This window comes from Phyllostomus hastatus, unplaced genomic scaffold (assembly GCF_019186645.2).
Source record: "Phyllostomus hastatus isolate PE091 unplaced genomic scaffold, TTU_PhHast_1.1 phas_scaffold_11, whole genome shotgun sequence".
NCBI lineage: Eukaryota > Metazoa > Chordata > Mammalia > Chiroptera > Phyllostomidae > Phyllostomus > Phyllostomus hastatus.
Window position 1 is genome coordinate 7,141,646 of NW_025334005.1, and position 144,179 is coordinate 7,285,824.

The window sequence follows — 144,179 nt, forward strand, 5'->3', positions numbered from 1 at the left end:
TCAAGGTACGTGTCTTAAGGGAAAATGGTAGAGAAAGTTTGTAAAGCTCCACAGACTCATCAACATTTTCAACTGTGCAGGGCGTGGGGATCAGTGGGAGCAGTGAAGTGTGAATGGTGTTAAAAAAGGAATGAATGAGTCAGAACATGAGCAGAATGTGAACTGGTGCACAACAAAGAGAACTCTGGAAGTTCTTGCACATGAAATGAAGAGCAGGCCTGGTGGGACTGTTGGGGACTCCTTTGGTGTTCCCCCCACAGGAATTCTCATGCTGGAAAATGAGTGTTAGCCATCACAGGGCATTAGTTAAGCTTGCCAGTGCATTCCAATATTTCAGGCGCACAATTTTGAGTGAGCTCACACAGAGCATTAGAAATTTTGCCAATGCATTCCTGTATATTAGGTGTACCTGTTGTGCTAGGCACACAAGAGAGCTGAGAATGGTAAGTACTGTGGGAAGGCGGGACCAGAGGTCTGGGGAAGGGCACTCAGGTTCATGCAGTAGAACTCTGGTGTTTTAGTTCTTGTGGTGGCTGAAGGTGGGTGGATGGTTTTTCCATTATAATGTTTCAGTTTTGTTATTAAAAGTTCTCATGTAGGCTCTTAAGGTTCAGAGTGATCATTTTAAGCCTTCAATATCATACATGAGTCAAAGTTTACCTTCTGCCTTAACTTAGTCTTTTGGCTCCAATGGCTTAGTGGAATGGTTGATGGGGGATGGGCCCCCCCTTCTATCTCTCTCGTCTATTTGTGCTTCAGGTACCAAGGCAATAGCTGAAACATGGCTGTCAGTGAAGACGTGACTGTCCTTCTTACTCACTAGGAGTGTTACTTCCAGTGTGTATAAGCCAGTGTCAGGATATGGTCCTCTCTCTGTAGATCAAATCTTCAATCTATGTGGGTATGTGGAGGCTTCTACCTGTAAAGCCCCTGTAAGAGCCACCTGATTCCAAGCAGTTCTCTTGGGCATTGGTAGCCTCTTTTGTAATCCAGCCCCCATCTTTCTACTGACCCTAGAGAGCAGCACTTTGCTGAATTGCTTTGCTATGCATTACTCTCCTTGCTGTAGTGATTCTTAGGGAAATATTTATTTATTTAATGTTTTAATTTTTTAAAAAAGATTTTATTTATTTAAATTTAGATAGAAGAGAAGGGAGGGAGGAAGACAGGGACAGAAACATCAATGTGTGGTTGCCTCTCACGGGCCCCTAACTGGGGACCTGGTCCCCAACCCAGGCATGTGCCCTTACTGGGTATAGAAGCGGTGACCCTTTGGTTCTCAGGCTGGCACTCAATCCACTGAGCTACACCAGCCAGGGCTCAGGATAACGTTTCTTAAGCACAATACAAAAAGCATAAACCATGAGATTTTAAACATATTAGACCACATTAAAATTAAGATATTGTGCTCATCTAAAGATACCATAAAGAAAGTAAAAGAAGAAAACAATATATTGTAGAAAGATATTTGCAACACACAAGTTGAAAAACAAGGGGGGAAACACACAGAATAGACTATTAATCCCAAAGAATCAAAAAAGAAAAGATAAGCAGCCCAATAGAAAAATAGGCAAAAGAAATTAACTGACTTTAGAAAAAAGGGAAAATTAAATAGCCAAAGATACATGAATAGGTGCTCGATCCATTGGTATCAGAGATCAAAAACCAAATCACTGAGACAGCTGGTATTCCATCTGCCAGAATGGCAATAATTTCATAGTTGTAAAATACCAGGTTGGAGAGAGGCTGTGGCAGAACCAGGAGACAGTGTTTCTACAGTGTTGAGTCAAATCCTGAAAGGTCAAAAAAAGGTAAGTATGAAAACAGAACCATTGAGCTTGGCAACAAGGGGACATTGGTGACTTTGGTGACAGCAGTATTGCCACTGGAATAGGGTGTCAGGATGTGGAAGAAAGCTGGGGGGAAGTGGTGGTTGCTGAGGTGGTAGAGACACTGTCTTCTCATCTAAATCACCTTACTTTTCCCACCAGGTGTCTCTGCTTCTGCAAGGAAACCTGGACTGGCCTTCTGGAGTTCTGGTTCTGGCCTTGCTTATGCTCCCAGCTGGGTTGACAACCTTGGGAAAATGCCTTCCCTGTCCACCTGTGTGTTTCCATCTATCCATAGATCTCCCAGGTCTCTTCCAGTTTTCATGTGTCATTGTTCTGGAGGGGATGGAGTGAATGGAGGTGTGCAGTGGATGGCTTGTGGAAAAGTGCAGAGCAAGCACACAAGTTATTGCCCACAGGTGGCAGTGATCTGTTACCCCAGTTGGTGAAGGGGCACCCCAGGATGAGGGACCTTGTACACAGAGAAAATAATGTGGGCAGAAGGATAGGAAAGGGAGTCTGTTCCAACAAGCCCCCTGGTGATTTCAGCAGTGCAGGTGGCAGGTGTCACCTCTCTGGAGAAGCACCAGGTGTGTTTCAAGTTGCTTTCTCTGAGGCCATCCACACTATAGGAAGTGGGACAGATCTGGGGCACATTTATTAACTCACAGGTCAGACAAGTCAGGAAGGAAGCTCTGAGAACAGAGTGGAGGATCAAGGTGGAGGATGGAGATCTATAGACTGAGGAGGAATGGAGTGAGATGGGGCAGTGGGATGCAACACTAATGAAGAAAAAGGAGCCCTGGCTGGTGTTACTCAGTGGGCTTGGCATCAGCCTGCAAACTGAAGGTTCACTGGTTTGATTTATGGTCAGGGCACATGTCCGGTTTGCGGGCCAAGACCCCATTTGGGGTTATGTGTGTGGCAACCGATCAGTGTTTCTCTTACACGTAGATGTTTCTCTCCTTCTCTTTTCCCCTTCCTGTCCCTCTCTCCAAAAATAAATAAATAAATAAAAAATAAATAAATAAATAAATATAAAATCTTTTAAAAAAGAAGAAAATGGCAAAAGGGCCAGAGTCACTGACCACCTAGCCCTCGAAGAATGGTGTAAATAGCCCAGCCCCTGTTCGGCAGCCCAGTGTACAAACATATCAGTTTACAAAACAGATAGGTGGAGGGCTGGCCTGAAACCAAACTATCACCTGCTCTATCTTCCATCTTTCTTGTCTATGATTTCCTAAGCCCTGCTCAGTGCTAGAAAACCCACAGGAAGCCTTGGAAGCTCAGCTTATATTTTTATTTTTTACTTTATCAAGAAAAATTTTTTATTGTTGCTCAATTATAGTTGTCTCCGTTTTATCCCCCATTGTTCTCCCCTGCCCCCACCCCCATCCCACATTCTCTTCCCTTCCTGTTGTCCTTATCCATGGGTCTTTTATACATGTTCCTTGACCTTTTCTCTTCTTTCCCCCATTATCCTCCTCCCCTCTCCCTTCTGGTCACTGTCAGTTTGTTCTTTATTTCCATGTCTCTGGTTCTTTTTGCTCACTTGGTTTCTTTTTTATTTTTTTATTAGATTCTACTTATAGGTGAGATCCTATGATATGGTATTTGTCTTTCACTGCCTGGCTTATTTCATTTAGCATAACACTTTCTAGTTCTATCCATGCTGTGAAAGAGTAGGTATTCCTTCTTTCTTTCTGCTGCATAGTATTTCGTGTGTAAATGTACCATAGTTTTTTTGTCCACTCATTACTGATGGGCACTAAGGCTGTTTCCAGCACTTGGCTACCATAAATAATGCTGCTATGAGTGATGAGTAACCAAAGGGTCCTTGTCAGAGAAGATGCAGGTGCAGAAGAGAACAGAACCCTGAACAGCAAGCCATTTAGAGGAAACTTCTTAGAAGAGTCAGAGCCTAAAACTATTTACAAGACTAAAATCATGTTCTGTGTTTAGTAGTGCCCCCCAGAAGCCATTGCTGAGTTTCTATAGTAAAGGGAAATTAGAGGATACCTGGACTTCAGAGATTATTGCTATAACCTGTCACCATGTAATATTTTGGAAGCCAGTTGCCCATCATGAATAACAATATTTATATTAATATGTGCAAATCGAGAAGTTATAGAAATATCCTTTTCTCTTCAAATTAGACCCTATATTTTTGTAAATAAAGCTATACTAGCCTCATAACTTTGGAAGATATCTTAAGACAATGTTTGTTCTTGAGTACTACAGCTTTGGTGGTAACTGTGTCAAAAAACTGATTATGTCAGTGGATAATTCACCATCTCCAAAGGATGAAGAGTTCCCAACACCACTGTTTCTTATTGCACTAAAACAAATACAAAAAAACAAGCCCCCAGAAACCCCCACAAAAAGCTTTAAAATAACAAGAACAACAATATCAATAAAAATGCCACTCTCTTTAATGCACCAGCAAATGTTGATTACTCAATGAGTCTTGTTCTCTGCTTCCCTGTCACTGCCAGAAATAAATCATTTCCCTCTCTGTTTTCTTTATACATCCCCACATTTTGCTTTGTGTTAGAGAAAGGTCCTTGCATGTGGTTCTCCCTTGTGAGATGGAAGTGCCTTGAAATCAAACACTTTGTGTGTTCACTCATGTTCATCCTTCTCCTGCCATGAAGAGGCTTGAACATATCAAATGCTCAGCTCATATTTATTCACTGAGTGAATGATTGAAAGAATGAAGCTTGTGTTGCCTGGACATGGATTCCTCTAACTGCTAAGCCCACACAGGGAAGCACATGAATAAGTGCATATGATGTCCCCACATGTGGCTGCCCTAGGGAGGACCTCTTTGCTAAAATCCACCTGAAATTTCCATTTCATTTTTAATAGAGGCACAGCACAATTTACAGGATGAAGTAAATGGAGTCCAGGGTACACACAGTTGGAAAGACACATTCCTTAGTTTGTCAGGGAAGGAAGAAGCTGAGTTTCAGAAGTCTGGTAAGGGGAGATCTTCCTTTGGTCCCAGTGAAAGATGCTTTTAGAACGTTTAGCATATTGGGAATTCTGCACCTTATTGGAATCTGTCTAATGTGAGTTCCCTGGTAGTTCGGTGTCCACTTGGTTTGCTTCAGAACTGCTTTGGGCTTCCACAAGGCTCTGGAAAAGACAAGCACAGGAGGTGCCTTGGTGAGAGCAGGGCATGCACAGAGGTCTTTAGACATTCCCTGACTCCCATTGTCCTGGGTAGGAAAGGAAAGCCCGAAGATCCCTCTAGTCTCCACCCTCTGTGGGGAATCTTTCCACCCACTGAGGAGCCTTCGAACTCACTTTGTTACGTTTGTAGCCAAGGATGGCACATGCGAAAGCAATCCAGAACTCCAAGATGCTGAAGGAGAGCAGCACACCAGAAGTAGTCTTTCCAGAGAACTGGAAACAGAACAAATGGGAGGTTATGCATCCTGGCTAGAAGTGTGCCTCTGCAATGGCTATGAGGAAGTCCCCTAACCTTTGTCTCAGTCTCATGGAGAAAATATCTCACCAGGTTTTGGTGAGGGTCAAACACTACTGGTGTTCCTGTAAGGGAAATAATAGTCATTGTCTAGGGGAAACCCTTGATACCTTGTTTCAGTACAGGGGATGAGACCTAAGGGCGTTGTCTGGAGTCAGACAGTGAGAGGGTGAAGCTGTTCTGTGTAGGAACTGAATAGAAATTTGGGAGCATGGACAAGCCACAAGAAGGAAAGCGAGAGGGTTAGAGAAGAAAGACAGGACTGAGCAACAGGATGGGTGGTGGAGTCTGCAGACAAAGGCATCCTGTGAGAAATGAAGACTTGACAAAATAGGGATGTGTAATCTTCAGTCTTCAGTAGTTGCCTGAGCTCTGATGTAAACCTCCACCATCCTTCTGAACCTTTAGAGAAAGTTGGCTACTGACACAAGCTTTCTGTCCTGTGACAGTTGCATTTTGTGGAGAGCAATAATTTGGTCCGTCTTTAGTTTGAAAAGGAGTCAGTAAAAGGATCCCCAAATTGAACTAATTCAGTAGTAGTAGATTTCACCTGAATGCCAGGAGACATCTACCATATTTATCAGACTATAAGGCACACGTCCCCCTCTGCCAAATTTGGGAGGAATAATGGTTGTTAATGCTGCTGTTGAGTTCTGTTTACATTTACATTTACATTGGAGAAGTGTTATGTTATTAAATATTTCACCACATTTTCGCTTCCAATTTTTTTTCCTATTTTCCTCCTCTAAAACCTTGGTGTGTCTTATGGTCCAGAAAATACAGTAAGTCCTTTTCTTGCTCATCCTAAGAATCCCCAGGAGAATGGAGTCTCCCACTATATCTGGGAGAAACTGTGTAGAATCCACTTGAATCATAAAAAAACAACAAGGGACGAGATACTTCAGAAACCATTTATTTTTCAATAATAGGAGAGGATAAATATCAAAGTGAATGTGCCTGATGCAGGGTATGTACAAAACAAATGTTTGTCGACAGTGATTTTTAAAATGGCATGTGTGACAGCTAGCTGCTCAGAGAATCATCACTTTTTTTATTGTTGTTTTTTTATTATTTTTTAAATCATTGTTCAAATACAGTTTTCTCCTTTTTACTCCCAATCCAGTCCTCCCTCCCACCCTCCCCACTTCCCTCCCATTACCACCCTCCCCTTAGTCTATGACCATGTGTCCTTTAAGTTTGTTCCTATGAACCCTTCCCACTGTCCCCTTAAATTCCCTCTTCTCTCCCCTCTGGTCACCATCAGCCTGTCCTCTATTTCAGTGTCTTTGGTTATATTTTGCTTGTTTCTTTGTTTTGTTATTTAGGTTCCTGTTAAAGGTGAGATCATATGATATTTGTCTTTCACTGCCTGGCTTGTTTCGCTTAGCATAATGTTTTCCAGCTCCATCCACGCTGTTGCAAAGGGTAGGAGCTCCTTCTTTCTTTTTGCTGCATAGAATTCCATTGTGTGAATGTACCATAGTTTTTTGATCCATTCATTTACTGATGGGCATCTTGGTTGCTTCCAGCATCTAGCTATTGTAAATTGTGCTGCTATGAACATTGGGATGCATAGGTTCTTGTGAATTGGTGTTTTAGTATTCTTAGGATAGAGTCCCAGCAGTGGAATTGCTGGGTCAAAAGGCAGATCCATTTTTAGTTTTCTGAGGAAGTTCCATACTGCTTTCCACAGTGGTTGTACCAGTCTGCAGTCCCACCAGCAGTGCACTAGGGTCCCCTTTTCTCCACAACCTCTCCAACACTTGTTGTTTGTTGCTTTGTTTATGATGGCCATTCTGACTGGTGTGAAGTGGTATCTCATTGTGGTTTTAATTTGCATCTCTCTGATAGCTAGCGATATTGAACATTGTTTCATTTGTCTTTGGATTTTCTGTATGTCCTCCTTGGAGAAGTGTCTGTTCAAGTCCTTTGCCCACTTTTTAATTGGGTTGCTTGTCTTCTTAGAGTGTAGTCGTGTAAGTTCTCTATATATTTTGGAGATTAAACCCTTGTGTGAGGTGTCATTGGCAAATATGTTTTCCCATACAGTTGGTTCTCTTTTAATTTTGATACTGTTTTCTTTAGCTGTGCAGAAGCTTTTAATTTTGATGAGGTCCCATTTGTTTATTCTTTCCTTTATGTCCCTTGCTCTAGGGGACGCGTCAGTAAAAAAGTTTCTTCGTGAAATATCTGAGATTTTCCTACCTACATTCTCCTCTAGGACTTTAATGGTGTCATGTTTTATATTTAAGTCTTTTATACACCTTGAATTTATTTTTGTATATGGTGTAAGTTGGTGCTCAAGTTTCATTTTTTTTGCACGTAGCTGTCCAGTTCTCCCAACACCATTTGTTGAAGAGGCCATTTTTATTCCATTTTATGTTGCTGCCTCCTTTGTCAAATATTTATTGACCATAGAGACTTGGGCTTATTTCTGGGCTCTCTGTTCTGTTCCATTGGTCTATGTGCCTGTTTTTATGCCAGTACCAGGCTGTTTTGATTACAGTGGCCTTGTAGTATAGTTTAGTGTCGGGTATTGTGATCCCTCCTACTTTACTCTTCTTTCTCAAAATTGCAGCAGCTATTCGGGGTCGTTTATGGTTCCATATAAATTTTTGAAGTGTTTGTTTTATGTCTATGAAATAAGCCATTGGTACTTTAATGGGAATTGCATTGAATGTGTAAATTGCTTTGGGTAGTATGGACATTTTGATGATATTAATTCTTCCGATCCATGAACACGGTATATGTTTCCATTTGTTTGTGTCTTCCTTGATTTCTTTCTTCAGTGTTGTGTAGTTTTCTGAATACAGGTCTTTTACCTCTTTGGTTAGGTTTATTCCTAGATATTTTATTTTTCTTTTTGCTATTTCAAATGGGATTTTTTCCCTTGATCTCTGCTTCTGCTGTTTCATTGTTGGTGTACAGAAATGCCTTTGATTTCTGGATATTGACTTTGTATCCCGCTGTTTTGCCAAATTCATTTATTAGGTCAAGCAGTTTTTTGGTAGAGTCTATAGGATTTTCTATGTATACTATCATGTCATCTGCAAACAGTGACAGTTTTGTTTCCTCCTTTCCGATTTGAATGCCTTTTATTTCTTTTTCTTGTCTGATTGCTGTGGCTAAAACTTCCAGTACTATATTGAATAGAAGTGGTGAAAGTGGACAGCCTTGTCTTTTTCCTGATCTTAATGGAAAAGGTTTTAATTTTTGCCCCTTGAGAATGATGTTGGCTGAAGGTCTCTCCTATATGGCCTTTATTATGTTGAGGAATGCTCCCTCTATTCCCACTTTGCTGAGTGTTTTTATCACAAATGAGTGCTGTACCTTATCAAATGCTTTTTCTGCATCTATTGATATGATCATGTGGTTTTTGTCTTTGCTTTTGTTTATGTGATGTATTACATTTACTGACTTGCGAATATTGAACCATCCTTGCATCCCTGGAATGAATCCCACTTGGTCATGGTGTATAATCTCTTTAATGTATTGTTGGATGCGGTTTGCCAGTATTTTGTTGAGGATTTTAGCGTCAATATTCATCAGTGATATTGGCCTGAAGTTTTCTTTCTTTGTTGTGTCTTTATTTGGTTTTGGAATTAGGATGATATTGGCCTCATAAAAAGAGTTTGGGAGACTCCCATCTTTTTGGATTTTTTGGAATAGTCTGTGAAGGATAGGGGTTAGCTCTTCCTTAAATGCTTTGTAGAATTCTCCTGTGAAACCATCTGGTCCAGGGCTTTTGTGTGTTGGGAGTTTTTTGATGACTGCTTCAATTTCTTTTGCTGTTATTGGTCTGTTCAGACTTTCTGCTTCTTTTTCATTGAGTTTTGGAAGATTATATTTTTCAAGAAAGTTGTCCATTTCATCTAGGGTTTGAAATTTCTTGGCATACAGCTCTTTGTAGTAATTTCTTACAATCCTTTGTATTTCTGTGGTATCTGTTGTAATCTCTCCTCTTTCATTTCTGATTGTGTTTATTTGGGTTCTCTCTCTTTTTTTCTTGATGAGTCTGCTTAAAGGCTTGTCAATTTTGTTTATCTTTTCAAAGAACCAGCTCTTGGATTCATTGACCCTTAGAATTGTGCTTTTAGTCTCTATGTCATTTAATTCTGCTCTGATCTTGGTTATTTCCTTCCTTCTGCTTGCTCTGGGCTGTCTTTTTGTTGTTTCTGGAGTTCTTGTAGACGTAGGGTTAGGTTGTTTGTTTGGAATGTTTCTAACCTTTTTAGGTGGGCCTGTATCGCTATGAACTTCCCTCTCAGGACTGCCTTGGCTGTGTCCCATAAGTTTTGGGTTGTTGTGAGTTCATTTTCATTTGTTTCCAGAAACCTTTTGATTTCTTCCCTAATATCATTCTTGACCCATTCATTGTTTAGTAGCATGCTATTTAATCTCCATGATTTTGAGTGTTTGGGGTTTTTTTCCTTGGGGTTGGTTTCTAGTTTCAGTCCCTTGTGGTCTGAGAAAATGCTTGGTATGATTTCAATTTTCTTGAAATTCTTGAGGCTTGTTTTGTGTCCAATCATGTGGTCTATCTTTGAGAATGTTCTGTGTACATTTGAAAAGAATGTATATTTAGCTTCTTTTGGATGGAGGGCTTTGTATATATCAGTAAAGTCCATTTCATCAAGGGTATTGTTCAATGCCACAATATCTTTGTTGATATTTTGTTTAGAAGATCTGTCCATTTTTGATAGTGGGGTGTTAAAATCTCCCACTATAATTGTGTTGTTGTCCATATCTTTCCTGAAGTCCTGTAAGATTTTCTTTATGTATTTCGGTGCTCCTATGTTGGGTGCATATATATTTACAATATTTATGTCTTCTTGATGGATTCTTCCCTTGAGTATTATGAAGTGACCTTCTGGGTCTCTCTTTATGGACCTTTTTTGGAAGTCTATTTTGTCTGATATGAGTATTGCTACCCTGGCTTTTTTTTTCCTGTCCATTTGCTTGGAAGATTTGTTTCCAGCCCTTCACTTTCAGCCTGTGTAGGTCTTTTATCCTGAGGTGGGTCTCTTGTAGACAGCAGATATGTGGGTCATTTTTTCTTATCCAATCAGCTATTCTATGTCTTTTGATTGGAGCATTTAATCCATTTACATTTAAGGTTATTATTGATAGGTACTTATTCATTGTCTTTTATGTATGTGTGTTTCTCTCTCTCTCTCTCTCTCTCTCTCTCTCTCTCTCTCTCTCTTTCTTCTCTCCTCCTTAAAGCAATCCTTTTAGAATCTCTTGCAGAGCTGGTTTGGTCGAGGTGTATTCTTTTCGACTTCTTTTGTCTGGGAAGCTTCTTATTTGGCCTTCTATCTTGATCGAGAGCCTTGCTGGATATAGTAGCCTTGGTTGCAGACCTCTGGTTCTCATTACCTGGAGTATTTCTTGCCATTCTCTTCTGGCTTGAAGAGTTTCCATTCAGAAGTCAGCTGTTAGCCTTATTGGGGCTCCCTTGTATGTTACTTCCTTTTTCTCTCTTGCTGCCTTTAAGATTCTCTCTTTGTCTTGAAATTTTGTCATTTTAATTATGATGTGCCTTGGGGTGGGTCTCTTTGGGTTCCTCTTGATTGGGACTCTCTGTGTTTCCTGGATTTGTGTGACTTTTTTCTCGTCAAATTAGGGAAGTTCTCCTTCATTACTTGTTCAACTAGGTTTTCGATCCCTTGCTCTTCTTCTTCTCCTTCTGGTATCCCTATTATACGGATATTATTACGTTTCATATTGTCTTGCATTTCTCTTAATCCCTCTTCATTCTTTCTGAGCCTCTTTTCCTTTTCTTGCTCTTTCTGGATACTGTTTTCTACTTTGTCTTCCAGCTCGCTAATCCAATCTTCTGCTTCATCAATCCTGTTTTTCATTCCTTCTACTGTGTTCTTCAGTTCAGAAATTGTATTCTTCATTTCCTCTTGACCTTTGTTGAGAGTTTCTATTTCCTTTTTCATGTTTATATAGTTTGCAGTGAGATTGATGTAGTTTCCCTCTAATTTCTGAAAGCTCATTGTGAGTTCATTGAACTTCCTGGTAATCATTGTTTTGAACTCACTATCTGATAGTTGAGTTGCCTCTATTTCATTTAGCATTTTTCCTGAGGCTTCCTCATTTCCCTTCAGTTGGGGGTTGTTTCTTTGTTTTCTCATTGTTCGTGGGTTTCTTCTTTTTTCTTCTTGTTTGCTAATTTGAACTGTTCTGATTTCCTGTAATTATGGTGTGAACTTCTGTGGTAGAATATTTGTGTGTTTCAGTGGTGCAATCTCCTTCGTGTATCCTGGTGTTCACAGCTTCCCCCTACTCTTTTTTTGGGATCAGTTGGAGGAGTAAGGCAAAATGGTTTAAAACAGCAAGACAGTATACTATGACATTTACTTTAGCAGCCAGTAGAGAAGAGATGGGTTATCCTTTGGCTCCTTATAGTGTTAACCGTGATCCTCCACCCCACTATCCACGTTTTAGAAAGGATGGAAAGAAGGTAAGACTCTTATTGGGGCCGAGAGGATTGTTAGTTGGATCTAGAAAGCTGTGAGGCTGTGGGAGGTCAGCTTCTAAGGTAGGGTTGGACTAAAGACTAGTATATAGGAGTAGTGAGTAAAAGAATAGAGCCAACCCCCACAATAGTATAGTTCAGAAAATTGCAAAGTGGGCTGAGATCAGGTAGGGGTATTGAGAAGCATTTACAACTGTATAGACTAGGTCTTACTAGCAGTAATAGTAAAGTGACAGTCTTGTGGCAGAATCGATGAGGTCTAGATAACAAGAATAAAGAGTATAGAACCTTGAGAGGTGTATTAATGGAACACAGATGAAGGATAGTAACTAACTTATCAACACCTTGTGACTGAGATACCAGGGGGAACCTATCAAATGACAGTATAACCAGTCAAGCAAAGAAGATTATACAGAAAGAAAAAGAATACCAAAATATTATTAAAATAAAAAATGTTGGAAAAGTGAGAAAAAGATAATACAAGTTTACAGTAACTTGCAAGATTAAAAAAAAAGAAAGAAAAGCAGAAGATGTAGTGCAGGAGAGATAAACTTGGAGTGGAAAGAATAATATTAGGTTGAATGGAAGAGAAACATAAGGGATTGCGAGATAAAAATAATAAGAATTGAAAAAAAAGTCACATAAAACACAAGATAAAATCAATCAACCAACAACAGCCAGAGAAACCAAACCAAACCAAACCAAACCAAAAAAAACAAAAAACAAAAACAAAACAAAACAAAACAAAACAAAAACAACCAACCAAACAAAAAAAAACCTCTTGTTGGTTTCTAACTGGCCAGACCAGTTTTTCTGATCTTGCTGGCTTCAGCTGGCTGAGGGGCCTTTGAAATGCTTCTCTCTCTCCCAGCCAGATCTCAGCAAGTGTGTCAGGTACCCTGGGTTCTCCAGAACACACTGGCGTGGGAGAGTCAGTCTTCCCAATGATGGTGCGCGAGCCCAGCCATTTCCAGCTCCGTGTTCCCCTCTGAACCACCCACCGACCGGGTGTTGGCGCCTTTCCCGGCTCCCCCAGTCGGGCTGGCTGGAAATCTCTGAGCCACCACTGCAGGAACGCACCCAGCCCCACGTCCCTCCCAGGATCACAGCGCGAGATTCCAGAATCGCGATCTCAGCGCTCGATTCCGGCCTCCCTATGGGGCACGAGCCGAGCTCGGCTGGCTTGTACTCTCCACCGATCTGCACTTCCACGGGGCTAGAGATGCCCCTGGTCCTGTCGGCTAGAGGTTCTCACTTCTCCCCGTCTCTGGGCGGGTGTTCATATTCCCTGGGCGATTTTTTCTCAGTCCAACTGGCCAATCTGTTCCTTCTAGCAACCCGTTCTCCCCTGGAGTTGCTCACCCCCGTATTCGGGGGAGGGAGGGAGCAGCGGCTTCCCTCTCCCGGGATCCCTAGGGCAGAGCCCAGAGCTCCGGGCAGGCCTGGGGTCTGTGCACCCCCAGACCCCGCACTGATCCCTGGGCCCCTTTTGTCCTGTATCAGACTCCTTACCGTCTGGTTTTCCAGTGAGTGCAATAATTTCTGATGTCCTGCTTTCAAAAGTGATTCGGCAACCCAGCCCACTTGCTCTGCCTCTCCACCAATCCGTGAGTTTCCCCCCTCTTCACAGAAGCCGAGAAAAACGCTGCCTAGAGTAAAGCCGCCATCTTCCCGACCTGCCAGAATCATCACTTTTTGAGAGAACTTCCTTAGCACTTTCCTTCTCTTCCCTCTAAATTTAGCTTCTGGGGCACTAAAGAGACAGAGGTTCATACTTGGTGGAAGATTTATAGACATGGGTTAGGAAAGGGTGTCGAGACAGAGGGAAACACAGGGTGATGATGTCTTAGTCAAGGAATCACAGAAGTTTAGGACAGAGCAGTCTTCACAAATGATGCCGGTCCATTTCAAATGTGTTTTTAACAACAAAATTCTTTTATAAATAAAACTTTCTAATGGGAGAAGGGTTGGGGGATGAGTGAAAATGATGAAGGGATTAAAGAGTATAAATTGGCAGTTATAAAATTAGTCACAGGGAGGTAAATTTAAGTACAGCATAGGGAATATAGTCAATAATTTATAATAACTATGTGTGGTGTTATACAGCCACTAGACTGATTGGGGTGATCATCTCATAAGTTACATAAATGTCTAAACACTATGCTGTACACCTGAAACTAATATAATATTTTATGACAACTGCATAATTTAAAAATGAAGGAGAAATGTTCCACGAGGGAGGAGGGATTCCTCAAGCATCTTAGATATATATTATTTTGTGAACAATAATTCATGCCTGTTGAGACTTAGGAGTGCTCAGTCTCTTGCTCATCATTTATAAGGCTGTGATGAAATCCAGCCCTTCTTGTTCAGATGCAAGGACTGAGGCTAGAGCCTGGATTCTGGGTGCATTTTAAAGGTGAAAGAGGTAGGATTGCCTGAGGAATTGGCTGGCAGGTGTGGGAGAAACAGAGAAGGTTGAGGACTTCACTAAGGTTTTGTCCTGAGTGACTGGAAGGATGCAGTAACCATCAATGGGGAAAAGGAAAACTGAGAGAAAGTTTGGAATGTAAAATCTGGAGATCAGAATGGGATATGTTAATTTCAAGGTGGTGAGTGGACAACTGAATTCAAAAGACTTAAGTTTGGGAGACAGGTTTGGGGAGTCATTGTCATAGAGAAAGTCACCAGACTGGATGAGAATTCCAGACAGTAAGTGGTGAGAGAAACAGAAGAAGATCAAGGACTGAGCCTGAGAGACTGGGGATATGAGAAGAAGAGCACAGGAGACAGAGAAGAGAATGACCATTATAGGTGGGGGAACATCAGCCACAGGTCCTAGAAGCCACTGGGAAGTCTCCAAAGAGGAGGAAGAATTGGGGACCTCAAGCAGAGGAGGCTTTAGGGTAAACTCGGCTCAAAGAATGTTTAACAGAGGTTATGAGAGGAGAGAATTGGAGATATGAGGCAGGCAATTGGTTTAAATTTTCTGCAGATGCGGCCACAGACAAGGATGGTAGCTGCAGTAACTGAAAGGTAATTTGTTTGTTTTTGAAAATGAAGGAAACAGAACAATGTGTAGATGCTGATGAAAAGCTCTAGCCAAGGGGAGAATGGATGTAGAAGGGGGGGGGTAAGGGAGAGGGGAGAAACACTAGCAGTGATAACCTTGAGTGGGTGGGGAGGATAGGGCTGTAGTGCAGAGGGAGTCATTGAGTTTTCATGGGGCTCATCTGTAGCTGCACTATTGAATGCCAATTGGCCATCATGAATAACAATATTTAAGTTAATAATGTGTGCGAATCTGGAAATTACAGACATAGTTATTTCTCTTTGAATTTGTGCTTATCCTTCCATGTATAATGATATACTAGCATCATAATTTTGGAAGATATATTAAGACAATATTCTTGAGAACTATTGCATCATGGTAACCATATATAAAAATTGATCATGATAGTGGATGACCCAGTGCTCCAAATATCCTCCCAACACTGCAGTTTCTTATTGCATAAAACTTAACAGCAACAACAAACAAAATAAATCCCCTACTCTGTCCTTTAGTGCCTGAATAAATCTGATTTCTCAAGCAGACTTGTTCTCTGCTTTCCCCATCACTGCCAGGATAAATCATTTCCCTCTTTTCCTCTGTACACAGCCCTACCTTCTGCCTTGTGTTAGAGAAAGTTGTTTGCATGCTGTTCTCCTTTCTGAGGCAGAAATTCCTTGAAATCAAGGATTTGATGTGTTCACCCATGTTCACCATTCCCCTGCCATGAAAGAGACTTAAACGTATCAAGTCTTGGTGCATATTTATTCAATGAGTGAATGACTGAAAGAATGAAGCTTGGGCTGTTTAGACATTTATTCCTCTAACTCCTAAGCTCACACAGGTAAGCACATGAATACATGCACACAACTTCCCCACATGTGGCTGCCTTAGGGAGAACTGCTTTGCTAAAATGCACTTGAAATTTCCATTTCCTTTTTCATAGATGCACAGACAATTTACCAGGCTGAAGTAAAGGGAGTTCAGGGTGCACACAGTTGGACAGACATGCTCCTTAGTTTGTCAGGGAAGGAAAAAGCTAAGTTTCAAAAGCACAAAAAGGGGAGGTTTTCTTTTGATCCCAGTGAAAGATGCTTCTACAGCGTTTGGCCTATTTGGAGTGCTGCACCTCACGGGAATAAGATGGTGGCGAGTTCACTGGTTCTGGGTTGGACACTTGGTTTGACACGTAGATAGTCTGGTAGACCACGGTGCCCTGGAAAAGACAGGCACAGGAGGTGCTCTGGTGAGAACTGAGTATGCAAGAATGCCTTTAAACATTACCAAACTCCCTTGTTCCCGGGAAGGAAGGGGAAGCCTGAAGATCCTTCTGGTTTCCATCCTCTTTGGGGCATCTTTTCACCCACTGAGGATCTTTGAACTCACGTAGGAGACCAGTTGGCAGCCAAAGTGGGCACATGTGGAGGCAATGAAGAGCTCCAGGAGGCTGAAGATGAGCAAAACGCCAGAAGTAGCGAATCCAGAGGTCTGGAACCAGAACGAACCGGAAGTTAATTAGTGCTGCTCTGGGAGTATGAGGTCTGCCTCAGAGTATGTCTCTGCAATGGATGGTGGCTATAGCTTAGGGGAAGTCCTATAACTTTGTCTCATGTCATGGATAAAATATCTCACCAGGTTTGGGTGAGGGGCAAACACTGCATGTGTTTGTCAGGAAAGAGTAGTCATTTTTTAGGGCAACACCTTGATACCTTATTTCAGGCACAGGGGACGAGACCTGAGAATGTGGTCTGGAGTCAGACAGTGAGAGAGTGAAACTGTTTTGTGTAGGAAGTGAATAGAAATTTGGGAGCATGGACAAGGAGCAGAAAGGAAAGTGAGAGGGTTAGAGGAGAAAGACAGGACTGAGCCACAGGATGGGAGGTGGAGCCTGAAGACAAAGAAAGGCACGTGGTATGTGAGGGATGTGCCATCTTCAGTCTTCAGTAGTTGCCTGGGCTCAGATGTAAACCTCCACCATCCCTCTGAACCTTTAGGGAAAGTGAGCCAGTGAAACAACCTTCCTGGCTTCTGACAGTGGCATTTTGTGGACTGAAATAATTCAGGCTGTCTTGAATTTAGGGAAAAAGTCAGTTCAAAGACCCCCAAGCTGAACTAGTTCAGCAGTAGTAGAGTTCACCTGAGCAGCAGGAGACATCTCAGCCCTTCCCTGCTCTTCTCCAAGAATACTCAGGAGAATGGGGTCTGTTTCTGTATCTGGGAGAGAGTTAGGGTAGAATCCACTTTAATTTTAAAAGGCAAGGGATGAATAATCCCAATAATCATTTAGATTCCAATTATAGGAGAGAATAAATACAAAAGTGAATGTGCTTGACACATGGTAGGTAACAAACAAATGTTTGTTGATTATGATTTTTAAAATGGTGTGTATAACAGCTAGCTGCTCAGAGAATCCTCCATTTTGGAGACAACTTTCTTAGAAATGTCTTGTTCTCCCTAAATTTAGCAAGTATTTATTAAACATCTGTTTGTTAGAGTGTCTAAGAAGGCATTTTAAGAGACACAATGTAATAAGGGAATCAGGTGCAGTTGTAGATAATTATAATTTACTGCAGACATGATAAGAGCTACAAAAGAGCCAAAAGGTTACCCAGGGCACTGAGGAAACAGAGATCTATGCTGAGGACAAGATTTAAAGACAGGGATGTAGGACAGGATGTCCAGGCAAAGGGAACGCAGGGTGATGATGTGTTAGTCAAGGAATCACAGAAGCTTAGAGAGGAAGAGCCTTTACAAATGATGCTGGACCTTTTCAAATGTGTTTTTAACAACAAAATTCTTTTAAAAATAAAACTTTCTTATAGGAATAGGGTTGGGTGATGGGTGAAAACAATGAAGTGACTAAAAAGTACAAATTGAGAGTTTTAAAGTCAGAGGCAAATAAAGTAAAGTACAGCATAGGGGATATAGTCAATAATATTGTAATAACTATGTGTGGTGTCATACAGGTATTGGAATAATTGGGGTGATTACCTCATAAGGTATATAAATGTCTAATTACTATGTTTTCATGTGAAATTAATAACATTTTGTATGTCAACTGTAATTAAAAAATAAAAAAATAAAAAAGAAATGTTGAACAAGGGAGAAGGGTTCCTCAAGCAGCTTAGGTGATAGTTATTATTTGATGAGTCTTTGTTCATGCTTGTTGAGCCCTTCCTTGGAGCTCCCCATCTCCTGGCTAATCATGTGCAAAGCTGTGATGAAGTTCAGCTGTCCTTGTTCAGATGTTGGCCTGCAGCCAGAGGTGGGGTGGGTGGCTGGGATGGGGTAGTCCTGTTTCCAAGAACAATCATCAGCAAAACTGAGATTGGAAGCCAGGTGGTGACAGCTCCACATGGATTCTGGATGCATTGTAATGGTGAAAGCCACAGGATTGCCTGAGGCATTGTCTGGTAGGTGCAGGAGAAATACAGAGGGGTGATGATTTCACTGAGTTTTCATCCTGAGTGACTGGAAGGATACAGTTGTCATCAGTGGGGAAACAGGAACCCGAGAGAAGGTTTGGGATAAAAAATCTGGAGATCTGAATGGGGTATGTTAATTTCAAGATGGTGAGTGTACAACTGGATTCAAGAGACTGAAGTCTGGGAGATAGGTGTGGGGAGTCATTGTCATAGAGAAAGTGTTTCAAGTCACTGGACAGGATGAGGTTGCCAAAATAGTGAGTAGAGAGAGAAACAGAAGAATGAGGATAAAGCCAGGGAATAATGAAAAGAAAAGTAACAGCAAGGGAGACAGAGAAGAGAGTGACCATTATGAGTGGGGGAACACTAGCGGCAGGGCCTGAAAGCCACGGAGAGGTCTCCAAATGAAATTGGGGACCTTGAGCAGAGGAGGCTTTTGGAGAAGTGAGGCTGAAAGTGTGGTTAGAGTCGGTTCAAGAGAGGTTTTGAGAGGAGAGAATTGGAGACAATTGGAGTGAGGCAGACAATTCTTTATTTCTGCAGACGTGGTTAAGGATCTAGAGTGGTAGCTGCAGTAACTGAAAGGTAATTTGTTTTTGAAGATGAAGGGAAGAGAAGGGTGTGTAGATGCTGATGAAAAGCTCTGGCAAAGGAGGGAAATGGATGTAGAAGACAAGTGGGGACAAGGGAGAGGGGACAAGTACTAGCAGTGATAACCTTGAGTGGGTGGGGAGGACAGGACTGTAGTGCAGAGGGAGTCATTGAGTTTTCATGGGACTCTTCTGTAGCTGCACTTTCTAATCTGGTGGCCATGAGTTCCCTGAGGACTTGAGATATGATGTAAATGCAAGATACACACTGGATTTCAAAGACATGGTCCCCAAAATGCAATATATTGAATTAATCATTTTTTAGATGGATTACATATAGAAATGAGATTTTTGGATTTATTGGGTTAAATAAATGTTGTTAAGATTAACATCAACTGTTCCATTTTTTCATTTTATAGTGTGGCAACTTGAAAATTTAAAATCACATAGATGGCTTACATTATGTATCCGTTGGATAGCACTGGCCTAGAACCTGAGATAACTCATTCATTTATGTATTTCTATGTCTGCTTTCACACAGGCTTGAGTAGTAACTACAGAGACTAGATGGCCAGCAAATGCCTTAAATATTCGCCCTCTGGTCCTGTACAAAAGACCTTTGTTGACACCTTTGTCCATAGTAGTGAGTGAGAAGGAGCCTGTGAGTAGAGGTGCAGCTTGGTGGGTACCTGTGTGTTACATGTAGAACTGCATTTAATTCTTCCCCAGTGACAGAAGGTTTCTAAACACAGAAACTAAGATTTAGTAATGTCACACACTTAGAGTAACAGCAATAAAGCTCCAGGTCAGGGACTTGAAACTCTGTTCTGATTCTGGCAGCACCTCTGTTTGCTGTAGTGCCTGGTGAAGAAGCTTGGTGGTGAATGCCTTTCCAGGGATTTTCTAAAGACAACTGAGCTGGACACAGTGGTCAAGAGGGATACTCACAAGTGACCTGTCGGAGTTACTATATCTGGCGTTGACAGCCAAATCTACGATGTAGGTACAGATTCCCGCCATGGAAAAGATTCCACTGAGGATATTCATGCCCAAGCCGCCCTTCAGCTGAAGAAGACACAGAGGGTCAGGGTGGGAGAGGAAAATGATTATAGCTGAGATGAGCAGAGTCTCAATAAGTGTTTCTTAATGTCAATTCTGGGAACCCTAGTTCTGCAGCAAGTAAAGAGGTGTACTGTGCAAAAAAGTTTGTGGGCAAATGAACAATGGAAAAACCTGAACTGAATAAAGTTAAACAGGTTTGATGTGCAAGACCTCTCAGATCCTTTAGGAAAAATTATATATGTTCCAGTGATGGACTATTAAATAGTGATTTTTGCCGCCAAGTTTACCTAAACATCTTCATAACATGTCTCGTGTGGTAAGTGTCCCCAAGGATAATCTTTGGGAAACACAGATAATCTTTGGGAAACATTTGACCCATTTATACCCTGAGAGTTATGCAGGAAACTCAGACCCAGTGTCTTGGGATGTGACTGTCTCTGATGCTCCACAAGTGTGGGCCAAGAGTAGAAAAGCATGCCCAGAATTCAGCTTCCTTTTGAAGACTTTCAAACTGATCTCATCTGGTGTGGGATCTGGCCATCCTGGGGCCCTTGTCCTAGACAACCTGCTGTGAGACAAACAAAGGTACTTTCTTGGTCCTTTGTTAAGGGATCACAGAGCCTTGTTCATTTGATTCATAGACCCTGGTTGGTTGCATTCTTAGGGAAGCTGCTGCCTGAGCTTCCACTGGCTTCCCTGTAGAAGTGTCTGGAGGTTAGCTCTGTGCACTGCAGGCAGTCTCAGCACCCTGCTCAGCTGGAGGGGAACCCTGTGCCCCAGGAAGCTTTTTGTCTTTTCCTGTAAGATCCTCTGACTTTCTCTCTTTCCCACCCTGATGCCTTAAAGGTGTCTGCATTTCCCTTCCTTCCCCCGAATCTTCTGGACTCTTTCCCACTTGTGACTTGGCCAGGTTGGTGTGGTCCTGCATGTGAGTATGAGTGAGCATGCATGTCAGTGCCCTGTGTCTGGTTATGAGTAGGTGCATGGATGGAGGAGGGATTGTGTGTTAGCTTCTTTCCTTTGTAGTGTGTCCCTGCTATAGGTCCACAGCTGGGAGAGCCTGTCTCAGGATGTGACTTACCACACAAGGAGAATTTGGCTGCTCCTCTGATGCCACTGAGAGGGATCCTGAAATGATGAACTGGGACAGAAGAGGGAGTTTAGAGAGAGGTCAGTGGTCTGGTTCCCCCTTCAGGCTCCAGGGATTATGGTCACACACAAAATTCTCTCACACATGCTAGGTTCCTCTGCTGGGTCCTCTAGCTCAACATGAATGAATGAATGAATGAATGAATGAATGAGTGAACTGTTTTACAAAAGATGACAGGGTGTTGAATTGGAATATAGATTCTAGGATACAACCCATCCAATTTTAAATTCTAGGGTGAAACTCATGTGATCTTGGGCAAGTTACTAATTTCTCCAACTGGTAATTTTCTCATACAAAATGAGAAAAACTGTATGTCTTCTTCCTAAGTGTCATTGCCATGAGGTAATTTGTCTCTTGCACTTGACATTTGTTATTTCTTTCCCTTGGTAGGTCTTGTACACAGTAGACACTCAGAAATTTCCTTCTTTCCTTATCTTTTATTTCCCCACATGCACAACTTCTTCCCAAAAATTCAGTCAGGCACGGGGGCTGTTGTTGAGACAGGGAAGAGATTCCCCAACATCATCCTTGCCTGTCTATAATTTGATGACTCTCTTTTGGTTACTGAGGAGTATGTTGCATCTCTATGGTGCTGAACATCAAACACAAGACCAATGGGGTACACTGTGTGCATGTACTTCAGCACTCATGCTCTGCAGGTGCAGTGGCTGATGGGGTGCCCTGCTATCACTAACGGTCTGAGAGGGCATTGGCTAGTGTTTAATGAAAGGTTTGCTGAGCCCTACATGAAGTGCTTCCAACCTTGCCTTATTTAGCTGTACAATGGCCCATCAAGCACTATTACTCTTCCCATTTTATAGAAGGGTGGCCTGAGGCTTGGAGGTTTCAAGTAACCCACCTGAGACCATCCAGCAAGTAGCAGATATGGGAATCTAATCCAGGTAGTTGACTCCAGATCCCATGATCTTAACCCTCATCCTACACTCCTTTCCCCTCAGAGTGGATGCATGAGCCATGTAGTGGAATTGGGTGTTTACAATGAAAACTGGCTCTGGCTGCCTGACCTTCTAACAGGAATGCCAATTCTCTTGTAAGTGAATAATAAACCTCAATCTTACATACCTGAGTTTATGGAGACTTGATGGGGAATGAAGGAAACAGAAGGCTGGACTTCTGATGTTCCTGCTGGTTCCTTTGAGGAACCCAAGGAGATAGATCTTGGTTCGTAGGAAGATATTAATGATCTTGAGGAAATAGGAGGATAGTCCTGTAGTCAAGAAGGCAACAAAGAGAAAACTCTTTGCAGAAAAAGGGAAAGAGGATGTCATGAGGGCTGATGGGCCCTGAGCAGCAGCCTAGTGAAAGTAGAGATGGCTACCAAGGCATCTGAGATACTGGGCAGCCACAGGGCTCTTAAGAATATGAGACTTGAGAGGCTGTAATGCTCAATGGCAACTGCTCTGTGGCTGTGGTAGTATCTTCTCCATGGCCCCAAGCCCCACTGCAGTGTGTTATGCAGACACAGGTGCTTGTAGCTAAGTGGAGGAATCTGGGCTGAGTTCCCAGTCTGGGTCTGTGTAGAACTGAGAGGGGACCTCAGCCTCAGAGGTGAGACACAAATGGGAACAAGAGAGAGCCAGTGTTAGGCAAAAGTGCTCCCGGGAATGTGAGTCCTGCTGTTTTACAGATGCCATATGTCCAGGAGGGTGATAAATTACTCCAGGCTGTTTTATGGGACAGGGTGACTTGGCTGATGGCCAGGTTAGTCTGGAGTTGTGCCATTTGTGAGAAAATTTGCACTGAGTCACAGAGAAGTGTGTGATTTGGGAGACAGACTGTGTTATAGCAGGGAGGTGAAGGAGATGGGTGGTGGGAGGGAGGAGAAGGAGGGACTGTGAGTGGCTGTGTGTTTGCAGGAGGGAGGACACTGAGGAGATTGCAAGAGAATCATAAAGGTGAGACACTGGGAAAGGGAAAGGACCTGAGGTCTTCACTTTTTAAGGTTTATTGATTACCCTGAGAATGTGACAAAAACTATGGACTTTTCCAGAAAAAGGTAATCATCTAATATACCAAATATTTTGCTAAAAGTGGAACTCTGAGGCTATCTGTGAACACCAGGTTGAGTCCCCTCTTCTTGATGACTCTTCTGTGGCTGGGCATCCACTCTCAACAAGTGGTGGAAGTGGTTCTCTCCTGGAGCTCAGGCTGGGGCCCTGCACTGATCAACCCTTGAGCCAAGTTCCCAATATGTCATTCTTTGTGTGGATTAGAAAAGATGCTGCCTCTGGCCTCATGATCCAGAGGAAGGTTTCCTGACCTCTGAGGTGGGCTAATCAGGAAAGGTGCCCCGTCTGGGTCCATGGAGCCTTACAGGGCTGTCACTTGGTGTTATGAGCTGAATTGCATCCTCTCAAAATTCACCTTTTGAAGCCCTAACCCCCCATACTCAGAATGTGAGTGTAGGGATGGTTCCAGGTGCACGCTGGTTGGACTTATGATTTTGTTGACTTGACAATGGTGTGAAAGTGATATACCTTCAGTTGAACTGTTCTTTAGGTTTTGAATACTGATCTTTCCCTGGGTGAGTGGTATAGAGTTGGATATTCTTGTGTGATGAAGGACAGTGGCAGTCAGGTAGAGCTCTATATCAGACGTTCTCTCACAATGATGAACAACTCATACACCACACAATGCATTATTCAATGCATTTTTGACTTAGGATTTTTTCAATGTATGATGAGTTTATTGATACATAACCCCATCATTAGCTGAGGAGCATCTGTATTTGAGGATAAGACCTTTAAGGAAGTGATGAACAGTAAATGAGGTCACATGGCTGGACCCTAATCTAATATGATTGGTGTTCTTATAAGAAAACACACTAAAGCATAGACCCACACAGACCTTGTGAAGACACAGGGAGGAAGACAACCCTCTACAAGCCAAGGAGAGAGGCACCAGAGGAAACCACCCTGCTGACAACTCCATCTAGGACGTGTAGTCTCAGAAACTGTGAGATAATAAATGTCTGCTGTTGAGCCTCCCAGTCTGTGGTATTTGTTCTGGCTGCACAAGCAGGCTAATGTTCTTAAGTGAAGAAGGCGTGAACTGGGTTCACAGGCCACATGATTACTTGACTGGAAAACTCCTGCAGCAAAGTATGCAGCTTGACAAGGTGGCCCTGAGTGTGTTGGTAGTTTCAGGAACTCACTTGCATGGTAACTCTCAATACTTACCGAGATACCACCCCAGAAGGCACAGCCTATAATAAATGAGACAGGTTCATAGCGCACATGCTGGGTGGTCCCCAAGATGCTGCCAAGACCAAAGTGTATCAGCCCAATCAGGATCTGGAGCGCCTGTCAGGGGAGCCACAAGTTGAGACCTTTGTTTCTGTGGTGAATCCTTTCTCCCAACCCCCTCCCTTGCCTCCTTTATATTTTTAATATATTTTTTCTTGGTTTAGAAAATAATATGGAAAATGTAAAAATGAAATGAAAACTACCCATAATGTCTCCCCGGTCAGAAATAACAACCACTTACATTTGGGTGCATAACTTTCCATTAACTTTCAAATATTTGCACTGATAATACATAATGTCTCTGGAGTAGGTGGAACAGAGATATTGGGCAGGTAAGATGGTTTCTATGTTTTCTTATTATACACAGCACTGTGATGAACACTTTTGTAGGTAAGTGTCTCTACTCATCCCATTTCTTTGCAATATTGTTTGAATATAATTTTGTCTGACTCTCTTCCATCATATTGATATTTTGAAGTTCTGGTCTCCAGGGCCTCAGAACAGGACCTCATTTGGACATAGGATTGTTTAGGTGTAATTATGTAACACAAGGTGTCCTGCAATAGGGTGGTCCCTAATCCTATAGCACTGCTATCCTTTCAAAAAAGTGCCATGTGAAGAGACACACATGCACACAGGAGAATTCAAGGTTGGAGTTCTGCTGCCTCAGGCCAAGATCACTGGAATCTTGGAGACTGGTCAGGGTAGATCTTCCTCTCGAGCTTCAGAGGGAGCATGACCCTATTGTCACCACCGTGATTAGAAGCTTCTGGTCCCCAGACTGTGATACAGTAAATTTCAGTTGTTCTAAGCTATCCCATTTGTAGTACTTTGTTATGGCATCTCTAGGAAAGTACTATATATTAATGCCCAAATGGTATACATACATTCATATGTATATATGTATATGTGTATATACTACAAACATGGTGGTGAATACAATTATATTATTTCTGTAAATTTGCACAATTTTTGGTAAAGTATATGCAGTGTCTGCCTCTAATTTTTTCCCAGTAATGATATAGCTTGGAGGTAGGTCCATATTATTATGAAGGAACATTTTTATAAATAGCTCCAAAATTTCATTCTTGGATGTATAATACATTGACTTAAACAATATTGTAGTGATGGATATTTTGGTTGTTTCCATTCTTTTCTTTCACAAACCATGGTTATAATAAATAACCTAATGCATGCCCTATTTCTCATGTGCATGGAACTATGGTCCACAGGACAAAGTCTCAGAAATGGAATTATTGGGTATTTTAAAATTTGGCAGATACAGTTATTCCTCCATACAGATTGTATTTATCGACATTCCAATGAGTGGTACATGGATGTGTAGCTAGAATATGAACCTGAGCGGCCTTGATCAGAATCCTTGTGTGTCATTATTTAGCTGTGCAATGAAACAGGCCTTCCCCTGTCCTACTCAGGATAGCTCCTCAGGGCAAAAATCACTGTGAGCTCTTATTTTGCTGCCATTGGGCAAAGATTCCATTCAAGGACATTGGCTTTAGACTCCCCCTTTTGGTCATTTACTGCTCCATTATCTTCCAGAGGCCACATGATCAACATGGATTCTGGGCAACAGGAAAAACCTTTTAATTTTCTGCTTCTTTGTTGCTTTTCTTTTTCTTTTGTAAAATGCCTAAGTTAGGTAATATAAGGCCTCATACTGAGGCCCTGGTGATGCTAGACAGCTGAGCATCCTAGTAGACCTGACTTTGGCAAGGCAGGGTAGCTCCAGCTCCACTTGCTGGATTTTCCATTTCTGTATTTCCAACCCTTCTCTCTCCCCTTCCTTCAGCAATGTGGTCCCCAGCCTGTGGTGTGAATTCTCACTTACCCCTAAGGTTTTGCCTTCTTTGAAGCTTCTCTGGGCTGGTGGTGGACTGGCAGGTGTCTGCAGGCCAGGTTGGTTCCCAGGAATTAGGTTGACTTGGGGCTGGTTGTGTGGATACATGGTCACCTGAGTCGTGCTCTCTGGAATTACAGAGTGTGCATTGTGGGGTGCTGCCATAAACACAGTATTAGCCACGGGTCCTGCTGAAGTCATCAAATTCATGCTGCTAGAAAATAAATGCACTTGAATCATGCATCACGTGTGCTGTGATGTTTACATTGAAAAAGAACTTTGTCATCATTAATTCAGTTGAACATTGCAACCCTTTAAAGGGAGACAACAAAGGGCTTATAGACAGGACCCTGAAATGTCAACATGCCTTCAAAGAGTTAAAAGTTAAACTAAGCAGTGCACCTGCCCTAGCGATGCCAAATTTAGAAAGACCGTTTACCCTATAGTAGCAGAAAAATAGGAAATGGCACTTGGGGTTCTCACCCATAAATTAGGTCTGACTGTAGGGCCAGGAGCTTACTTCTCAGAACAATTAAATCCTATCACAGGCTGGTGGCTTTGTTTTCTTATTTTTTCAAAAATAATATAGTACATAATTTATAAAATAACATATTTTAATATTCTCAAATCAAACACAGTATTCAGTAAATGGTCACAGAGCTTTGATGTCTATGTTTTGACCCACCTCCTATGTTGTAAGAAACATTTTTGTTTTATAGAAAATTTGTTTCCAATGTGCTATTGGGCTGTAAGTTGTCTATTACATCTCAAAAGGAGAAAGATGAGTGGAATAGATTTTGCAGTTTAACTATCAGAGGACATAGTTAAACTACAAAAGTTTTCTTCTACTGCATAGTTTTCTTTTACATTTTAGTAGTAGAAAAAAAATTCATCAATGCCCTGGCTGGTGCAGCTCAGTGGGTTGAGTGCTGGCCTGTGAACCAAAGTGTCACTGGTTGATTCCCAGTCAGGGCACATGCCTGGGTTGTAGGCCAGGTCCCCAGTGGGTGGCACACAAGAGGCAACTACACATCGATGTTTCTCTCCCTCTCTCTCTTTCTTTTCCCCTCTCTCTAAAAATAGATAAATAAAAATTTAAAAAATTCATCAAAAGCTCAGTAGATAAATTAAGGATTCCATCATAAGTCTTGGGATATAGGCTGTGCATTTGTTTGTCTGTTTTCTAATTTTTTAATTCTTGACACTGTTACAGATGCTCCCCATTCTGCCCCCCTCGTTTGCCCATCTCTCCACCCAGCTCCTGCCACGCCCTCCCCTGGCCTTCACCACACTAGTGTCTCTGCATATGGGCTATGCATATATGTTTTTTGGCTAATCTCTTGACCTTCTTTTATCCAGTCCCCCACTCCCTCCCCCTGGGATTGTTTACAAGCTGTAGCAGCCACTGCTCTTTGAGTAAGAGAGGCCAATAAGCTTACTCTAGGGCAGCCATCAGAGGTTCAACACCCCCATCAAGTACACGCTGTGTTAGAAATCAAGCTTCAATAGCTTGTGGCAGTGGGAAGGCTACGTAAATATTGTAACAGGAATTAAAAATTTTATACAACTTGGACTTCCAGCAAGATGGAGGAATAGGTGGACGCACCGTACCTCCTCGCACAACCAAGATTAGAACAACAATAATTTACAGATAGAATAACACCCAGAACTGATAAAGGATTTATTTTAATGGAAGTCAGACAGCCAAGAAGTTGAAGTAGACCCATACATCCAGACTGGTAGGAGAAGAGGAGCCAGGCAGGCGCAGGGCTGGCGCGGGTTGGCGGCGGCACGCGGAGGTCAGGGAAAATTTGGCGTGAAATCAGCGCGACAGCCATCTGGGGCACAAGAACGCAGCAGTGATCCCTGAGTATGCAAGCTGCGGCTGGCGGACCCAGTGAGGCAGCGATTGTGGACCAGGGCAGAGCTCGCGGCCCAGGATCCCAGAGAAGGGTCTGAGCCCAGGAGAACGGAACTACCACCATTGTTCCCGCCCGTCCCCGCTCCCGCCCCCGCCCCCACATATAACGTCACAATCTAGCGACTGGGGTGCGCTGTCCTAGTGAACACCTAAGGCTCCGCCCCCACCATAACAAGAGGGACCAGACCAGGGGGAAAAAAAAGGAGAGAGAGGGAAAGACATGTTTCCAACAGAACAGATCAGTCCCCCAGGACTCATCCTTTTGAGTGACTAAGAAATAGCCAGTCTATCAGATGCACAGTTCAAAACACTGGTGATCAGAAAGCTCACGGAATTGGTTGATTTTGGGTGCAAATTAGATGAAAGGATGTAGGTTACCATAAAAGAGATGCAGGAAGATACGCGGAGGAGAGACAATACTGAAAGGAAGGAATCTGAGCCTCAAAACAATACAGTGGACCAGAAGGAAGAGAGAATCAACCAAGCAGAAAAGCATAATGAAATAAGAATTCAAAAAAATGAGGAAAAGCTTAAGAGCATCCAGGACACCTTTAAACGTTCCAACATCCGAATTATAGGGGTACCAGAATGGGAGGGGAAAAGCAACAAATTGAGCACGTATTTGAACAAATAATAAAGGAGAACTTCCCCATTCTGGCAAAGGAAATAGACTTCCAGGAAATCCAGAAAGCTCAGGGAGCCCCAAAGAGTTGGACCCAGAAGAAGCACACCAAGGCACATCATAATTACATTAGCCAAGGTAAAAACGAAGGAGAGAATCCTAGAAGCAGGAAGAGATAAGGGGACAGTCACCTACAAAGGAGTTCCCATCAGACTGTCAGCTGATTTCTCAAAAGAGACCTTACAGGCAAGAAGGGGCTGGAAAGAAATATTCCAAGTCATGAAAGACAAGGACCTACAGCCCAGATTGCTCTATCCAGCAAAGCTCTCATTTAGAATGGAAGGGCAGATAAAGTGCTTTTCAGATAAAGTCAAGTTAAAGGAGTTCATCATCACCAAGCCCTTGTTTTATGAAATGCTAAAGGGACTTATCTAAGAAAAGAAGATAAAGAAAAGACATGTATAGTAAAAGGAGAGCAAACTCACAATTATTAACAACCACACCTAAAGCAAAACCGAAAGAAACTAAGTAGACAACTAGAACAGGAACAGAACCACAGAAATAGAGGGCACATGGAGGGTTAGCAGCAGGGGGGTGGGAGGAGGAGAGAGGGGGAAAAGGTATAGAGAATAAGTAGCATAGAATGTAGGTTGAAAATAGATGGGGGGGGCAAGAATAGTACGGGAAATGTAGAAGCTAAAGAACTCATAAGTATGACACATGGACATGAACTAAAGGTGGGGGGGAACGTGGGTGGGAGAGGTGCTACAGGGTGGAGGGGACAGAAGGGGGGAAAAATTTTATACAACTTTGATGAAATGTTAAATCCAGCTTGTTACTGTAACCCAAATTTTTTCTCTCAAAACTAGAGCTTACGTGTCAAAGGTTTTTATTATGTACACTTTATAGGAACCACAGTTTCAGTTCCTGTGTAAACCTCAGCAGCAGCCTGACCTCAGGACCCAGAAATTCAGCTAAAAAGAAACCAGATGGCCAACTCAAGGATGCTGACCACAAGGGCCCACATCGAGGCCTATCGGGAGACATCCTGCATGTCCACAACCCCTCCCCTTGATTTCTTTGCTTTGTTTTCCCTCCCGAGAAAACCCCTGTCTGCACTGAGAGGTAAGGATGGGCTTTGGGATGATTTGCCCATCTCTCCAGGTGGCAGGCACTTGATTAAACTACTTTCCTGGACGTCCATGTTACCCTTAGGTGTCATGAAAATAAGAGGGGGCACCTAAAAAAAATTACAAGTGAGACCCCTTGAATTCACCCAATGGTGAGTGTTTTCTCAGATATGATGTGCTGATAGATAATATCCAGTTGTTATGCTACATCATTAATGCAGGACAGGCACAAAAGGTATTACAAGAGTATGGAAATAAAATTCCACCTGTCTTTGATAAAGACTCCCAACACAAACAGGTTAAAGTGGTGGACATGGTCTATTGAAAAACCTGGAGGGACAACCGTCCTGAGTCCCAACAACAACCCAGGTGGAAGGGTCTACATCAAGGCCTACTAGCACTCTGATTTTAGTGAGCTCATAAAAACAGTCAGTTGGGGTCATTTATCTCAAATTAAACCTCTTTTTTGTGAGTCTCCACAGGAACCATAATCTGAGACCCACTCTTGTGAACCCATCAAGGACCCCAAGCTCCTCTTCAGGAAACAAGACCTGTTACAGGTAAATAACATAATAGCTGGGTCTTAATGTAATGGTCTTTCTCATATTTTTGACACTCTTTCTATTATCCTGTTAGTATGCCCAGCTTCTTCACCCAGGAAAAAAATTTTCCATAAACTACACTCAAATTATTCAAATTTTAACTAAAAACATTTATCATTCCTATTTTCATATCTGTACTGTACTGCAGACCCCTACAAAGATAGTGGGGACTAATATACTGGTAAACTTTTCCAATACCATTGCTGGTGAAAATCAACTTCTCAATTGCTGGCTGTTCCATGAACAATCAAACTCAAGACTCCTCCCACCCAGGTTCAACCTACAACCCTCAGTGTAAGTCTAACTCTGTTATTAAGGTTCGTCTGTTATTAAGGTTCGTCAGAAATTTTGAGAAAGCCAGTCCTTTTGTAGTAAACTTCTCTCTAGATCCTGATGGTTTTCCTTGTACCAACCACACCACGGTCATTAATCAGACTAATAATCAGTTGATATTAAGGTTCTTATATAAGACCCTTACAGAACTCTGCTGTCATTGTGATATGTCTAACGAATGTGTCACTAAACTTGAACTAGATAATTCTGTCTTGACTTTGATATATCCAGACTTTCTGACAATGTTTTTTTGTACTTTTCATCTGACACACTAGTGTCCACTAGACTACTGGGCCAAATTGAATGTCTGGAAAACTAATTCTCAAAATGACCTCCAGAATAGCTGCTGTTATTTGTGAGAAAAACTAATATTAAGTGGAAACTCATTTACCAAGTCCCCAGAGCACATAAAACACCATAGGACCAAGGTACTGTCACCTGAAAGGAGGGACCCTTTCCACAACTGCATAGAAAAACCTGCTGAGGGATACAAAACCACAGTTAGAGATCAAGGGCATTTTTTTTTACACCAACAATGAAATATCAGGAACAGAAGTCATGAAAAATCCCCTTTGATATAGCAACAAGAAAAATAAAGTACCTAGGGGTAAACCTAACCAAGAAGGTAAAAGTCCTGTAGTCAGAGAACTACACAACACTGAAGAAGGAAATTAAGGAAGAAACAAACAAATGGAAGCATATACTGTGTTCTTGGATTGGAAGAATTAACATCACCAAAATGTCTATACCACCCAAAGCAATCTATAGATTCAACACAATCCCTATTAAAATACCAATGACATATTTTACAGATATAGCACAAACACTTCAAAAATTCATTTGGAACTATAAATGACCCTGAATAGCTGCAGCAATTTTGAGAAAGAAGAACAAAGTAGGAGGGATCACAATGCCTGACATCAAACTATATCACAAGGCCACCATACTCAAAACAGTCTGGTGCTAGCATAAGAACATATAGATCAACGGAACAGAATAGAGGGCCCAGAAATAAACCCAAGTCTCTATGGTCAATTAATATTTGACAAAGGGGGAAGAAACCTATAAAGGAGTAAAAATAGCCTGCTGAACAAATAGTGTTGGGAGATCTGGACATGCAAAAAAATGAAACTCAACCACCAACTTACACTGTATACAAAGATAAACTCAAGATGGATAAAAGACTTAAATATAAGTCATGATACCATATACGTCCTAGAGGAAAACATAGGCAGGAAAGTCTCAGATATTCCATGCAGCAATATTTTCACTGATATGTTCCCTAGAGCAACGAACATAGAGGAAAGAATAAATAAATGGAACTTCATCAAAATAAAAAGCTTCTGCATGACCAAGGAAAACATCAGCAAAAGGAAAAGGGAACCAATTATATGAGAAAATATATTTTCAAACGATATGTTGGAGAAGAGTTTGATCTCTGAAATATATAAAGAACTCACACAACTCCATTCCAGGAAGACAAACAACCCAAATAAGAAATGGTCAAAGAACCTAAACAGACACTTCTCTGAGGAGGACATACAAAAGGCCCAGAGACATATGAAAGGATGCTCAGCATCATTAGCCATCAGAGAGATGCAAATTAAAACCACAATGAGATACCACTTCACACTGGTCAGAATGGCTATCATAAACAAATCAACAAGCAACAAATGCTGGTTCCGGAGAAAAGGGCACCCTAGTATACTCTTGGTGGGAACGCAGACTGGAGTAGTCACTGTCAAAAGCACTATGGAATTTGCTCAGAACACTAGAAATGGAACTGCCTTTTGACCTGGCAATTCCACAGTTGGGATTCTACCCTAAGAATCTTGAAACACCAATTCAAAAGAACCTATGCACCCCAATGTTCATAGTAGCATTATTTATAATAGCCAAATGCTGGAAGCAAACTAAGTGCACATCAGTAAATGAATGGATCAAAATATTATGGTACATTTATACAATGGAATACTACACAGCAAAAAGAAAGAAGGAACTACCCTTTCTGACAGCATGGATGGACCTGGAGAGCATTATGCTAAGTGAAATAAGCCAGGTAGTGAAAGACAAATACCACATGATCTCACTTATAAGTGGAATGTAATCAACAAAACAAACAAGCAAACAAAATATAACCAGAGGTATTGAAAGAAAGAACAAACTGACAGTAATCAGAGGCAAGGGGCAGAGGAATAACGGGGGAAAACAGAGAAAGGGCCATCAAGGAACATGTATAAAGGACACTGGCACAAGGCCAAATGAGGTGTTTGAGGGTGGGAGACAGGGATGGTTGGGGCTGGGGGCTACTGGGGGGGATCAAGATAACTATACTTGAACAACAATAAAAAAAACATAAAAAAATTGAACAGACAGTATAGCTAACCAAAAAATAACAGTACTGTCCATGCTTTCCAAAACGTAAAACAGTACCTAGATTCTGTTGCTAATGTACTAGATAACAGATTAACCCTTGGTTACTCACTAGCACAGGAGGGGTGTGTGCCGTCATAAACAAAACCTGCTGTATTAACTCTTCATGGCAAGTAGAAGAAACTATATTAAAAAATCTATGACCAAGCCACATGGACTCATAACTTTGGAAAGGGGAACCCTTCTGCCAGCTTAATCTGGGAGACTATTGCCTGGTTTTTATCCATCCTTGATTCCCTAAGTATAGATCTCCTCCTCAACTTAGGGCCATGCCTTTTTAACTTTCTTGTCTAAATTGTTACCTCTAAAATACCTCAATTCCATGTGAAGGCAATGACTCTGTGGGGATTCCTGCATATCCTTACTTTGGAAGAATCAGCCAATGGCCTCTCTGTTCTGCCCTCAGATCCCATTCCCCTGTCTCCCTTACAGCAGGCAGGAAGAGGCGCCTTCACCCTACATAAGCAGGGATGACAGTCCTTGTCAGTAGGAAGCTGTTACTGAAGACATGCCCTTCTCCCTCATCACCCCACAAAGACTTAAGAAATGGAATTGTCTGAGAGAGAAGTAAGGCAGAATTGTTAGAAGCTAGAAACATTTCTAATGGTGTGGATGGGAAAACTGAGATTAAACAAGGCCAAACAACTTGACCAGTATACAGCTAGTGACTCACAAAACCTCATTTTCTTAACCAAGAACACTGGAGAACAAATGGTGCCTACCTTTTCTCTCTGATCCATGAGTAAATAGTTTAAATCACCCTGGTGAGAGATAGAGGATAGGAACCCTAATAATGGCATCTGTGCCAGCCAAACCCTGAGATGCATGAAGTCAGGGCAACAAGGAACAAAAAAACTGATTACCAGTCAAGATGGAGGCATAGGTAGATATACTTTGCCTCCTCTCACAACCAAAAGAAGGACAACAACAAATTTAAAAACAAAAAATAAGCAAAACTGCCATAAAATCAAAGTGTATGGAAGTCCAATGACCTTAGAGTTGAAGAAATATTCATCCAGATAGGTATGAGGAGGGGAGATGGGCAGCAAGGTGGAGAGTACTTATGGCAAGGCAGTGGCTGGAGGACCAGGGCCAGTGATGCAGCAGCTGGCAGAATATGCTCTCCCACATTTGCATGCAAATGAACTAGGAAGAAAAATTGAGGAGCAACACAGACCACGCAACCCAGGGTCTAGCATGAGGAAATAAAGCCTCAAAACCTCTGACTGAAAAGACCTGTGGATGATGCGGTAGTGGGAGAAACTCCCAGCCCTACAAGAGAGTTCCTTGAAGAGACCCACAGGGTCCTAGAATGCACACAAAACCACCCACCTGGGAATCAGCACCAGAAGAGCCCACTTTGCTTGTGGGTAGCAAAGGAAGTGACTGAAAGCTAAAATGACTGAAGGCTGAGAGGGGATCAAGTGGCATTGTTCCCTCTCTAACCTCTCCCCCACATAGAGAGCCACAAAGTAGTGAAGTGAATTGCCCCACCCTGGCAAATACCTAAGGCTTCACCCCTTTACTACATAAGAGGTGCACCAAGACAAAAAATATGGCCCAAATGAAAGAACAGATCAAAGCTCCAGAAGAAAATACAAGTAAGTGATAAAGAGAAAGCCAACATATCAGATGCAGAGTTCAAAACACAGGTAATCATCATGCTCAGAGAAATGATTGAGTATACTTGCAAAATAGAGAAAAAAGTGAAGGCTATGAAAAGTGAAAGAAGGAAGATATACAGAGAACCAAGAGTGACAGGAAGGGAATGGGAACTCACATCAATGTTGTGGACCAGAAGGAAGAAAGAAACATTCAACCAGAGCAGAATGAAGAAAAAAGAATTCAAAAAATTGAAGAGGGTTTAGGAACCTCTGGGACAACGTTAAAAGTTCCAACATCTGAATCATAGGGGTGCCAGGAGAAGAAGAGGAAGAGCAAGAAATTGAAAACTTATTTGAAAACATAATGGAGAACTTCCCTAATCTGGCAAAAAAGAAATAGACTTCCAGAAAGTCCAGGGAGCTCAGAGTCCCAAAGAAGTTGAACCCAAAGGGGAACACACCAAGGCACATCAGAATTACATTACCCAAGATTAAAGATAAGGGCAACTCTTAAAAGCAGCAAGAGAAAAGGAGACAGTTACCTACAAAGGAGTGCCCAAAAGACCATAAGGTAATTTCTCCAAAGAAACCCTGCACGCAACAAGGGGCTGGAAAGAAGTATTTGAAGTCATGAAAGGCAAGGACCTGCATCCAAGATTACTCTATCCAGCAAAGCTCTCACTGAGAATGGCTGGGCAGATAATGGGCTTCCCAAATAAGGTCAAGTTAAAGGAGTTCATTATCACCAAACCCTTATTGTATGAAATGTTAAAGGAACTTATCTAAGAAAAGGAAGACAAAAACTACGAATAGTATAATGACAACAAACAACTATCAACAACCAAACCTAAAAAAACCAAAAATGAAAATGAACTAAGCAAACAACTAGAACAGGAATAGATTCACAGAAATGGAGACCAAATGGAGGGTTGTGGGCGTGGAGGGAGAAGCAGGAGAATTGGGGAAAAGGTACAGGGAATAAGAAGCATGAATAGTAGGTACAAAATAGACAGGGGGAGGTTAGGAATAGTGTGGGAAATGTAGAAACCAAAGAACTGATCTGTACAACCCATGGACATGAGCTAAGATGGGGGAATACTGGTGGGAGGTGGGTACAGGGCAGAGGGGAATAAAGGGGAGAAAAAATGGCACAACTATAATAGCATAATCAATAAAATATATTTTTAAAAAACCATCTGATTAGAGCCAGAGAGATCCAAGATAAGTAAACCAATAAAATAGATCAAAGAATAATCCCAAACTCCCCTATATGATCATTTTCATGCATCAGCATGTTAAAAGTATTCTGCTGAAACCTCCCCTAAGATTGTCACCTGCAGAAGGAAGATAAAAACTTTCAAGACAAAAAAATACCAGTGCAAGTTCACTCTGGAGGATGCTCATGGTCTTTCTCTAGCATGGACTTTTTACTTTCTTCCTCCTGAACTCTAAGGGTTCCCCACAAGACTTGCAACCAGGGCAGCAGTGGGCAGCAGCAGCTCATCCTTGGCTTATCCCCTGAACCTGTCTCCAAGGCCCCCTTTTTCTCTGACTGTCCAGTGAGCTAAAAGCAACCCCACCTTGACTCACTTCTGTCACTGTGACTTTTACCTCTCAGTGAGTTCACACAGCCCAGTGTGGCTCACTTCTTTTCTATAACATTTCTAGGGAGTCAAAGCAGAGCTCTGCCTAGGTTCTCTCTTGCTGCTTCTTCCACCCTAAATCCTTCATTTGCTTCACTGTCCTCAATGTTAGTAAATGTACGCTCAGAATCAACTTGACCTGTGATATAAAATCTTTCCTATACAAGGTCAAGAAAACACACACTATGGCTGGCCTGAGGCACACCCAGTCTGGGTCCCCTCCTCATCCCGTGACATTATTGTAAGTCTCATTTGTCAGAAAAATCATACCAGCATCCCTGAGTTACCCAAAGGAACCATTAGATCAAGTATACTCACGTTGTTCAGCCTGCAGCTCAGTCTCTCTTGCCCCTGTTCCCCAGTGCTTTGTTGTGGGCAACTTGTTTTTCCTGAAGAAGAAGCACACTGGGTTCAATGTACCGGGTGCTGCTGGGAGATGAGTTTAAAAAGAAATAAAACAAAATCTTTCTCGCAGTCACTGGGGCTTACAAGCTGTTCAGGGATAAGCTTTCTTAATAACATTTCCTTCCTGTAATTGTCAAGAAACCAATTAATGCAGTTCATTTGCATAAGTGTTTACTGGTGTCTGTGTGGAGAAGAAAGAGTCGTATTTGGTGGGATTTTACAGAAATGAACTTGGCACTCAGGGGTGATGTGCATAACTGTGTGCAAGACAGATAACAAAAACAAGCCTCAATAATTTCAAAAAGATTGAAATCATACCAAGCATTTTCTTGGATCACAAGGGACTGAAGCTAGAAACCAACCCCAAGGGAAAAAACCCGAAACACTCAAAATCATGGAGATTAAATAGCATGCTATTAAACAATGAATGGGTCAAGAATGATATTAGGGAAGAAATCAAAAGGTTTCTGGAAACAAATTAAAATGAACTCACAACAACCCAAAACTTATGGGACACAGCCAAGGCAGTCCTGAGAGGGAAGTTCATAGCGATACAGGCCCACCTAAAAAAAGTTAGAAACATTCCAAACAAACAACCTAACCCTACGTCTACAAGAACTCGAAGAACAACAACAAAGACAGCCCAGAGCAAGCAGAAGGAAGGAAATAACCAAGATCAGAGCAGAATTAAATCACATAGAGACTAAGAGCACAATTCTAAGGATCAATGAATCCAAGAGCTGGTTCTTTGAAAAGATAAACAAAATTGGCAAGCCTTTACACAGTCTCATCAAGAAAAAAAGAGAGAGAACCCAAATAAACACAATCAGAAATGAAAGAGGAGAGATTGCAACAGATACCACAGAAATAGAAAGGAGTGTAAGAAATTACTACGAAGAATTGTATGCCAAGAAATTTGAAAACCTAGGTGAAATGGACAAATTTCTAGAAAAATATAATCTTCCAAAACCCAGTGAAGAAGAAGCAGAAAGCCTGAACAAACCAATAACAGCAAAAGAAATTGAAGCAGTCATCAAAAAACTCCCAATACACAAAAGCCCTGGACCAGATGGTTTCACAGGAGAATTCTACAAAGCATTTAAGGAAGAGCTAACCCTTATCCTTCACAGACTATTTAAAAAAATCCAAAAATATGGGAGACTGTGAAACTATTTTTATGAGGCCAATATCATCCTAATTCCAAAACCAAATAAAGACACAACAAAGAAAGAAAACTTCAGGCCAATATCACTGATGAATATTGACGCTAAAATCCTCAACAAAATACTGGCAAACCGCATCCAACAATACATTAAAGAGATTATACACCATGACCAAGTGGGATTCATCCCAGGGATGCAAGAATGGTACAATATTCACAAATCAGTAAATGTAATACATCACATAAACAAAAGCAAAGACAAAAACCACATGATCATATCAATAGATGCAGAAAAAGCATTTGATAAGGTACAGCACTCATTTGTGATAAAAACACTCAGCAAAGTGGGAATAGAGGGAGCATTCCTCAACATATTAAAGGCCATATAGGAGAGACCTACAGCCAACATCATACTCAATGGGTAAAAATTAAAATCTTTTCCACTAAGATCAGGAAAAAGACAAGGCTGTCCACTTTCACCACTTCTATTCAATATAGTACTGGAAGTTTTAGCCATAGGGATCAGACAAGAAAAAGAAATAAAAGGCATTTAAATCGGAAAGGAGGAAACAAAACTGTCACTGTTTGCAGAGGACATGATAGTGTACATAGAAAATCCTATACTCCACCAAAAAACTGCTTGACCTAATAAATGAATTTGGCAAAACAGCGGGATACAAAGTTAATATCCAGAAATCAAAGGCATTTCTGTACACCAACAATGAAAGAGCAGAAGCAGAAATCAAGGAAAAAATCCCATTTGAAATAGCAAAAAGCAAAATAAAATACCTAGGAGTAAACCTAACCAAAGAGGTAAAAGACTTGTATTCAGAAAACTACACAACACTGAAGAAAGAAATCAAGGAAGACACAAACAAATGGAAACATATACCGTGTTCATGGATCGGAAGAATTAATATCATCAAAATGTCCATACTACCCAAAGCAATTTACACATTCAATGCAATACCTATTAAAGTACCAGTGGCTTATTTCATAGACATAGAACAAACACTTCAAAAATTTATATGGAACCATAAACGACCCTGAATAGCTGCTGCAATTTTGAGAAAGAAGAGTAAAGTAGGAGGGATCACAATACCTGACACTTAACTATACTACAAGGCCACTGTAATCAAAAGAACCTGGTACTGGCACAAAAACAGGCACATGGACCAATGGAACAGAACAGAGAGCCCAGAAATAAACCCACGTCTATAGAGTCAATTAATATTTGACAAAGAAGCAGCAACATAAAGTGGAGTAAAAATAATCTCTTCAACAAATGGTGTTGGGAGAACTGGACAGCTAAGTGCAAAAAAATGAAACTCGAGCACCAACTTGACCTTATACAAAAATAAGTTCAAGGTGGATAAAAGAGTTAAATATAAACTGCAACACCATTAAAGTCCTAGAAGAGAACGTAGGTAGGAAAATCTCAGATATTTCACGAAGAAACTTTTTTACTGACATGTCCCCTAGAGCAAGGGACATAAAGGAAAGAATAAATAAATGGGACCTCATCAAAATAAAAAGCTTCTGCACAGCTAAAGAAAACAGTATCAAAATAAAAAGAGAACCAACTGTATGGGAAAACATATTTGCCAATGATACCTCAGACAAGGGTTTAATCTCCAAAATATATAAAGAACTTACACGACTACACTCTAAGAACACAAGCAACCCAATTGAAAAATGGGCAAAGGACTTGAACAGACAGTTCTCCAAGGAGGACATACAGAAAATCCAAAGATACATGAAACGATGTTCACTATCACTAGCTATCAGAGAGATGCAAATTAAAACCACAATGAGATACCACTTCACACCAGTCAGAATGGCCATCATAAACAAAGCAACAAGCAAGTGTTGGAGAGGTTGTGGAGAAAAGGGGACCCTAGTGCACTGTTGGTAGGACTGCAGACTGGTACAACCACTATGGAAAGCAGTATGGAACTTCCTCAGAAAACTAAAAATGGATCTGCCTTTTGATCCAGCAATTCCACTGCTGGGACTATATCCTAAGAACACTAAAACACCAATACAAAAGAACCTATGTCCCCCCATGTTCATAGTAGCACAATTTACAATAGCTAAGTGCTGGAAGCAACCTAGATGCCCATCAGTAAATGAATGGATCAAAAAACTATGGTACATTTACACAATGGAATTCTATGGAGCAGACAGAAAGAAGGAGCTCCTGCCATTTGCAACAGCTTGGATGGAGCTGGAAAGCATTATGCTAAGCAAAATAAGCCAGGTAGTGAAAGACAAATACCATATAATCTCACCTTTAACAGGAACCTAAAAAACAAAAGAAATAAACAAGCAAAATATAACCAAAGTCACTGAAATAGAAGACAGGCTGATAATGACCAGAGGGGAGAGAAGAGGGAATTTCAGGGGAGAACGGATAGGGTTTACAGGAACAAATTTAAAGGACACATGGACAAAAACTAGGGGGAGGGTGGTAATGGGAGGGAAGTGGGGAGGATTGGGTGGGTGGGCTGGATTGGGAGTAAAAAGGAGAAAACTGTACTTGAACAAAGATTAAAAGAAAAAATATAAAAATTAAAGTATTACTATAGGTAAAAAAAAAGACAGATAACAAACACCACCAAAGAGAAATAGGAACCCATTCATGAGCACATATTTTATGATCTTTCTTTTCTCATGTATCAGTTTCCTATTCACTCACAGTATTCAAATCCATAGGTCAGTGTCTGTTCTGGGGGAAACCCAGAATAAGAAACCCAGTGCCTTGGTTAAAAAAACAAAACAAAATGACTGCCAAACAATGAGAACAGGAGATTAATGACTGCAAAAGATAGCGAGGCTGCATATCTAATTTAACCCAACTCATCCACCAAATGATGCTCATGGATCTTGTTTGACATCCCTGCCAGTTCTGAGCACTTCCAGGAGTGCGAAACTGTTGCTACTCTGGGTTCTCCTGTTAGAGAAAGGTAGCATATGGAGTATTATACTCTACTCACCCAGAGAGGAATGAGTGTTTCCATAAGATTCAGTCCCTTTACACAGATCCCACTGCTCTGGGCATGAGGATGGCTTACACATACTCGTGTGTATTCTGTATCCCCTGAGATCCTGGAAGAAAACAGAAGGCAACCTTAAAGTCTACCATTAAAGAAAGATTAGTGAAGGGTGTATTTCCAGAAATGTGGGAAAGTTGTGGTGACCCAAAGGGCTGTTGACACACCTGGGAACCAGTAGTATAGGGAAGCTGTTCCCCTCAGATATAAGGGACAAGAGGCACAAACCCTGTTACTATAGCAGCCAGCACGAGCTGCAGCCAAAGATGCAAGCTACCCGATGAGGTCTTAGGAGACCTCAGCTCTGCCCAAACTGTGACCAGCAAAGAAAGCATGAACTCTCACGTCTCTCTCCTCCTGACTCCCCCTTTCATGGGCTGAACCACCAGTAGGATCAGCACACAGGGATATGTGGGTGATGCCATCCACACAAGCTACAGAATACAGGTTTGCTTCTGGCTCTTAAGAACTTGGGATATTATTCTATCACCTGGGATCTCCCCAAATCCTGCCCACATTTTGGAAGAAGGCCCTGTATTCAATGTCCCTCAAGTTATCCCTTTGAATGTTCCACCTCAGCTTTCCCAGTTATCTGACTCCTCTAACAGCAGAAAGTGGATTTGGGGTGGCAAGTGGGTTCTTGTTCCTCTCTTTGGTCTCCATTCCCCTGCCCCACATGGAGGCAAACAGGATATCTGTGTCTATTTTTAATTTAAAAGAAAAACTTCAAAGACTTGTGCAAATTAACTCAGGGTTCCCAGTAAATACATGACAACTTCTCCTATCCTGCAGAAGGCCTGGCTCATGGAAATCTCAGGGAAACTTGCCATACTATTTTTTTTATTGAATAGATCCACTTTCTCTTTGGATAAAAAGGAGTGCATAAATTGTCCAGCTCACTTTATAATTAACTATTTTTTTCATAAATAGAGTAAGTATTTTCCTTCTAAAAAAGTCCTTGTGAAAAGAGAGCTGGGTGTGGGGACCCATGAGGCTGCTAGGATGTTATTAGGGACTGTGATCTTTTTGATTCAAAGCCTGATATATCTTCAGGACCTGAAAGGAGCACAGAAGTAAATCTGTTCAAGTTCTTGACTCTTCAGATTTGGATGTCTTGCTTTTCCTGTCTTCCAGATAAGTGCAAACATTTCTAATTCTAATTTCTAGTTCTAAGATTAAGATGGATGTAAGTGGGATGGAGAAGGGAACTTTTCTTCAGAAGATGTCCTTTGAATTGGATGGATGGTCCATCCCTGAAGAGTATGAAAGGATAAAGGTTATAAAGTCTCTCAGAGCAGGGCAGCTCCATTTGGGTGGGGTTCAAGACACTATTTAGCTCCTGTAAGCAAATATAAGGAAAGAATTTCAAAAGCTCCTCAGATAAAAAAATAATAAAAAGTTGTATTAAAGAGTCATCATGCTGGAATAAAATTAAAACATAGGCTCTGCAGTCACTGTTTGCAGAGACAGCCACATAGTGAATGACACTCTGTAATTTGTACAAATGTGGTAGATAGGTAAAAAAACTGGTTGTCAGAATCTTGTAATGATTTTGTACTTGGAATATTTCCCTAGTGAAAATCTGAAAAGTAAACATGCAGTTTAAAAGGAAACATTTCACTTGGAAAACGTAAAATGAAATAATGTATAAATCCTGTAAGGGATAAAAGTCCAAATGGGGCTCAGATTTAAAAAAGAAACCTTTTTATTGTCTAACAATTTTTTAATGAGAAAAAGGATATTTTGACATTGCAATGGCCTCAGGTTCTCTGCCTAGTTATAATATAAAGAACAAGAGCCTGCAAATTGACAACATGGTAACAATGAGGACTTGAAAAGATGAGTTTTTTTTTTAAAGTGAATGTACAGAAATCATTGGAACATATATGTATATATTTTTTTTTTGTTACTGAATGGAGTTTTATTACATAAAACTAAGTTTGAAATATTGGGTTATATAACTAATTCAGTTTCTTAAATTCTTAAACACAAGAAGTGATTTTTCTCTCACCTTGTTAGTTCTCCAAAATGTTCTTAATTTAGAATGCTTCCCTTTTTTCTTTGTGTTTATGCACAAGAAGCTCCTACTGATTCAGGGAATCCAGATGCTCCTGAGGCTTCTAACTAGAGACAGCTCAGTCTCTATTTCTTGAATACTTGTGAAAAATTTATTTTGCAGTTATAGTTGGCACATGATATTATATTAGTTTAGGGTATACAACATCATGATTAGGCATTTATGTACCACATGAAATAACCACCATGATAAGTCAGGTACCCACCTGGCACCATACATAGCTGTTACAATATTATTGCTTTCCTCCTCTGTGTTGTCTTACATCCTGGGGACTATTTATCACTGGCCATCTGGTTTTCTTCCTCCCTTATTGAATTCTTCATAATCTAACATTTCTGCAGTGATGCACCCATAGCTGGGAAACAATGTTTACATTATGGAGAGAGGAATGATTACATAACTAATGTGAGGGACAATTCTTCTTTGAAGTCAAAGACTGCCCATCAGTTCTTAGATAAGGCATGTACAGAAGATTAAGAACTGTTCATGCAACTTTAAAAAATCATCCCTAAATAGTTCAAAAGAATGGCATGCAATTTGAAAGTAGAGTCTGCTATCCATTGTGTGATTTTATATTAAAATTTTCAGTGATATATTTAGGAAAAAACCCAGAAATTATTTGGTCTGAGCCTCTCACTTTGCACATGAAGTAACTGCCAAGCAGAGAAGGGCAGTGATTTTCTTACCACTCCACCTAGGTCCTGGCAAAACAAGGACTGTCTTATTTTTTCAGCCCAGATTAATGCCTTCACTGTTATATAAAGGGCAAAAATAAATATATGAGTACATATAATATGTAAAATGTCAATTTCATTATGTAAAATTTCATGTCTACATATATTAGAAGACATAATAGATGCTTGTACATTTTTATAATATTAATTTGGATTTAAAAGAAGAAAATCAGATGACATCTGTGCAAAAAAAAAAAAAGGAAGAAAGAATAAGAAATGAGACATCCAAGGTTGGGGTGGTGTAGGTAGAAGCTACACTCACCTTTTCCCAGGGTCAAAGTGGAGTTACAACTAAATTATAGAACAACTGACCCTGAATAACTAACTGAAGATTAGCTGAACAGACCCCTTTAACCAAAGATTTAGATTAGAAGCCACATCAAGCCTGGCAAGAAGGGTGGAGATGGAAAAAGGGCTGGCCATGCTTTCACGGATAGTGGCTGGGGAACTGAAGGGATATCTCAGTTGTGGGGGATTTCCCTGAAAAAGATGCCGCCTAATTCCCAAATTGGTCTTTAAAGTCCAGAGCATCGGAGCCAAGAAGAGGTGCCCATACGATATCTGACTGTGAAAAGCAGCAGGGCTTCTGTCCACCAGGGAGAAACTGGAGCCCACTAGAGACACAGGCACTCTCTTAATGCACCAACATACACAATTTTGTTCTCAGACACTCAACCTGGGCTACAGTGGAGGGAAGACTGAGCAGACCAATGTTGCATAAGGAGAATCTGTGGTTTGTGGCTCTGCAGAAAAAGCTGAAGGGACATTTGCCAGAAACCCTGTGCTGATTCATTCTCCCATACCGCAGAGACCATCTTTCTTGGGTGGAGCACTCCCATGTTTGTGGCAACAGTCTGGAGAGCAGTAAGACTTCCTTTGCCCTTCTGGACTTCCTTTCACCCACACTGCAGACCTGTCCCTGCTGACAAGTATAGCCAAGGTTCTTTCAGTGAGAGGGCCTGTCAACCAGGAGGTGGAGGTATGCAGAGGTGGATCTTGAGGTGCCTTGGGACTTTTCCTGACCAGGCCTGTGCCTGGTGCTGATAAAACCCAGCTTTGGTGCACAGATTGATCCACCCATGTGCACCCAGGTCCAGCAGTGGAAGCCAGAAACTGTGGATGACTTGTAGCTCCAAACAGGTTGCCCAGGGCCAGTCAAAGGCAGCCTCTGACATTGGCCTGCAGCAGAGTCTCTTCCTAGAGGCCCAGAACAAACATCCCCAGTGGCCAGCTTCAGACAACATCAGAGCAGGATCCAATAAGCTTCATAAGCAGCAAATCCAATGGGAGAACTTGGTAGGCACCAAACCCCACTGAGAAAAATTCCACTATGTGTGGTCTGCACATGTACATCATCTTATATGCTGTGGTCAGGGTTGAGCCTCACAGTGAGCCAGCCTGAGTTTTGATACCATGCATGAACATGCCAATAGCAATCAAAACTCAACTACAACAAGAGGACATACATAATATTAAAAAAGAACATTCCTGGAGCACCCAGGTCAGGTGAACAAGAAGACTGCACCACTGCATACTACAAGGCACCTACTACATAAGGCAACTTCACAAAGCCTGAGAGTCATAGAAGATTCATGCAATACACAGAAACAAACAAAAAGAGACAGCCAAACTAGGGAGACAAAAAAAACCCACACCCCAAATGAAAGAAAAGGAGGAATCTCCAGCAAAAGAGCTAAATGAAATGGAGGCAGGCAATTGATCAGTTTTAGAGTTCAATACAATGGCTATAAGAATGTTCTATGCCATGAAAAAGATACATAAACCATAAAAAAGAACTAGTCAGAAATGAAGAATACAATATCTGAAATGAAGACTACACTGAAAGGAATGAATAGTAGGTTAGATGAAGCAGTTGACCAAATAAGCAATTTGGAGACAAGGTAGAAAAAACACCCAATCAGAGCAGCAAAAAGAATTAAAAAAATATGAGGATAGTTTAAGGCACCTTTGGAACAGCATGTAAAAAACAACAACATATACATCAAAGGGGTAATAGAAGGAGAACAAAGCAAGGGATTGAGAACCTATTGAAGAAATAATGACTGAAAACTTCCTTGACCTGGTGAAGAAAAAAGACACATAACTAGAGGGAATGCAGAAAGTCCCAAACAAGATGGACCCAAAGAGGTCCACACAAAGAAACATCATAATTAAAATGGCAAATGTTAAAGAAAAAGTTGGAATCTTAAAAGCCACAAGAGAAAGACAGTTACCTACTAGGGAGCTTCATAAAACTGTCAGTTGATTTCTTAACAGAAACTATGCAGGCCAGAAGGGATTGGCAACAAATATTCAAAGGGATGAAAAGGAAGGACCTTCCATTAAGATTACTTTACCCAGCAAGGCTATAACTTAAAATTGAAAGAGGAAAAACAGCTTCTCAGACAAGAAAAAGCTAAAAGAGTGTTACCACCAAAGCAGTATTACAAGACATGTCAAAGAGCCTGCTTGAAGAAGAAACAAAATTAGATGAAGAAGGGACAGAGGAACATAGTTAAAAGAATAAAATGGCAATAAATACACACCTATCATAGGCACTTTAAATGTATATGCCTTAAATGCTACAATCAAAAGACATAGGGTGGCTGAATGGATAAGAGAAAAAAACCCATATATATACTCACTCCAGAAGACTCATCTCAGAATGAAAGATACACACAGACTAAAGATAAAGGGATGGATAAAGATATTTTATGCAAATAGTAAGGATTTAAAAAGGTATATATAATACTTAGATCACACAGAATAGACTTTAAAATAAGGCTGTAGTAAGAGACAAAGAAGGACACTACATAATGATAAAGGGGGCAATCAAACAAGAGGATATAACCCTTGTAAACATTTATACACCCAACATGGGACCTGCAAAATATATAAAGCCAATCTTGATGCATGTAAAGTGAGAGACTGACAGTAATTCAGTCATGATAGGCGATTTTACCCCTCCATTGACAGCAATGGTTAGGTTATCCAGACTGAAAATCAACAAGCAAATGACGACCTTAAATGACAAACTAGATCAGAAAGATTTCATTGATATCTTCAGAACATTTCATCCTAAAGTAACAGAATAAACATTCTTTCCAAGTGTGCATGAAACATTATCTAGGATAGATCACAAGTTAAAACACAAAATAAGTCTCAATAAATTTAAGAAAATGAAAACCATATCAAGACGCTTCTCTGACATAATGAGAAGAAACTGCAAATCAATTCCAAAACAATAAGTAAAAAACACACAGAGACCTGAAGGCTAAATATCATGTTGCTAAACAAGAAATGGATTAACAATGATAATCAAGGAAGAAATCAAAAGATACCTTGAAAGAAATGAAAATGAGAACACATTTGCTACCCAGAATCTATGAGACACAGTGAAAGCAGTCCTAAGATGGAAATTCATAGTATTACAGGCCTATCTCAAGACTCAGGGATAATCTCAATAAGCAATCTAACTTCACACTTCAAAGAACTTGAAAAAGAACACCAATCAAAGCTCTAAGTGAGTAGAAGGAAGGAAATAATAAAGATCAGAAGTAAATGAAATGGAGTAAAAAAGAACCATACAAAAGATAAAGGAAAGCAAGAACTGGTTCTTTGAAAAGATAAGGAAGATTGACAAATCTTTCATTAGACTCATCACAACAAAAAACAAAGAGAACCCAAATAAATAAAATCAGAAATGAAAGAGAAGTAACAACTGACATCAACCCCCCCACAAGATTGTAAAAAAATATGATGAACAACTGTATACTAACAAATTCAACAACCTATGTATAATAGATAAATTTCTAGAAACATACAATCTTCAAAAACTGAATCAGAAAGAATCAGAATACCTGAATACACAGATTAAAACTAGTGAAATTGAAGCAGTAATAAAAAAACTCCCGGAGAATTGACGGCTGCTGCGAGTGGGTCACTACTCTCTCTTCGATTAAAGAGCGTGGTCCGGGACCCCAGTACGGGACCCCACTACGGGACTCACACAGATACCTCAGAATGCCGGGTCTAAGTTGTAGATTTTATCAACACAAATTTCCCGAGGTGGAAAATGTAGTGATGGTGAATGTAAGATCCATTGCTGAAATAGGGGCTTACGTCAGCCTGCTGGAATACAACAAAATGAAGGCATGATTCTTCTTAGTGAGTTGTCCAGAAGGCGTATTCGTTCTATAAACAAACTCATCCGAATTGGCAGGAATGAATGTGTGGTTGTCATTAGAGTGGATAAAGAAAAAGGATACATTGATTTGTCAAAAAGAAGAGTTTCTCCAGAGGAAGCAATCAAATGTGAAGATAAATTCACCAAATCCAAAACTGTTTACAGCATTCTCCGTCATGTTGCTGAGGTGTTAGAGTACACCAAGGATGAGCAGCTGGAAAGCCTGTTCCAGAGGACTGTTTGGGTCTTCGATGACAAGTACAAGAGACCTGAATACGGTGCCTATGATGCAGTTAAGCATGCAGTCTCAGACCCATCTATTTTGGATAGTTTAGATTTGAGCGAAGATGAACGGGAAGTGCTCATTAACAATATTAATAGGCGTTTGACCCCACAGGCTGTCAAAATTCGAGCAGATATTGAAGTGGCATGCCACGGTTATGAAGGCATTGACGCCGTGAAAGAAGCCCTGCGAGCAGGTTTGAACTGTTCTGCAGAGACCATGCCCATCAAGATTAATCTCATAGCTCTTCCTCGGTATGTGATGACTATAACAACCCTGGAGAGGAAAGAAGGCCTCTCCGTCCTCAATCAAGCCATGGCTGTTATTAAAGAAAAGATTGAAGAAAAGAGGGGTGTCTTCAATGTTCAAATGGAGCCCAAAGTGGTCACAGATACAGATGAAACTGAACTTGTGAGGCAGCTGGAAAGGCTTGAGAGAGAAAATGCAGAAGTGGATGGAGATGATGACGCAGAAGAAATGGAAGCCAAAGCTGAAGATTAACGTTGTAGGAAACAGTCCAGTTTAAGGAACACAAAACAGCCCTTCCTGGCTATAAACCCTAGACTTAAAAGTTTTCCAGTATTGAAAACTTCAAAGTTGAATATTTTTAATTTCCAAGTATTTAAGTGTTCTAACAGACCAAAACGTGAAATGCCCTCCTAAAATATCAGCTATTTTCACACAGTAGCTCCAAGACATTGAGCATTTTTAAGCTAAGAAGTGATAAAATTGGGTTTTCCATTTCTGATGTCTCCAGGTTGACACGCCTTTGTACTTCAGTGCCTCCATGTAATTTATCAGGGACACCCAAACCAAATAGTCCCAATCTTTCTAAATAAATGTATTAAGCAAACATTAAATAAATTTCTGAGATATTAAAAAAAAACTCCCAACAAACAAAAGAATTGGATGGGATGGCTTTACAGGTAAATTGTATGAAACATTCAAAGAAATACTAAAACCTAATCTTCTGAAACTATTCCAAAAAATATTCAAGAAAAGGGAATACACCCAAGTTCATACACAAGGCCAGTGTTATTGTAATTCTAAAACCAGATAAGGACACTGCAAAGAAAGAAAATTATAGGCCAATCTTTGCAATGAACATAGAACTAAAATCCTCAACAAATATTAGCAAACCAGAACCACCAAAATATTAAAAAGATCACACACCATGACCAAGTGACATTTATTATGGTGACGTAAGGTGAGTATAATATTTGCAAATCAATGAACGTGATACACCACATGAATAAAATGAAAGATAAAAACTACACGATTATATCAATAGATGCAGAAAAGCATTTGATAAAACTCAGTATTCATATATGATAAAAATTGTCAGCAAAGTGGGACTAGAGGGAACATACCTCAATGTAATGAAGACAATATACGACAAACCCACATCCAACATTATACTCAATGGGCTAACACCAAACCTGTTTCCCTTAAGATTGGGAACAAGACATAATGTCCGCTTTTACCATCTTATTCAACATAGCACTGGAAGCCCTAGAACAGCAGTCAGACAAGAAAAAGACACAAAATGCACCCATATTAGAAAGGAAAAAGTAAAACTGTCATTATTTATTTGCAGATAACATAACACTGCATATAGAGGATCCTAAAGATTCCACCAAAAAAAACTGGAACTGATCACTGAGTTCAGCAAAAGAGCAGGATACAAAATAAGTATCCAGAAACCAGTTGCAACTTTATGCCCCAATAATGAACTATGAGAAAGAAAAACTTAGAAAACTGTTTGATTCACAGTTACTTCAAAAAGAACACCTAAGAATAAACCAAACAAGGATGTAAAAGACTTGTGCTTGGAACATTATAAGACACTGAAGAAAGAAATTAAATAAGATACAAAAAAGTGGCAGCATATAGCATGGTTTTGGGTTGGAATAATTAGCATCATTAAAATGTTTCTACTATAGCAATCTATAGATTCAACACAATTTTTATTAAAATACCTATGGCATATTTCATAGAACAAGAACAAATATGCCAAAAATTTATATAAAACCACAAAAGACCGTAAGAGATACAGTGATCTTAAGAAAAAAGAACAAAGTTGGAGGATTATGCACCTTATGTCAGACTGTACTACAAGGTCATAGTAATTAAAACATCATGGTACTGGCATAAAAACAGACATAGATAGAGAGCCCGGAAATAAACCCATGCCAATATAACCAATTAATATTTGACAAAGGAGGCAAAAACATACAATGGGCTAAAGATGGTATATTGAAGAAATGGTGTTTGGGAAAATAAGACAGATACATGCAAAAAATAAAAAAACTAGACCACCTCTTTACACTATACACAAGAATTAACTCAAAATGGATTAAAAACTTAAATGCTTAACTCAAAACCATAAAATTCCTAAAAGGAAACAATGGCAGTAAAATCTCAAACATTTCTTGTAGCAATATTTATTCTGATATAGCTCCTTTGGCAAGAGAAACAAAAGAAAAATAAACAAATGGAACCACATCAAACTAAAAAGTTTTTGCACAGCAAGGGAAACTATCAATAAAATGAAAAAGACAACCCAGTGAGTAGAAGAACATATTCACCATCACATCTGATAAGGGGTTAATATCTAAAATGTATACAAGTCAACGCCAAAGCCATAACAAAACAAATTAAAAACAGTTCAATTTAAAAAATGGTCTAAGGACTTGAGTAGACACTTCTCCAAAGAGGACATATGGCTGGACAAGACACATATAAAAAAGATATTCAACATCAGTAATCAGAGAGATGCAAACTAAAATCACAATATCGCCTCACATCTGTCAGAATGGCTGTCATCAATAAATTAAGTTCCGGTGAAGATGTGGAGAAAAGAATCCTCATGCACTGTTGGTAGAAATGCAGATTGGTCAGCTACTGTGGGAAGCAGTATGGAGTTACCTCTAAAAGTTAAAAAATAAAGTTGCTTTTTAAAAAATGGAAGACCCAGTGATTTGACTTGTGGGAATTTATCCAAAGAAACCCAGGCCACAAATTCGAAAAGAATATATGTACCCCATGTTCAGTGCAGCACTATTTACAATAGCCAATATTGGGAAGCAGCCCAAATGTCCATCAGTAGATGAGAGGGTACAAAAGCAGTGGTACAGTAATACTACTTGGTTTTAAAAATAAAGGAGAAAATCTCACTATTTGCAACAGCGTGTATGGACCTGGAGAACATTATGCTAAGTGAAATAAGCCAGTCAGAGGAAGACAAGTACAATATGATTTTACTAATATGTGAAATCTAGTGAACAAAAGGAACTAACCAAGTAGAGACAGACTCATAGATGGAAAACAGACTGACCGCTGTGGGGTAGGGGCAGAGTAAAGTGATTGAACAAAAAGAAAACCTCATGGACGTGGATCACAATGTGGTGATCCCTTTGGGGAAGAGGAGGTGGGGGAGAAGTGGAGGAGGGTAAAGGGGGGGGATAAATGGTGATGGACAGAGACTGACTTGGATGGGGAATATAAACTACAGCACACAGATGATGGGTTATAGAATTGTGAACCTGAAACCTGTGTAATTTGGTTACCCAGTGTCACCCCAATAAATTCAACAAAAAGGAAACAAAAGGAGTAGAGGGATGAGTAAAACTTACTACTGTAAGTAATAAAGAACAGAATAAAGTTATAAAGAAATAGGCTAATTAGCCTAAGATAGGAGAATGAAAATAAAATATTAATCTCTAATATTAATGTAGGCAGACCAAGCCAATTACAGAAAGTTGGAGTAGAGAAATGAGTGTTTTCATGATTAACCAAGGCAAATACAATGTCAGTCCCCTGTGTTGTGTTGTGGGATGAGGAAGTAGAAAATATCCCAGAGAATGTATGTGCCCTGAGAGATCCTACCATAGGTTGGGACATACATGTTCCTGTGATGACCTAAACTTAATCTTGGCTACCATTGCCTTCAAAAAGCCATGGGGTTATCAGAATGGATTAGGAGAAAATGGTTATAAAAGAGGCTTTCCTGGAGATAGAATCAGATAAGACTGAAAACAACAGTAAAAACCCAATTTATAACCTCAGCATGCACCATTCATGAAGGACAGGGTGGGGGAGAGGGAGGGAGAGGGAGAGGGAGGGAGGAGAGAGAGAGAGAGAGAGAGAGAGAGAGAGAGAGAGAGAGAGAGAGAGAGAGAGAGAAAGAGAGAGTTACTATAAGGTGTTGGCTCACCTGAGTGCAGAGGTTAAGGAGTTCCATGGTCAGCTGTCTGCAAGCTGGAGACTCAGGACACAGGAAAGCTGGTGGTATGATTTGAAGACCTTAAAGCCAGAGAACTGATGGTGTTGAAGCCATCCTGAGTCCAAAGGCTTGAGCACCAGGAGTGCCAAAGGCAGAAGTAAAATGTTCCAGCTCAAGCAGTGAGGCAGAGAGCCTTTCAACCTTCCTCTGCCTTTCTCTTTTGCTCAAGCCCTCAGTGGACTGGGTGAGTTTCACCCACATTAGGAAAGGCCCTCTGCTCTACCCAGTTCACCCATTCAAATGGTAATCTCTCCAGGAAACATCCTCAGGGACACACCCAGCAATTATGTTTAACCAGCTCTCTGGGCACCCTCTTAAGTTGACACACAAGATGGCAATAATATGAAGTATTAAAAAAACCATCACTTTGGTTTTTAAAATTAAATAAAATTATAAGAACTCATTGGACCTCACATCTTTATTCCAATTTCATAATTGATTTTATGTCAAAAGAGTCATATTTCTCTTCTGTGAGCTGTTTGCATGAGGCAGCAGCAAATTAGACTGGTAGGGCTGTGTTGTAGTGGGGACTTGAGCACGAGTGGCATTGCCTTTCCTTCCTATTATCTTACACAGTGAATCCCTCCTGGGACTTGAAGTCTCAAGTAAAGCCAAGTAATGGCAGCCACCCTGCTAGAAACTTTTATATATGATCAAAACATGAGGATTATTCGTGAAGTTCTAGGCCCAGCTAATGATAAATAGGTTTATCTTCTTCGTGAATGTCTGATGGGACATTCCAAAGTGATGTCAGACAATGATCAATTTATCTTTATTTAGGATTGTCCTGAATTTTCAGAACGTCTAGCATCCTTGGCTGCTATTCTCTAAATGCTTTTAGTGACTTGTCCCCTCCCCCCACTCCCTGTGACAAACAATAACATGTTCATAAATTTCCCAGAAATCACCCTGTGGTTGGTACTTTCTTTTTCTAAGAATTGCTAGGGTGTGTCTGTAGTGGGGACTGTTGTGGGGTTTTTTATTATTGTCTTTAAAGCTTTTATTTATTTTAGAGTGAGGAGAAGTGAAAGAGAAGGAGAGGGAGAGAAACAATAGTGTGTGGTTAACTCTCATATGCCCACTACTGAGCACCTGGCCTGCAACCCAGGCACATGCCCTAGACTGGGAATCAAACTGGTGACCCTTTGGTTTGTAGGCCAGAGCTCAATCCACTGAGCTACGCCAGCCAGGGCTCATTGTGGTTTTAATGATCCCAGTATATTGGCAGCTACAGTGAAATAATTTAAATCTGAATTAGGATAAAAGTATAGGCTTTAACTAAATGTTTCAATTGCTATGGTTGTTGAGTAACTTACAGTCCCTGACTGTGAAGTATGTTGGCCACGTCTGAAGGCCTGACTATTAAGCGAGTTCCAGGAGAAATGTTTAAAAGCACACTTTGTTGAGATAAAGGAGAAACACAGCTAGTTAAACACAAAACAATGACAGGTTAATCAATGGTGATGGTCACAATGTCTACATTCTGCATTTTACTTTAATCATGAAGTCACTGATGCACAACTATGAGATATTTTTCAGAATTTTTGTTCTTCAACCCTGCACCCCTAGTTCTCACAATAGAATTTGGTGCTGCTGACATACCGGTTCATTGTCAAGCAGGAAAAGATGCATCCAGGGCCACCAGGTCTGATAAAAAAGCGTTATCTATCCTTGAAGAAACACAGCTGCTTTTCTCAGTTCTCTGAAACTTTCCCTTCTTCTATTCCCTACCTGCATAAAAACTTCCTACATTTGTTTTTTGAGACAGGTGGATTTGGGAGATTTCCCTCTCCTGTCCTCTCACCTTGGCCAAAATGAATAAAGCTTTTTCTATCTCCAAGCACCAATGTTTCAATACTTTCTCTTACCAGCCCATCGTGTACACAAACCTGACTTCGGGAGGTCATTTTGCAACCTGGCTTTTCAGGATGAGTGGAAACATACCCATGTGCAAGATTGAATACCATCACAGGCAGCAGGAGGACATCTAAGAAGATTGTCATCCTAGGTTTGTGCTATCGTTTTCTGTTTACAGTAATCAAGGTACGTGTCTTAAGGGAAAATGGTAGAGAAAGTTTGTAAAGCTCCACAGACTCATCAACATTTTCAACTGTGCAGGGCGTGGGGATCAGTGGGGAGCAGTGAAGTGTGAATGGTGTTAAAAAAAGGAATGAATGAGTCAGAACATGAGCAGAATGTGAACTGGTGCACAACAAAGAGAACTCTGGAAGTTCTTGCACATGAAATGAAGAGCAGGCCTGGTGGGACTGTTGGGGACTCCTTTGGTGTTCCCCCCACAGGAATTCTCATGCTGGAAAATGAGTGTTAGCCATCACAGGGCATTAGTTAAGCTTGCCAGTGCATTCCAATATTTCAGGCGCACAATTTTGAGTGAGCTCACACAGAGCATTAGAAATTTTGCCAATGCATTCCTGTATATTAGGTGTACCTGTTGTGCTAGGCACACAAGAGAGCTGAGAATGGTAAGTACTGTGGGAAGGCGGGACCAGAGGTCTGGGGAAGGGCACTCAGGTTCATGCAGTAGAACTGTGGTGTTTTAGTTCTTGTGGTGGCTGAAGGTGGGTGGATGGTTTTTCCATTATAATGTTTCAGTTTTGTTATTAAAAGTTCTCATGTAGGCTCTTAAGGTTCAGAGTGATCATTTTAAGCCTTCAATATCATACATGAGTCAAAGTTTACCTTCTGCCTTAACTTAGTCTTTTGGCTCCAATGGCTTAGTGGAATGGTTGATGGGGGATGGGCCCCCTTCTATCTCTCTCGTCTATTTGTGCTTCAGGTACCAAGGCAATAGCTGAAACATGGCTGTCAGTGAAGACGTGACTGTCCTTCTTACTCACTAGGAGTGTTACTTCCAGTGTGTATAAGCCAGTGTCAGGATATGGTCCTCTTTCTGTAGATCAAATCTTCAATCTATGTGGGTATGTGGAGGCTTCTACCTGTAAAGCCCCTGTAAGAGCCACCTGATTCCAAGCAGTTCTCTTGGGCATTGGTAGCCTCTTTTGTAATCCAGCCTCATCTTTCTACTGACCCTAGAGAGCAGCACTTTGCTGAATTGCTTTGCTATGCATTACTCTCCTTGCTGTAGTGATTCTTAGGGAAATATTTATTTATTTAATGTTTTAATTTTTTAAAAAAGATTTTATTTATTTAAATTTAGATAGAAGAGAAGGGAGGGAGGAAGACAGGGACAGAAACATCAATGTGTGGTTGCCTCTCACGGGCCCCTAACTGGGGACCTGGTCCCCAACCCAGGCATGTGCCCTTACTGGGTATAGAAGCGGTGACCCTTTGGTTCTCAGGCTGGCACTCAATCCACTGAGCTACACCAGCCAGGGCTCAGGATAACGTTTCTTAAGCACAATACAAAAAGCATAAACCATGAGATTTTAAACATATTAGACCACATTAAAATTAAGATATTGTGCTCATCTAAAGATACCATAAAGAAAGTAAAAGAAGAAAACAATATATTGTAGAAAGATATTTGCAACACACAAGTTGAAAAACAAGGGGGGAAACACACAGAATAGACTATTAATCCCAAAGAATCAAAAAGAAAAGATAAGCAGCCCAATAGAAAAATAGGCAAAAGAAATTAACTGACTTTAGAAAAAAGGGAAAATTAAATAGCCAAAGATACATGAATAGGTGCTCGATCCATTGGTATCAGAGATCAAAAACCAAATCACTGAGACAGCTGGTATTCCATCTGCCAGAATGGCAATAATTTCATAGTTGTAAAATACCAGGTTGGAGAGAGGCTGTGGCAGAACCAGGAGACAGTGTTTCTACAGTGTTGAGTCAAATCCTGAAAGGTCAAAAAAGGTAAGTATGAAAACAGAACCATTGAGCTTGGCAACAAGGGGACATTGGTGACTTTGGTGACAGCAGTATTGCCACTGGAATAGGGTGTCAGGATGTGGAAGAAAGCTGGGGGGAAGTGGTGGTTGCTGAGGTGGTAGAGACACTGTCTTCTCATCTAAATCACCTTACTTTTCCCACCAGGTGTCTCTGCTTCTGCAAGGAAACCTGGACTGGCCTTCTGGAGTTCTGGTTCTGGCCTTGCTTATGCTCCCAGCTGGGTTGACAACCTTGGGAAAATGCCTTCCCTGTCCACCTGTGTGTTTCCATCTATCCATAGATCTCCCAGGTCTCTTCCAGTTTTCATGTGTCATTGTTCTGGAGGGGATGGAGTGAATGGAGGTGTGCAGTGGATGGCTTGTGGAAAAGTGCAGAGCAAGCACACAAGTTATTGCCCACAGGTGGCAGTGATCTGTTACCCCAGTTGGTGAAGGGGCACCCCAGGATGAGGGACCTTGTACACAGAGAAAATAATGTGGGCAGAAGGATAGGAAAGGGAGTCTGTTCCAACAAGCCCCCCTGGTGATTTCAGCAGTGCAGGTGGCAGGTGTCACCTCTCTGGAGAAGCACCAGGTGTGTTTCAAGTTGCTTTCTCTGAGGCCATCCACACTATAGGAAGTGGGACAGATCTGGGGGCACATTTATTAACTCACAGGTCAGACAAGTCAGGAAGGAAGCTCTGAGAACAGAGTGGAGGATCAAGGTGGAGGATGGAGATCTATAGACTGAGGAGGAATGGAGTGAGATGGGGCAGTGGGATGCAACACTAATGAAGAAAAAGGAGCCCTGGCTGGTGTTACTCAGTGGGCTTGGCATCAGCCTGCAAACTGAAGGTTCACTGGTTTGATTTATGGTCAGGGCACATGTCCGGTTTGCGGGCCAAGACCCCATTTGGGGTTATGTGTGTGGCAACCGATCAGTGTTTCTCTTACACGTAGATGTTTCTCTCCTTCTCTTTTCCCCTTCCTGTCCCTCTCTCCAAAAAAATAAATAAATAAATAAAAAAATAAATAAATAAATAAATATAAAATCTTTTTAAAAAAGAAGAAAATGGCAAAAGGGCCAGAGTCACTCTGACCACCTAGCCCTCGAAGAATGGTGTAAATAGGCCAGCCCCTGTTGGGCAGCCCAGTGTACAAACATATCAGCTTACAAAACAGATAGGTGGAGGGCTGGCCTGAAACCAAACTATCACCTGCTCTATCTTCCATCTTTCTTGTCTATGATTTCCTAAGCCCTGCTCAGTGCTAGAAAACCCACAGGAAGCCTTGGAAGCTCAGCTTATCTTTTTAATTTTTACTTTATCAAGAAAAATTTTTTATTGTTGCTCAATTATAGTTGTCTCCGTTTTTCCCCCATTGCTCTCCCCTGCCCCCACCCCTATCCCACATTCTCTTCCCTTCCTGTTGTCCTTATCCATGGGTCTTTTATACATGTTCCTTGACCTTTTCTCTTCTTTCCCCCATTATCCTCCTCCCCTCTCCCTTCTGGTCACTGTCAGTTTGTTCTTTATTTCCATGTCTCTGGTTCTTTTTGCTCACTTGGTTTCTTTTTTTATTTTTTTAATTAGGTTCTACTTATAGGTGAGATCCTATGATATGGTATTTGTCTTTCACTGCCTGGCTTATTTCATTTAGCATAACACTTTCTAGTTCTATCCATGCTGTGAAAGAGTAGGTATTCCTTCTTTCTTTCTGCTGTGTAGTATTTCATGTGTAAATGTACCATAGTTTTTCGTCCACTCATTACTGATGGGCACTAAGGCTGTTTCCAGCACTTGGCTACCATAAATAATGCTGCTATGAGTGATGAGTAACCAAAGGGTCCTTGTCAGAGAAGATGCAGGTGCAGAAGAGAACAGAACCCTGAACAGCAAGCCATTTAGAGGAGACTTCTTAGAAGAGTCAGAGCCTAAAACTATTTACAAGACTAAAATCATGTTCTGTGTTTAGTAGTGCCCCCCAGAAGCCATTGCTGAGCTTCTATAGCAAAGGGAAATTAGAGGATACCTGGACTTCAGAGATTATTGCTATAACCTGTCACCATGTAATATTTTGGAAGCCAGTTGCCCATCATGAATAACAATATTTATATTAATATGTGCAAATCGAGAAGTTATAGAAATATCCTTTCCTCTTTGAATTAGGCCCTATATTTTTGTAAATAAAGCTATACTAGGCTCATAACTTTGGAAGATATCTTAAGACAATGTTTGTTCTTGAGTACTACAGCTTTGGTGGTACCTGTGTCAAAAAACTGATGTCAGTGGATAATTCACCATCTCCAAAGGATGAAGAGTTCCCAACACCACTGTTTCTTATTGCACTAAAGCAAATACAAAAAACCAAGCCCCAAGAAACCCCCACAAAAAGCTTTAAAATAACAAGAACAACAATATCAATAAAAATGCCACTCTCTTTAATGCACCAGCAAATGTTGATTACTCAATGAGTCTTGTTCTCTGCTTCCCTGTCACTGCCAGAAATAAATCATTTCCCTCTCTGTTTTCTTTATACATCCTCACATTTTGCTTTGTGTTAGAGAAAGATATTTGCATGTGGTTCTCCCATGTGAGACAGAAGTGCCTTGAAATCAAACACTTTGTGTGTTCACTCATGTTCATCCTTCTCCTGCCATGAAGAGGCTTGAACATATCAAATGCTCAGCTCATATTTATTCACTGAGTGAATGATTGAAATAATGAAGCTTGGGTTGTCAGGACATTTATTCCTCTAACTCCTAAGCCCACGCAGGGAAGCACATGAATAAGTGCATGTGATGTCCCCACATGTGGCTGCCCTAGGGAGGACCTCTTTGCTAAAATCCACTTGAAATTTCCATTTCATTTTTAATAGAGGCACAGCACAATTTACCAGGATGAAGTAAATGGAGTCCAGGGTACACACAGTTGGAAAGACACATTCCTTAGTTTGTCAGGGAAGGAAGAAGCTGAGTTTCAGAAGTCTGGTAAGGGGAGATCTTCCTTTGGTCCCAGTGAAAGATGCTTTTAGAACGTTTAGCATATTGGGAATTCTGCACCTTATTGGAATCTGTCTAATGTGAGTTCCCTGGTTGTTCGGTGTCCACTTGGTTTGCTTCAGAACTGTTTTGGGCTTCCACAAGGCTCTGGAAAAGACAGGCACAGGAGGTGCCTTGGTAAGAGCAGGGCATGCACAGAGGTCTTTAGACATTCCTGGACTCCCATGGTCCTGGGCAGGAAAGGAAAGCCCGAAGATCCCTCTAGTCTCCACCCTCTGTGGGGAATCTTTCCACCCACTGAGGAGCCTTCGAACTTACTTTGTTATGTCTGTAGCCAAGGATGGTACATGCGAAAGCAATCCAGAACTCCAAGATGCTGAAGGAGAGCAGTATGCCAGAAGTAGTCCTTCCAAAGAACTGGAACCAGAACAAATAGGAGGTTATGTGTCCTGGCTAGAAGTGTGCCTCTGCAATGGCTATGAGGAAGTCCTCTAACCTTTATCTCAGTCTCATGGAGAAAATATCTCACCAGGTTTTGGTGAGGGTCAAACACTACTGGTGTTCCTGTAAGGGAAATAATAGTCATTGTCTAGGGGAAACCCTTGATACCCTGTTTCAGTACGGGGGATGAGACCTAAGGACGTTGTCTGGAGTCAGACAGTGAGAGGGTGAAGCTGTTCTGTGTAGGAACTGAATAGAAATTTGGGAGCATGGACAAGCCACAAGAAGGAAAGCGAGAGGGTTAGAGAAGAAATACAGGACTGAGCAACAGGATGGGTGGTGGAGTCTGCAGACAAAGGCATCCTGTGAGAAATGAAGACTTGACAAAATAGGGATGTGTAATCTTCAGTCTTCAGTAGTTGCCTGAGCTCTGATGTAAACCTCCACCATCCTTCTGAACCTTTAGAGAAAGTTGGCTACTGACACAAGCTTTCTGCCCTGTGACAGTTGCATTTTGTGGAGAGCGATAATTTGGCCCGTCTTTAGTTTGAAAAGGAGTCAGTAAAAGGATCCCCAAATTGAACTAATTCAGTAGTAGTAGATTTCACCTGAATGCCAGGAGACATCTACCATATTTATCAGACTATAAGGCACACGTCCCCCCCTGCCAAATTTGGGAGGAATAATGGTTGTTAATGCTGCTGTTGAGTTCTGTTTACATTTACATTGGAGAAGTGTTATGTTATTAAGTATTTTACCACATTTTTGCTTCCAATATATTTTCCTATTTTCCTTCTCTAAAACCTTGGTGTGTCTTATGGTCCAGAAAATACAGTAAGTCCTTTTCTTGCTCATTCTAAGAATCCCCAGGAGAGTGGGGTCTCCCACTGTATCTGGGAGGGATTGTGTAGAATCCACTTGAATCATAAAAAAACAACAAAGGACGAGATACTTCAGAAACCATTTATTTTTCAATGATAAGAGAGGATAAATATCAAAGTGAATGTGCCTGATGCAGGGTATGTACAAAACAAATGTTTGTTGACAATGATTTTTAAAATGGCATGTGTGACAGCTAGCTGCTCGGAGAATCATCACTTTTTGAGAGAACTTCCTTAGCACTTTCCTTCTCTTCCCTCCAAATTTAGCTTCTGGGGCACTGAAGAGACAGAGGTTCATGCTTGGTAGAAGATTTATAGACATGGGTTAGGAAAGGGTGTCCAGACAGAGGCAAATGCAGGGTGATGATGTCTTAGTCAAGGAATCACAGAAGTTTAGGACAGAGCAGTCTTCACAAATGATGCCGGTCCATTTCAAATGTGTTTTTAACAACAAAATTCTTTTATAAATAAAACTTTCTAATGGGAGAAGGGTTGAGGGATGAGTGAAAATGATGAATGGAATAAGAGTACAAATTGGCAGTTATAAAATTAGTCACAGGGAGGTAAATTTAAGTACAGCATAGGGAATATAGTCAATAATTTGTAATAACTATGTGTGGTGTTATACAGCTACTAGACTGATTGGGGTGATCATCTCATAAGTTACATAAATGTCTAAACACTATGCTGTACACCTGAAACTAATATAATATTTTATGACAACTGCATAATTTAAAAATGAAGGAGAAATGTTCCACGAGGGAGGAGGGATTCCTCAAGCATCTTAGATATGTATTATTTTGTGAACATTAATTCATGCTTGTTGAGACTTAGGAGTGCTCAGTCTCTTGCTCATCATTTATAAGGCTGTGATGAAATCCAGCCCTTCTTGTTCAGATTCAAGGGCTGAGGCCAGAGCCTGGATTCTGGGTGCATTTTAAAGGTGAAAGAGGTAGGATTGCCTGAGGAATTGGCTGGCAGGTGTGGGAGAAATAGAGAAGGTTGAGGACTTCACTAAGGTTTTGTCCTGAGTGACTGGAAGGATGCAGTAACCATCAATGGGGAAAAGGAAACCTGAGAGAAAGTTTGGAATGTAAAATCTGGAGACAAGAATGGGATACGATAATTTCAAGATGGTGAGTGGACAACTGGATTCAAAAGACTTAAGTTTGGGAGACAGGTTTGGGGAGTCATTGTCACAGAGAAAGTCACCAGACTGGATGAGAATTCCAGACAGTAAGTGGAGAGAGAAACAGAAGAAGATCAAGGACTGAACCTGAGAGACTGGGGATATGAGAAGAAGAGCACAGGAGACAGAGAAGAGAATGATCATTGTGGGTGGGGGAACATCAGCCACAGGTCCTAGAAGCCACTGGGAAGTCTCCAAAGAGGAGGAATAATTGGGGACCTCAAGCAGAGGAGGCTTTAGGGTAAACTCGGCTCAAAGAATGTTTAACAGAGGTTATGAGAGGAGAGAATTGGAGATATGAGGCAGACAATTGGTTTAAATTTTCTGCAGATGCAAGATGCAGCCACAGACAAGGTTGGTAGCTGCAGTAACTGAAAGTTAATTTGTTTGTTTTTGAAAATGAAGGAAACAGAACAATGTGTAGATGCTAATGAAAAGCTCTAGCCAAGGGGGGAATGGATGTAGAAGGGGGGGTAAGGGAGAGGGGATAAACACTAGCAGTGATAAACTTGAGTGGGTGGGGAGGACAGGGCTGTAGTGCAGAGGGAGTCATTGAGTTTTCATGGGGCTCATTGGTAGCTGCACTTTCCTAATCCAGTAGCCATGAATCCCCCAAGGACTTGAGATGTGATTTAAAGGCCAAATGTCACTGGATTCCTAGATGTGACCTCCAAAATGCAAAATAATGAATTAATAATTTTTTTACATGGATTACATATAGAAATAAGATTTTTGGGCCTATCAAATTAAATACATGTTATTAAAATTAATTTCAGCTATTCCTTATTTTCACTTTGTAGTGTGGGAATTTGAAAATTTAAAGTCACAATCATGACTTACATTATATTTCTGTTGGATAGCACTGGTCTATAATCTGAGATGACTCATTCATTTGTACATTTTCTATGTCTGCTTTCACACAGGCTTGAGTCTGCAACACATACCAGATGGTCTGCAATGCCTTAAATATTTGCCCTCTGGCCCTATACCGAAGACTTTTTCTAACCCATTTGCCCATAATAATGGGCAAGAAGACTAGCATGTGAGTGAGGTGCAGTTTGGTAGGTACCTGTGCGTTATATGCATAACTGCATTTAATTCTCCAAATAATGTCCAAAGGTAGGTACTGAGTTATAAACATAGAAACTAAGACTAAGAAAAGTCACATGCTTAGAGTAACACAGCAATAAAGCTCCAGGTCAGGGACTTTAAACTCTGTTCTGATGCTGATAGCACTGCTGTTTGCTGTAGTGCCTGGTGAAGAAGGTTGGTGGTTAGGTCTGTTTTTAATGATTTCCTAAACATACCTGAGCTGGAACCCAGGGGAGCATTGTTTGAGAGGGATACTCACCACTTCCATGTAGAGGTGTATATATGGGCTGTTGATAATGATCTCTGCGATGAAGAGAGACATTCCAATCACAGACGTGATTGCACTGAAGATGTGTACGATGATGTAAGTCCTCAACTAAAGAAGACACAGAGAGTGAGGGTGAGAGAAAAAAAATCATTGTTGCTGAGATGAGTAGAGGCTCAATAAGTGTTTCTTAATATAATTTCCTGGGACCCTAGCTCTGGAGGAAGTAAAGGGGTGTTTTGTAAAAAAGTTTCGGGCATTGGCTTCTGTCCAAGATGGAGGCATAGGTAAATTATGTTTCACCTCCATGCACACCTACAGCAAAATTACAACCAGACTGTAAAACAAATATCACCTAGATTTGTCAGAAAATTGAGCTGTATGGATGTCTGACAACCCAGGATTTAAAGAAATCACATCTTCTTCCAGACAAATGGGAAGGGTGAAGATGCAGAGAGTCATGGAGAAGCAGCAGAATAGGTGGTCCCACATTCACATGTTGTGGATAAAAACTGGAAGGGGTACCTCAGGAGTGAGCAACCCCAGCCCCAGACCAGATCACCCATCCCAGGGTTCCAGTGCCAGGTAGATAAATCCCAATAACTTCTGCCTGCAAAAATCAGTGGGGGTTGGGATGGTGGGAGAAACTGAGAGATTCTCAAGAAACTTCTCCTAAGGGGCCTGCAATGGACTTAGGAATCATGCAGACCATCCACCTCTGTGACTCAGGATCAGGGCAACAGCTAGAAGGGAACAAATGGCATATGGGAGGAGGAGAGGAAGTGAAGTGACTAGCTGGGAAGACAGCTTCTTCTTGGGCAATCTCCAGAGGCCAGACAGTGGCATTGTCTCCTCTCTGAGCTCTCCCCTACAAAGAACCACAAAGTGGTGAAATGGGTTGCCCCATGGTGGTGACTACCCAACACCCTGCCCCCCACAATTTACAAGTGACTTTTCTACAATGGGCCATGCTACTAAGACAGGAAGTCAAAGCAGCTCTACCTAATACACAGAAACAAACACCAGGAGGCCAGCAAATTGAGGAGACAAAGAAATATGGCCCAAATGAAAGAACAACAAAATTCCAGGAAAGAAACTAAATGAAATAGAGGTAAGCAGCTTATCAGATGCAGAGTTCAAAACACTGGTTATCAGGGTGCTCAGAGAAATTGTCAGGTACTGCAATAGCATAAAATAGATCCAGGCAGGAATGAAGGTTGCATTAAGTGAAATAAAGAAAAACCCACAGGGAACCAACAATGGAGGGGATGGAGCCAAGATTGAAATCAACGTTTTGGAATGTAAGGAAGAAAAAAGGACTCAGTCAGAACAGCAAGAGGAATAAAGAATAAAAAAAAAATGAGAATAGAATAAGGAGCCTCTGTGACATCTCCAAACACACCAACATCCGAATCATAGGGGTACTAGAGGGCAAGAGGAAGAGCAAAAAATTTGAAAACTTATTTGAAAAAATAATGAAATAAAACCTCCCTAATTTGGTGAAGGAAGTAGACATACAAGGCCAGGAAGCACAGAGGGTCCCAAACAAGTTGGGCTCAAAGAGGACCACATCAAGACACATCATAATTTCAATGCCAAAGGTTAAAGATAAAGAGAGAATCTTAAAAGCAGCAAGAGAAAAGCAGATAGTTACTTACAAAGGAGTTCCCATAAGACAGTCCCTGATTTCTCAAAAGATACTTTGCAGGCTAGAAGGGCTTTGAATACAAGAAGTATTCAAAATGATGAAAATCATGGCCCTACAACCTGGATTACTCTCTCCAGCAAAGCTAGCATTTAGAATTTAAGAGGAGATAAAGTACTTTCCAGACAAGGTAAAACTAAATGAGTTAATCATGACCAAACCATTATTATCTGAAGTGTTAAAGGGAACTATATATGAAAAAGAAGATCAAAACTATGAACATTAAAATGTCAATGAATGCACAACTATCAGCTAAATCTAAAAAAAAAAAAAACAAAGTAAGCAAACAAGCAGAACTGAACAGATCAGAGATATGAAGATCATTTGGAGGGTTATCAGCTGGGAGGAGGAAGGAGGAGACTGGAGACTGGGAAGGAGGAGACTTACCTCCTGTAAGATTCATTTTGCAAACAGCAAAATGACAAAGTTTCAGGGATTAAGAAGTACAAATTGAGAGGAGTTCCAGCCAAGATAAGGGCATAGGTAGAAATGCTTCACTTACTCATACAACCAAAGGAAGGATAACAACACATTTAAAAACAATAAACAACCAGAGGTGCCAGTAAGTCAGACTGCATGGAACTCCAACAACCAAGGAGTTAAAGAAACATTCACCCATACTGGTAGAAGGGGTGGAGAGGGGAGATGGGCAGCCTTGCTGAGAGGATGTGGGGCAAGGTGGCGGACCATGTAGGTGAGGTGGGGCTTGCTGAACAGGAAACTAAAGACTCAAAACCAGATGTAAAATAGTGTGGGGATAGCAATGATGGAAGAAACTCTTAGTCTCACAGGAGAGTTCCTTGGAAAGTGGGGCTACAGTAGAGCAAGCCAGCAGCATTGTTCCCTCTCTGATCCCTCCCTCACAGACAACACCACAATGCAGCAAAAATACATAAGGCTCCATCCCCTTGCAACATAACAGGTATGCCAAGACAGAAAACAGGTATGCCAACTCCAGAAAAAGTGCTAAGTGACAAGAAGATAGACAACTTATCTGATGCAGAGTTCAAAACACTGGTAATCAGGATGCTCACAGAACTGATTGAACTTGGTCACAAAATGAAGGAAGAAATGAAGGCTACCCAAAGTGAAATAAAGGAAAATATACAGGGAACCAACAGTGAAGGGAAGGAAACCAGGACTCAAATTGATGATTTGGAACAAAAGGAAGAAAATAACATCCAATCAGAACAGAATGAAGGAACAAGAATTCAAAAAAATGTGGACAGGCATAGGAACCTATGGGACAACTTTAAGTACTCTAACATCTGAATTGTAGTGGTGCCAGAAGGAGAAGAGGGAAAGCAAGAAATTGAAAAGTTATTTGAACAAATAATGAAGGAAAGATTCCCCAATATGGTGAAGAAAATAGACTTCCAGGAAGTCCAGGAAGCCCAGAGAGTCCCAAAGAAATTGGAATCAAGGAGGAACACACCAAGGCACATCATAATTAAGGTACCCAAGATTAAAGATAAGGACAGGCTCTTAACAGTAGCAAGAGGAAAGGAGAGAGTTACCTACAAAGGTGTTCCCATTAGAAGGAAGCTGATGTCAGCTGATTTCTCAAGACACCTTACAGGCAAGAAGCAGTTGGAAAGAAGTATATGAAGTCATGAAAGGCAAGGACCTACAACCAAGATTACTCTAACCAGCAAAGCTATCATTTAGAATGGAAGGGCAGATAAAGTGCTTCCCAGATAAGGTCAAGTTAAAGGAGCTCATCATTACCAAACCATTATGGTATGAAATGTTAAACAGACTTATCTAAGAAATAGATAAAAAATGCAAACAGCAAAATGACAACAAACTCATAACTATCAACAACTGAACCTAAAAAACAAAAACAAAAACTAAGCAAACAACTAGAACAGAACAGAACTAGAAAAAAGGAGATCATATGGATGGTTTTCAGTGGGGAGGGGGAGGGGAAGAATGGGGGGCAGGTACAGGGAATAAGAAGCATCATTGGCAGACATAAAATAGACAGGGGAGGTTAAGAATAGTATAGGAAACAGAGAAGCCAAAGAGCTGATATGTACAACCCATGGATATGAACTAACAGGGAGAGTGCTGGAGGGTGTAGGGGTACAGGGAGGAGGGGGGATAAAGGGGAGAAAATTTTGAGAAAACTATAATAGCATAAGCAGTAAAATATACTTAAAAAAGAAGTACAAATTGGTAGGTACAAAGTAGGCAGGGAGTGTTAAGAACACTATAGGAAATGGAGAAGCCAAAGAACTTACATGCATGACCCAAGACAGGAACTAAGGGACATGATTGCTGGAGGGAGGGAATGGGAGTATTGGGTGGAGGGAGCCAATGGTGGAAAAAAATCTTCCCTTTGGAGATCCTCAAATGAATCTCATCTCGCTTGGTACCTTGCCAACCTGGGGCCCCTTGCCCTAGATAACCTGCTGTGAGAGAAATAAAGGTACTTTCTTGGTCCATTGCTAGGCGATCTCAAAGCCTTGGCCATGTTGATTGACAGAGCTTGGTTGTCTAGATTCCTTAGGGAAGCCACTGCCTGAGCCTCCCCTGGCTTCTCTGTAGAAGTGTCTGGAGGTCAGCTCTGTGCACTGCAGGCAGTCTCAGTGCCCTGCTCTGCTGGACGGGAGCCCTGTGCCCTGGGAAGCTTTTTGCCTCCTCCTGTAAGATTCTATTTGGAGAGTTACTCTCTGTGTCTCCACACCCTGACACCTCAGCAAAGATGTCTGTATTTCCCTTCCTTCCCCTGAATCTTCTGGACTCTTTCCCACTTGTGACTTGGCCAGGTTGGTGTGGTCCTGCATGTGAGTATGAGTGAGCATGCATATCAGTGCTGTGTGTCTGGTTATAAGTAGGTGCATGGATGGAGGAGGGATTGTGTGTTAGCTTCTTTCCTTTGTAGTGTGTCCCTGCTATTGGTCTACAGTGGGGAGAGCCTGTCTCAGGATGTGACTTACCAGGTAAAGAGAGTTTGGCAGCAGTTCTGATGCCACTGAGAAGGATCCTGAAATGATAAACTGGCACAGAAGAGGGAGTTTAGAGAGAGGTCAGAAGTAAGGGTCACCCCCTTCAGGCTCCAGGGATTATAGTCACACACATATTCTCTCACACATGCTAGGTTCCTCTGCTGGGTCCTCCAGCTCAACATGAATAAAAGAATGAATGAATGAGGTGTTTGGTACCACATAACAGGGCAGTGAATTGGGATAAATATGGATTCTTAGGATACAACAGACATAGTCATGAATTCTAGCTTGAAACTCACATGTTCTTGAGTAATTAATTTCTCAGTATTTCCTTGTCTGAAAATTGGGAAAAATAGTATGTCTTCCTAAGTGTCATTGTCATGAGATCATTTGTCCTTTGAATCTGGCATTTGTTATGTCTTGCTCATGGTAGATCACAGTAGACACTGAAAAAGTTAGTTCTTTCCTTATCTTCAATTCCCCACATGTATATATCTTGCTGATCTCCCAATAGGATTTAGTCAGACATGGGGGCTCTGGGGAGGAGAGGAAAGGGGATCCCCCCATTTTCACTGCTTTTAGATATAAGCCCAACATCAATCATTGCATATCTATAATTTGACAAGTCAGTTTTAGTTACTGAGAAGCATGTTGCATCTCTAGAGTGCTGAACATCAAATATGAGGCCTATGGGGTACATTGTGTGTATTTACTTCAACACGCATGCTCTGCAGGCACAGTGGCTGCTGGGATTCCCTGTTGTCCCTGAGGGTCTGAGAGGGCATTGGCCAGTGTTTAATGAATGCTTTGCTGAGCCCTACATGAAGTGCTTCCTACCTTGTCTTATTTAGCTGCACATTGGCCCATCAAGCACTATTCCTCTTCCCATTTCATAGAAGGATGGCCTGAGGCTTGGAGATTTCAAGTAACCCACCTGAGAACATGCAGCAAGTAGCAGATATGGGAATCAAATCTAGGTAGTTGACTCCAGATCTTGTGATCTTAACCCTCATCCTACAATCTCCCCCTTAGGGTAGAGTCATGCAGTGGAAATGGGTATTCACAATGAAAACCTGCTCTAGCTGCCTGTGCCTTCTAAGGGGAATGCTATTTTTCCTGGAATAGAATAATGAACCTCAATCTTATGTTCCTCTGTTTGTAGAGACTTGATGAGTAAGAAAGGAATCAGGACTTGAATTCTGATTTCCCTCCTGGTCCTTGAGGTACCCAAGGAAATAGGTCTTGATTTGAAGAAGGACATTTATAATCTTGAGGAACAGAGAGTCCTGGAGTCAAGAAGGCAACACAGAGTAAAACTGCCCTGTAGAAAAAAGGAAAGGGGGTGTCATGTGGGCTAATGGGACCTGAACAGCTTGGTGGAAGAAGAGATGGCCACCAAGGCCACCAGGCACTTAAGAATGCATAAGAGAATCTAACACCTGATAGCAACTGCTCTGTGGCTGTGGTGCTATCTTCTCCATGGCCCAAACCCCACTGCAGGTTGCTATGCAGACACAGGTGCTTGTGGCTGAGCAAAGGAATTGGGGCTGAGTTCCCAGTCTGAGTCTCTGCAAAACTGAGAGAAGACCCCAGCTTCAGGGCTGAGACATGAATAGGAATAAGTGAGAGTGAGTACTTGGATAAAGTGCTCCCAAGAATATAATCCCTGCTGATTTACAGATGCTGCGTGTACTGAGTGTGGCGAATGACTCCAGACTATTTTATTTAAGTCCAATGGGACAGGGTGACTTGGCTGATGCCCAGGTTAGTCTGGAGTTGTGCTATTTGTGACAAAAGTTGCACTGAGTCACAGAGAAGTGTGTGATTGGGAGACAGACTGTGTTATAGCAGGGAGGTGAAGGAGATGGGTGGTGGGAGGGAGGAGAAGGAGGGACTGTGAGTGGCTGTGTGTGTGCAGGAGGGAGGACACTGAGGAGATTGCAAGAGAATCATAAAGGTGAGACACTGGAGAAGGGAAAGGACCTGAGGTTCTTCACTTATTAAGGATTACTGATCACCCTGAGAATATGACAAAAACTATGGACTTTTCCAGAAAAAGGTAATCATTTTTTTTTGTTTTTTGTTTTTTGTTTTAATTTTATTTTAATCATTGTTCAAGTATAGTTTTCTCCTGTTTACTCCCATTCCAGCCCACTGTAATCATCTAATATACCAAATATTTTTCTAAAAGTGGGACTCTGAGGCCATCTGTGAACACCAGGTTGAGTCCCCTCTTCTTAATGACTCTTCTGTGGCTGGGCATCCACTCTCAGCAAGTGGTGGAAATGGTTCTCTCCTGGAGCTCAGGCTGGGGGCCTGCACTGATCAACACTTGAGCCGAGTTCCCAATATGTCATTCTTTGTGTGGATTAGAAAAGATGCTGCCTCTGGGCTAATGATCCAGAGGAAGGTTTCCTGACCTCTGAGGTGGGCTAATCAGGAAAGGTGCCCAGTCTGGGTCCATGGAGACTTACAAGGTTGTCACTTGGAATTTTGAGCTGAACTGCATCCCCTCAAAATTCACCTCTTGAAGCCCTAACCCCCCATACCCCAGAATGTGACTGTAGGGATGGTTCCAGATGCATGATGGTTACACTTATATTTTGTTGACTTTACAATGGTGTGAAAGTGATATGCCCTCAGTAGAAACTGTTCTTTAGATTTTGAATTTTGATCTTTTCCTGGGTAAGTGTATGTGGTAAGATACTCTTTCATGATGCTGGATGGCAGCCACAGCCAACCACAGTTCCCATCTGGAGAGGGATCACAAGGGTGAACAGCCCATACTCTGTAGTGTAGTATTTAATGCATTTTTGACTTAGGAGGTCTTTAATTGATGGTGGATTTATTGGTATGTAACCCTATCATAAACTGAGGAGCACCTATATTTGAAGATAAGATCTTTAAAGAGGTGATGAACATTAAATGAGGCCACATAGCCGGGCCCTAATCAAATGATAGGTGTTCTTATAAGAAGACACATTAGGGCATAGACCCACACAGACCATGTGAAGACAGAGGGAGGAAGACAACCCTCTACAAGCCAAGGAGAGAGGCATCAGAAGAAACAACCCTGCTGACACCTCGATGTAGGACTTCTAGCTTCCAGAAATGTGAGAAAATAAATGTCCGCTATTGAGCCTCCCAGTCTGTGGTATTTGTTCTGGCTGCACAAGCAGACTAACGTTCTTAGTGAACAAGGCCTGAGCTGGGCTCAAAGCCCACATGCTCTCTTGACTGGAAAACTCCTGCAGCAAAGAACACAGCTCGACAAGGTGGCCCTGATTGTGTTGGCAGTCTCTGGAACTCACTTGCAGGGTGACTGTCATTACTTACCGAGATACCACCCCAGAAGGGAACGCCTCCGGTGAATGAGGGGGCTATATAGTTCCCAGTCATCTTGATGGTATCCATGATGCCACCGAGGCTAATGTATATCACGCCAATCAGGAGCTGGAGGGCCTGTCAGGGGAGCCATAAGCTGAGACCTGTGTTTCTGGGGATGAAATATGCTCCCTTTCCCTGCCTTGTAACTCCTTTGTTTTTTAACACATTTGTTTTGTTGGTCAAAAAATAATATGAAAATGTAAAAATGAAAAGAAAACTTTCCAAATTTTCCCCAGTCAGATATAACAACCACTAACATTTGGGTGCATAACCTTCCATTAACTTTTCAAATATCTGCACTGATAATACAAAATGGCTCTGGAGTAGGTGGAACAGAGATACTGGGCAGGTAAGATTATTTCTATGCTTTCATATTATACACAGCACTGTGATGAACACCTTTGTGGGTAAGTGTCTCTGCTCCTCTCGTTTCTTTGGGATGTTGTTTTGAATTGAATTGTGTCTGCCACTCCCTCATCAAATTAATATGTTGAAGTTCTAGTCTCCTTTGCCTCAGAATGGGTCCTTATTGGAAATTAGGTTGCTGCAGACATAATTAGGTAACACAAGGTGTACTGGAACAGGGTTGCTCCTGATCCTCTAGGACTGCTGCTACCCTTTTAAAGGAAGGCCATGTAAAGAGACACACATGCACACAGGAGAATGCCAAGGTTGGAGTTATGCTGCCTTAGGCCAAGTTCACTGGAATCTTGGAGATTGGCCAGGGAAGGTCCTCCCCTTGAGCCTTCAGAGGGAGCATGGACCCATGGACACTGTGATTATAAGCTTCTGGCCCCCAGACTATGAGACAGTAAACTTCTGTTGTTCTAAGCCATCCCATTTGTAGTACTTTGTTATGGCAGCTGAAGGAACCTATTATATATTCCTGCCAAAATGGTATATATACACACACATATATACATATATATGCATATGTGTATATACTATGAATGTGGCAGTGAATACAAATATATTATTTCTATAAATTTGCACAGATGGTAGCAAATTATACATATTGTCTGCCTCTTATTTTTTGTCATTAATTATATAGTTTGAGGTCATGTCTATATCATTACACAAGGATCTTTCTTTCTTTTCAGAGCCCTGCAACACATCATTCTTGGATGTACAACAGATTGATTAAGCTGTATTATAGTGATGGATATTTTGGTTTTGTTTTTTTTTTCTATTCTTTTCATATCACAAACCATGGCTGCAATAAATAAACTCATGCATGCCATATTTCTCATGTGCACACACATGACTACAGGGCAAAGTATCAGAAATGAAATTGTTGTATATTTTAAAATTTGGCCAATACAGATGGCCCTCCATGCAGGTTGTACTGATTGACATTCCACAAGCAGTATATGGGACTGGAGCTAGAAACTGAACCTGAGCAGCCTGGATCAGCATCCATACATATCATCATTCAGCTGTGCAATGAAATGGGACTATCTAGGTCAGCCTTTCAGGGCAAAAATCATTATGAGCTCTTGTTATTATTATTATTATTTTTTTGCTGTTGGGCAAAGATTCTATTCAAGCACATTGGCTTTAGACTCCCCTTTGTGGCTCACTGCACCCACCTTCTCCAGAGGCCACATAATCAACATGGATTCTGGGGCACAGGACAAAACTTCCAATTTTCTGCTTCTTTGTTGCTTTTCTCTCTTTTTCATAAAATGCCAAAGATAGAAAATATAAGGCCTCATACCAAGGCCCTGGTGGTGCTCAACAGCTGAGCTTCTTAATAGACCTGAGATTGGCAAGGCTGGATTAGCTTCCAGCCTCACTTGCTAGATTTTCCGTTTTTGTATTTCCAACCCTTCTCTCTTCTCACTGCAGCTATTTAGCCCCCAGCCTGCAGTGTGATGTCTCACTTACCCCTAAGGTTTTGCCCTCTTTCAAAGTTCTCTGGTCTTGTGCACTCACAAGGACAGGATGATTCCTAGTGATGTGTAGGATTTGTGACGGGTTGAGTGAATACCAGTGGTCCGGAGATGGTTGCTCCCGAACCACAATGTAAACGCTGGGGCCTGCTGACATCTCAGAACTCAGGCTTCTAAAAAATAAATGCAATACAATCATCCTTCATGTGTGCACTAATGTTTACATTGAAAAAGAAATTTTACTTTCATTAACTCGTTTGACTCTGGTTATATTTTGCTTGCTTGTTTGTTTTGTGGATTAGGTTCCACTTGTAGGTGAGATCACATGGTATTTATTTGTCTTTCACCGCCTGGCTTATTTCACTTAGCATAATGCTTTCCAGATCCATCCATGCTGTTGCAAAGTGTAGGAGTTCCTTCTTTCTTTCCTCTATGTAGTATTCCATTGTGTAAATGTACCATACAGAGACAATGAAATAATGAAGAAACTGACGGTAGCCAGAGGTGGAGGGAGAGGGATAATGGGGGAAAATAGGGGAAGGGTCATCAAGGAACAAATATAAAGGACACATGGACAAAGCCAAAGGGGGAAGGATCAAGCATGGGAGGCAGGGATAGGGGGTGAGGGGGAGTGATGGGGGAAAATGGAGGCAACTATACTTGAACATCAATAAAAAGAATGATATTGTAGTAAAATAAAACAAACAAACAAAAACATATTTGAGCATCTTAACCCCCTGTGAATTTATTCATCCAGTTTTAGAGATATTAGGTAGCAGTTAGAGGGCACTTTCACACTCAGTGCTTTACAAATACATCCCCTTGAATCCTCACACCTGCCCACTGTTGCAGGTGAGAAAACTAAGGGCCAGAGAATATCAGCACTATAGAGGACAATGGCTGCATCTTTATGATTCTTATATCTCTCATCATGCGTAGCATGGTGCTTTGCATATAGGGGTATTCTAAAAGTGCAGAGCTGGACAGTGAGACACTTGGAGAACACTGAGTACAATTCTATCAACTTCTGAAGGAAACAGGCAGATAACATGGCCATGAATTCTCTAACGTTCCAGTCATATAAATATCTGTTCAATGGAGTCATTATCCTCCGTGGAAGCATGTTGTCAGGGCAGAATATGTTCAGGTCAATTGTGAATTCTGGTCTGGTTTTAAAATGTTCTTTTTCATTTCTTGTTCTTTCTTTCTTTTTTTTTTTTTTAGCAACGCATATTACGAAAATTTTCTTTCCTTATTCCACTATACATTCAATTTGGATACAGAACTTTTATGTTTCTGACATAACATTTAGAGAAAAAGTTAAATTGAATTGTAGTAATATAACTGGAATTGACTTCAAAATAAAACAGGTAAAGGTAATGACTCACAGAATCCCATATCAGTAGCATCACATATATAGATTTGAAGACAGGATGGTACAGTAAATCCTCAGAATTACTCAAGAAGTTGGAAACTCTGGTGATTGGATAAGTTGGTAGGGCTTTCAGAGGTTAAAATGTTCTAAAATACTTAATACACAGACTAGAATCTCCTATATAAGATGCAAAATATTGCACTCTTTGAGACATTTAATCAGGTTGGAATTTAGAATCTATTTTCCTAGTCTTCAGACACTGCTTGCACTTACTCCTGAATACCGTAAGCCTATAAACATATATTTATTGAAACACTTTATCACCATGGCTGTCTCCTCTAGAAGGTTCTAAAGTCCTAAACAAGAATGACAAGACTTTATTAGTTATAATTATAGCAGCTACCACTGAGTATGTGGTAACTTCGTATCACTCCATTTTAACCATAGTTTGTTTATAAGCTACTCTCACAGATACTTATATACATATGGCCTAATTTTTATAACAGCTCTGTGGGAGAGGTATTAGACTATTCTTGTTTTAGAGATAAGGTAACTAACAGATAAAGACATTTCACTATTTCCAATTTAGGGTCTTATGAAGCAGAGATTTTACACAATCCCTCTGGCTGCAAAGTCTTCATGGTTTTTCTTAAAAGATAGTACTTTGTATTACAAATTACCATAAATTTAGAAGCTTAAAACAAAATTCATTTATGAGCTCATCTTTGTGCAGGTCAGAAGTCTGGCATGACATGGCTGGGGTTCCTGATTGGGGTGTCACAAGGCTGCAAGCAATGTGTCTAACCAGTCTGAGTTCTTTTTCCTTCTCTTGTTTTTAGAGCAGACTCCCAAAAGCTAGTACAACAAACACTGCCATGGGCTCTACCCAACACTTACAGTTATTAAGGCAGGATAGTAATAAGCTAGGAAAATATCTGGGTAAGTGGAATGGGGAAACTGAGGCCAGATAATTAAATGAGGCCAAACAATTTGACCACTGTATAGCCAGATAGTGAATCACAAGATCTTATCTTCTCTAGACAAGGTTGTGTAGTATTTGTTCTTCACTGACTGGCTTATTTCACTTAGCCTAATATTCTCCAGTTCCACCCATGCTGTTTCAAAGGGTCAATGTTTCTTTTTTATGGCTGCATAGTATTCCATTGTATAAATGTACCACCACTTTTTTACTTTTATCAAGATAGAAATTTAAGACAATCTTGTAGGATGTGTGTTGCCACAGTGTCAAATAAATTAGACAATACCTTCCTCATAGCCCACACAAGACCCTGATCTGATTCTAGTGGATCCAACAGAACCCACCCAAAGGGCAGAACAGCCTGCTCCCAGCTCACTCCCCTGACATCCCCCAAAGGGCAGCTGCTGCTGTCTAATCTCTCCTCTGCTGCAGAGCTGCCCACACCTGCCCCTACTCATAGTCCTACCACTACCAGGGTGGAACTCAGTATCACTCAAACCCTAACGCAGCATCTCTGAGGTAAGCAGCAAAAGGGGAGCCTTGTGGAGGAATTACTTGAGTACATGTTCTGTTTTCTCTGTCTGACCTAGCCTTTTGCAAAGAAAAACTCAGTTGGTTTTCCAAAGACACTAGTGAGTTCACAGAGGCATTTAATCACTTAACACTGACTTATGATCTGACTTGGTCTGGTTTACAGATCATTCTCTCCCACTGCTGCACTGTCATGGAAAGCAGTGGCAAGGGTGTATGCTGGTGAATTAACCTGTCGTCATGCTCCACATCCTGTATACCAACCAGGAGGACAAGCAATTCTATTGGGTCTATCAAACTAGGACAGACAGACAAAGGACAAGAGGGAAAGAACTGCTGGACACATATGGTTACTTGTCTGATAGAAGGGATAAAAAATGTACTGAAACTTGTTAAGTATAACAATATAAAAAAGCTTACTCAGAAAAGGATGAAAACCCTGCCCTTTTGTGTGGGGGTGGGGGGTTCACAGAAGCTTTAAGAAAGTCCACAAACATCGACCCTGAGTCTGTGAGCACTGAACATTTCTGGGGATGCACTTTGTCTAGCAGGCAGCCCCAGACATCAAGAGAGAGCTACCCAAACTAGCCTTGGGACCTCAGGCCTTGCCCAAGAAACTGGTAGAAATAGCTTTCAGGGCTTTTAACAACCAGGGAGGGCAGATGAAGAGCAAAAAGCCCTTTGATGGACACAAGAGGCTCACTTGTTAGCTACAGTCCAATGCCACCTCAGGGTCACCTAGCCCCAAACTGCAGTGGACAAAAAAGGGGCACTGTTATTCCTGCAGACAAGAAGGACAACATAAAGAAGGGCTGCCCACAACCGACTTAGGGCCAACTACCTCCAGGACTGTGCGCCCTCTGCAGGAGGGAAGGCCAGTGGAGCCTCGAGTGTCCTGGGCTCTGAAGGGAACCTGGTACCTCCACACCAATGATGATCGAAACCCCTGAGAACTGACAGGGCCTGAGGTCTACCACCACCCCCACTGGCCATCTGACACTATCACCAGAGGAGCCTTGAGTGACCCTTGAGGGGCTCGCTATCTTTTATTAGACATGGGGGCTATTTGCTCTGCTCTGACCCACTCACCAGGACCTCTTTCTTCCAAATCCTGTTTGATGCCTGGGGTAGATGGGCATCCTCAAAGCTACCATTTTACTCAACTCCTGGGCTGCTGTCTCAGGAATCTCACTTTTAGCCATACCTTTCCAGTGTTCCTGGGGTGCCCATTTCCTTATAGGGAGGGCCGTCTTGTCTAGGCTGGGAACTGCTGCAGCCCTAGGTGTATTAATCACAGTAGATAATGAACCCTCATTGTTATGCCTGTTGGTCGATCTAACTTCTCACCCTAAAGCAGAAGTGGATGATATTCCAGAATCTGTCCTCATTTAAGTCAACCCTGAGCTACAGCAAACTGGAGTCCTGGGCAGGGCAACAGACACCCCCCCCCCCCAACAAAAGGCAGTGCCCTCTAAAACCTAAGGCCATAAGAGCAGTCGACCCTCTAAAAGGGACTGAGCCTGTCAATGAAAAACATTTAAAGCTTGGGCTTGCAGGCCCTGCCAGTCCTTGTGCAACTCTGCAATGTTCCAGTACAAAAGCCAAATGGAGAATGCAGGTTGGTACAAGAGCAAAGGGCAGTAAATGAAGCTGTAATTCCAGGACACTCTAGAGTTCCAAACCCCTACACTAACTCACCTCAAATCCCAGAAAAAGCCAACTATGTTACTGTGTTAGATTTAAAGGATGCTTTTTGCTGCACCTCCTTCATCTTGACTCCCGGTGCTTGTTCGCATTTGAATGGACCAACCCCCAAACTAGGGAAACCCACCAGTATATGAGAACTATACTCTCTCAGGGCTTCACAAACCATCTCCATTTGTTTGGAAATGGTATAGACATTTGAACAATTTCAGGTACTAAAAAAAAAATTCAAATAAAAGCTCCATCCTAGTGTTAAACCTCCTTGCAGATAGGAGATACAGTCTCTCTCCCAAGGGACCAAACAACCTCCCAGTGGGTCCAATATCGAGGGTACCCACTTACCCTAAGAGTCCAGACCTTGTCACCCCAAGGGAAACAGGCCATACTGGCCCTCAGAGTCCCACGAAGTTAAAAAACTGCTTCAATGATTTTTTGGACTAGCTGGTTTCTGCCGGCGATGGAGACCATGTTTGGAGCTAATTGCTAAATGTCTACATAAGACTTTAAAGGGAGACAACAAAGGGCCTATCGGTGGGACCGCTGAATGTCAACATGCCTTCAAAGAGTTAAAAGTCAAACTAAGCAGTGCACCCGCCCTAGCAATGCCAAATTTAGAAAAACCGTTTACCCTATAGTAGCAGAAAAATAGGAAATGGCACTTGGGGTGCTCACCCATAAATTAGGTCTGACTGTAAGGCCAGGAGCTTACTTCTCAGAACAATTAAATCTTGTCACAGCTGGCTGGTGACTTTGTTTTCTTATTTTTTTTTTAAATAACGTAGTACATTTTAATATTCTCAAATCAAATGCACTATTCAGTAAATGGTCACAGAGCTTTGATATCTATGTTTTGACCCACCTCCTTGGAGAAACATTGCATGCTGTAAAAACCATTTTCGTTCTATAGAAAATTTGTCTCCAATGTGTTGTTGGGGCATAAGTTGTCTGTTTATTACATCCCAGAGGGAGAAAGATGAGGGGACTAGATTCTGCAGTTGAACTATGAGAGGACATTATACATTTTAGTAAAAGAAAAAAAATTCATCTAAAGCTAAGTAGATAAAGACTCCATCATAAGTCTTGGGATATAGGCTGTGCATTTGTTTCTTTGTCTGTTTTCTAATTTTTTAATTCTTGACACTATTACAGAGCTCCCCATTCTGCCCCCTTCATTTGCCCATCTCTCCACCCAGCCCCTGCCATGCCCTCCTCTGGCCTTCATCACACTAGTGTCTCTGTCTATGGGCTATGCATATATGTTCTTTGGCTAATCTCTTGACCTTCTTTTATCCAGTCCCCCACTCCCTCCCCCTGAGATTGTTTACAAGCTGTAGCAGCCACTGCTCTTTGAGTAAGAGAGGCCAATAAGCTTACTCTAGGGCAGCCATTAGAGGTTCAACATCCCCATCAAGTACATGCTGTGTTAGAAATCAAGGAACTTTAATAGCTCATGGTGGTGGGAAGGCTACGTAAATACTATAACAGGAATTAAAAATTTTATACAACTCTGATGAAATGTTAAACCCAGCTTGTTACTCTAACCCAATTTTTTTCTCTCAAAACCAGAGCTTATGTGTTAAAGGTTTTTATTATGTGCACTTTACAGGAACCACAGTTTCAGTTCCTGTGTAAACCTCAGCAGCAGCCTGACCTCAGGACCCAGAAATTCAGCTAAAAAGAAACCAGATGGCCAACTCAAGGATGCTGACTGCAAGGAGCCACATTGAGGCCTACAGGAAGATGTCCTGCGTGTCCACAACCCCTTCCCCTGATTTCTTTACTTTGTTTTCCCTCCTGAGAAAACCCCTGCCTGCACTGAGAGGTAAGGATGGGCTTTGGGGTGATTTCCCCATCTCTCCAGGTGGCAGGCACTGGAGTAAACTGCTTTCCTTCTCACCAGCACTTGTCCCACAGGTTTGGCTTTTGTGGCAGACCGCTGAACCTATGTTGGGTCACAAGGTTAGGCTCTTGTCCTTGGCTCACCTGAACTAAGCCTAAAAGTTTGCCAAACTCTCAGTCTTGCTACCCTTTTACCAATAAACCAGAAACCCAGGTCGCACACCAGTGAAATGAAACTATCAAACAAGGATGTTCAAGCAGGCCTGACTTAAAAGGTGAAACTGAACCTAACCCTGATGCTGAATGGTTGATGGATGGCAGCAGTTTTATACAAGACGGAGTCACAAGGGACAGGCATGCCATTTTCCATTTTCAGGGAACATGAGAAGCAAAACCCATAGCCCCTTATTACTTTGGCTCAAAGAGCCAGATTTGTAACACACAGAAGGGCCCTACAATTTGGAAAACACCTCCAGTTAATTTCTGCACTGACTCAAAGTATGGGTTTCTAATATTACAGGCCCATGCTGTTATTTGGGAAGAAAAAGGACTTTTACCAACAAAAAATGTCCCCGTAAAAGATGGTAAAGAAAATTTAGAACTTCTAAGAGCTGTAACGCTTCCCCAAAAGGAGCAGTGATAAGCTGTTTGGTCTGCCAACAGGGGGACACAGATGTCATCAAAAGCGATACACTGGCAGCTAAGACAGCGGCAGTGTCTTCATCAATCACTCAAGATGAAGCTCTTTTCCCCAACCCCCCTTAGCTCCCGGAAGGCCCCTCCTACACCACGGAGGAGGTCTCTTGGGTCTTAGGAAATGGATTCTCTGGAGAGTAAGTGGGCTGTCAAGAGATAATAAACTTTTACTATCTCAAACTTTAAAATAGAAAAGGATCACAGGGCTCCAACAGCAGCACCCACTTGGGAGAAATGCTCTTGCCACCCTTGTCTCCCACTGTTTATGACACAAAAGCTTCATAAAACTATAAAGGAAGTGACCCGATGAGGTGTATTTTGCTCCAAAAATAACCCCCAGAGTCACCTCTCTCCTTCTCCCATTTTGATGCCAATACCACACTGGAGCACATACCCTCTGGAGGAGCGGCAGATTGATTTCACTCAGATTCCCCCGAAAGCTAGATTTAAATATTTATTACTATTTGTAGACACTTTCAGTGGATGGATTGAATCCTTTCCTACTAGAATAGAAAAGGCTACTAAGGTGGCCAAGTGCTTACTAAAAGAAATCTTACCTAGGTTTGCATTAGAAGAAGCTTGCAGCCCTGGCAGGTATGGCTCAGTTGGTTGGATTATCATTCAGTGAACCGAAGGGTTGCAGTTATGATTCCCTGTTGGGGCACATGCTTGGGTGGCAGGTTTGGTCCCTGACTGGGGAGCGTACTGGAGGCAACTGATTGATATTTCTTTCACATCGATGTTTCTCTCTCTTTCCCCTCAATTCCCTCTCCTGCTCTCTCTGGGGGGAAAAAAGAAAGAAAGAAAAGAAGCTTACCAAGCAACAGTGGACCCTCTTTTATAGCCAAAATTGTACAAAAACTGGTTCAAGCTTTAAGAATTATTTACCACTTTTGTAGAGACTCATTCCTCAAGTAACAGAAAAAGCTAATCAAATTCTAAAATGGAGTGTGGCCAAACTATGTGAAGAAACCTCAGAGTCCTGGGGGTCAATGTTACCCATAGGTGTCATGAGAAGAAGCGCAGCACCTAGAGAAAAATTAAAGTCAGCTCCTTTCTACCCACCTATGGCAGGGTTTTTCTCAGTTCTGCCCTGCTATTAGATGAGATCATTCATTGTTAATCTAGGACAGGCACAAAAGGCATTACAGAAAAGAGCATGGAAACAAAATTCCGCCTGCCTTCGATAAAGACTCCAAACACAAATGGGTTAACCCAGGGGACACATTCTATTGAAAAACCTGGAGGGACAACAATCCTGAGTCTCAACAACAAGAAGAGTCCACATCAAGTGCTATTAAAATAGCCAGTCAGCTCATAAAAATAGTCAATCAGCTTCGTTTATCTCAAATTAAACCTGTTTCTTGTGAGTCTCCACAGGAACCATTATCTGAGACCCACTCTTGTGAACCCATCAAGGACCTCAAGTTTCTCTTCAGGAAACAAAACCTGTTACAGGTAAATAACATAATAGCTAGGTCTTAATACAATGGACTTCCTCATATTTTTGACACTCTTTATACTATCCTTTTAGTATACCCAGCCTCTTTAGCCAGGAAAAAATTTTTCTGTATACTCCACTCAAATTATTCAGATTTTAACCAATAATGTTTATCCTTCCTATTTTCATATCTGTACTGTACCAAAGATCCCTACAAGGACAGTGGGGAGTAATATACTGGTAAACTTTTCCAATATCATTGCTGCTGAAGATCAGCTCCTCAATTGCTGGCTGTGCCATGAACAACCCCTCCCACCCAGGTTCACCCTACAACCCTCAGTGTAAGTCTAACTCTGTTATTAGGGTTCCTCAGAAATTTTGAGAAAGCCAGTCCTTTTGTAGTAAACCTCCCTTCAGTTCCTGATGGTTTTCCTTGTACCAACCACACCCCAGTCATTAATCAGACTAATAATCAGTCGATATTAAGGCTCTTATGCAAGACCCTTACAGAACTCTGCTGTCATTGTGGTTTGTCTAACGAATGTGTCACTAAACTTGAACTAGATAATTCTGTCCTAACTTCGATATATCCAAAGACTTTTTCTGACAATGTTTTCTGTACCTTCAATCTGACACACTAGTGTCCACTAGACTACAGGGCCAAATCAGATGCCTGGAAAACTAATTCTCAAAATGATCTCCAGAACACCTGCAGTTATTGGTGAGAAAAAATATTAAGTGGAAACTCATTTACCAAGTCCCCAGAGCACATAAAACACCACAGGAACAAGGGACCATCTCCCGAAAGGAGGAACCCTTTCCATGACTGCATAGAAAACACCTGCTGGGGTTGGACCTTACAAGCCTGGTTTTCAATAACATATATGGGATGAGCTTGCTCCCCTCCTGGATACCTCTTTCTTTGTGGACACCTCCAAAATAGACAACTGTATGATGGCTGACCTTATACCAACTTCCACTAACCATTACCTGCTCTAGCCTTTCTAAGTGTTGACAACACATAATTTTAGGGCCAGTGCATCTTAGGTTTTCTTAGACCCAGAGGGATTTCTGTCACTGTTCATAATACTACTCACTCTCAAAAAATTAAAGCCACAGGTCTTATTATAACTGGCATAGGGGCAGCCATTGGCGTAATAGCCCCATGGAGAGGATTTGTGTATCATGAAGCCACCTTAAAAAATTTCACAGACAATATAGCTTCCCCAAATATAGTACTGGCAATGCCCTTCAAAACTTTCAACAGTCTCTAGATTCTCTTGTTAATGTTGTACTAGATCACAGATTAACCCTTGATTACCTACCAGCAGGCAAAGGGGTGTGTGCAGTCATCAACAAAACCTGCTTCATCTACATGAACTCTTCAAATCAAGGTGAAAATAAAAAACAAAACAAAACAATTATGCCCAAGCCTCATGGCTTCATAATTTTGGGAAGGGGGACCCTTTTGCCAGCTTATTCTTGGAGGCTATTGCTTGGTCTTTACCCATCCTTGATCCCCTAGCAGTTATAGTTCTCTTCATCTTTGGGCCATGCCTTTTAACCTCCTTATTAAAATCGGTACCTCTGAAATACAATTCCATATCCAGATGATGGCTCTTTGGGGATTCCAGCATACTCCTAATTTAGAAAAAGTCAGCCAACAGCCTCACTCTCCTGGTCTCAGATCTCATTGCCTGTCAACCTTACATCAGGCAGGGAGAGGCTTCTATACCCTAAGCAGGGGGAGAAACCACAGCCTTTGTGAGCAGAAAGCTGTTACTTATCACCCCTACAAGATTTCAGCAGTGGAAGTCTCTAAGGAAGAAATGAAGCAGAATTGTAAGAACCCAGAAAATTTCCTACGGGTGTTAAATAGGGTAAATAGTAAAGTAAGGCAGGGAGAAGGGAGACAGGTCTCACCCATTAACTCAGCAGTCCTGAGCCTGGTCTGATAAGATTAAAGAGCGTTCAGAACAGCACAGGCGAAACTCTGATAGTGCAGGAGGGGAAGCCCTTGAAAGTCTGTGCATATCATCTCCAACAGCTGGGAAAGAAAACTGTTGTAATGATCCCAAGGTCTGGAAGGGGGTGGAGGAGGGGGAACCTAGAAGCTGATTCAATTATATAATTCCTGTACCTCAATAGTCAGTTAGCTGAGTGCCCACTAGTTGCCTTGGCTCAAGTGTATAGAACAAACTTACTAACAAATTTGCTACCTTTCCCCCCTCTATATTTCATAAATAAACTATCTCATTCCAGTATATGTGTTCATCTCTCTCCTGAATTCTTCTCTTGTGAGCAAGGCAAGGACTGAGGAGGGAGAGTGCTCTGATTCAGGTCTCCTTGGTAATAGGGGTGTGGAATGAGAAAACTGAGATGAGGTGATTAAACAAGACCAAGAAATTTGACTAATTACAGCCAGCTAGTGAACCACAAGAACTCAGCTTCCATAACCAAGAACACCTGAGAACAAATGGTTTATACCTCTCCTCCTTGACCACAGAACACATAGTTTAAATCATCCTCCCTGGCTGGCGTAGCTTAGTGGATTGAGCGCGGGCTGCGAACCAAAGCATCGCAGGTTCGATTCCCAGTCAGGGCACATGCCTGGGTTGCAGGCCATGGCCCCCAGCAACCACACATTGATCTTTCTCTCTCTCTCTTCTTCTCCCTCCCTTTCCTCTCTAAAAATAAATAAATAAAATCTTTAAAAAAAGCATCCTGGTCAGGGAGAGAGAGAACAGAGATCCAATTAATGCCATTTGTGCCAGCCAAACCCAGTAATGGGTGAAGTCAGGGGAACAAATAATAGAAACATGATTAGAGCCAGACAGACCCAAGATAAAACATTAAAGCTGACCAAAGAATAATCCCAAACTCCCCTATATGTTCATATGGATGCATCAACATAAATATTAAAAAATGTACCTGAAAAGCTGACGAATATTCTGCTGAAACCCTCCCCTAAGATTGTCACCTGCAGAAGAGAGAGAAAAATTCTCAAGACAAAGGATGCCAGTGCAAGCTTTCTCTGGAGCATGCCCACGGTCTTTCTCTAGCATGAACTTTTTACTCTCGTTTTCCTTACTCTAAGGGTTCCCATGAGACTTGTTACCAGGGCAGCAGTGGGCAGCAGCATCTCATTCTGGGCTTACTCCCTGCATCTGTCTCCAAGGTCCCCTTTTTCTCTGACCTTCCAGTGAGCTTAGAGCAGCCCTGCCTTGGCTCACTTCTGTCACTGTGACTTTTACTTCCCAGTGAGCTCACAGTAGCCACACTTTGGCTCACTTCTTTTCTGTAAAGGGTCTAGGGAGCCAAGGCAGAACACACCTAAGTTTTCTCCTGTTCCTTCTTCTACCCTAAGTCCTTCCTTTGTGTTACTGTTCCCAGCTTTAATAAATATACTCTCAAAATCAACTTGACCCATGCTGTGAAATCTTTCCTGCGGAAGGTCAAGAACCCACACTATTGGCTGAGTCTGAGGCAGATCCGCTCCAGGCTCAGTGTAGTCACATTATTATAAGTCTCATTTGTCAGAAAAATCATACCAGCATCCCTGAGTTACCCACAGAAATCACTAGATTAATAAGTATACTCACTTTGTTCGGCCTGCAGCTAAGTTTCTCCTGCCCCTCTTCCCCAGTGCTTCGTTGTGGGCAACTTGTTTTTCTTGAAGAATAAACACACTGGGTTCTGTTAGGAAAAATTGATAGTAAACCAAGGCAGGAAGGAGGAGGGAGACATGTCTTACCCATTAACTCAGCAGTCCTGAGCCTGGTCTGATAAGATTACCAGGCGTTTTGAGAATCAAGTAAAATTATGATAGTGCAGGAGGAGGGGAGCCCTTAGCTCAGGTCTCCCCGGTAACAGTTCAACACACAGAGACCTTTTAAGGGATAAGTTTAGAAAGATCTAAAACATCTAAGTAGGTTACCAGCTGCCTAGAACTGAGCTTTCCCACCTACATTTACTGTCTGTAATTGGCAGGGAACGAATTAAACGAAGTTCAATTGGGTAAGTGTTTACTGGTATCTGTGTGGAGAAGAATGAGTTGTATTTGGTGGGATTTCACAGAAATGAACTTGGCATTCAGGGGTGATATGCACAGCTGTGTGTACGACGGACTAACAAATGCCTCAGCAGAGAATAGGAACCCATTCATGAACACACACTTATTGGCTTTCCTCTCTCCACATATCACTTTTCTATTCTCTCACAATATTCAAATCTGGAGGACAATGTCTGTTTGGGGAAAACACACATAAAGACACCCATGGCCTTGGTTTCAGGAAAATCTGGCAACAATAAGAGAATAAGAGACTAAAGACTGACATAGATACAGAAGCTGTATATCTAATTTAACCTCCTCATCCACCAAATGATGCTCATGGATCTTATATGACATCCCTGCCAGTTCTGAGCACTTCCAGGAGTGGGGAACTGTTGCTACTCTGGGTTCTCTTGTTAGAGAAAGGTAGCATATGGATTATTACCCCCTACTTACCTAGAGAGGACTGAGTGTTTCCATAACATTCAGTTCTTTACACAGATCCCACTTCTCTGGGCATGAGGATGGCTACACAGACTCGTGTGCATTTGGTATCCCCTGAGATCCTGGAGGAAAACAGAGGGCAGTCTTAATGTCCTTCAGTGAAGAAAGATTAGTGAAGGATGTATTTACAGAAATGTGGGAAAGTTGTGGTGACCCAAAGGGCCATTGGCACACCTGGGAACCAGTAATATAGGGAAGCTGTTCCCCTCAGATATAAGGGACAAGAGGCATGAACCCTGTTACTATAGCAGCCACCCCAAGCTGCCACCAAGGATGTGAGCTGCCTGATAGGAGCTGAGGTCTTAGAAAGGAGACCTCAGCAAAGGAAGCGTCAACGCTCACTTCTCTCTCCTCCTGACTTCCCCTTTCATTGGCTGAACCACCAGTAGGATTAGCACACAGGTGTGTGAGTGATGTCATCCACACAGGCTACAGAATACAGGTTTGCTTCTGCTCTCAAGAACTTGGGGATATTATTCTATTACCTGGGATCTCTCTATATCCTGCCCACATTTTGGAAGAAGGCCCTGTATTCAATGTCCCTCAAATTATCCCTTTGAGTGTTCCATCTCAGCTTTCCCAGTTATCTGACTCCTCTAACAGCAGAAAGTGGATGGATGGGCAAGTGGAGACTTCCTTCCCCCTGCCCCACATGGAGATGAACAGGACATGTGTGACTTTTTAATTCAAAGGAGAAAACTTAAAAGTCTCATACAGGTTAACTCAGGGCTCCCCATAAGTACATGAGGACTTGACCTTCCCTGCAGAAAGCATGGCTTGCAGAAATCTCAGGGCAGCTGTGTCAATACTATTTTTTTAATATAACAGATACATTTTTGGACTTTCCCTTTGGATAAAAAGGAGCACATATAATCTCCAAACAATTTGCAATTACATATTTTTCATACTTACACCAAGTTGTTTTCCATCTTGTGAAAGTCCTTGTGGAAAGTGAGCCGGGCGTGGGGACCCAGGATGGCGCTAGGATGACAGTCAGGAAGGGAATCTTTTGATTCAAAGCCTTATATCTGCAAGACCTGCAAGATGCACAGAGGTAAATCTGTTCAAATTCTCGGGTCCTCAAACTGAATGCCTAGCTTCTCCTGTCTTCCACATAAGTGCAAATGTTTCTAATTCTAATTTCTAGTTCTAAGATTAAGATGGATGTATAAGGAATGGAGAAGGCAACCTTTTCTTCAGAAGGTGTCCTTGTCCTTCGAATTGGATGGATGATCCATCCCCAAAGAGTATGAAAGGATAAAGGTTGTAAAGTCTCTCAGAGCAGTGCAACTCCATTTGGATGGGTTTCAGGACACTATTTAGCTCTTGTAAGCAAATATAAGGAAAGAATTTCAGGAACATCTAAGGAGAAAAACAACAAGAAACAATTCTTATAAAGAGTCTTCATGGTGGGATAAAATTAAAACATAGGCTCTGCAGTCACTGTTTGCAAAGACAGCCACATAGTGAATGACATTCTGTAATTTGTACAAATGTGGTAGATAGGTAAAGAACTGGTTGTCGGAATCTTGTAATGATTTTCTAGTTGGAATATTCCCAAGTGAAAATCTAAAAAATGAAACTGTGGCATAGAAGTGAAGATTACACTTGGACATTGAAAATGAAGTAATTTTAAATCCTGTAAGAAATAGAAGAATATAAAGGGCCCAGCTTCTAAAAACATAAAACTTTTTAAACATTTTAAAAAACTTTATTGTATTTTTCCCATTAACTTTTAGTCCCCCTACATGCCCTCCCCCAGGCAATCACCACACTGTTGTCCATGTCTGTGAGTCCTTTTTCTTTTTTGCTCAATCCTTCCAACCGCTAACTTTTCCTGACTCCCATTAGCTGTCATCCTGCTCTCCATCTATAAGTCTGGCCCCATTTTCTTTTTATTTCAGCGTGTTCAATATATTCCCCACATGAGTGAAATCAAATGGTATTTGTCTTTCTCTGGCTTATGTCAGCTAGCATAATGTTCCATGAAAAGCAGTATGGAGATACCTAAAAATATTAAAAATGGAACTGCCTTTTGACCCAGCAATCACATATTCTGGGAATATACCCAAAGGAACCCAAAACACTAATTGTAAAGGACATAAGCACAACTAGGTTCATTGCAGCATTATCTACAATCACCAAGATAGGGAAGCAGCCCAAGTGTCCATCAATAGATGAGGGGATAAAACAACTATGGGACATTTACACAATGGAATACTACCTGGCTTTAAAAAACAAGAAAATTTTAACCTTTGTGAAAGTCTAAGATGTTTTTTAATGAGAAGAAGAGACAATTTAACATTGTGTGGTCCCAGGTTCCCTGCCTAGTTACAACATAAAGAACAAAAGCCATAAAATGGACAACATGCTAACAATTAGAAGTTGTAAAGATGAGATTTTAAAAAGAGACAACACAGACAGATGACTGCAGCATATTCTTTTCTGTTACTGAGTGCAATTTTATTACATCAAATTGAATTTCAAATATTGGGTTACGTGACTAATTCAGTTTTTCAAATTCTTAAAAACAAGAAAGGACTTTCTTTTTCCTTGTTAATACCTGAAAATGTTCTTAATTTAGAATACATTTTTCCCTTTTTTTTTTGTATTTCTGCATGTGAAGCTCCTACTGGTAAATGTAGTGGTTTCAGGGAATCCAGGTGCTCTGAGGCTGTTAACAGCTCAGTCTCTATTTCTTGAATACTTTTGAGAAATTTATTTTGCAGTTATAGTTGGCACATAATATTATATTAGTTTAGGGTGTACCACATCATGATTAGATATTTATATACCACATGAAATAATCACCCTGATAAGTCAAGTACCCCCCTGGCACCATACATAGTTATTACAATATTATTGACTTCCTTCTCTGTGTTTTCTTACATCCTGGGGACTATTTATCACTGGCCATCTGTTTTTCTTCCTCCCTTATTGAATTCTTCATAATCTAACACTTCTGCAATGATGCACATGTAGCTGGAAAACAATGTTTACATTATGGAGCAGGGAATGATTGCATAACTAATGTGAGGAACAATTCTTTGAAAGTCAAGGACTGCCCATCGTTACTTAGATAAGGTCAGAGAAGACCCAGCACTGTACATACAACTTTAAAAAAATCATACCTAAAGTACTCAAAAGAATAGCATGAAATTTGAAAGTAGAGTCCACTCTACATTGTGTGATTTTATGTTAAACTTTTGAGTGATAAATTTAGAAGAAAACCCAGAAATTATTTGGTCTGGGCCTCTCACTTTGCACACGAAGTAACTGCCAGGCAGAGAAGGGCAGTGATTTGCTTACCACTCCAGCTAGTTACTGGCAGAACCAGGACCGTCCTACTACCTTCCAGCCTGGAGTCATGCCTTCACTGTCACATAAGGGGCAAAAATTCACATATGAGTATATGTAATATATAAATCGTCTATTTCATTGTATAAAATTTCATGCCTACATATATTAGAAGACATAATAGATGCCTGCACATTTATATAACAATACATTTGGATTTAAGAGAAATTCATCCTTGGCTGGTATGGCTCAGTGGACTGAGCATAGGCCTGTAAACCAAAGTGTTGCTGCTTCAATACCCAGTCAGGGCACATTCCTGGGTTGCAGCCTGGGTCCCCAGCAGGGCGCGTGTGAGAGGCAACCACACATTGATGTTTTTCTCCCTCTCTTTCTCTCTCCCTTCCCCTCTCTCTAAAAAATAAATAAGTAAAATCTTAAAAAAAGAGAGAGAAGAAAATCAGATGCCATCTGTGCAAGTTAAAAAAGAAAAAAAAACAATAAATGAGATATTCAAGGTGGTGGTGGAGTAGGTAGAAGCTATACTCACCCTATCCCAGCATCAAACTTGAACTACAACTAAATTATAGAACAATTATCCTAAATCACCAACTTAAGATTAGTGGTAGAGTACTCTTTTAACCAAATATTTACAGATGAAGCCACATCGAACCTGGCAAGAAGGGAGGAGATGGAAAAAGGGCTGGCCTTGCTTTCACTGGTGGTCACTGAGGTCCAAGAGGGCTCTATCAGCTGTCAGGTGTTCCCCCTGAAAAGTGTGGAGTCTAAACCCCAAGCTGGGCCCCCCAAGCTGAGAAGAGGCACCCACATGACATCTGGCTGTGAAAAGCAGCAGGTTTTCTGTCCACCAGGGAGAGACTGGAGTCCACTAGAGACACAGCTAAACTCTTGAGGGACCAACACACAAAATTTTGTTCTCAGCCACTCACCCCAAGCTCCGGCACAGGGAGGGGTGAGCAGACTAGCGTTGTGTGAGGAGAATCTGGTATTTGTGGCTTTGGGGAGAGAGCTGAAGAGACAGCTGCCAGGAGCCCTGTGTAGAGTCATTCTGCCATAACACAGAGACCATCTTTCTTGGGTGAAGCACTCCCATGTATGTGGCAACAGTCTGGAGAATAGCAATGGCCTTTTCCCTCTGGACTTCCTTTCACCCCTGTGAAAACTTGTGCCCTGTTGACAAGTACAGCCAGAGGCCCTTTCAGTGAGTGAGCCTAACTGGCAGCCAGCAGGTGGAGGCAGGCAGAGGCAGATATCGAGGTGCCGTGGGACTTGTGCTGACCAGCACTGTGCCTGTTGCTGGTAATAGTCAGCTTTGGTGCATAGATTGGTCCTTCCCATGTGCACCCAGGTCCAGCAGAGGCAGCCACAAACTGTGGATGACTTGTTTCTTCAAACAGGTTGCCCAGGGCCAGTCAAATGCAGCCTCTGACATTGGACTGCACCAGAGTCTGTTCCAAAAGGCCCGGAACAAACGCCTCCAGGATCCAGCTTCAGACAACATCAGGGAAGAATCCAATAAGCTTCCCAAGCATCATATCCAGTGGGAGATCTCTGCAGGAACCTAATGCCATTGAGTCAAGTTCCACTTCATGTGGTCCGTGCATGTGTAGCAGCTTACACTCCATGGTCCAGCCTGAGCCTCACAGTCAACCAGCCTGAGGGGTGATGCCATGCATGAATATGCCAATAACAATCAAAACTCAATTATTACAAGAGAGCACACAGAACTTATCAAAAAAAAGATATCCTGGGCCATTCATGTCAGGTGATCAAGGAGACTGCACCATTGGACACTGTAGGACACCTGCTACAAAAGGACATTTCGTGATGACTGGGAGTCATAGCATATCTATCTAATACATAGAAACAAACACAAAGAGGCTGCCAAAATGGGGATACAAAGAAGCAGGCCCCAAATGTAAGAAAAGAAGGAATATCCAGAAAAAGAGGATAATGAAATGGAATTCAATGTGATGGTTATAATGATGCTCAACAGCATGAGAAAGGACATAGAAACCATAAAACAAGCCAGTCAGAAATGAAGAATACAGTATCTGAAATGAAAATATACTGGAAGTAATAAACAATAGGTTGGATGAAGCACTGGATCTAATAAGCTATGATGGCAACTGGGAGAACTGTATGAGGTCCCAACGGGCCTACTCTAATGGGAGCTGAGGCATCGTTGTCCTAGGTACAATGTTTCTTGTATCTTGTATCTTCTTCAATAAATGTTTCTATTTTTCATATTACATGGCTAGATAATTTCTGGATATATATGTATAGTTTCTTTCTCTCTCCCCAAAGAAGGAGAGATTTATTACAAGGTGTTGGTTCACCTGACTGTGAAGGTGAAGGACTTCCTTGATATGCTGCCTGTGAGCTGTACTCAGAACAGGAAAGCTGGTGGTAGTATGATTTGAAGACCTTCACGCCAGATTATTGATGTCAGAGATGCCATTTGGAGTCCAAAGCCTTGTGTACCAGGAGTGCCGAGGTCAGAAGTCACAATGTTCCAGCTCAAGCTGTGAGGCAGAGAGCATTTCAACCTTCTTCTGCCTTTCTCTTTCACTCAAGCCCTCAGCGGGTCAGGTGAGGTTCATTCACATTGGGAAGGGCCATTAGCTCTACCCAGTTCACCAGTTCAAACAGTGTATCTCCTGGAAACATCCTCAGGGACACACCCAGAAATTATATTTAACCAGTTATCTGGACACCCTGTGGCTCCCTCATAATCTTATGCTGACACATAAGATTAACCATTGCAGGTGGTGATAATAAGAGGTATTTTAAAAAAACACACCATTATTGATTTTTTAAATTAAATAAAATTACATTAGCTCCCTGTATTTCATGTGTTCATTCCAATGGCATAATTGATTTTATGTCAAAGGGTTTATATTTCTCTTCTGTGAGCTGTTTGCATGAGGCAGCAGCAAATTAGACTGGTAGGGCTGTGCTGTGGTGGGGACTTGAGCACGAGTGGCATTGCCTTTCCTTCCTGTTATCTTACACAGTGAATCCTTCCTGGGATTTGAAGTCTCAAGTAAAGCCAAGTAGGTGGCAGCCACACTGCTAGAAACTTTGATATATGATAAAAACATGAGGATTATTCATGAAGTTCTAGGCCCAGATAATGATAAATAGGTTTATCTTCTCTGTGAATGTCTGATGGGACATTCCAAAGTCATGAGAGACAATTGATCTTTGTTTGGGATTGTCCTGAATTTCCAGAACATCTAGCATCCCTGGTTATAATCTCTAAATGTCCTTTGTGAGTTGTCACTTCTCCCATTCCCTGTGACAAACAATAACGTGTTCATAAACTTCCCAGAAATCACACTGTGGTTGGTGAAAGGATAAAGCCAGTGCCACTTGCTACTGTGGCACCATTTGCTGAGCAGGCCCGTGACCTTGTTAAACATGACTGCTTTCTTACTCTTCTGAGCTTTTGTCCCCAGGACCCGAACATGACTGGAAAAGCAAGAGCAAAATGTGACTAACCACCTCCCAAAGCTGCAGGCAAAAAAGATATCATTGGAGCAAACTGCAGCTTCTGCAAAACTACCTGAAACCTCCTGTGTGCAGCACCCCCAACAGCCCAGGGTCCAGATAACAGCAACTCCCCATTTTATAAAATCCAATTACAATCCAATTAAAACTCAAAGCCCCACCCCTCATTGCTTGTTTATCTCTCCACCCCATGCCCCTTTCCACTCTTGGAAAGTGAATAAAAACTTTGCTTTCTGCATTTCTTCCCTTTGTGAATTCCTTCATACCTCACATCATCACCCAATCTAACATTTTGGTGGCCCGAATGGGGATTTCTCTATTTCTTCTTCTCCCTCACCTCCGATAATTACCCTTAGGGGAGCAGGGGGCCATGGAAGCTCAGCCCAGGCTAACGCCCAAACCCTGTCCCTGCAAGGTTTGGAAAGAGGCTTCTAATCCTTTTCCATCTCTTTGGACTCTGCGGACAGCCTTCTCCTCACTCCCTACATGGCCAGCAATTGGTAAGTCTCTCTGAATCTTGGGACAAAAACATTCCCATTGTTCAGAGTGATAGCTAGCGCCTGTCATATTGTTCTAAACCCTGGTACTAGGACTATCACTTTTCCAGGGTTTTGGCTGTGAGGGATGTCTCCCACTGTCTCCCTGCTGGGATTGGTCTGTTCTTGGACTCAGGGATGCCTTGCTCTGAACAGATGTTTGTGGTTCAGTCTGCTCTCTGGCTAAGGGATGCCTGGCTCTGAGGCAGATCTTCATTGTTGGTCTGCTGTCAGGCTCAGGGATGCTCAACGCTGGCAGCACATCTCTAGGTCATTTGAGTTGGGGATGCTCTCTTTAAACTCCCCCCAACACTGTTTGTTCAGGTCCCTGAAATATCCTTCCCTTTCTTATTTATTTTTCCTTTTCTTTTTTGTAGTTCTCATCATGGGCAATTCTCAATCAACCTTCCCAATGACTCTCCATTGGGATGTCTACTTAAGAACTTGAAGGCTCTAGGACTTACTGACCTCAAGCCCAAGTGCTTGCTTTTCTCTTGCAACATGGCCTGGCCTCAATACAAACTGGATGACCAGGAAGGCTGGCCCATGAATGGACCTCTTAACTATAATACTATCCACCAACTTAACCTTTACTGTCGCTGTCTTGATCCCTTATTGAGGGTTAGTTCTCAAGAGTAGGAGGTAAGATTTTAAACTTCAGCAGGGATTCCAGACCTCTTTCTCCTAACTATGTCTTTTCATTTAAATTTGCCTCCATCATAATTGTTTTCCTCTTTTCCATGACCATTCTATTTCCATCTCTTCCAACCCACCCCCCCATGCATGTCTATCTTACTGCAGAATATGCTGCATTTGTTTTCCAGCTGAATGGCACTTAAAGCCATGCTTTTTTTAAAGCTGTCACAGTTATAATTTGTCTTTTTCTTTTTATATTTTATTTATTTTTTAAATTTTATTGTTGTTCAAATACAGTTGTCTGCATTTTTCCCCAACCATTCCCCCCACCACCAGCCATCTCCAACTCCCTTCCCTGATTCCACCCCCCACATCGGTTTTGTCCGTGTGTCCTTTATAGTTGTTCCTGAAATCCTTTCCCTGCTTTCCCCTCACCCTCCCCTCCTACCTCCCTTCTGGTTACTGTCAGATTGTTCTTAATTTCCAGAGTAACTACCTTGCCCCCACCACCTCCAAAGTCATAGCCAGGCTTCTGCAGTAAAGAAAAATTTGTTGGCACTTGGACTTTAGAGATAATTGCTATAATCTGATGGTTCATAATATTTTGGAAGTCAATTGGCCATTTCAGATAACAATATTTAAATTAATGAGTAAAAATATAGAAGATGCCGACATAGACATTTCTCTTAGAATTGATCCTTACCCTTTTGTATATAAAGATATACTATTATTAATAAAGATATACATTATTAATGTCATAATTTGGAAGATATATTAGGACAATGTTCTTGAGTACTTCTGCATCAGTGGTAACAGTATAAAAAAGTGATGATGTTAGTGGATGACTTACTGTCTCCAAAGGTCTTCCTAATACTGCAGTTTCTTATTGCACTAACAAAAAACAAACAAACAAAAAAAAAAATGAAACCAACACTATCTCCTTTAATGACCCAACAAATGTTGATTCCTCAACCAGGCTACTTCTCTACTTTCCCTGTCACTTCCAGAAATAAATCATTTCCCTCTTTGTTCTCTTTACACATCCTCACATTTTGCTTTGTGTTAGAGAAAGGTGGTTGCATATGGTTCTCCCTTGTGAGACAGAAGGGCCTTGAAATCAAACACTTTGTGTTTTCACTCATGTTCATCCTTCTCCTGCCATGTACAGAGCCTTGAACATATCACATGCTCAGTTCATATTTATTCACTGAGTGAATGATTGAAAGAATGAAGCTTGGGTTGTCAGGACATTTATTCCTCTAACTCCTAAGCCCACGCAGGGGGGCACATGAATACGTGACACAACGTCCCCACAAGTGACTGCCCTAGGGAGAACCCCTTTGCTAAAATCTACTAGAAGTCCCCATTTCCTTCTTAATAGAGACACAGCACAAATTACAAGGCTGAAGAAAATGAAGTACAGAGTGCCTACAGTTGGAGAGACATGTTCCTTAGTTTGACAGGGAAGGAAGGAGCTGACTTTCAGAAGCCCAGAAATGGCAAGTCTTCTTTTGGTGCCAGTGAACTATTCTTCTGGAACCTTTAGCTTAATTGGGAGTCCTGCACCACATGGGAATAAGCAGGTGGTAAGTTCACTGGTTCTGGATTGGTTGCTGGGTTTGCCACGTAGACAGTTTGGTAGACCACAGTCCCCTGGAAAAGACAGACATAGGGGGTGCTCTGGTGAGATCCAGGCATACATAAAGACCTTTAGACCAATGGTCCCCAACCTTTTTGGCACCAGGGACCAACTTCGTGGAAGACAATTTTTCCACAGACGGAAGGTGGTGGGGGTCGGGGGCAGGAGTCAGAATTTGGTGGTAATTCAAGCGAAGCTTCACTTGATCACCTGCCACTCACTTCCTGTTGTGAGGCCCAGTTGCTAACGGGCCAAGGATCAGCACCAATCCACTGGCCCAGGGGTTATGGACTCTTGCTTTTAGGCATTCCTAGCTTCCCCTGCTCCTGGGCAGGAAGGGGAAGCCTAGATCCCTCTAGTCTTTACCTTCTTTGAGGCATTTTTCCACCCACTGAGGATCTTTGGACTCACATTAGAGACCAGTTGGCAGCCAAAGTGGACACATGTGGAGGCAATGCAGAGCTCCAGGAGGCTGAAGATGACCTGCACACCAGAAGTAGCACTGCCAGCGATCTGAAATGAGAACTAACTGGAAGGTTATCAGTGCTGCTCCAGGGGTCCAAGGTAGCCTCAAAATGTGGTTCCAAAATGGACTGTGGCTATGGCTTTGAGGAAGTATTATAACCGCGTCTTAGTCTCGTGCAGAAAATATCTGACCAGATTTGGTGAAGGTCAAGTGTTTGTAAAAAAGTTTTTTAACACTACCAGTGTTCTTGTAAGGAAAAGAAGGGTCTTCGTTTCAGGCAACACCTTAATACCTTATTTCAGGCACAGGGGACAAGACCTAAGAATGTGGCCTGGAGTCAGACAGTGAGAGAGTGAAACTGTTTTGTGTAGGAAGTGAATAGAAATTTGGGAGCATGGACAAGCAGCGGGGAGGAAAGTGAGAGGGTTAGAGAAGAAAGACAGGACTGAGCCACAGGATGGGAGGTAGAACCTGCAGACAAAGGATGTGGTATGTGAAGGATGTGTCATCTTCAGCCTTCAGTAGTTGCCTGGGCTCAGATGTAAACCTCCACCATCCCTCTGAACCTTTAGGGAAAGTGAGCCAGTGAAACAACCTTCCTGGCTTCTGACAGTGTCATTTTGTGGAGTGAAATAATTCAGGCTGTCTTGAATTTAGGAAGGAAGTCAGTTCAAAGACCCCCAAGCTGAACTAGTTCAGCAGTAGTAGAGTTCACCTGAGGAGCAGGAGACATCTCAGCCCTTCCCTGCTCTTCTCCAAGAATGCCCAGGAGAATAGGGTCTGTTTCTGTATCTGGGGAGAGAGTTAGGGTAGAATCCACTTTAATCCTAAAAGAACAAGGGATGAATAATCCCAATAATCATTTAGATTCCAATTATAGGAGAGAATAAATATGAAAGTGAAAGTGACTGATACAGGATAGGTACCAAACAAAGGTTTTTTTATTATGATTTCTAAAATGGCGTGCTTGACAGCTAGCTGCTCAGAGAATCATCTCTTTTGGAGACACCTTCCTTAGCACTTTCCTTCTTTTCCCCCTACATTTAGGGCATTTATTAAATATCTATTTGGTATAAGGTGCTAAGAAAGCACCCCAAGAAGCACAGTCTGATGAGGGAGGTAGATACAGATATAGAAAATTATAATTTACACCAGACACAGTAAGCAATATTAAAAAGCCAAAAAATTTTCCTCAAGCACTGGAGGTATAGAGATCCATGCTTAGGACAAGATTTAGAGACAGTTATATAGGACAGGGTGTCCAGGCAGAGGGAAATGCAGGGTGATGATGTCTTAGTCAAAGAATCACAGAAGCCTCGGGAGCAGAGGTTTTCACAAATGATGTCGGTCCATTTCAAATGTGTTTTCAACAACAAAATTCTTTCATAAATAAAACTTTCTAATGGGAGAAGGGTTGGGGAATGGGTGAAAATGATGAAGGGATGAAAAAATACAAATTGGCAGTTATAAAATTAGTCACAGGGAGGTAAATTAAAGTACAGCATAGGGAACCTAGTCAATAATATTGTAATAACTATGTGTGGTGTCATACAGGTACTGGACTTCTTTTAAGGATTTTCATGCAGAGAGGGCCAGAGACATGGAGTGGTAATTGCAGTAACTGAAAGTTAATCTGTTTGTTTCTGAAGATGAAGAAAACAGAAGCATGTATAGAGGAAATGCTGATGAAAAGCTCTAGCAAAGGGGGGGAAATTGATGTAGAAGAGAGGTGGGGCAAGGAAGAGGGGAGAAGCACTAGCAGTGATAACCTTGAGTGGGTGGGGAGGACAGGGCCATAGTGGAGAGGGAGTCATTGAGTTTTCATGGAACTCATCTGTAGCCACACTTTCTAATCCGATAGCCACGAGTCTTCCAAGGGCTTGAGATGTGATGTAAATGCAAAACACACACTGGATTTCAAAGATGTGGCACCCAAAATGCAAAATATTGAAATAATACTTTTCTTACACAGATTACATATTGGAAGATTTTCAAATCTGTTGGGTTAAGTGAATGTATTCTTAAAATTAATTCCACCCATTACTTTTTCATTTTATAATGTGGCAACTTGAAAATTTAAAATCACAGCCATAGCTTACATTATATTTCTGTTGGACAGCTATGGTCTACAACTTGAGATGGCTCATTCATTTACGCATTTTCTATGTCTGCTTTCACACAGGCTTGAGTTTGCAACACAGATCAGATGGTCTGCAAAGCCTTAAATATTCACCTTCTGGTCCTGTACAGAAGACCTTTGATGACCCCTTTGTCTATAGTAATGGGCAGGAAGGTGAGCCTGTGAGTAGACGTGCAGGTTGGTGAGTACCTGTGTGTTACATGTAGAACTGCATTTAATTCTCTCAACAGTGTCAAAAGGTAGGTACTGATTTATAAACATAGAAACTAAGACTAAGAAAAGTCACATGCTTAGAGTAACACAGCAATAAAGCTCCAGGTCAGGGACTTTAAATTCTGTTCTAATTCTGACAGCATCTCTGTTTGCGGTAGTGCCTGGTGAAGAGCTTGGTGGTCAGTGCCTTTCCAGGGATTTTCTAAACACAACTGATATGGATCCAGGGGAGTGTTGGTCAAGAGGGATACTCACCACTTCCAAATTGTAGTAGAAACTATGTGGGTTGATACAGATATCTGTGACAAAGAGACAGATTCCCACCACAGAAAAGATCACACTGAGGATGTTCATGCCCAAGCTGCCCTTCAGCTGAAGAAGACACAGAGGGTCAGGGTGGGAGAGGAAAATGATTATAGCTGAGATGAGCAGAGTCTCAATAAGTGTTTCCTAATGTGAATTCCATGAACCCTAGTTCTGCAGCAAGTAAAGAGGTGTTCTGTGCAAAAAGTTTGTGGGTAAATGGGGACTGAAAAAACCTGAATTGAACAAAGTTAAACAGGTTTGATGTGCAAGACTTTTCAGAGTCTTTAACGAAAACTCTTTATTTCCCAGAGATAGGACTATTAACTAGGGATTTTTTGCCCCCAATTTACCTAGCAATCTCCATTAAGTTTCTTGTGGGACAAGTACCCCAAGGATAACATTTGGGAAACACTTGACCCATTTATCCCCTGGGAGATAGGCAGAAGATTCAGCCCCAGTGTCTTAGGATGTGACAGTCTCTGATGCTCCACAAACATGGGCCAAGAGTAGAAAGGTCAGGCCAAAACTGAGCTTCCCTTTGGAGATTTTCAAATAGAACTTATGTGGTGTGTGACCTGACCACTCTGGGGCCCCTTGCCCTATATAACCTGCTGTGAGAGAAATAAAAGTACTTTCTTGGTTCATTGCTAGGTGACCACAAGGCCTTGTCCATGTTGATTGGACAGAACTTGGTTGGTTAGATTCCTGGGAAGCTGCTGCCTGAGCCTCCCCTGGCTTCCCTATAGAAGTGTCTGGAGGTCAGCTCTGTGCACTGCAGGCAGTCTCAGTGCCCTGCTCTGCTGGAGGGAGCCCTGTGCCCCAGGAAGCTTTTTGCCTCCTCCTGTAAGATTCTCTTTGGAGAGTTACTCTCTGTGTCTCCACACCCTGACACCTCAACAAAGATGTCCGTATTTCCCTTCCTTCCTCTAAATCTCCTGGACTCTTTCCCACTTATGACTTGGCCAAGTTGGTATGGTCCTGCATGTGGGTATGAGTGACCATGCATGTCAGTGACCTGTGTCTGGTTATGAGTAGGTGTATGGATGGAGGAGGGATTGTGTGTTAGCTTCTTTCCTTTGTAGTGTGTCCCTGCTATTGGTCCACAGCTGGGAGAGCCTGTATCAGGATGTGACTTACCAGGCAAGGAGATTTTGGCTGCTGTTCTGATGCCACTGAGAGGGATCCTGAAATGATGAACTGGCACAGAAGAGGGAGTTTAAAAAGAGGTCAGAGGTCAGAGCCCCCCCCTTCAGCCTCCTGTGATTCCTATCACACACATATTCTCTCACACATGCTAGGTTCCTCTGCTGGGTCCTCCAGCTCAATATGGGGAAAAGAATGAAAGAATGAGTGAATGAGCTGCACAAAACAAGAGCACATAGAGTGGGATAAATATAGATTTTAGGATACAGCAGACATCGTTTTAAATTCTAATGTGAAAATCATGTGATTTTGGGTAAGTTATTTTTTCAATATTTCCTCATCCAAAAATTGGGAAAAACTTTATATCTTCCTAAATGTCATTGTCAAAGGGTATATTGTCCTTTGAGTCTGGCATTTATTATGGTTGCTTATGGTTGATCCTGTACACAGTAGACAGTCAAGAAGTTGCCTCTTTTCTGTCTTTTGTTGCCTCATATGCATATTGTGTTGGCCTCCTAAGAGGAGTCAGTCAGACATGGGCACTCTGGTGGGGAGAGTGAAGTTCCTTGAATTTTCACTGCTTTTACACGTAAGCCCAACACCATTCCTACATGTCTACAATTGTCTACCATGTCTACAATTTGGTGAGTCCCTTTTATTTACTCAGAAACATTGCATCTCCACAGTTCTGAACGTCATATATAAGGGTGATGGGGTACATTGTGTGCATTTATTTCAGCACTCATGTTCTGCAGTCAAAGTGGCTGATGGGATTCCCTACAATCACTGAGGGTCTGAGAGGGCATTGGCTAGCATTTAATAAAAGCTTTGTTTAACAAAATCCAAGATTGTGGGGGAGTAAGTGGAAGTTACACTAACCTCCTTCCAGGATAAATCTGAAATTACAACTAATTGTTGAGAAATCATCCTAACCAATTGAACACTAGCTGGCAAGAAGCCTCATAACCACACACAGACCAAAGAAACCATTTCACCATGATGAGACTGGTAAGGAATGCAGAGGTGTTGCGCGTGGGTCACCGGCCAGCAGTGACCATGGAACGCTGTGGATGGCTTGACGATAAACACGCGAGAAAAAACAACACATGCACAGAGACAGACTAGTTTCTGTGGGGAAGTAGGGACAGAATGGCCACCCCCCCTAGTGGGGAGCGTGCTGATTTACCATCCATACCTGCTTTTATTGGGATCATTTTGCATAATAATTCAGGTAAAGTACAGTACTCATTAGGGGAAGTAAGGAACTATAGAAAACAAAGAACTCTGCCGGTCTATTGAGTTGGGGTCAAAGAGCTGTAAGACTGAGGAACAAAATAACTTCCTCCTAAGACCCTTCTCATTCAACTGAGAGCATTCTAAACAAAGAAGCTTTCACAGTAATTTACATATTCTTTCTTAGGCCTGATCACCCTGGGGAATCCGCACTTCTCAGTACCGAGCTGCACCACCCTGTCATTGTTTCAGGCTTAGGTGGAGCAAGGGAACTAAGGCAACCGAGAGATAAGGAGATTTTCTTCCAGACGCTGAGAACTCAGGCTATGTCAAAGCCAAGGAGCGAGGGTCCATCACCCCCCTTTTGCTGCAGCCCCCCAAGTCCTTCTTTTGGGGGGCCTCCCAAAAGTGATCGTGCCTGTCTTAGGTCATTCCCCCCGTGGGGAATCTTACCCGTCTTTGGCTAACCGACCAAGCTTTTTGGGGTTCAGTTATGAATAAAGCAGCAGAAGCAGCATTCCTGCCAGGAAGATAAGCTTTTATCTCCTTGCCAGCTTACGGTTCCAAGGGCGTTCCCTTAGCCTTAGCTAGGCGGGGGTTTCAGCCTCTGATACCAGTCAGGGCGGTTCCCAACACAGAGGAGGTGTGAGAAGACTGTCTGGGTTCCCATGGGTGGCAGTTGAAGTTTCAGAGGGACATTTCAGAAGGTGGAGTGTCCCCCCTGAAAAGTGTGGGGTCTAAACCCCAAGCTGGGCTCCACAGCCTATAACCCCAGAGCCAGAAAGGAACTCAGATAATATCCAGCTGTGAAAAGCAGCAGGATTTCTGTCTGCCAGGGTGAGATGCCTGGATACTCAGAGAGCCTCTTAAAGAGCTAACACACAGATTTTCATTTGCAGCCACTTACCCTGGGCTCCAGCAAAGGCAGGGCAGAGTGGCCTAGAGACAGTTGAGGATAGGCTGGGGTTGATGGCTCTGGGGACAGAACTGAAGAAACAGGATCCCCGTGCTGAGTCATTCATCATATTGCAGAACCCATCTTCCTCAGGCAGAGCACTGCTCTCTGAATGGCATCAGCCTGAGGGGAAGCAGTAGCCCCACCCACAGGAATTACTCTGTCCCACACTGTGGAACTTAAGCCAGGCTTCAGATTACAGTTTGAGGTTATAGCATTGATTCATTCAACAACTAAGGTGAACAGGCCTCTAGGAGCTCGCAGCTGACCCTCCTCAAGGCCCAGTACTGATAAAAGCTAGGCTTGGTGTGCTGCCTGGTTCTTTCTGCACACAAACAGGCCCAGCACACAAACTGTGGATTGCTGATAGCTCCAAATAGGTTGTCCAGGGTCAGTCACAAGCAGTCTGACAAAGGCCTACACCAGAGTCTTTGCAGATCTAACTCTTACACAGGGAAAAATGTAAAGAAGCAGCCAAAATGGGAAAACAAAGAAACAGGCCACAAATGAAAGAATAAAGGAATTCTCTAGGAGAAGAGCTAGATGAAATGGAAGCAAGCAATTTATCAGATAGAATTTAGAGTAATGATTACTAGGATTCTAAACAGCATGAAAAAAGACAGAAGCCATAAAAAAGGACTAGTCAGAAATAAATAATGTGCTAGAAGGAAGAAACAGTAGGTTAGATGAAGCTGAGGACTGAATCAATGATTTAGAAGACAAGGTAGAAAAAAACACGCAGACAGAGCAGCAATAAGAAAAAAGCATTTTAAAAAATGAGGAGAACTTGAGACATTTTGAACAACATGAAGTGTAACAACATCCACATCATGGGAATAGCAGAAGCAGAAGAGAGCGAGCAAGGGATCAAGAACCTATTAGAAGAGATAATGACAGAAAACTTCCCTATCTGGTGAAGGAAAAAGACACACAAGTCCAGGAAGCATAGAGAGTCCCAAATAAGTTGGACCCAAAGAGGTCTACACCAAGACACATCATAATTAAAATAACAAGGCTTAAAGACAAGGACAGAATCCTAAAAGCCATAAGAGAAAAGCAGTCAGTTACATATAAGGGAGCACCAATTAGACTATCATCTGATTTCTCAACAGAAACATTTCAGGCCAGAAAAGACTGGCATGGAACATTTCAGGTGTTAAAAATAAGGACCTACAACCAAGGCTACTTTACTCAGTAAGGCTATCATTTAAAATTGAAGGAGCAATAAAGAGCTTCCCAGACAAGAAAAAGCTGAAGGAGTTTGTTAACACCAAACTAGTACTGCAACAAATGTTAAAGGGCTTGCTTTAAGAAGAAGAAGAAAAAGAAAGAAAAAAAACAGAGGAAAACAAGCTAACAATAAAATGGTACTAAATATATATCTGTCATTAATCACATTCACTGTAAATGTCTTAAATGCTCCAACCAAAAGACATAGGGTACCTGAATGGATAAGAAAACAAGACACACACATATATGCCGTGCCTAAGAAGCCCATCTCAAATTAAAAGATGCACACAGACTAAAAGTGAAGGGATCCAAAAAGATATTTCATACAAGTGAAAACTTTATAAAAGTTAGGGTAGTGATACTTATATCTGACAAAATAGACTTTAAAACCAAGGCTATAGTAAGAGACAAAGAAGGACACTACATAATGATAAAGAGAACAATGCAACAAGAGGATATAACCTCCATAAATATTTATGCACTCAACATAGGAGCACCTAAATATGTAAAGAAAATCTTGGTGGGCATAATGGGAGAGATTGACAGAAATACAGTCCTAGTCAGGGATTTTAACACTCCATTGACTTCAGTGGGTGTTTCTTCCACACAGATCAACAAGAAGACACCAGTATTAGAGGACATACTAGATCACGTGGATTTAATTAGAATCTTCAGAGCATTTCACCCCAAGGCAGCAGAATATACATACTTTTCAAGTGCACATGAAACATTTTTTAGGGTAAACCACGTTAGGACACAAAACAAGTCTCAATAATTTTAAGAAGATTGAAATTATATCAAGCATCTTCTTTGACCACAATGTTATGAAACTAGAAATCAATCGCAAGAAGAACGGTGAAAAACACACAAAGACATGAAAGCTAAATAACTTATTAAACAACAAATAGGTCACCAATGAAATCAAGGAAGAAATGAAAAGATAACTCATAATAACTGAAAATGAGGGCACAACAATCCAAAATCTGTGGGACACTGGGAAAGCAATCCTAAGAGAGATATTCATAGCATTATAGGCCTGTCTAAAAAAAAAAAAAAACAAGAAAAAGCTCAAATGAACAATTTAACTTCACACTGAAAGGAACGTGAAAAAGGACAACAAAGCCCTAAGTGAGTAGAAGGAAGGAAATAAGAAAGGTCAGAGCAGAAATTAATGAAATAGATTCTTAAAAAAATACAAAATATCAATGAATCCAAGAGCTGTTTCTTTGAAAAGATAAACCAGATTGACAAACCTTTAGCTGGACTCATCAAGAAAGAAGAGAGAAGACCCAAGTAAATAAAATCAGACATGAAAGAGGGGAAATAACGACTGACATTAAAGAAATACAAAGAATTGTAAGAAAGTATTATGAACAACTATCTGCCAATAAACTGGACAATCTGAACAAAATGGATAATTAATTCCTAGCAACATACAATCTTTTCAAACTAAATCAGGAAGAATCAGAGAATGTGAATAGACAGATTACACCTAGTGAAACTGAAGCAGTAATAAAAAAATCCCAACAAACAAATTCCCTGGATGGAAGGCTTCACAGGTGAATTTTACTAAATATTCCAAGAAGAATAACACTTCTCCTTCTCAAACTATTTTATAAAATTCAAGAGGAGGGTTAGCTCCCATACAGATTTTATTAGGCTAGTATTACCCTAATTCAAAAACCAGATAAAGACATTACAAAAAAAGAAAATTATAAGCCAATATCCGTGATGGACATAGATGCTAAAGTCATCAATAAAATATTAGTAAACTGAATGCAACAATTGCAAAAGGATTATATACTGTGGCCAAGTGACATTTATTCTGGTGATGCAAGGTTGGTGCAACATTCGCAAATCAATAAATGTGACTCACCACATAAATAAAATGAACAAAAACCAGTGATTGTATCAGTAGATGCAGAAAAAGCATTTGATAAAATCCATCACCCACTTATGATAAAATGGGGTGTTGGAGATCACCCTGAGAATGTGATAAAAACTATGGGCTTTTCCAGAAAAAAGTAATCATCTAATATACCAAATGTTTTGCTAAAAGTGTGGTTTTGAGGCCATCTGTGGACACCAGGTTGAGTCCCCTCTTCTTGAGAGCTTGTTTGGAGGTTCTATTGGGGGAGCGCAGCTACTCATATACCCTTGACTGAAAACCGGTCCTCTCCTCTAGTTGGGAAAGTTGTCTTTTTCTGCTGAGTGGATAGCTCCGGGAGCAATGCACATAGATTGGTGAGAGAGGAAGGGGCCACCTGCCTAGCCAGCCAGATCAGCTGAATCAACCCTGGTAATCAGTGGGGTGGCAGATGTCACAGCCAGATCGCCCTCACATCCTGAGTCCCCGTTTCTTAATGACTCTTCTGTGGTTGGGCATCCACTTTCAACAAGTGGTGGAAATGGTTCTCTGCTGGAGCTTGGGCTGGGGGCCTGCACTGATCAACACTTGAGCCGAGTTCCCAATATGTCATTCTTTGTGTGGATTAGAAAAGATGCTGCCTCTGGGCTGATGATCCAGAGGAAGGTTTCCTGACCTCTGAGGTGGGCTAATCAGGAAAGGTGCCCAGTCTGGGTCCATTGAGCCTTACAGGGCTATCACTTGGTGTTATGAGCTGAATTGCATGCCCTCAAAATTCAAGGGCTTTTGAAGCCCTAACCACCCCCACCTCAGAATGTGACTGTAGGGATGGTTCCAGATGCATGATGGTTGGACTTATGATTCTGTTGACTTTACAATGGTGTGAAAATTATATGCCTTCAGTAGAAACTGTTCTTTAGGTTTTGAATTTTGATCTTTTCCTGGGTGAGCGGAATGGAGTGGGATACTCTCTTGTGATGGGGGACAGCAGCAGCCAGCCACAGCTCCCTGTCAGGAGAGTGACCACAGGATTAACAATCCGTACACTGCAGTGCAGAATTGGATGCATTTTTTACTTAGGAGGTGTTTAATTGATGGTGGATTTATTGGGATGTAACCCCATCCTACACTAAAGAGCACCTGTATTTGAGGATAGGACCTTTAAAGAGTTGATGAACATTAAATGAGGTCACATGGCCGGGCCCTAATCCAATGACAGGTGTTCTTATAAGAAGACACATTAGGGCATAGACCCACACAGACCATGTGAAGACACAGGGAGGAAGACGACCCTCTACAAGCCAAGGAGAGAGGCATCAGAAGAAACTACCCTGCTGACACCTCCATCTAGGACTTGTAGTCTCAGAAACTGTGAGATAATAAATGTCTGCTGTTGAGCCTCCCAGTCTGTGGTATTTGTTCTGGCTGCACAAGCAGATTAACGTTCCTAGTGAACAAGACCTGAGCTGGGTTCACTTGCTCTCTTGCTCCCACATGTTCTCTTGCCTGGAAAACTCCTGAAGCAAAGAACACAGCTCGACAAGGTGGCCCTGAGTGTGTTGGCAGTCTCTGGAACTCACTTGCAGGGTGACTGTCATTACTTACCGAGATACCACCCCAGAAGGGAACGCCTCCGTAGAATGAGACACATATATAGTACCCAGGCAGCATGGTCCCCATGATGATCCCGAGGCCAATGTATATCAGCCCAATCAGGATCTGGAGGGCCTGTCAGGGGAGCCACAATCTGAGTCCTTTGTTTCTGAGGGTGGAATCTACCCCTTTTCCCCACTTTGTAAATCATTTAAATTTATTATTATTTTTTGTTTCTTTTTATTTTAATAAATATTTAATTTTCTTGGTTAAAATAATTTGGAAAATATAAAATTAAAATAGAAATGTCTCATAATTTTCCCCCACTTGGAAAAAAACAACACTTAAATTTTGAATCTGGGAAGCCTGGATTAGAATCCATACATGTCGATCATTCAGCTGTGCGATAAAATGGGCCTCCCAGTGCCCTACCCAGGACTGCCTCTTAGGCAGAAAATCAAAGTGAGTTTTTACTTTGTTGTCAATGAGCAAAGATTTCATTTAAGCAACTTGGGTTTTGACTCCCCCTTGTGGCTCATTCACTGTCCTCAGTTTCTTCCAAAGGCCCGTGGGTTAACATGAATTCTAGCAATGGAACCAACTTTCTAATTTTCGGCTTCCTTTTTGCTTTTCTTTCTGTTTCCTAAAATGCCTAAGTCAGAAAGTACAAGGCCCCATACTGAGGCACTGGTGATGCTCCACAGCTGAGCTTCTTAATAGACCTGAGTTTGCCAAGCCGGGGTCAACTCCAGCCCAGCTTGCTGGATTTGAAGTTTCTGTATTTCCAACCCCCCTCCCTTTACTGACTCCAGCCACATGGCCCCCAGCCTGCAGTGTGATTCTCACTTACCCCTAAGGTTTTGCCCTCTTTAAAGGTTCTCTGGGCTGGTTGAACATTCACACGCCCACATTGGTTTCCAGAAGTTAGGACTTGTGCCTGGTTGAATGCATACTGGAGCACTTGAGATGTGCTCCTCAGGTTTACAGAATGTGTATGTTGGGGTGCCGCCTCCATCACAATATAAGCCATTGGGCCTGCTGAAGTCTCTGAATTCATGCTTCTAAAAAAATGCAATACAATCATCTTTCACGTGTGCATTCATGCTTATGTTGAAAAAGAACTTTTGCTTTCATTGACACATCATTTGAACATCACAACCCTCTATAAATTTATTCATTCAGTTTTAAGGATATTGCATAGCAGTTAGAGGGCACTTTCTCACTCAGTGCTTTACAAATACATCACCTTGAATCCTTACACCTGCCCAGTTATATAGGTGAGAAAACTAAGGGGCAAAGAGTCTCAGCACTACAGAGGGCAAGGGCTACATCTTTCTGATTTTTGTATCACTCACTATGCTTAGCATTGTGTTTTTCATGCAATGGCATGTCAAAATTTCAGAGCTGGAGATTCTCTTAGAGACCATTGAGTCCAATTCTCTCGATTTCTGAAGAAGGAAACTAAGGTTGGTAGCATGGACATAAATTCTCCAAGGTCCAAGTTATATAAATATTTGTTAAATGGACTCATCATCCTTCAAGGAAGCCCATTCCCAGCATAGAGTAATTCAGGTCAATTGTGAATTCTATAGGTTTAAAAATTCCTTTTCTTTCTTCTTGAAAGAAATATAAAATAAAATATATAAAATATATGACACAAATTAAGTTTAATTTCCCATACTTATTCTACTATATATTAATTTGATACAGATCTCATATGTTTCAGGCATAAAATTTACAGAAAAAGTTAAAGTTAATTGTAGACTTCTGGGCAAGATGGCACAGATATACATAGCTTGCTTCCTTGCACAACTGCATCAAAATTACAACTAATCTGTAGAACAACCATTAGTCAAAAACATCAGAAATTGAGCTGAATGGAAGTCCTACAACTCTGGAATTAAAGAAAAAAAACCACATTGAGTCTGGTAGGAAGGGCAGAGATGTGGAACAGGCTAGTTCCACACCCACGTGTGGTGGATAAAATACAGGAGGGATATCTCAGGAGCAATGAGTCACAGCCCCACACTAGGCCCCTAATCACAGGGTTCCAGTGCCAGGAAGGTAAGTCTCCATAACCCCTGACTATAAAACCAGCTTATTAAGGCCTGGAAGAGAGAAACTTCTGGACTCCCAGGCAATTCCTCTTAAAGGGGAATTGCATATACTATGCATAGTAGTCTATGCATAGACTACTCAAACTCACCCCCTCTGAGCTCCAGTGCTGGGGAAGCAGCTTGAAAGGCATCAGAAACATACAGGGAGGAGCTAAATTGTCTAGCATCAGAGAGAGAGCTAGGGGACAGCTTTCTCTCAGACAGAAGTGCTGGCAGAGACCGTTTTTCCTTTTCTGAGACCTCCCCCTACAGAGCCACAGAGCCAGTGAGCCACAGAGTGAGCAGGCAGGCACAATATCTGACACAACATCAACAAGGCTCAAACTGTTTGTCCTACCCTAGGGATTCCTTGAGGCCCTACTCCACTCATATTGTAGGCCCACTCAAACTGTTTCCAGTGGCTTTTCCATACATCTTGTATTGGCCTATGCTTCAGATTTTCCTAAATTTTCACAAACAAGCAGCCTATGGCTTCAGTGAGCCCTGTGTCTCTTGCTAAGGTACCCCATAACTGGCACTAGGAACAGCCAGCCTTTGTTCACAGCTTGGCCTCTCCTGGGCCCCTCCAAGACCAGCATATGTAGCAGCCATTGGTGGATCTCTTTGTAGTTAATGCTATGTGACCCAGGATAGAATGCAGGTGGTGGCTGACTTTGGATATGCCAACAACAATCAAAGGTCAACTACAAGAGCAAGGTATATACAGCCCATACAGAGGGAGCACCTTGAGCACCCAACTTGGATAATAGGACAGGCTGTGTCACTGGACCCTTCTGGATGCCAACTACAGTAAGCCATTCTATTAAGCCTGGGAGCTGTATTAGCTCTACCTAATGCATAGAAACAAACACAAGGAGGCTGCCAAAGTGAGAGACAAAGAGACATCCCAAATGAAAGAACAGAGCACCACCTAGGCTCTCTCCTGTTGCTTCTTCTACCCTAACCCTTCATTTGTTTCACTGTCCCCAGCTTTAATAAAGGTACTCTCAGAATAAATTAGACCCATGTTGTGAAATCTTTCCTGCAACAAGATCAAGAAACCACACACTATTGGCAGGTGTCAGGCATAAATGCTCTGAGTCTGATCCAATACTGGTGACAAATTTTAAGTCTAATTTGGCAGAAAATCTTACCAGCGTCCCTGAGTTACCTATGGAAATCATTAGATTAAATATACTCACTTCATTTTGCCTTCAGCAAAGACTCTCTTTATCCTCTTCCCCAGTGCTTCGTGGTGGGCAACTTTTTTTCCCAGAAGGACAATGCACAGAGTCTTTTGGGTAATATGTTTAGAAAGATCTAAAACAAAATCCTTCTGGTAAAGACAGGGCAGTTTACCAGCTGCATAGAGCTGAATTTTTACTCCCTGTAATAGGCAAGGAACCAATTAAATGAGTTTAATTGGGTAAGAATTTACTGGTATCTGTGTGGAGAAGGAAGAGTCATATTTGGTGGGATTTCACAGAAATGAACTTCGCACTCAGGGGTGATGTGCATAGCTCTGTGATGTAACAAATGCCTTAGCAGAGAATAGGAACCCATTCATGAACACACACTTATTGGCTTTCCTCTCTCCACATATCACTTTTCTATTTTCTCACAGTATCCAAATCCATTGGGCAGTGCCTGTTTTTGTGGGAACCTAAAACAAGACACCCACTATCTTGGTTTTAGAAAAATCTGGCAACAATAAGAGAATAAGAGACTAAAGACTGAAGTAGATACAGAAGCTGTATATCTAATTTAACCTCCTCATCCACCAAATGATGCCCATGGATCTTGTATGTCATCCCAGCCAGTTCTGGGCACTTCCAGGAGTGGGGAACTGCTTCTACTCTGGGTTCTCTTGTTAGAGAAAGGTAGCATATGGATTATTATCCCCTACTCACCTAGAGAGGACTGAGCGTTTCCTTCCGATTCAGTACCTGTACACAGATCCCGCTTCTCTGGGCATAAGGATGGCTTACACAGACTTCTGTGCATATAGTATCCTCTGAGATCCTGGAGGAAAACAGAGGGCAGTTTTAATATCTTTCATTAAAGATAGATTAGTGAAGGATGTATTTAGAGAAATGTGGGAAGATCATGGTGACCAAAAGCACTGTTGACACACCTGGGAACCAGTAATACAGAGAAGCTTTTCCTCTTAGATGTAAGAGACAAGAAGCATGAACCCTGTTACTATAGCAAGCAGCCAGCATGAGCTGCAGCCAAGAATGTGAGCTGCCTGATAGGAGCTGAGGTCTTAGAAAGGAGACTTCAGCAAAGGGATGGTGAACTCTCACTTCTCTCTCCTCCTGACTTCCCCTTTCATTGGCTGAACCACCAGCAGGATCAGCACACAGGTGTGTGGGTGATGCCATCCACACAGGCTACAGAGCACAGGTTTGCTTCTGCTCTTGAGAACTTTGGGATATTGTTCTATCACCTGGCATCTCTCTATATCCTGTTCACATTTTGTAAGAGGGTCTGGCATTCAATGTCCCTCAAATTATCCTTTTGAATGTTTCATCTCAGCTTTCCCAGTTGCCTGACTCATACAGCAGAAAATGGATCTGGGTGGGCAAGTGGAGTTTTGTTTCCTTCTTTGGTCTCCCTCACCAGCACCCAGTGGATGCACATGTGACATCTATGACTATTTTTAATTTTATAGAAAAACCTAAAAGTCTTGTGGAAGAAATGGGGCTACATATCAACCTGACAAGCTCAGGGGAGGCCTGTGTGTCAGCCTTACACACTCAGAGACCTAAAGTAACCACAAAGGATGGTCTGAAATTAAAACTTATTAACTAAAAGCAGTCATGGCACGTAGTCACATCCTATGCAGGTATCTCTCCCTAACAAAGCTCAATTGTCACCTTAATAGAGCCTGTCTGTTGTCTTTTTGAAGCTAAGATAACATTCCTTTGGAATGTCAAGATAATTTTTTTCCAAATCCCTCAGGGCACAATATTCCAGCAGAGCAGAGATCTGTGGAGCCCCTTATTGTTATCTTGCTCTCCTGAATACAATCTTGATGTACTGTAAATGTTCACTGTTAGCTATTGTATTCCCACCAATATAAAAGAAGCATGTGGCTCTCTGTTTGACTTTTTATCCAATTCCAGATATTTCCTTACTTTGCTTTCTTCCACCTCCCCAATCTATCACCAATGGATTTCATGTAACCAATCCCTTACGTCTCCTCCTGTAACAGGATAGTAAAAAGCTAGGAGAATTCCTGGGCTAGTGGAATAGGGAAACTGAGACAAGAAAATTAAACAAGGCCAAACAGTTTGAGCTATTTATAGCCATCTAGTAAACTGCAAGACCTTATCTCCCTTAACCAAGGACACTTGAGAATTAATGGTTTATAGCTCTCCTACCTAACCAAAGACTACATAACCTCTCTGGCCACAAACCACAGGTGTTCAGAGAAGAGAGGAATTCTAATGCAAACACGAGAACAAAGGGAGCCAGCTCAGGAAGAAGCTGAGAGACTTCTCCACAGTTTCCCCCTCCCAAGAGAAACAGCAAGTCTGTGCACTTCCTCAGAATGTCCCCCTCCCAAGTTCCTATGTATCCTCTATGTAAACTTGGTTCTGCACTTTTATTAATATCAGAGGCCAGCAGTCTGAGGAGGTAGCATGTTACACGTTACACCTCTGATATTAATAAAAGTGCAATTATAATCCAATCCCTGTCTCTGCTTTTTGTCTGCTCAGTGACAGGCAGCACAAGTCCTGGTCTCAGTTGCCCTCTGGTTTTAATTCTGGTGAAGCTGGTGGAATAGACTTTGAGACTCTTTGGTAAATCTGGATATTTGACTCCAATGGGGAGTCCCATTGGATGCCTGGACTGGGGGACCTTGAGGTGCAAATTTGGACACTTCCTAGCTGCCAAGTGATTTTTACTTGGGGGCTCTTCTTCTTTGACTCTTGGCTCTCTGGGCACCTCCTGTCACCTTCACTTTTCAGTAAGGAATTTGATTTGTGCTTAGAAAGGCCATCTGGTTTGTGGCTTTTGGCCATCTGGTGGTTTACAGACAAAACCTGGGCTTTTCTCAAACAAATATCTGGTAAACGTTTTTTTTCTGGTGGGTCAGTGGACTCCAAACTTGCAAACTGGATCAGGTACTGGTGTGCGCGACCAGGAGCTCCTGCCCCGCCACCCTCAGGGGTTGGCAGCACTCTGTGAAAAATCCCAGTTTTCCCTGGTGTGGGATTTGGTTGGAGCACTCTTCTGGCTTTGGTATATGGATTTTGTGCGTTGTCTTATTTTTCTTCTTCTTTTAATTAATTGTCTATTGGTTTTGTTTCTCTGTTGCTCCGTGGGAGAAAGTCAGTCTCTGAGAACTCTCCTTTGTTTCTCTCATCTGCCTAAAATGAAAGTTGGTGTGAGATAAAATCCTCAGGTTAGTCCCAGTTTGAACTTTATCTTTTGTTTTTAGATTTGGTTTTTGTTTCATTTGGAAAAGTAGTGGCTTGGTCTCAATCCCACTAAGAGTCCATTAGGTCACATGTTAGCTAAATAGTCAATTTACCACTCTAAGTCAGTGACTAGCTTTGCCAAAGATTTGGGAAATAGAATAAGATCTCTTATGTGCAAGCTTTATGTTGTTACTGCATAAGGATTCTACTCAGAAAGTATTTAAATTAATGGTTTGAAGAGGGAGAAGATATCACTCCCTTCCCAGACCGTAAAACTCAGAAAAAAGGAAAATGGGGAAATAAGTGTTTTAAATACTCTAAATCCTCCTGGGGGGCCTGGGAGCTACTGAAGTCCTGGGAACAGTAGGGCAATTAATGCTACTCCTCAAACTCTTGGTTGTGGAAGCAGCAGGGATGGCTGCCTCTCCTCAATGTGGAGAAAAAAATGACACTTTTAAGCTCAGCTGGTTTTCTGCCTGAGGCTGATAGCTGCCCTGCCTCACCTGCAGTGGCCTTAAAGTTGTCAAGGACAAAATAAGAACTATTTCAAATGTTTTTTTTTAGGACCATGTGGTTTGGATAAATATTTGATATTAAAGCTGGTTTAAGTTTAATATCTTTTGAAGTTATTAACATAAAATATAATATGTATTTGTTTTGCCTGGGTTTGCAGGAATAAGTTCATTTATTTATCTCTGTTACAAAATTTGTCAATAAGAGGGCCTGGGTAATAATTGACTTTAAAATATCAATCAATAAATAAAATAAAGTTAAAAACTAGTGAATAGACATCACTAAAATAAAGAGATTTGATAATAATTAGGTATATACCTAAACATAATTTTCTGAAGTGTTTGATGGCTTGGAACTTTGGGTTTTGCTGGGTTAAATGGTGAAAATAATTAAATATCTAGGTATTTCAAAATAACAGGATATTGAAATATTAATTGATCTGAGTTTGCCTTCTTTGGCTTCTTATTACAGAGAAGCTAGAAAATGGATTTAGCTCTATTAATGAATATATCTTGTAGTTTATTTGAAATGTACCTCTTGAACGTATGTGTTCGCAAATGAAAAACCTTTTTTTCTAGAAGTATCCATCTAAGGAATGTGACTTACTTACCTTTAATTGTCACTAAAAATCAACTTCTAGAAATTAAGAGTTCTAGTTAAGTTGGAAAGAAATGTAATGGTTTGGTAATGAAAGGTCTAAGGTATGCAGATACTCACTGAAGATAAAGACTGTGAGTTGCAGGGGGTCTGTGTAAGTTGAAAGTTTTTGAAGAAGGATCTTGAGAGGAAATTATATAGGTAAGCTGAATAATACATTTAATTAAATAAATGAATCTAAATGTCAAAAGTAAGCTGATAAAGAATTTGTTTGGTTCTTTTTCAGTCTCTTGAAAGGGAAAAAAGTTTTTTTCTGTTAGAAAGCCAAGGTTCTATTTTTTTTAACTATGCATTATATTGTGCTAATCAGGTACTTGATTACTCAAACAACCATGTTTTTTATTGTAAGAACTGAAATTTGCTATCCTGTATTTATGTTTAATACCTTTATTGTCATTTTGGGTAAATAAATAATTTAATGTTGTTTCATAGTAATATACAATCTTTTGGTCAAGTATAATTGACAGCCTCTCCAAGGTTTAAATTTTAAGAGACTTTACTTGACCTAAAATTGTCTTTGGATCATCCCGATGGATCCCTGGAATGCCTTGAGGATTTGTTCTTTCTTCTCATTAAGAAAAAATTTCGAACTAATTAGGCCTATCTGTTATGCTCAAAGTACATTAAGTGTATTCTATTTGCATACATATATTTTTATTATTAAAGTAGATGTTCTAGAGATTATTTAAAAATCTCTAAAATTCTACAAGATTCTGATTTACTTTCATTTATAATTTTAGTTGTTATCTTAAAATACTGTTTCAGAAAAATGATTTCCTCTGTCAGTTGCATTATAATCAAATCTGTAACCATGTGACTCTAAGGTTTGTCTGTTTTGTTTTGTTTTTTGTCATTTGGAGACAGTCATTGTTTTACTCTAATGCATTTGCAAAAATATATTACATTTTTGGAAAAGTTTATACAAAAGACTCTGACATACTCTAGATTACAAGTTTCAAAGCAGGTCACAAGGGACAAGGAGGAAAGAATAAACAAATGTGATCTCATCAAAATAAAAAGCTTGTGCATGGCTAAAAAAACAGCATTACAATGAAAAGAGAACCATCTGTATGGGAAAACATATTTACCAATGATACCTCAGACAAGGGTTCAATCTCCAAAATATATAAAGAAATCACATGACTCCACTCCAGGAAGATAAACAACCCAATTAAAAAGTGGGCAAAAGACTTAAACAGACACTTCTCCAAGGAGGACATACAGAGGGCCCAGAGACATAAGAAAAGATGCTCAGGCCCCCGGCTGGCATAGCTCAGTGGATTGAGTGTGGGCTGCGAACCAAAGCATTGCAGATTCGATTCCCAGTCAGGGCACATGCCTGGGTTGCAGGCCACAGCCCCCAGCAACCACACATTGATGTTTCTCTCTCTCTCTCTTTCTCCCTTTCTTCCCTCTCTAAAAATAAATAAATAGAATCTTAAAAAAAGAAGGATATATAATAAAAAAGAAAAGATGCTCAGCATCACTAGCCATCAGAGAGATGCAAATTAAAACCACAATGAGATACCACTTCACACTGGTCAGAAAGCGATCATAAACAAATCAACAAACAAGTGTGGAGTAACAAGAGGATGTGGAGAAAAGGGAGCCCTGGTACACTGTTAGTGGGAATGCAGACTGGTGCAGCCACTAGGGAAAACAGTATGGAATTTCTTCAAAAAACTAAAAATGGAATTGCCTTTTGACCCAGCAGTTCCACTGCTGGGATTATACTCTAAGAATCCTGAAACAACAATTCAAAAGAACCTATGCATCCCAATGTCCATAGCAGCACAATTTACAATAGCCAAGTGCTGGAAGCAACCTAGGTGTCCATTAGTAAATGAATGGATCAAAAAACTATGGTACATCTACACGGTGGAATACTATGCAGCAGAAAGAAAGAAGGAGCTCCTACCCTTTGCGACAGCATGGATGGAACTGGAGAGCATCATGCAAAGTGAAATAAGCCAGGCAGTAAAAGACAAATAACATACGATCTCACCTTTAAGTGGAACCTAATCCACAAAACAAACAAGCTAGCAAAATATAACCAGAGACATTGAAATTAAGAACAAACTGACCATAACCAGAGGGAAGGTGAGAGGGGATAATGCGGGGGTGGAAGGGGGAGGGTTTTCAGGAACACTTATAAAGGATGCATGAACAAAACCAAATGGGGGCAGGATCGAGGGTAGGGGGCATGGCTGGGGTAGAGGGAGTGGTGGGGGAAAATGGAGACAACTATACTTAAACAACAATAAAAAAAGTGAGAAAATAAAAGAAAATTTGCAGAACCCTAAAGGTTAACTGGATTCATGGAAATACTGACAAATAATCAGGATAAACAAAAATTAATTATGGGACATAATAAGTTCAAGATAATTGTGACTTTATAACTTTTTAAATTATTTTAAATTGTAGTTCAATTATAGTTGTCCCCATTCCCCCCCCCATTATTCTCCCCTGCCCTACCTACCCCCACCTCCTACATCCAGTCCTCTTCCCCATTGTCTTTGTCCATGGGTCTTTTATACATACTCCTTGATGATCCTTCCACTTCTTTTTCCTGTTATCGCCCTCCTCCTCCCCTCTGATTACTGTCAGTTTGTTCTTTATTTTCATGTCTCTGGTTATATTTTGCTCACTTGTGGTTTTTTTTTGTTGATTAGGTTACACTTATAAGTTCCTTTTTTCTTTCTGCTGTGTTGTATTCCATTGAGTAAATATACCAGAGGTTTTTTATCCACTAATTTACTGATGGGTATTTAAGCTGTTGCTAGCATTTGACTATTGTAAGTAATGCTACTGTGAACATTGGTGTGCATAGGTTCTTTTGAATTGGTGTTTCACGATTGTTAGGGTATACTCCAAGTAGTGGAATTGCTGGGTCAAAAGTCAGGTCCATTTTATAGTTTTTCAAGGAAATTCCATACTGTTTTCCCCAGTGGCTGCACCAGTCTTCATTCCCACCAACAGTGTATTAGTGTTCCTTTTTCTCCACAGCCTTGTTGTTTGTTGATTTGTTTATGATAGCCATTCTGACTGGTGTGAAGTAGGTTTATAACTTTTTCTGAAAAATATTGCTAAATTTTTAATTGTTTGTTTTTCAGATATAAGAAAACTTTCTTAAAGTGATCTGGTAAATTATATTTTCATAAGCAATATTGACGCATTTATATTTTTCTCCCCACTGATTGGTCTAGAATTTGTAAACTCTTAATGAGTGAGTATTATTTCCATGGCAATATATTTGTTTGCATAAGTCCAATAAAAATCTGATTTCTTCATAACAGGACATGTTAAGCCAATTTCAACTGTGGTTTTATTAACCAAGTCTTTGTCTGGAATATCATGATCAAAAGAGACATCCCTGGACTCTGGATGTCACCAGAAAGCCTGAAGGAATTAAGATTGATTTTGAAAGCCAATAAGAACCCCTTGGGGAAATAGCCTGGCACCTTGCTTATTCAGAAGGTTCATGGCAGTCTTTCCAGGTAAGAAATGAGGGTTGCTTTCCTAAAAGATTTTGAGGGAAGAATTTAAGGACATTTTATGGACCTCAAAAACTTGAAGAGCTCACCCAATCTGTAGGTATTGCAGGCAAAGCCATAAGACAACTGTGTGGTTTCGCTTCTTTGCCCTGGAGAGCAAATTAATGTTCAATCTAAAATTTCCTTGTAACATTCCAGTAAAGTGGGGTTTTAAAAGCGTGTATGATAAATTGCTATTCTTGTTGTGTTTATGCAAATAATCAGGCCAAATTAAACCTGGGCTTAATGCTGTCTCTTTGATAAAAATGAGAGTAATTTTAGGGAGAGAAATTGTGTTTCAGTGGAAATCACAATGCACAGTTGTGAAGGTTAGACTCCAGTTAACGTTTTTTTTTTTTTCACTTACAAACTGAATTGGATCCCAAAGTTTTCAAGTTTTCTTTCAAACTAATGTTTCATTTTCTCATCCTTTGGTTTGGAAGTATTGAGAACTACTGATGCAGTGTCAACCATACAGAATTTACCTGAACACCTGATAATTTCACAAGACATTTAAAGTACACATAAAGAGTATTTTTCAGATTTTTACTGCTTAATTTCATTCCAGCAAAGCTTTACATTTGAAAGTCTTCTCATCTGACATACTCACAGACTCAGGAACTGGTTTATGATTTATTGTGTTCATTAACCTTTGTGTTCTTTCTGTTTTCATAGAATGTATACTATGACCTTGTTTACATGGTTGTTTGTTTACACAATACAGGTCTCACTTTAAAAGCCCATTTGCATTGCCACCATCTGAAATAAGACTCAATGGTTTGGCTAAATGAACTTGTTGTCAAGACTAGTAAATGGTTTATAGCTCTCCCCTATAACCAGAGACTACATTACCTCCCTGACCATAAATCATGGGCCTCTGGGAGAAGAGGAAGAAGAATTCTAATGCAAATAGATAGATAAAACTGGATAAAGATTGTAAAATCTCTCAGAGCAGCGAAGTTCTATCTTGATGGGTTTCAAGAAGATAGTTAGCAGTTGTATGTAAATATAAGTAAAGATTTTCAAAAATTCCTAGGAAGAATTAATAGTGAAAATTATATAAGAACATATCTCCATGCTGGGATAAAATTAAAATATAGGCTCTGTAGTCACTGTTTATAAAGACAGCCACATAGTAAATTACACTCTGTAATTTGTACAAATCTGATACCTAGGTTAAAAAATTCATTATCAGAACCCCATAATGATTTTCTACTTGGAAATGATAATTCCCAAATGAAAAACTAAATAATAAAGCTGCAGTTTAAAAGTGAAGATTACACTTGGAAATTGTAAAATGAAATAATGTATAAATACTGTATGGAATAAAAGTTTAAACAGGGTTTAGTTTTTAAAAGCACAAACCTTTTACTTACCTAATAATTTTTTAATGAGAAAAAGAGATAATTTAACATTGTGATGGTCACAGGTTCTGTGCCTATTTATAACATAAGGAACAAAAGCCTGCAGATTGACAACATGGTAACAATTAGGAGTTATAAAGATGACATTTTTTAAAAAAAGACAAACATATCAGGAGACTGCAGCATATACTTTTTTTGTTACTGAGTGCAATTTTATTACATGAAATTAAATTTCAAATATTGGGTTGAAGGGGGATGGGCCCACTCCCATCTTTCCTCTGTAGTTGTGTTTTGGGTGCCAAGGCAATAGCTGAAACATGGCTGTCTGTGAAGAGGTGACTGTGAATTCTGCTCACTATGTGTGTTGTGTTACTCTCAGTGTGTATAATCCAGTGTCAGGACATGGTCCTCTTTCTGTAGATCAAATCTTCAATCTAGATGGATATATGGAGGCTTCTACTGGCCACAGTAAAGAGTCACCTGATTTGGACTTCTCTTGGGCATTGGTAGTCTCATTTGTAATCTGGACTACTCTTCTTACTGACCCTTGACCCAAAGCACTTTGATGAACTGCTTTGTTGTGCATTGCTCCATGCTACAGTGCTTCTCAGGGAACCTCAGGGTTCCTGTCTCATCTATCTCTGGTGTCCCAATGTTAGGGCCTGCAGACAGTGGTACTGTCCTTCTTTTTTACCTCTTGCAAACTCTGAACTCCAGGGGTGGTCTACAGAGACTCTTCATAGTCACACAGCCATGCCTTTGAGACTGGTGAGCCTCTCTTAAATGGATAGGGATGCTCTTCAATTATTTGTAAATTCTCTCTTAGGTAAGTTTAAAGTCTCTTTTCAGATACTCCCCAAATAGCTCTGTTCTGTGAATGTGCCAGTTGATGCCAGCTCAAGGGTGGAACATGGAAAACAAAGAAATCTTTGCACCTGCATGAAGAACTCAGCCATATATATATGCTGGACCCTCGCAGCAGTTCTGGAGCCATATTCTTGATTAGTGTGTGCTCCCGTGATGCATCAAGCTCCCTCTTTTTCCTTTTTTTCTTCACTTTGTTTTCAGTTAACTTCTTTTTTAATCTATTTTGCCTCCTCTCTCGATTTTGATCTGGGGTGGTCAAGAACCCCTTTGCCAGTGTACCTTCTCTGAAGGTTGCTAGCTCTCGCCACTGTTGTTCTGGAGCAGGTCAGTGAGTCCTACCTTGGTCTCGAAGACTGTCAGTGGGGAATGTATGGGATTCTCCCTAGAGACATCCACAGACTAAACAGCTCCTGCTCCTCTCCTCAGCCTTAGAGTAGAAACATTCAAATGCTGAACTGCTATTGTCAGATGCTGAGGTGAAAGGAAAACTCCCTTCATAATTCCAACATCCTCCAGGGAGTGGGGAGAATATAGTGTCATTATATTGAAAAGCCACCTGTATCAGTTTTTTAGGGTTGTTGTAACAAAATGGGTAGCTTAGAACAATCAGAAATTTATTGTCTCACTGTTCTAGGGGCTGGAAGTCCTAAATGAAGATGCTGACAGGGTTATGCTCCCTCTGAAACCTGTAGAAGGAGCCTTCCTAGCTCCTGGTTAGTTGCCAGCAATCTTTGACATTCCTTGGCTTGTAGTTATATCGCTCTGGTCCTCCATTTTCACATGATGTTTTTCTTACATGCCTCTACTCAATCTTCCCCCCATGTATGTTTATTTCTGTGTTCAAATTTCTCCTTTTATTAGGATACCAGTCATATTAGAATAGGACCTACTCTACTGACCTAATTTTAACTTGATTGCCTCTATAAAGATTCCACTTCCAAATGAGGTTACATTCTGAAGTACTGGGGGTTAGGACCGTAATATATCCTTTTGGGGGGTGGAGGCAATTCTACCCATAACAGCACCTCTCAGTAAGCTTTCAAGTGGTTTTTTGGACTTAGAGTGTTGAGTACATCTTCTACTTTCAAGGTGGACCAGTTCTTGGAGAACAGGAAACAGTCCATCTAGCCTCCTATAGCATTATGCTACAGATACAATGACAAGAGCTAATAAGTGATAACAATTTATTAAGGGATTACCATCAGTTAGAAACTATTCTAAGTTCTTTTGATAATGTATTGCCATTTATCCCTTGTATCTGCTCTGTGGGATAGGGACTATTATTTCTGTTTGATAAGAGGAAATAAAAGCACAGAGAGATTAACATTTTGTTATTGCTAAATCAGCATTATGCCTGCTGTAAATCAGCCTTAATCAGAGTATTTTCTTCTTTCAGACAGAGTCCCTTTGTAACTGAAACCGAGGTTTGGCTGCCTGCCCCATCAAAAGCCAAACCTGTCTCATAAGACAGGTTCTGGTTGAGAAGGAATGGGGTTTATTCAGGAGTCAACAACCTGAGAAGATGGTAGGCTCATATCTCAACACCCATCTCAGCATCTCAGTGCAGGCAGGGGTTTTTATAAGGAGAGAAAGGGAAAGGAGGATAAAGAGATGGGGGAGGGGAGAGGCTGTGGATGAGCTGGCAGTGCCCTTGCTGGTCCTGATATGGATCATCAATTTCAGCATCCTGGAACTGATTCATACCAGCCAAATTCCTGCGGCTGGGCTATCTGCGTCAATAGAAGTTGTGGTCAAGGCCATTTCTTGTACAAGCAGGAACTGAAACTGCCCGCACCTCCAATGTGCTTACAAAGAAACTATCAGTATGTGAGTGCTTTCATCAGTTTGTTAGCACAATTTATTCTAATTCCATTTCAGGGTAAGTCAGAGAAGTATGAAGTTTTTATTCCCTGTTACACTTTCACTCAGGCCAGTCTCCTCCCACTTGAAATAAAGTGGGCATTTAACTTTACTTTCCAGCACACCCCTGACTTTGTTTATCCATGTCTACTCAGAATGGCTTTTAAATAAGAGAATCAGCTTGTGGTCAAATTGCATCCTTTATTGAAGAAGTAGGAAAAAGGAGTTCCAGAAAGGACTTCATTAGAATGCATTTCCCATGAGGTCTCTTGAAAAAAATTACAGAGTTCTTCATTAATTCACAATTAATTTTTTTTGTTCTTGAATGGAGTCACTCTGGTTCTTTGCAAGTTATAAATGGATGGAGGAGCATTCCGACAGTGAGCAACCTGGGGTGAGTTGAGTGATAGAAAATTGATCATTATAATACTCTAAAACCAGAGCCTATCCTGAGCCATTGAGTCAAAACAAGACAAAATACAATGATAACAACAAACAAACAAGCATATAAACCTAGCATGTGACCAGTTGAAACCATACTGAGAAGATAACTCTCTAGGACAGTGAGAGCTCTCTGCAGGCTCTCACTGTCCTGGGGGAGAGTCAAAGACCCATCAGATCTATGGCCCATCAGAAACCAGAGGTTTGAATGAATTGCAACAACCATATTAAACTAACATATTACTTTTCCCCAAAGGACTTTGACCTTCAGGTGAACTTTGGTGGGTCCCAAGATTTCTCTTGGCCTAGGTCAGAAGGAAAAATATCTGAACAATCAATGGAATGGAGAACTATCTGGCTCACATACAGGCTTTTGGGGAGTCATCGCAGAAGGCATTCTAATGGGAACAGTGTCATTTTCTTTTCCTGAGTAGAACTCATGTGTTTGTGTGTGTGCGTGTTTTGTTTTTAAGTTCACAGCAGAGTATTATCTTGTATTAGTACAGACACATATATAAAATTGAATGTATGTCAACATTTCAAAGAACTTTATAATCAGATGACATACAGATCAGTATTTAAAACTAAGCTCAATAGTTATTGAACAGTATAGGGATTAGAAATAAAGAATAAACAGTTTATAAAACTAATTTAATTAACTAAGACCATAGTTATCTAGCAACGTTGAGGGAAAAACATATATAAAATATCAGTAAGCTTCTTGAATATCTTTCAAATTTATCTTCTTATCCTTATTCACTGTTGTTCAAGTTTGGGTACTCATCACTGGGCTGTAATGTGGCGTATTGGGAACAACAACCTAATTACCCCTGTCTCTAGCCGTGTTTTTCTCCTATTCTATCTCTGTTCTTCTGCTAAAGTGACTGGGGACACTGTGATTGATTCTCTCAAAACTACTCTACTACATATTTATTTAAATTCTCATGGTAATCTCATCCCCTTTGCCATTATTCAGTTCAGAGATGGGCTAGCCTAAGGCAACTGGGCCAATGGGAGGTAAAGAGAGGCTTCCTTTTAGCTTCTGATAAAGAGAAGCTATTTCTCCTGTGGATGGGACCCAGGAAGTATGCTGCCCTAGCCATCTTATGATCACCAGGCAAGGCAGCCTTGGGATAAAGCTGGAGATAGCAGAGGAAGACAGAAAGAATCTGGATCATGGATAATGTCACTGACCTGATGAATCAATTGAGCAGGAAATCTCCTCTATTTGCAGACTTGCTGTTGTAAGAGATGACATATTTTCTAGTTAATTAAGCAGTTTGAGTTGGGAGATCTGTAATTTTCTGCAGAAAATATTCTAATGGAAACAATTATATAACCATAAATTCTGATCAAGAAACACTATTAGCCCTGGCCAGGTGGCTCATTTGGTTGGAGCATTCTTTCATACACCAAAAGGTTGTGGGTTTGATCCCCAGTCAGGCATGTAAGGGAGGCAAATGATTGATGTTTCTCACATTGATGTGTGTCTCTCTCTCCCCACTTCTCTCTTTCTCCCTTCTTCTCTGTCTAAAATCAGTGAAACATGTCCTCTATTTTTGGGTGAGGGTACAAACAAACAAACAAACAAACAAACAAACCCACTGCTATTAAAAACCCTTCAACAGCACCTCTGGCACTTACAGACTAAATTCTAAATTCCTTAGTAAAGTGGTTGAGCCCTATGAGGATTAGGTGTCAATTTGCTTCTCCAGCCTCATTTTTCATCCTCCTCCTCCACAAACTATTCTATAGGAATTCCACAGACACACCATTCTGGCTTCATTCAGGCAGAGTTTTAGGCTGACTTATCAATATGTGAGTTTTTTTAGGGGGGAGGATTGATGATTTATTTTAAATGTCCATTATAATAATATCATACAGAGTATTTTCAGTCCCCTAGAAGTTTTCTGCACTCTGCCTCTTCCTATCGCCATCCTCTGGGTGGCCACTGATCTTTTTACTCCATAAAAACTAAAAGTTTTCATAGTTTTGCTTTTTCCAGATGTCATATTGTTGGAATCGTATAGTATGTATCCTTTTCAAATTGGCTTCTTTCACTTAGTAATATGCATTTAAAGCTTCTCCATGTCTTTGTATGGCCTGATACCTGATTTATTTTTAGCACTGAATAATATTCCATTGTCTGGGTGGACCACAGTTCATTTATCCATTCACCTACTGAAGGACTTCTTGGTTGTTTCCAATTTGGGCAGTTGTGAATAAGTGGCTGTAAACACCCATGTGCAGGGTTTTGTGTGAATATAATTTTTCAAAATTTGGAGGTCAATACTAAGGAGCACAATTGCCAGATTGTGTGGTAAGAATGTAGTTAGTTTTATAAGCAACACGCAAAACTCTCTTCCGGCATGGTTGAACCATTTTCATTCCCACCAGCAATGAATGAGAGTTCCTGTTGCTCTGTAACCTCGCCAGCTTTTGGTGTTGTCAGTGTTCCAGATTTTGACCTTTCTAATTCGTGGTGTCAACAAAAGAGACATTTGAGCCTGTAGAGAATTTTGGTGAGTTTATTTGAGCCAAACAGATGACAATTTCGGGGGAGCAAAATCTCAACGGATTGGTAAATGCTCCTAAGAATGGCAGTTTAAACACTGTATTTTGTACATTACAATCAAAGGAGACATAAAGGGGTTAGGTGAAATCTACCGGTGATAGATTAGGGAGGTGGGAGAAAGCAAGGTGGGGAAGTCTCTGGGATAGGACAAAAAGTAAGATGGAGAGACACATACTTCTTTTACACTGGTAGGTATATCATAGTTAACACAGAACATTTACAGCAAATTGACAGCTTGTCAGGTTAATATGTGACCTCTTCCATAATGGGAAGTAGGTTGGGTTTTATTTTCTTTTTGGTGAGTTTGAGTGGCTATTTTGTGTCCTTTCCACTTTTATATACAAACTAGGATACGCTTATAAAAACATCAGCTGAGATTTTGGTAGGGATTGTAAATTAGTTTGAGGCATGTTATTATCTTACTAGTAAGTCTTCTGACCCTTAAACATACAATGTTTTTCCACTTGTTTAAATCTTTCGTTTCTCAATATTATGTAGTTTGTGGTGGACAAAACAATACTAGAAGATGTGGTTTCTTTCCCTCTTTTTTGCATACTTTTAATAGCTAATTTAAAGTTATTTTTTCTAGTAAGTCCAATATCTAGACTTCCTCAGATACAATTTGTATTGATTGCTTTCTGCCTATGTTTAGGCCATACTTTCCTTTTCTTTTCATATTTCTTTTTTTTGTTAAAAACTACATATTTAAAATAATATAATATGGCAATAAGGAAAATCAGATCTGCCCATGGGTTGGTGTTTGTTGTTATTTTTGGCATTCTGTTTAGTGGCTTTCCTGAACTAACTGTACAAAGTCTTCGTAATTGTCACGTGTGAGCACTGATGTCTCTGCTCTGTTACCTTAGTTATCATTAAATAATTGGACATAAATTTCCTTAACTGCCTTGAACCAATGAACTTCTTGGTCTTTGTTGACAATCTGTGTGTGGCGCATGGGGAGGGAGGTGGTGGTGAGAGAAGTAAGTCTTTAAAGCTCTGGGAGACAGTTTGCATTTCCAGTTTGCAGATGGCCTCAGGTCAGGCAAAGGTGGCAGATTAAGGCATTCTCAGGTTTTTCTTTGATATGCAAACATCCTTGCATGTGCATATTGCCTTTTTTAAATTTTTAGGTATTTTCATAGTTTCAAAGCCTCCTATGGACATCTTACCGCTCAGTTTTTTTCTTTTAAAAATTTTGGTCCGTCCTCTGTTTTCCCAACAGGAGTCCCTTCTTTCCTTAATGGTAATGTTAAATACCACTGATTGTTCTCACAGACACCCCAGGGAAAAAACTGTTCACCAGGACTGAGCTCTGAGTGAGCTCAAATTAAGAAGAGCCCTGCCAGGGGCTATATCAAGGGGGCTGCCATACAAATTAACAATTCTCAGGGAATGGGGCTTTTTGGGGGGAACTCCAATTTCATTTTCACCCCTCTTGTGGTTATTAGGCCACTATTTTTTCACAGGTGCTGTTGTTGCAAGGTTGTTTCATTTAAATTTAAAGGCTACTATGGAGAGCGGACAAGGGAAGTGGGACAAGGGAAAATGACAACACAAAAAAGCTCACTGTTCTTACTAAGATTCAGCCATTTTTTTTCTTGAGTGAGTGCTCATTGGATTGTTGCAAGTCTTTGACTAATTTCCAGAGTCTGGAAAAAGTTGATTTAGACAACTCCTGCCAGTCTTTTCATTTATTGTATGAAAGAATAGATTTTTAGAGATTTATATTCTTCAGTTAATGAAAGTACTCTCATTACCATCCTCTAAAATATTCATTTTATGAAGGCATTTGAGGGTCTCAAACTTTGGAAACCAACATTTCATAACTAAATTTGAATTTGTATTCATTGTCCCTATATTACTGGTATGACCTGTGAAACTCTTCAGTCTGTACATTTCCCGTAGTAATCCCCTGGCAGATGTAAATCTAAAAGACATAATTCTCCCACGAAGTTTTGCTTAAGATAAGTTGTTTGACTTCAGTTTGACACATTATCAAATGAAAGATTTCTGCATATTTTCAGACTACCCTCGCTTAGAAGTAATGCTACTGTTCCTCAATTCTACCTAAACTTTAATTCCTCAGACAGGGTCCTTAACAGAAGCTGTTTTATCCTGATCTACAAGCCAGAAACAAAATTACTCACTGTCGTCATTACACTCTGCACAATGTAATGCTTTCACAATCCAGCTGACAAGTAAGCCTGCAAGGATCAGTTCTGAGATGGCACTGAAGAGTAAAAATTGTAAAAGCATACTGCCAGCCATCTGAATTAAAAAAGAAAAACATATTTCTCATATTAATTAACCATTGAAGAATTATGCAAGAATAACAGTTAGAAAACAGGGAATGAATATCACTCATTATATCAGTCTCACACAACTGTGATTATTTTGGGGTGTTTTCCATAGCAACAAAATGTGTTTTAAATTTATTGCATACTCACAGACGTACCATGTACTATGTTAAGCACTTTAGGTCCAGCAACAACTCTGTAAGTTGTCTACTTTTACGCCTATTTTACATATGACAGGACTGAAAAGTACAGAGATAACCTATGATATCACAGACTGTTGGAATTCTTCAGGGTTTGGCACTGGGTGCCCATCTTTTTTGCTCTTTCTGTTCTCTCTTTTGGTGAGACTGATGGCATGATCTGTGTCTTAGGCTTTTCCATTCAGTGCACATGGAACTTGTACATTATATATTATTTGACTTAGGCATCATAAACATTATTACACACAGTAAGTAGAACCATTCTCTCCCTCTTTCCACACTTCTATAGTGGCCCAAAGTAGGAGTTTCTGCCCTCTTAGAAACAGGTGAAGAGTGGTTCTGGCGCTTCCCTATTTGCTCTTACAAATTCCCGGTTGAGAAGCAGGGATTTATCTAACTGGTGATTTTGAGAGAAGAAACCTAGATCTTCTGGGTTCTCTTTTTTTTCCCCCAAATGGTGTGTGTTTATGATCACAAGTTCTCCTTAACAACTGGTATCTGTCTGGTCCTAGCATAGGGAGGCCAATGGTCTATTTGTAAGTAGGTGGGTAAGATTAATTCATGAAGGGAGGTACTAGCAAGTTCATTTAGCCAAAGATTTAAGACTCATTCTCCAACTAATTATTAACATATAATAATCAACAATAAAGTGAATAGTTTTATCTACCTCTGCTTGATTCTCATGTCTTATTTCAGTTGGTTCCAAGCGTGAGAGAACACTGGATGACTATTTACTGGCATCCTGTACTAGTTTTCTAGGGGTGCTGTAACAAAATAGCACAACTGGGTAACTTAACATGACTGAAGTTTGTTATATCACGGTTCTGGAGGGTAAAAGTCCAAAACCTGTAGAGGAGAATTCTTCCTTGCTTCTTCCAGCTTCTGGTAGACCTAGGTGTTCCTTGACTTATAGAAGCATTAACTCCATTCTCTGTCTCCATGTTTACATAACCATCTTCCCCTAGTGTCCATGTCCAAATTTCCCTCTTCTTATAAGAACACCAGTTATATAGGATTAATGCCCCACCCTATTCCAGTAAGGCCTCATGTTAACTAATTACATCTGCAAAGACCCCATTCCCTGATAGTGACACCTTCTGAGGTACTGTGGGTTAGGACTTCAAAATTTTTTTGAGGGGATACAATTCAAGCTGTAAGAGTCTGCCTCTGTCCCCTGCATATTCACCTGATCCCAGCATCTCCAGAAGATCTGACCCATGTTGACATCAGCTCTAAGTCCAGTATCTGACCTAACTATTTTTTCTTCTGGGCTTGTTGAAGACTAAGCTGGACTTCTCTCACAGCTGAACAGAGGTAAACCACCTGGCAGTGGATGAGACACAGGCTCCAGAAACATGGGGACTGTCCTTTATATTTGCTCCAGCTTCAATAAATCTTACTACTATACCTCATCCACCTTTATGTGAGTCCCCGAAATGCTTTTCTCACACCTCCACAAGAACTCATTTCCACCAGCAACAAGTCCTCCTTCTAAGGATTGTGAACTTTGAGCAAGTAACTTAAAGATGAACAAAGAGTAAAATTTATTCCTAGCAGAGGCAGCTGTGATGTTATGCGGTGGGGGCAGTGGGAGCCTTGGGTGCTAGAAAGGAGCTACGATATTTAGTGATGGTAACAACCAGGCCATATTCCCATTACTAAAAGACAGCTGTTGTACTTCTTTGCTTTTTGTTTCTGGCTTCCTGGAATTTCCTCAAATCCTATTTATTTTCTAAGTCTGGGCCTTCTTGTTATGAGCCTGGAGTCTTTTCAGTGGATCCTTGATATATCCGGATTCAGTTAATAGTGGTGGACAAAGTAGATAAAACACATTATGCAAGAGAGAACAGAGTATACAAAACCTCAGAAGCATGGGAAAGCAGGTCTTCAGGAAAATAATTGGGCCTTTGCTGTGGCTGAAATGTGAATCACTGCAGGGGAATTGGAGAGAATGTGGCTAGAGAAGTGGGGAGGGGATAGAGAATGAAGAATCTTGTATGCTGCACTAAGGATTTCAGTCTTTTATCTTTATGAATATATAGAGTACGCTGTTGGGAGAGTCAGCTAGAAAGAGTCTTCCTTAGGGCAAAGCCAGGTTATGGGATGCCCCAGAAAATGCACATGTACAATGCCTCTGCACACTCATCCTATGTTTTTTTATGAGATCAGAGAGGCTTTCAACCAGGATCACCAATAGAAAGATACTTACATCCCGCCAGTAGATCACTGTAGATCAACTCACTAGGCAAACTTGTGAAAGTTACTTTTAAAAATCCCAATTATTTAAAATCTCTGGAAACAGTCATAGTAACATACAGAAAATGAAGAAACATTTATTCAAGAAAAGGTAACAAAACTCAATAAAATCTTTTGGAGTCTGTGCTATCTGAAGCAAGACCCACACCCTCATGCCCCCGTCTCAATTCAGCAAGACCATGAAGGTTGGTGCAGCCAAGCACACAAGGCTCCCTTTCTCCTCGGATCCCAGTTAAGGTGCTATCTTCCCTGGACAGGCAGGTCGTCTAATTAGCATTGCTAATCTTTCTCCCAGCTACCTGTTGCTGAGGCCATGTCCCAGTGAGTGCAGCCAAGAGGGGGGTTCTCTTCTTTTTCCCAGCCTCCACTCATTGGATTGTGATTTTATCTTGGGTGTGCTGCCAGTGAGAGTACTAGGTCTGGATCATCCCTGCCCTGGTTTATGTGACAGGGGTTCCACGTAATGTGAGGTAAATGGAAAAGACCTGGTGCTATTGCTCATCTTCACCAAGCCCTCAGCTCTTAAAGTGAGGGTGTCACTCAGAGAAACACTCCATTGTCCCTGTCCTCTTGTCCCCTCATCCTAGCACCAGAACCTTGGCTCAGAGATTATGTTCAGGGGAAAAGCAGGTTATAGAACAGGGAGGTCCAATCTCCCCGAAGTAAGTGACTTCATTTGCAACAGAGTGTGGAGAAGTTTATATCTGAGGGTATTCTCAAAAGCAGTAGAAGTTGTGGTGAAAGGCAATTGGGAGGAACTGACAGACTCATTTGAGAGATAAGCTTAACTGTAGGCCAGCTAGTTTGCTAGAGAGATGGGGAAGGAAAAAGCAATGAAGAGCCCTATAAACCAACATCTTATATAAACACAGATGTAAAAGTTTTCAACAAAATGCTAACAAACAAATTCCAACAACATACAAAAAGAATTATATGCCATGACCAAGTGGGATTTATTCCATGGCTACAAGGTCAGTTTAATTTCCTAAAATCAATTAATGCAATATACCATTTGATAAAATTAAAAACAAAAAACATGTGATCATCTCACTAAAAATTATTAGAACTAATAAATGAGTTTAGCAAAATGACAGGTTACAAATTCAATACACAAAAGTTGATGTATTTCTAAATACACTTAAAATGATTGAAAATAAAACTAAGAAAACAATTTATTTACAATAGCATCAAAAAGAATAAAATGTTTAGGAATAAATTTAATTAACCAAATACAAAACTTATACTCCAAAAACTAAAAAAAAATTGTTGAAAGGCAAGTGCATAAACATTCATGGTCATATGGATGTGAAGCTTTAATATTGTCAAAGGCAATACTTCCCAGATTGATCTATAGATTCAATATAACCTCTGTCAAAATTCCAGCTGTTTGATAAACTGATATTAAAACTCATAGAACATTTGAAGACACTCAGAACAGTGAAAAAAAGAATCTTGAAAAAAGAAGAGAAAATTGAAGGACTTGTACTTACTGATTTCAACACTTACTAGAAAGCCACACTAATCAAGACTTCATGATACTGGTATAAGGATAGACATATAGATCAATGGAAAATAATTTAAAGTTCAGAAATAAACAGTCAAGAATGCCAAGACAATTCAATGAAAGAGAGAAGTCTTTTCAACAAATGATGCTGGAAGAACTGGATATTCAATTCACATACAAAAGAATGAAAGTGGGCCCTTACATTACACCATTAACACAAATTAACTAAAATGAATCAAAGACCTAAATATAAGAGCTAAAAGCATTTAATGTCTTTAAAAAATAGGCATAAGTTTTTATGTCCTCAGTTTTGACAATGGATAAACAAGAACATCAGAAGGAAAATAAGCAAGTTGGACTTCAACAAAATTAAAGCCCCTATGCTTCAAAAGACACTATCCACAGAAAGGGAAAATATTTACAAATCATATATCTGATAAAGACTTGTACCTAGAATATATAAAAACTCTTAAAACTGAGTAATAAAAAGGCAAACTAGTAGTCAAAAAGTGGGCAAAGGACTTGAAAAGACATTTCTCCAAAGAAGATATACAAATGGCTAATAAGCATATGAAAAGATGCTTGACATCAGGGGCTCAGGGATATGCATATCCACACCACAATAAAATGCCACTTCAAATCTACTAGGATGGCTAGAGTCAAAGCTCAGGTGATAACAAATGTCAGTGAGGATAGGGAGAAATAGGAATCCTCATTTAACTGATGGTGGGAATATAAAATGGTGTAGTCACTTTGGAAAAATAGTCTGTCACTTACTTTAGTGGTTAAATAGAGTTACCATATGACCCAGCAATCCTACTCCTAGTTATATATTCCAAAGAATTGGAAACATATTCAAATAAAAATTGTACAGAAATATTTATAGTGGCATTATTCATACTAGCCAAAGGTGAAATCAACCCAAATGTCTCCCCAGCTGATGACTGGATAAACAAAATGCAATATAGCTGTGCAATGGAATATTATTTAGCCACAGAAAAGATCAAGCATTGATATACACTACAACATGGAATGACTGAAAACATTATGCTAAGTAAAAGAAGCTATTCATGAAAAATTACATATTGTATGATTCCTTTTTAATGAAATGTACAGAGTGGGCAAATCTATGGAAACAGAAAATAGATTAGTAGTTTCCTTGGGCTGGGGAGAATGGGAGAACAGTATGAGGCATGATAGCTAAATGGTACAGGGTTGCATTTTTGAGTTATTAAAAATGTTCTAAATTTGACTGTGGTGATTGTTGCACATATCTGTGAATATGCTAAAAATTATTGAATTGTACAATTAAACAGAATGAAGCTAGTGCATTTTTAACTAGGTGGCTAAAAATTTCTCTAGGATAACATGAAAACAAATAGGTATGTTTTCAGAAAATAAAACTTGGTGAACTCAAATATTTTTACCCAAACAAGGGGCCACCTAATGCATATTATTGTTAAAAATTAATTTTGAAAATTTAGTGCAAAAACATACACCTTACGATTATTTTCTCCTTCAAATTGAAAACATACACATAAAATGTAAATGATACTGTACCCTTTTGAACATGATATTAAACAAAACACTTGTCAACTAAAACAATTAATTTTCTCCTCTTGTTCCTATACTGCATGTTGGAATGCCCTAGGGTTCAGTTCTTGTTTCTCTTTGCTCTTCCCTCCCCACTGAAGATCTGGACAAGCCTCATTGTTTTAAATATCACCTTTCTGTCTAAAAGTCCCAATTCAATCCATCCAACTGCTCAAGACCAAAACTTTCATTTCTGACTCTTCTCTTTTTCATACAATGCACACCCATTAGGAAGCCTTGTTGTCATTACTTTCAAATATATCCAGAATCCTAGCATTTATCATTCCCTCTACTGCATCTACCATGGTCCAAACCACCAACACCTTTTACCTGGCTGACACCAACAGCTCTGTAACTGTTGGTGTCAGCTGGCCTCCCCGCTTTTAACCTTGCTGCCCACCCCCCATCTTACAATTATCAGAGAATTGTCAGAATGTTCCTTCCAAAACACATACATCATCATGTTACTCCTCAAAATAGTCTCCTATTTTCCTTGGAGTAAAAGGTGGCCTAAAAGTCCTCACAATTCCTGCTACTGTCCCCTGAGCTACTCTGCTATGACCACACTGGCCTCCTGGCCAGAACCCGCCAGACATGTTCTCACTTTAGGGCTTTTTTTAGTGCCTGAGCCCTTTGCTTGGAATGCTGTTCCTGCTGCTATCTGCAAGGCTATCTTTCTCCCTTAAGCTTTGCTCAATAAGACTGATTTGGATCATCTTACTTAAACACACAGCCCACCAATGGCATCACCTTTTTGTTTTCTTTCTCATGGAAGCTATCACCAAACACACTGTTGTTTCCTTTTTTGTCATGTTCATTGTCTTAACCCCCCTATTAGAATATAAGCTCCACATGGGGCAATAAATCTTTGTCTGTTCACTGATGCACCCTACATACCTAGAATGAGCCTCACATTCAATAAATAATTTTCAAATTGAATAATTGGAATTTAGGTACAGCAAGTACATTATGGTACCTAAGTATAACAGAGCACTATGCTGTCACTAGACTAGTTTTTCTGAAGCCTTTTTTCATGACTTTGTAAATAATTTTCAATAAGTTTCTTTTGTGGCATTGAGCCTCATTGGTTTGAAAAATTCCTGGACAAGCATCCTTGGTGCAGATGAGTCTCTGTGTTTCTGCAAAGAAGGATGTCAAGTGTTTCTAGAGAAGAAAACAGAATTGCTCTGTATGAGACAAGAAGAGGACTTTTTTTTTTCTTGAGGTGGTATGAGACAAGGGAAAATGGAGGGCAGAAGATAGACTGATGTTGGAGGTTGTGGGGAGAACTATGAGGAGAGCAAGATCGTGGCTAGAACTTGGAAATTAGTCATAATCTTCTCCTACCATCCCTCAAGGATATGACCAAACACTTTTTGTAAAGGGGCCAAATTAATTCACACTTGTTTTCTCAGGTGTTGTGAAGCAAAATTGGGCCAGTGTGTGCAAATACAGAAACAGAAGTGTGAGAATGTCAGTTATAGAAACTTGCTAAATCACAAGGGGGCTTCATGGGAATAAGCTTAACTGTAGTTATATCTCTGGGGGAAAAGCAAGCTTCTGGGTCACATAAACCCCGTGTTTGTAAATATATTAGAGAAACAAGTTTAGAAAAAAAACCTAGAATGGAAAATGATGTCAGTGGTGGCTATCTAGGTGATGGTAGAAGTTAAAAAAAAAGGTAAAAACTTAGTGCCCATAATTATAGCTACCAAGCTGCTGCTGAGTGAAATAGCCTCTTGTGTCTCTTTGACCTTATCCTTTTGAGAAATAAGGCAAAGCTTTAGCTGAGTTACAAAACAATTTTTTTCAGTTTCTTATTTTTACCAATTTCTGGAAATACCGTTTTCTCAGTAGGTTTTGCTATATAGAGCTCACTGTGAGACAGGGATGGTTATTTATGCTTATTTCCTCATTTAATCCTCAAAGCAACCCTTTAAGGTGGAGACTATTATTAGCCACATTTTTTGAGATAATGAGAGTGAAGGACGGAGTAAAGTAATTTGCCCAAGTTTATATAGTTAGAGGTAGGGGAGTCAGAATTTGGATTCAGGCAATCTACCTCTAGAGCTGTGATCCTAATCACGAGGGGAGAAGTTGTAAGGGAGAAACTGCCTGCCCCTTTTTGGAGGTATTTTAATGATATCTGTTTTCTATTCTTATGATTTTCTCTCTAGATCTGGGTTTGCTGAAAACAATTCTCTTTTCAAACATTTATTTTGTCTTATCCCCTTCCCTAACTGAATACTGATATTCTAAGCTTACTTAACCTACATTTCCTCCCTTCCTTGACTGCTTTGACTCCCAGGTCAGTTTCGTGTGGTTACATATACCCCTTTAGATAGCTTGAAATGATTTATTCCACCAAGACCCTCACATCTGACACCTTATACAACCTCTTCCTCACACTGTGCCCCTAACACCCATTCACAAAAGATGCACTGAAGTGCATCCTTATAAAAATTAAATAATGTTCCCCATCCAGACATTTGGAAAAGTTTTCCCCCCAAAAGTGAGCTCAGAAGCAGTAATTTCTTATGCTTAGTTTGTGTCAGGAAATCATTGTATCATTGGCATTGCTCCAAACATTCCACCATACCGCGCGTCGTGTAGCTTTCTTCTGTGCTTCTACGTTGGTGGATCCGGTGGTGATGAACTGTGGATAGAGACAGGCATTTGTAAACACCCATTCCTGCAGATGGTCCCCCAAACAAGTACTTTTCCTAATGCCAGTGGTATTCTCGAGATCTGAGGGGTGGGTGAATTCTCTGAAGAAAATGGTTTTAACGATTTTAGTTCTGTGGCGATCATTAGTAGGCTCTCTAAGAAATGGATTCACCATTTCTCTGTTATGGAGATGAAAAGGTAAAGTCTCTGGTCATTAACAAAACCTTTGTACTGTATTTGGTGATAGGACCTAGGTTTGCACAGTGATTTTATGAGGAACAAGCTATAGGTACTTCACTTGTTTTGACTGTCATTTATTCAGCTCATGACCTAAATTATTAGAAAGTAATCCCTGATGGCTTGGTGGGGTGGCTTTCACTTGCAAGAACTTTCCCCCATACTTTTGTAGAAAAAAATATTTCGTCAGTAGAAAATAATTTCAGAAAGCATGTGTTTTTCAGAGTTGCAGGTTGACTTCTTCAAACATCATGTTCATTACCAGTTGAAAGGATTGTTATTCTGGTATGTCAAGAATTTGTTTTCCCCAAATGGCAGATCTTACGTCTTCAATTTTCCTGCAGCACTAATGAAAGATGACTCATTTGAAGGGTACCGAGACTCTTTCAGTCCAGGAAAATGAGATCCTGTCATAGAAGCAGAAGTACCTTAGCCTGATTTTTAAAAATCTCTGACACTTTATGGCTGGGTCACTCTGTAAAAGTTACTTAAATTTCCCAAGTCTTGGTTTCCTCATTTGTAAAATGAGATCAGTAATAGCTTTATCATAGGGTTGTGGTAATTTTACAAAACAGACCTGAGGAACTTTGGGAAGGTACCTGATACCCAATCGCTATATGATGGAATAATAACTGTTTGTGGCTCATTTCAGCTGTGATGGTCTCTTCTACACCTTGGACTTAGGATCTTTTCTAGCTGCCTGGTAACAGGCAATTCATTGTATTCTTTCAGTTTAAAGCATTCCTCTTTATAACAGATGGCAGTTTTCAGAAAGTCCTCAGTGTTGATAAATGCCCTTCACTTGAGGGTTCAATGCTGCAGGAAAGCCTCTAGGGAAATATCTCACCCAGAGCCCATATTACCAGGTCCTTCCCTAGGTGAAGTTACTGTAGGTGCATGTCTCAGAGGCCTTGTCACCAAGCACAGGGACTGAGTTACATTCAAATCTTTTCTATCTGAATGCCTTGTTTTTTCTGTTGAGGAGTGCGAAAGGGTGGGCAAGGACTTAATAAAACCCTTTCTCTAAGGAGAAATCTGGCCCTTGGTTAACTTTCTAGCTCTGTTCATTTGGAAACTTGATAGAATTGGAGTATCAGTTGTGTTACTAAGCCATATTGCTTAGTAGTAAAACGACCTCTGATTGATACATTGCTTTGTAACCATGAGCCAATAATAGCCTGTGAGAAGACACAGCTTCTACTGGGCATGTCACTTGTAGGGTCCTTGACAACTATGCCTGTGGAATTATTACAATATCTTTACTTGAAATGTTCACTTAAAAAATCTTTAACTTCCCTAAATTCCACCAGGTTCCACCATGTTTCTTCTTTTCTCTTTCCTTATGCAACCTTTCTGAAAACCACTGCTATAGCCTCAGACATGAAGCTCAGGCCTTTGGATTTTTACTCTGCTAAAGAAAAGCCTTGTAGTTATCTACAAAGCCACCCTCTTTATTGTTCTTCAAACATAGACCTTAAACATATTTCCTGCAGACACACCCCACTCTCTCAAGGAACTAATCAAAACATTTCATTTTCCTAAGTACACATACTCACCACCCCCACCCCAATTTTGTAAAGGCTGTTTACATAGCAAAATGAGCTCCTTAGAGTCAGAGATTGGGTTTTCAGCCTTTGTTTGATATCTTGACTAATTCATTAGATATATTAAAAAATAAATAAATTGAAATTAAGAATACCATTGTTTACTCACAAATGGGATCGTACAAAATGCATAGATTATTGTAAGAGATACAGGGATAGAACCAGTATTTTGTATACGCTCCTGTCTGACAAACAGATGATAACAGAGAATCCCCAGGGCACAGTGAATCAGGGCAATGATTATTTGTGCAGCCTGTGAAAAGAAAGAACCATCATTATCACTCAAGTCAAATCTATCACAGACAACTGAAAAGTCATGGGGATGCCCAGCTTACCCTGGGATTTCTGAAGCAGTGGTGAGTGATGAAAGAACTACACATCAGGGAGGACTGAGTGTGGCGGCCAAAATAGGGAGGCGAGGTCTCCACGTTTATTTAAAGAGGGAGTATTTGTTTTTGTTTCATAGCAATCTTCAGAGATAATTAATCTTTAACTTTCTAATTGGTTCTAGTTAATGAAAAAGCAGAGGCCTATTTGTGTGTTTGGTTCAGGAGGACACAGAAGTAAAAAGAGAGCTGCTGGCACTGGGGATGTGGACACCCCTCTCCTTCCTGTGGTTGAGTCTGTGAGGTTAACTCCCATTAGAAGAATCAATTCTTGTTTCCTTCACCAACCTAAACTAGGTCATTTTTCAACTTGCCTTCCTTTTCCCACCCTCTCTTGTCTGAGACTTGGACTTTGGTTTTCTTTCACTCTGCCCATTCTTACAACCTGTCACCAGAGTCTGGACCACAGCCCTAGGCTTTATTCAAAAACCCATGAAGGATGGCTCTCTAATAAGCCCTGGTATTCTTTAACTCTCTTGTGAAGTGTTCTCAGAGGCCATGCATGGAACTGGGCTGCATTCTCCAGGTAGAGAAGAGCCATATAATCACAGCAATAACAAAAGCAGACAGACTGAAGCAGTGACTGAAGCAGACAGAGAAGGTCAGTCTTTTGTTCTAGTCAGGCCTTCAGTTGATTGGATGAGGCCCACCCACATTATGGAGGGCAGTCTGCCTTACTCATGGTTCAGTGATTTAAATGTTAATCTCATCAATTCTGGATGGTGTGGCTCAGTAGCTTGAGCACTGGCCTGAGAACCAAAGAGTCACCAGTTTGATTCCCAGTCAGGGCACAGGCCTGGGTTGTGGGCCAGGTCCCCAGCAGAGAGCCCATGAGATGCAACCACACAGTGATGTTTCTCTCCCTCTCTTTCTCCTACCCTTTCCCTCTGTCTAAAAATAAATACACAAATAATCTTTAAATGTTAATCTCATCAAGAAACACTCTTACTTTGCACAAATAATTTGACCAAATATTTGAACCAGGTAAGTTAACACAAAAAATTAACCATCACAAAAAGTCAAGAAGTGCCTATCAGGTGATGGTATGCCTCCCCCTTGAAGTTTACCCTGACCTTGAAGCAACACAAAAACATGCATTTATTGGTGACTTCTGCCTCAATGGTACATGGTACATATCTGGTCCACGGGGAATGGAAATTTGGGATGGGATTGGATGGACTTGCTCGCTATTGTCACGCTCTTCAGTTTCAACTTCTTTCTGGGCCATGAATCCACTGACTTACTCTGAGTTCAGTGAAGGACCCAGGAGGGATTAGTTGGAGAAACTAACAGAAGATCCTAAACCCTTCATTCTCTCTGAGGTGGTGAATCTTATCAGGTAGGTCACTGTGTGGCCAGAGACAGGCTTATATCTTCTCACACACATTGACATCATCACTCTCCAGGCCAGATAAGAAAATAAGAAGCAAGAAATCCCGTTCCAAAACACCATGGTAATAGGAGATGGTGTAGAGAAACCACTGGCCCCCTGTCTCTGCTATATATGAGGACTTGCTGAATTAAGGTGTGCCCTGCATTCTGGCTGTGGGCCAGGTAGCTACCAACCAGCCAGAGATAATCATAGATTTGATATATCAGCAATTTTCCTAGTACAAGCTTTAATCTTTGTGGCTTAAGTGAGTCATTGCCCCACAAATATCAGCGGCTGATACAAAAGGGATTAGCATTCTAAGGTTAAAGAGAGGGAGAGAGGGAATACTGATGCAGAATATGACCTCTTTGAGCTAAATATAGGGGAAGCATGTTGAGGACACAATGTTATCAAATGGCCTCTGGCCACAGGGCCCTAATGTCTACAGGCCTTTCTGGTCATGGGCCCATTGCTTGACCAACTCATTTACTATCTATAAGTTTGTTTCAAACTGCTTTCAAACAAAGACATACAATGGGCATTCCATGCATAAGCAATCTCAGAGTGTATTTGCTGGAACCCTAGGTAGGTTGTGATGATGTTGAACTATTCAGGTAAGGTTTGTGGATTTAAAATTTGTGTCTAACTTATTCTAGCTTGACTGGCATCCCCTCAGAACACTTTTACCAGCTGTCCTTCCCTTGGGGAGGTCATTGTAGATGTGGTCTCTTACTTTTTATATTGGGAATATGCAACACTCATTATTTGTTAATCCAAGTAGTACTTAGTCCTTACCCCCATTGCTCTGCCCTCCTCTTTCAGGATGTATCTTCTTGGCATTTTAATTAGGATGTTATACATAAATTATGGAGAATAATTTGGACTCCTTTTCTGTAGAGAAATACAGAGAAAAGCAATACTAATTATTTTTGAGAAGACAATATTACAGCCTCCAATTTTTCACTGTTTTTCTTGAGAAGATATTTGCAGCAACCTGCTGATGTCACTTTCCGCTACATAGCTAATAACTTCCTGTGAAAACTCAAGAGCTACTTCTCAGATTTTATGCTTTCATCATGGTCAGTAAAGAAAACTGAGAAGATGACTTTAATTCTTTTTAATTTTTATTGATTTTAGAAAGAGAGAGAAAAAAAAACCCATCAGTTTGTTGTTCCACTTAACTTATCCATTCATTAGTTGATTCTTGTATGTGCCCTGACTGAGGATTGAATCTGCAACCTTGGCATATCCAGACGTTATTCTAACCAACTGGAGCTACTTGACCAAGGGCTGCCGAGTAGATAACTTTTGATGTAGGTGCCCCACTCCCATTATTTTCTCCATTTCTAGGAATTAACCTACTTCCCTAGACCCCCAGAGTCACCCAGGTTTGGGTTCCTGGTCGCCATATTTGTTCTTTACCAGACTGCCTCTCAGTCAGGCTTGGTTGGAGAAGGCACGGACATCTGACTAACTGAGCCAATCATATTTCCCTTCCCAGGAAATTGCATTTAGCACTAAGACAATACAGTCCCAATCTGGGCTTGTCTCTTGAACAAGGAGTCATAGCATTGTCACATTCCACCTTTTGGAAAGAAGCATGGAGGAACACCTACAGTAGAGATGGAGGGGGAGTACTCCCTAAATATATATGATACTTCTCACTTTCCTAATTCTAGTTGATGTTTTAGGCCTATGAGACGCATGTTTATTTTTAGAATAAATTCCCCTTTATTTTGTTAAAACTCATGTAAGAAAAAGTACATGAAGTGAGAGTTTTCCTAGTGTTCCAGAATAACAACTGAGTTTTATAGCTTGGGACAAAAGGCAGTGTTTTGCATCTTAAAAGTTCATAAAATTTCCAGAGGTTGTGGCTAATAGCTTTCTCCAAGGGCTTATTGGTTCAGAAAAGTAGATATCTTCAATTGAATTGCTGTCCCATTATTCTTTCTCCTTTGCCTGTTAGAGAGTTATACAGCTTCACAAGTTGCACTTGATGGAAGGATTACTTCTCTACCATGCGGGTATTGGATTTAACCTTGTAACATGCTTTGACTACTACAGTGTGAGGACATGCCACATCTGAGCCAAAACCCTATGAGTATTGTAACTTTCTCCCAGTTTTCCTGCTCATTTACCTCTGTTGTGGGACTATCACTTCCCAGAATTTTGCTGTACTGTACTTCAGTGTGGGTCCCAGACCACAGGCATATGGAGCAGACCCACAGCTTCCCTGCAGCAGTGAACAAAGCTTGCCATAAAAAGTGAAGAAAATCTTGCCATTTGTGACATGGAAGGAACTGGAGAGTGTGGGGAACCATTTTGTTTCAGTCTGGCAAATGTGACTCAGCCCTGTATGGAAAACCTATAGGAGTGAAGTGGCGGGCAGGAGCCAGACCCTCAAACCATGTTTTCCCATGGGAATCAGGCCTACAAAATGCACCCAGACTGTTCCAGCTTGCTCTTGCTAAAACTCCCTCATCCTGGTCTAAGACAGTAGATGTTTATTGCCTATCTTCAAGGTAATTTCCAAAGCCTGTGTGAATTTTCCCAAGGATGGAGCTAATCAGCTTGCCACCTTTCCCTTCTGCATTTGTTATTTTCATTTATTTGATTGCACCTAAAATGTCAACAACAATATTCTATGTAATAGATAATAAATCTAGAGAAAAACAATAAAAGCCTGAGAAAAACAATAAAAGCCTGTTCAGGCAAGGGTCGGCGCGCTCTCCCCTTGAGAGGGTGGCTGCAGGACTCTCATCTTAAGAGAGTACTATACTGTTCCTTTTTCTCCACAGGACTGCTGTAGTCTGTGCATTTGTTTTCGTCTTCAGCCACAACACGCACAGACTCTGCTGGCTGGAGCCAACCACAGGAGAGCATTATGGTAAGTGAAATAACCCAGAGAAAGAAAGACAAATATTACATGGTATCACTTATATGTGGAACATTAAAAAAAAGTCAAACTCATAGAAACAGTGTAAAATGGTGGTTGCCAAGGGCTGTGTGGGTAGCGGACATATAGAAACGTTGGTCAGCCCTGGCTGGTGTAGCTCAGTGGATTGAGCGCGGGCTGGGAACCAAAGTGTCCCAGGTTCGATTCCCAGCCAGGGTACATGCCTGGATTGCAGGCCATAACCCCCAGCAACCGCACATTGATGTTTCTCTCTCTCTATCTATCTCCCTCCCTTCCCTCTCTAAAAATAAATAAATAAAATCTTAAAAAAAAAAGAAATGTTGGTCAAATGGTACCAACTTTCAGTTATAAAATAAATAGGTTTTTAGACCTAAAGTACAGCATGGTGACTGTAGTTAATAAGACCATAATATACTTGATTTGCTAAGTAGATATATTAATTAACCTGATTGTGTAGTCATTTCACAAAGTACACTATATAAAATCATCATGTTGTATATGTTGAATATATTTTGATTTTATTTATCAATTATACCTCAGTAATGCTAGGGAGAAGTTTTTTTCAGTTTTTATCTATTTTTTATTTTATTCTTGAGCCTTTGGTATCATATTTAAGAAACTTATACCTAATCCAAGGTCAGGAAGACTTATACCTTATGTTTTCTTTTAGGCATTTCATATTTTTAGATCTTACATTTTTAGGTCTTTGACCCCTACAGTATTGTATGGTTTGAAATTAATTCTTTTGCCTATGAATATCTAGCAGCATTTCTTGAAAAGACTATTTTTTGCTCCATTAAATGGTCTTGTTACTCATCTAAAGTCACTGATCATAGATACCTACTTCTAGACTCTCAATTCTAATCTATTGATTTATGTGTTATTCTTTATGTCAGTACTACACTGTTTCGATAGCTTTATAGTAGGATTTAAAATAGGGATGTCTGAATCTTTCACTTTGTACTTTGTCTTGGTTAATCAGGGTCCCTTGTCATCCATATGAATTTTAGAATGTTTGTCAATTTCTGAAAGGAAAACCAGTTGGGATTTTGATAGAGATTGCATTGAACCTGTAGATCAGTCTGGGAATACTCCATCTTAACCATGTGTCAAATCTTCCAATCTATTGAACACAGGAAATCTTTTAATTTATGTAGGTCTTCTTAAATTTATTTCAACCATACTTTATTGTTTTAAGTGTACACATCTTGCACCTCCTTTATTAATTAAATTTATTGTTATGTGTTTTGTTCTTTTGGTTGTTATAATAAATAGAATTGTTTTCTTAATGTTGTTTTTGGAATTTTCATTACAGTATATATAAATACAACTGATTGTTGTGCATTGATCTTATATCTAGAGAGCTTTTGAACTTATTTATTAACTAATATTTTGCGTGTGAATTCTTTAGGGTTTTCTCTATATAAGATCATGTCATAGAAATGACATGAGAGATAGAGATAGTTTTACTTCTTGCTTTTTCTGTGGATGCAATTTATTTATTTTTATTGCTTACTTGCCCTAGTAGAATGCTGAGTACAATGTTAAATAGAAATGAAGAG

The 144,179-nt window shown here is 40.9% G+C and overlaps 3 protein-coding genes and 1 pseudogene across 22 annotated transcripts; 1 reads left to right on the plus strand and 3 right to left on the minus strand.

The window, feature by feature from the left end:
- Nucleotides 1-15,601: 15,601 nt before the first annotated feature.
- LOC123829446 (membrane-spanning 4-domains subfamily A member 8-like) lies at nucleotides 15,602-52,984 on the minus strand. 14 transcript variants are annotated; one of them, XR_006787605.1, is made up of 10 exons: nucleotides 52,611-52,984; nucleotides 41,058-41,169; nucleotides 36,813-36,923; nucleotides 26,198-26,334; nucleotides 24,283-24,405; nucleotides 22,166-22,310; nucleotides 21,014-21,073; nucleotides 19,819-19,935; nucleotides 16,242-16,343; nucleotides 16,035-16,071 (listed from the first exon to the last, which is right to left on the minus strand). XR_006787605.1 is itself a non-coding variant. In XM_045855161.1 (9 exons), exons 1-9 carry the CDS (start codon nucleotides 52,635-52,637, stop codon nucleotides 15,986-15,988), a joined length of 900 nt encoding a protein of 299 aa, XP_045711117.1. In that variant the 5' UTR covers nucleotides 52,638-52,974; the 3' UTR covers nucleotides 15,602-15,985. The 14 variants fall into 14 exon arrangements, 13 of the variants coding, with proteins under 13 accessions (XP_045711117.1, XP_045711116.1, XP_045711118.1 ...); XM_045855161.1 differs by lacking the exon at nucleotides 19,819-19,935 and having other exon boundaries at nucleotides 15,602-16,071; nucleotides 36,813-36,920; nucleotides 52,611-52,974; XM_045855160.1 differs by lacking the exon at nucleotides 19,819-19,935 and having other exon boundaries at nucleotides 15,602-16,071; nucleotides 52,611-52,974.
- Nucleotides 47,945-48,996, plus strand: LOC123829445 (annotated as a pseudogene).
- A 5,974-nt stretch (nucleotides 52,985-58,958) lies between the features above and the next one.
- LOC123829448 (membrane-spanning 4-domains subfamily A member 8-like) lies at nucleotides 58,959-85,568 on the minus strand. Of its 6 annotated transcripts, none has more exons than XM_045855180.1 (8): nucleotides 85,511-85,568; nucleotides 84,840-84,888; nucleotides 73,339-73,516; nucleotides 71,401-71,526; nucleotides 68,056-68,115; nucleotides 63,403-63,519; nucleotides 59,859-59,957; nucleotides 58,959-59,687 (listed from the first exon to the last, which is right to left on the minus strand). In XM_045855180.1, exons 3-8 carry the CDS (start codon nucleotides 73,498-73,500, stop codon nucleotides 59,616-59,618), a joined length of 636 nt encoding a protein of 211 aa, XP_045711136.1. In that variant the 5' UTR covers nucleotides 73,501-73,516; nucleotides 84,840-84,888; nucleotides 85,511-85,568; the 3' UTR covers nucleotides 58,959-59,615. The 6 variants fall into 6 exon arrangements, with proteins under 6 accessions (XP_045711136.1, XP_045711130.1, XP_045711135.1 ...); XM_045855174.1 differs by lacking the exons at nucleotides 84,840-84,888; nucleotides 85,511-85,568 and adding exons at nucleotides 77,433-77,506; nucleotides 78,275-78,460; XM_045855179.1 differs by lacking the exons at nucleotides 84,840-84,888; nucleotides 85,511-85,568 and adding an exon at nucleotides 81,025-81,178.
- A 10,147-nt stretch (nucleotides 85,569-95,715) lies between these two features.
- On the minus strand, nucleotides 95,716-111,569 carry LOC123829571 (membrane-spanning 4-domains subfamily A member 8-like). Of its 2 annotated transcripts, none has more exons than XM_045855417.1 (8): nucleotides 111,479-111,569; nucleotides 111,255-111,366; nucleotides 108,099-108,309; nucleotides 107,261-107,383; nucleotides 100,365-100,424; nucleotides 99,177-99,293; nucleotides 96,514-96,615; nucleotides 95,716-96,116 (listed from the first exon to the last, which is right to left on the minus strand). In XM_045855417.1, the coding sequence occupies exons 3-8, from the start codon at nucleotides 108,303-108,305 to the stop codon at nucleotides 96,006-96,008; spliced, it is 720 nt and encodes a 239-aa protein (XP_045711373.1). In that variant the 5' UTR covers nucleotides 108,306-108,309; nucleotides 111,255-111,366; nucleotides 111,479-111,569; the 3' UTR covers nucleotides 95,716-96,005. The 2 variants fall into 2 exon arrangements, with proteins under 2 accessions (XP_045711373.1, XP_045711372.1); XM_045855416.1 differs by having other exon boundaries at nucleotides 96,514-96,627.
- Between the last annotated feature and the right edge of the window lie 32,610 nt (nucleotides 111,570-144,179).

What these genes read in the sequence shown, in the direction of transcription:
- LOC123829446 (XM_045855160.1), bottom strand. Translation starts at nt 52,637, where the DNA reads ATGGAACTCCTTAACCTCTGCACTCAG. An exon ending in TCAAGTCTCCATAAACTCAG is followed by an intron (nt 21,074 to 22,165) that starts GTATGTAAGATT and finishes CTTCTGTCCCAG; the next exon opens with TTCATCATTTCAGGATCCCT. An exon ending in AGCCAAATTCTCCTTGTGTG is followed by an intron (nt 16,344 to 21,013) that starts GTAAGTCACATC and finishes TTCTGGTTCCAG; the next exon opens with ACCTCTGGATTCGCTACTTC.
- LOC123829448 (XM_045855174.1), bottom strand. Translation starts at nt 78,316, where the DNA reads ATGGCCTGTTTCCCTTGGGGTGACAAGGTCTGGACTCTTAGG. An exon ending in CCTTCTGGGGTGGTATCTCG is followed by an intron (nt 68,116 to 71,400) that starts GTAAGTAATGAC and finishes CTTCTGTGCCAG; the next exon opens with TTTATCATTTCAGGATCCTT. An exon ending in TTGGCTACAGACATAACAAA is followed by an intron (nt 59,688 to 59,858) that starts GTAAGTTCGAAG and finishes TGTCTTTTCCAG; the next exon opens with AGCCTTGTGGAAGCCCAAAA.
- LOC123829571 (XM_045855416.1), bottom strand. Translation starts at nt 108,305, where the DNA reads ATGAATTCAGAGACTTCAGCAGGCCCAATGGCTTATATTGTGATGGAG. An exon ending in AAGAGGGCAAAACCTTAGGG is followed by an intron (nt 107,384 to 108,098) that starts GTAAGTGAGAAT and finishes CTCCCCTGACAG; the next exon opens with GCCCTCCAGATCCTGATTGG. An exon ending in CCTTCTGGGGTGGTATCTCG is followed by an intron (nt 100,425 to 107,260) that starts GTAAGTAATGAC and finishes CTTCTGTGCCAG; the next exon opens with TTCATCATTTCAGGATCCCT.